At 44.1% G+C, this 144,179-nt stretch overlaps 2 long non-coding RNA genes across 3 annotated transcripts; one reads left to right on the forward strand and one right to left on the reverse strand.

Annotated features, from left to right (window-relative positions):
- Positions 1-9,758: 9,758 nt before the first annotated feature.
- LOC309346633 lies at positions 9,759-12,472 on the reverse strand. Its single transcript, XR_014158712.1, has 3 exons — positions 12,141-12,472; positions 11,881-12,020; positions 9,759-11,296 (listed from the first exon to the last, which is right to left on the reverse strand). It is a non-coding gene; the product is annotated as an uncharacterized lncRNA (long non-coding RNA).
- A 1,237-nt stretch (positions 12,473-13,709) lies between these two features.
- Positions 13,710-76,826, forward strand: LOC309347736. Of its 2 annotated transcripts, none has more exons than XR_014159022.1 (3): positions 13,710-13,839; positions 34,944-35,026; positions 76,562-76,826. It is a non-coding gene; the product is annotated as an uncharacterized lncRNA (long non-coding RNA). The 2 variants fall into 2 exon arrangements; XR_014159023.1 differs by lacking the exon at positions 34,944-35,026 and adding an exon at positions 71,631-71,719.
- The last annotated feature ends 67,353 nt before the right edge of the window (positions 76,827-144,179 follow it).

Raw genomic sequence — 144,179 nt, forward strand, 5'->3', positions numbered from 1 at the left:
AGTCTCCTACTGCTCTCCTCAGCAAGAGGAATTAGCAAGCAAGCTCACCGACTGCATGTCACCATGCCAGTCATTGCTGCTCCAAAAGGAGCAGGTGGCAGTCCCACCTCTGCCAAGCCACCAAGTGAACAAATGCACATTGGAAAACTCCTCAAAAGAAACACTGGAGTCCTAAATCGGAAGAGACCCATTTTCTCCCAGTAGTTAATGTGTTAGCATTGTGTTACGACAAAGTGGAGGTACCTTTGGGAGCTGCAGTAATTGGCAGGTGATTAGCAACCTGCTTGCCACCTTTCTCCCCAGCTAAATCTGCCACAGCTGTACAGCTCCTCACTCTCTCTTTTTGTTGCTTGGTAGAGAGGCCTACCTGTGCCCCTTCACTCATCCCTGCACACACAGGCAGTGAAAAGAGGCTACTGGTTTTTTTAAAAATGATTATTTTCCATTCACAACAGCAAGAAACAACAGCAACAATGACTTCTTCCTTGGATGTTTTTAGCAGAGATTTGATGGCCATCTGTCAGGGATTCTTTACTTGTGAATTACATTGCAGGGGGTTGGACTAGATGAACCTTGGGTTCACTTCTAGTGTTATAGTTCTGTGATTCTCACAGCAGTTGACAAAGGGTTGTAACCAAGGGTAACTTTCTTTCTGAGCAGAGCAGATAGGGATGGACAGAGCTGTCAATTTCTGTTGCACATTTTCCCATTCTTATACTTCTTTCTTCACCAGTTTGCAATTCTTTAAAGAAGTCATCGTGAAAATTACGTCAGCAGCTGGCATGTAATTCTGCCCAATATACCTATTTTACAAGACCTTTCTCCTAATTTAATACATTGTGTGTGTTATTTTCACAAATATGTGCCTTTTAATGCACACTTTCCCCCCAAATGCCATTTTTTTGCATATATCTTTTGCTCAGAGGAATACATCACAACATTAGAGGATGTGCAAATATTGAAGGATTAAAATGTCAACATAACATTTCTTTCCCCCCGACCCCCTCTCACTGCTAGAGTGCAAGAGAGGTGCTCAAATAACGCCGGCCAGAATTCAGATTTATACATCAAATTAAATTTGCAGCACCGTCGCCAACCATCCCCTCTGTCCCAAATAAGTTTTAGAAGATGCAACTGGCTCAGTCAGTACATCAATCTGCAACTCCCATTGTGATGAGTCTAAGGCAATTCTCAAGAGGACTTTTGGCACCACTGAATGGTTTTGTGCACACTGTGGAGAGCCAATTGATACTTCACCGGCTGTAGTTTTCATTAGTTCCTAACGGGAGTTAATTTGCCTTAAGACTTTGCTCTTTTAAAACCACATCCCTTAAGAAGCCAGCGTTCCAATATTGAGGCTTTGGAACAAGACAGGCTCAGTCAGGTGTAATTGCTAAAAGCCTCCCTCTGCCCTTCCCATGGCGAAGATCTGAATCTCTCGGCAAGGAGCAGGTAAGCATATATTTGACTTGAAAGAATCAGCTCTAATAGACCAATTTTGATATCCGGCTCTGAACAACTGAGCAATCTTTCTCCCCCCACCTTGGGAAAGCATATATTTTGATGGGGCAAATTTCAGCCAGGATTATACTTTCTCTTTCTACAGAAAGGGTCTGTGGCAGGAGTTTTGCAGCTAGGCAAATGGTGGGTGTTCACCTTCAAGAGTCATGCTGGGTATGTCCTGATGGAGATGTGAGAGGTGGAAGCCTTAGGCCATGCCAGAACTCCTTCCTTCCACCCTGGACAGAGCTCTCACTTCCAGGGATGCCACATGGATCAACCTCTTGTACCATACTGCTCCTTACATATAGACATAATTTGTATTCCACATCTGCATTTCAGAGGTTTAGACCAAATTATCTTTTGAGTCCCTTCCAACTCTATGATTCTATTTTTAATATAAAGTAAGACATACAAACTAATTGATTAGACATTTTGGAAAGTTGTTTGTTTGCTCTCTGTGCATCTAGACACTTCTTAAGATAACGTCATAACCAACTTTTGCATGATGGTTCCTGATATAAAGGAGCAGGTTTTCATCTTTGTCTGCATGCCATTTGGGGGGGGGAGTTGGTACATTTATTTATTTGGGTATTTCAAATTAAAATTTCACAACAACGTATCAACATACATATAGAAACATATAGAAACAAGATTCCACATAATCTCTTGGACTTCCGTCCTCCCCTTTGTGGGTCCTATTGTTAGTCCTTTCCTATTTGTTAGTCTTTTATAATAATCCAAATCTTTTGCATCTCCATTATGTCCAAAATCCACCATTAAACTACACGTGTTATTCCAATCCCACTAATGATTTTAGCTGTTTACAATGGTTTATAAGGTAGATTATAATTCTTTCCCATTCCTTATTAAAATTTTGGTCTTCCTGATTTCTGAGTCTTCCAGTCATTCTTGCCATTTTGGCATAGTCCATCAACTAGATCTGCCATTCTTCTCTGGTAGGGACTTTTTCTTCTTTCCATCTCTGGGCTAGTAGCTATCGCACAGCCATGGTTGCGTACATAAATAGACTTTTCTGCACCCTTGCATGCCATTTTGAACCCAGATGGGTGGACTGAACCTTTCAAAACTGCACTGATTTGGGTGGGGGGTTTTGGTGGGGTTTTCTAAGAACACCAGGTACAAGGCTGCCACTGCAAAACTACTCATGCACAAGCACCCACAAGTGCATCTGGTTGGTCGGTGTGAGAACAGTTGCTGGACAAGATCCAGCAGACTCTTCCGGATTTCTTATGTCATGATCTTACATGATTCTCTCCAGGGTGGCACTAAGAAGTGGGTGGAGAAGGAGCAAGGGGAAATAATGGGGTTAAGGCTTTCTGTTGGCACACGTGTGATTCAATAAACTGGCATGAATAATGCACCAGCTTCCTCTGGGAGTGCACGAGGTAAGCAGAAATTCTCTGCCTCCGAGACAGAGCAGAAAATGTGTTACACTGCCCATAATAGAGGCTAAAGACCTTGCACACTGATGATGTTGCTGCCGCTGTTGCCGCTATTTAGAGCTATGCGTTTTCTCAGCCGGCTCAATACCTTACACATGAGGCTTGCTATTCCCCTAACACTAATAAAGCTTTTAGGCAAAGGGAGGGAGGGGAGAGATGAATGAAGTAATTTGCATGCAGGAAGGAGCAAGTGCCATAGGGCTGTGGGGCGGCTCAGAGCCAACAACTTGAGTTTTTGCTGTGTTTTAGAGGCCTCTGGAGGCTCTTTGTTGGAGAAAGAGGAAAGATGATCCTGTCGTCAATTACCGGCTTGGGATCTCAAAGGCAGGGGTTCAATGCCTCTTTCTTTTACTGGGCAATTCTTTAGCTGGCTTGAAATAAGTCTGGTTTGCTCCCCCTTCCAAGACCATCTGGGACTTCCTGTACCACAAGCCTGTTCACCCCCCAACACACACACACGTTGGTGGTGGAGTAGAAAATTTAGTGCAGCATATTTTGTGAGGAACACAATTCCATCTCTTGGCAGGGCGCCCAAGCTCTCAACCCAATTTCATAGAATCATAGAATTGAATAGTTCAAAGGGGACTCCAAGGGTCATCTACTCCAACCCGCTGCAATGCAGAAATAGCAGCTAAATCAGATGGCCATCTGACCTCTGTTTTAAAAAATCTCCAACAAACAAGAATCCACCATTTTCCGAGGAAGTCTGTTCCACTGTCGAACGGCTCTTACCATCAGAAGGTTCTTCCTAATGTTTAGTAGGAACCTCCTTTCTGGTAGTTTGAATCCATCAGTTCAGGCTTTAACCTTTGGAGCAGCAGAAAGCAAGCTTGCTCCAACTTCCATGGGACAATGCCATGCTCAAAGCCCACAAAGTGCTTCCACCATCACATTTAGCTTTTCCTAAGAGCCATGCCAGCTTCGGCTGGTGGCCCAGCTACGCTCCTATCTGGACAGGGATAGCCTAACTACTGTTGTCTATGCTCTGGTAACCTCAAGTTTACTGTAGATTACTGCAATGTGTTATAAGTAGGGCTGCCTCTGAAGATGGTTCAGAAACTTTAGCTGGTGCAGAATTCAGTGACCAGGTTGCTCACTGGAGCAAGACGGTTTGAGCATATTACACTGATCTTCGTCCAACTGCACTGGCTACCAATGAGTTTTGAGGCCCAATTCAACGTGCTGGTTTTGACCTATAAAGCCTTTAACAGCTCAGGACTGCAATACCTCAAGGACCTCCTCTTTCCATATGAACCTCCCCAGACCCTGAGATCATCTTCTGAGGCCCTCCTTCGTGTGCCCCCTCCTTGAAAGGTTCAGAGGGTGGCAACACGAGAACGGGCCTCCTCTGCAGTGGCTCCCATCTGTAGAATGCTCTCCCCAAGGAAATTCACCTGGCACCTTCATTATACACCTTTAGGCGCCAGGCAAAAACGTACCTTTTTAACCAGGCCTTTGGTTGAACTGATTGACATTCTATGCTCAATTTAAAATGTGTTTTTTTGGGGGGGGGAGGGGGTATTGGGTTGCTGTTTTTATTTCTATTAGGTGTTCTGTGGTTTTATATCTTGATTTTATTCTATGAACTACCCTGAGGCCCCCGGGTATACGGCGGTATATAAATTCAATAAATAATAATAATAATGCATCAGACTGCCTGCTTTCAGGATGCTTTGTTTAGTTGAGCAGCTTGGAGGCAAAGTCAATGGTGCAAGAAGAATGATTGCTGTTCCTCTCAAATATAAGGTGAGAAAGTTTTCATTCCTTTCAGAATTAGGTATGTATGTGTTACCTGTATTACATGTTTTATATTTATATCCCACCTTTCCTTCAAGGAGCCCAAGGTGGTGTTCATAATTCCCCTCCTCCCTGTTTAGGCTGAGAGATAGTGACTGGCTCAGGGTCACATCCAGTGAGCTTCATTTCTTGGTGGAGATTTGAACCCAGGCCTCCCAAGTCCTTAGTCTGGAACTCTAACCACTACACAAGACTGGCTATGTGAAAATATTACAACAACCAGGATATGAGCATAGACAAACATGATGTGGGGGTTCAACAATCAGGTATACAGACCACACAAGTAGAGAAAACACGAATTAATACACATCAATCTCAGTTTGAATTACAAAAATATTAAATTTCATTGCAACAAAGCTGGAGTTTGCTAATACATTCGGGAATTGCAAACCTACTCAATTCAATTTATGAACCAAGTAATTTTGCGGGTTGGCAGCAGCATTGCTTCACACAGGGAAACATTTCTGACAAAAAAAAAATGTGCTTTTGGAGACCTTTACTCTCACAAACCCCCATTTACTTATTTCACCCTGCTTGAAAGCTGTTCTTTTCCTACTTGGTAGTACTTTCACTACATTTTTTGAGGGGGGGAAATCAGGGTCTCTTAATCCATAACAGTTATAGATAATGTAATATGGATAACATGATGTTTCCACAATGCCACAACGGAATCATCTTATCATGACCCTGGGGTTGGATTCCCCATCTTCAAGATATGAGGCCGGGAACTGAGAACAGGAGTTAACCTTGGAGCCAGCCCTAGATGTTTCTAGCAACCTAGGTACACTACCATGAGGGAACCCTGTTTGTCCAGCACCTCTCCAGTTGCATTGGACCTTGCACTTCCCTCCCCCAAGGACCCCAGCTCAGAAGCCCCCAAGGGAGCAGAGCCTCCCCTATTCAGTTGGAGGTGATTGACATTTAAAGTAGGCTGTTCCCTGAAGTGAGGAGGGTCCTCCTGTCACTGAAGGCAGAGCTAGCTACTCACCTCTTATGTGTTGGTATCCTTGAGTCTGCATTACTGCAATGCGCTCTATGTGGGGCTGACCTTGGGCCTGGTTTAGAAGCTCCAGCTGGTGCAGAATAGGGCAGCCAGATTGCTGGTGAGGATATCTGGTCAATAACATAGGGCACTATCAGAGGAATAGTGGGAGGGGGAGCTACCAGGGCGATTGCCCCAGGCACAAATATTTTTAGGGGCACGTCTCTGCTGCTACTCTGATTGGAGGTGCACCCCATTCCACCCACCGACCTCACCTTAACAGCACACCAAGCAGGAGCTGGGAGAGGATGGGTCCTTGCAACCATTGTGGCATCCCCTGCCAGCGAGGGAGGCGGGCGGAAAGTGAGATTTGCAGTGGTGGCAGCACCCCAGTCCAAGGAGGCACACATGCATGTCCCGTCGCTGCTCCCAAGCTCCACCCAGCAGCAGCACATGGTGCCAGTTAGGAGGAACAATACTTTCCTTCCCCCGGGTGCTGGCAACTGTCGCTATGCCACTGGAGACCACTGTTAAAACAGCTGCATTAGAATGAATTATAAGAGCTGCTTGACAGCATAACAGACTACCTTAGAAGGTGGTTGACTCTCCTTCACAGAGGTCTAATGGCCATCTGTCAGGGATCCTTTAGCTATGATTCCTGCCTGGACTCGGTGACCCTTGTGGTGGAGGGGAGAGTCCCTTCAAACCCTACAATTCTAGGATTCTATGAGGTAAGAACTTAATGTCCTCATTCTGAATGTTTTTACCCTTCTTCACTGTGCTCCCACAAAAAGACAAATCGCCCCAAAGCAGATGCTTTTTTGCAACTTGTGAAAAGCTTTTGAAGAAATCACACCTGAGCCATACACGTTACATAACAACTGTACTTGCTGCAGAAACATTCGTATTTGCTGTGATAATGACATCCAGACACACAGAGTCCTCTGGTGTTTGAACGGTTCAGGGATAAGGAGGAGAAGGACCCACACTGGGCATCCACAATTGGCCACAGGTTCCTGGCACATCTGTCTTACACGATAATGATGTAGATAGAAGTTTATGAAATTATGTGAGGCATGGAGAAAGTGGATAGAGAAAAGTTTTTTTCTTCTTCTCCCAAAACACTAGGACTTGTGAACATCCAATGTGGGAAGACACAGGACAGAGGAAATAAAGCCCTCCTGCATGCAGCACATCGCTAAACTAGGAAACTCATTCCCACAGGAGGCAGTGAAGACTTTAAATGAAGATATTCATGGAGGAGAGGGCTAGCAATGGCTGCTAGCCATGATGGCTATACTCTGCCTCCACAGTTGGAGGCAGCAATGCTTTTGAATACCGGTTGCTGGAAACTACAGGAGGGGAGAGGACTCAGGCTAAAATCCTGCTTGTGGGTTTCCCATAAGCAGCATCTGCAATGCCTTTTCCCAAGAAAAATAGGTGCAGGAACTCACCATGAAGTTGTTAACAGTAAGTTGTTGGTCAACTCGGGACAGCCCTGAACAGATGCTGGTTTGACAGCCCTGAGTGCTCACTGGAAGGACAGATCCTGAAGCTGAGACTCCAATACTTTGGCCACCTCATGAGAAGAGAAGACTCCCTGGAAAAGACCCTGATGTTGGGAGAGATGAAGGGCACAAGGAGAAGGGAACAACAGAGGACAAGATGGTTGGACAGTGTTCTTGAAGCTACAAACATGAGTCTGACCAAACTGCGGGAGGCAGTGGAAGACAGGAGTGCCTGGCTTGCTCTGGTCCATGGGGTCACGAAGAGTCGGATACGACTAAACGACTAAACAACAACAACAACTGTTCATCCCCCCGCAGAGATGTTAAAAACTATGGCAAGTTGTCTCCCTACCAGGTTTGGGGGTCACCCCTGGTTCTGGAGCAGGTCAAGTTAATGTGCCCCACCTCCCTCATTCTCATAGATTGAGGCGGATGGCTAGGGCTGTTCAGAAGGACCCTCACACGTACATGTAGAGACCTGGCTGGAAAGCTTAAAGCCCACGGCTGTTACACGGGGCAGATTGAAGAAAAGGAAATATGGATTGTTCCCACCTCATAGCTTGACCAAAGGCGGCTAGGAGCAGCTAGGAGATAGGTGGAGTCATAGATCTAAAAAAAAAAAAAAGGTGTAGACTCGCACTCGCTGGCCAGCTTCTGTTTTGACTTGAAATGTTCATTCTGGGCATGAGGGATTTATGTGGCAATTAGCCAGAAACCCTTTTCCTCAGGAGTTCAGGAGGTGCCTTACACTACCTGCAAGGCCTTGCCAAAGATAATCCTGGCTGATGGGTGTGGGGATGAGGCAGCATTAAGAAAGGAAAGTCCCCATGTCATTAGCGCCACGCTTTCAGCTCAACAAGCTGGTGGCTTTTCCTCAGCCACTCTGTCTGCATCTAAATAATTCTTTCAAGTCACAACACTTTTTTTCCCAAGACATCCCATTAATATTTAACAAGACAGCCCACAGCAAGTTAGATAGTGTAGCAATTAATTTTTAAATGGTGACATTTATTACAGCATGTAACTGCTACCTAGCTTGCTGTGGGCTATCGGGATAAAATGTCAGTTAAATATCTCATAATTCCCCTCAATTTAATGCAAACATAAAAACTGTAATCATCCCATTATTTGCAAAATATAATTGAGGTTTTTCATTTGGGGCGGGGGGCGCCGCTCATTTCTCCCTTGCCAATGTGGCCTCTGAGGCAAAGTGTAAGACAGGGAGGAGGATGTTTGAGGGTAATTAATGTATACATTAATTTAATTTAATTTCATCGAAACTTAAGATCTGGGCTCGCAATGCTCAAGATAACAGCAGAGAAAGCATTGATTAACAGCGAGGCAGCTTGCAGTTGCTGCCTCCAGCCACTGCAACAAACCTCTCCTAGGCGGCGAGAATTATATGTATGCAGAAATGCAACCAGGACTCAAGGCCACACAGATCCTGCGACCCTCAACCAGTTGAGATGCTTTGCATTGCCCCCATGCCCTCTCTCATTAAATACCACACCCTTGCCCTTTCAAGTACAGGCAAACTGACCATTAGGTGGCTCCTGAGAGGTGGCAGGTGTGACTGCTGAGGCAGAGAGAGGGATAGCCAGGTCTCACCCATGGGGCACAATCCTACCAACCTAGATGGCTTTAAAATAAGACTAGACACATTCGTGGAGGAAAGGGCAGTTGGTGGCTAGTAGCCACGATGGCTACGCTGTGCATCCACAGTTGTGTGGGAATGTTCTGGGGTGCAGGAGAGGATATATTGACTAATTATATCCTTATCCAACTTGTGCTAACAAGTTCCCAAAATATCAGCAGAGTTTATAGACATTCCCCTTTAAGTTCGCAACGGTAACGTCTGCACAGGTTCGCTAGAACCTCTATAATAATTACTCTGGTAATTTCCCCTTTTGTTCCCTCTTAAAATACAAGACACGACACAGTCTATATAAAAGTATAAAAGAGTTTACTCACGTTCTGTTCACAATATGATCCCAGAAGGCAGACAGCTTTAAAAAGGTTACATACACTTAGAATCTATCTTATAGGAAGATAGTACTGTCCTCTCTTGGCTGAGAAGATGAAGATGAGAGAGAGAGATATGGCTGCCTGCCCTGTGCTTTTATCATTTACCTGCACAGGTGAGGCCACACCCACCTCTGGTCACATGCGGAGGAAGTCCGTCCCCAGGAAGTTTACCTGCTTGCTAGACAGACATCCCTCCCCATGTTCTAACATGTACACTCTAGGAATGTTGTCATTGACTGCTCCTGTGTTTACATCCCACAAGTTGGAGAATGCAATGCTTCTGAATACTAGTTGTTGGAAACCACAGGAGAGGAGAGGGCTTTTGCCCTCAGATCCTGCTTGCTGGTTTCCCAGAACCACTGTGAGAACAGGATACTGGACTTGATGCCCCATTGGCAAGCTCTTCTTAGGTTCTTATCCATCCCCACTGAAAGCCCTACTGACATGATTTGGAGCTGCCCAGGGGTGTGTAGCCCCTTGAGAAATATACCCAACCTTGGGGAAACTCTTTTGGCTTCCCTCAACCCTCTCCCGTGTTTGGGATAAATTGGAGGAAGGGGCTTGTTGGGGAGAAGGAAGCAACTCTCCTTTTGGGGGAGGGAACTCTAGATACTGTTGCTCCCTCCCCCCATTCTGCTGTGACTCAGAAGAATGTCCAAGTGAATTGATCCCAGCCTCTCCTTCCAATGCCATTTGCTTTCCTCCCTTCCTCAGAGATGGTTCAGGGCAAAGGGCAGGATGTTTGTTTGTTTTCCCCTTAAAATTTATACGCTATTTAATCGTAGAAATGAAACTAAAGACAAGCCAACACTCGATGCAGTTTACCAAAAAGGTTACATGATACTATTATCCATATGAAAAATTATCAATACTTTCAAAAAGCTAAAATAGCAATAGACTTAAAAACAGATTAAAACTCACATCGGCTTTCTAAACATTTGAGGAGGCTTCTTTAAACAAAAATGTTTTTAGCAGGCACTGAAAAAGAGTACAGTGAGGGTGCCTGGTATCGATAGGCAGGGAGTTCCAAAGTGTAGGCTGGCACACTAAAAGATCTAGTCCTTACAAATGCAAAACAGGTGTTATGTGGCATCTGTAGCAGTGTGTGTTCTGCTGATCGGAACATATATTGGGTAAGACAATGTGGTGCAGGATCTTGCTCACTGGGGTCCCTCCACCCGCCATTCTCATTGCTTACATATTCCTCCAATGAGGAAATGCAGTGACTAATGGCTGTGATATGACTTGTGACCGAAAGGGCTTTCAATTACAGGAAGAATAAACATTGCGAACCCTTCCTCAAAATAAAAGAAAGAAAAAAGAAATTAACATAAGCCAGTGGCAGGTTGGGAAGTTTACGGATAATGCATCCATCTGATTTAGTTGTTTTTCAAACCCCACATTAAGCAAGTCTCTGTGGTTTTTTTACATTTTCCAACACCCTGCATTTTGCATCCTGAATGAGACCGCATTATGGCCAGAATACATTACCAAGTTGCTTCGTCCTCTGAGATAATGTACTTTTCCCTTTGCAATATTCAGGTTCAGAAATATATTAATGGAACAGAATGGCTTAACGTTGTTGAAAGAGGTAATTTTCTATGTCTTTCTTTTTCCGCTGCAATTTTCAAAATTATATCTATCTTTATGCCGACACACAAAACAAGAGTGAGTGTTGAGGCTCCCGGACGATGCTCCGAGTAAACCTTGATTCACATGAGCTGGGTTGAAATCCCATCAGCAGAGAAAATTTAGAGCAAAATAAAAAAGAGGTTTTGTCAAAATGTTGCTCGATATGATTTCTGTTGTGGCAATTTCCACCTGACAGTTTTGCAACTGTTTTGGAACATTCTGAAAAGGGAGAAAGCTGCCAGCCTCAAATTTCCTGAAGAAGGGGACATGACATTTGTCAAGTTTTAGTTGCAAGGAGAAGTCTCGTAGAATTCAGGAGTGGTGATGAACTGGACTCCTCTTAAACAGGCTCAATAAAATCATTCTTATTCTTCTCACTTTGAGAACTGCAGTTATGTGAAGGAAGAAAGCAAGCGTTGGGATCTTTAGTGAAGAATATTTGGCAGCCTCCTCAAAATTAAAACTCCCAGGAGCCATCATAGTTAAGCAGGCATAGAATCAATATAAAAGTGGTGGATATTTACAGAATGTCTTAAAAGGCTTACAAAGGTTAAGAAGAAAATAACAATGGAATCATCATCAACAACTCAGGAACCCAAGTCATTGATTCCATCGAGCCTAGTATTGCTGGCACTGACCGGCACCAGCTCTCCAGGATTTTAAGCATAAATCCTTCCCAACCCTACCAGGAAATGCTGGAAATTGAACCTGGGCCCTTCTGCTTTCAAAGTTAATGCTCTACCACTGAGCAACACTTCACAATAAAATGCAATAGTATGGAGCTAGATAGAGAGATCCTAGGTTCACACTACATTGAAGTTATGCTGCCACCACATCACCAGAAGGTATGTTGCATGCTATGCCTTCTCAGCCCAGAAAAGGAGATATACACATACGCAGAGAGAGGGGGTAATTGACAGACACCCACCTACCTGGTGCAACTGACTAGATGCAACTGACCTCCCCTTACCTGGTGCACCAAAGCGAGCAGTCGGGAACAGAGCTGGCAATGATACCGACATGTCACCTGGAAATGGAGGCAGCCAGTGATGTTAGACTCATAGAACTGCAGAGTTGGAAGGGAATCCAAAGGTCATCAAGTATGGCCCCCTGCAACACAGGAATCAAAGCTAAAGACTCCCTGGCAGGTGGACCTCCAACCTCAGCTGAGAAACCTTGAAGGAAGAAGAGTCCACCACGTTCTGAAGTAGTCCATTCCACGACTCTTACCTCCTGAAAGTTCTTCCTACTGTTTGGTTGGAATCTCCTTTCTTGTCATTTGAATCCTTTGGTTCGCATCCTCCCCTCTGTTGTGATGATCCAGGACCAGTCTCATATTTCAGTGGGGTCCCATGCAACACCCAAATCTGCCCCCACCTGGCCTCTCACCTTCTGTCGGATGTCAGTTGAGGTGCCTACTGTGACACCCCAGAAGCTTTGTATCTGGTGCGACTGAACCGGTTGTGCTCCCCTACATTTGCCTTTGCCAGGACATCACTCCACCGCAACCTCCTCACTCCAACAGTCACAGTGGTGCCTTCCACAGGGCATGGTGCTAGGAAGCTGAATGTCACGGTGCGGTCTACGGGCGATCGAAGTCCCAGCTGAGGACATTGGGACCGGGGACAAGATGGCAGGGTGGGAGCAGGAACGAGAGTCCAGAAGCCAGGGGTCCGAGGGTCAGGAAGCAGGGAGTCACGAAGTCAAGGGTCCGAGAGTCGAGAAGCAAGGAGTCAAGAAGCCGAGGTTTGAGTATCAGGAAGCAAGAAGCCAAACACAGCAAGGCAAGAAATCTGCACTGCAAATATTTCAGAATAGCCCCTGAACTCTCAGTGAGAACTGCATGCATCAGTCATACACGCCATGGGACATCCCATCCCAGGATTACAGGGGCTCTGGTGTGGTACAACAGCTCATATTTTTACCAGCTGAGGGTCCATGGTATGAATGGAGGGCAAAACGCCACACTATGATAGGAAGGACTCCCTGCCAAACACACCTGAGCCAATCAGGAGAAGAACCACATAGACCAATAGCATGTCCCCCTTTGTCATTAAATAATGCTATTTCATAATTACAACAAAGAGAGGAAAGCAGTAGTCCCCTGCCTCAGTGCCCCAGGAACAAGAATGGTTTAATTAAGGGCCAATTAAGAGTCTATGCATCCATAATGGCTATGCTGAACAGGAAGCAATGGCAGGGGCAAAAACTGCAAGAAGGGAGCATCTAATTAAAGCTTCAGGACACCTCTGCTGACATAGACTTGCCTCCAAGTAAGCTTTATAGACCTAGCAGTTCGAAAGCACGTCAAAGTGCAAGTAGATAAATAGGTCCCGCTCCAGCAGGAAGGTAAACGGTGTTTCCGTGCACTGCTCTGGTTTACCAGAAGCGGCTTAGTCATGCTGGCCACATGACCCAGAAGCTGTACATCGGCTCCCTCGGCCAGTAAAGCGAGATGAGCGCCGCAACCCCAGAGTCATCCGCGACTGGACCTAACGGTCAGGGGTCCCTTTACCTTTAAGCTTTATAGAAGAATCTTATCCATGGAGAAGGGAATTGCCATTAAACATAACTCTATAGGAAATGCTATTTTTATTCTTCTCCCAACTGACTGAGGGAAAACAACACTTCAAAAGCACTCAGTGATCTGAGGGCAGAAGGGGCACCAGCTTAGAAGAAGGGGGTCATGGGATACGTGGAAAGCATTCAAGTGGGTGAGCTGCACCACCACCCTGGAAAGGTGCCAGCGCTGGCCTTTACAAGAAGTCATCACATGGCTTGAGACTTCGATTTGGCGGCATGGATTTCATCACCTGCTTCTGCTCAGCTGAGTGCTAGGGCTTCAAAGGATTCTGTGGTTACTATAATGGTTGCACAATCCAGCTTAAGGATGATGCACCAATATATTTGCATCTCTGAAAAGCAACAGGTAAATTTGACATTTTCTTATCCAGGTTTGAAGTGCCTCCCCTTCTCTGGCATCAGGTATAAAACAGGCTAATGGTATTTCTAAAATGCACGGCTTCAACTGCTGTTTCAGAGCATGGAGGTTTTTAAAAAATGGTTGCTGTTGCTGTTTTAAATGCACTGCATAATACGCCCAGTTGTAGAAGACGAAACTCTATTTTAGCAGATAAAAATCCCAGCTTTAAGATCTCCCCTCGCTGCTGGTCTCGAGAGAGAAAATGTTCTTGGCGTTTTCAGATGATCCAGAGAAAGCTGTTCACTTCTCCATAGGCAACTGATAAATTACTGTACTGTGACACCTCCCCCGCTGTCCGAGCTAATGATCTCTCTCCAAACAGCCGATGTATTCTGGAGGGTTGGAGTCGAGCACTTCACGGCTGGTGCAGAGAAATAATCACAGTGAACTTCATCTCCAGAAAAGGGCCATGGGTCTATTTCATTTTTATTAGCGGCAAGATTAATAGGGCCTGGGGTGCTTTTGTTTTGCTTGGTTTTAGTGCTGAGAAATCTCCCAGCCCATCGTTTGTTTTCAAACCGTTCCTATAATCTGACATTAATAAACCTAATTTGGAAAGCTCCAAAAAGCAGTGCACTGGATTCCCCCCACACACAAACAGGTTAAGAGCTTGTTAATAGCTTGCAAGATATTGCACTGGGAAGTCTGCTGCAGAATATCTGATGGGAAGACTGTGGTGGGCCCAGATGTTTGGGAATTGGAGAGGACTCATGAGAAGCACAGACAGATGAACTAGTCTCCTCTGCAGCTGAATTCTGGCTGCCCCCTTCCCCGATGCTTTTGTGGAACTGTGTAGTATATAATGGGGGCAGGAGACTGCCTGGTGTGGCATGTTCTTAAAGAATGCTTCCTCTGGTTCTACAAATCTCCCTGGCTTCTCTTATTCCCAAAGACCTGGCCTCTCTTTGCCTTTCACAATAAAAACCAGACAGTGTGTCATCATCGTCCTCCACACACCCCTGCCTTCCTTGCCCTCCTTGTTGCTCTGTTATTAAAATGCTCCTTCATTCATTACTGTTAATACAATCAGTGCTATTTTTTTAAGGAGAGGCACACTTGTGTTTTGAAAACCAGGCAGTATGTATCTCATGCATTTCCTTGCCATTTTATATTCCCTGGGTATTTTATTACGGAGGGATATTTGCATGAAAATAGCATTTTTCTTTCACAAGGATTCATCTGCTCCTGTTTTCTGCAGTCCCTCAGGATTTTACAGTGGATGAGCATTGTGTATTCCTGATGCTGTCACATACACACACAAAAACACCCAATTATTTAAATTATTGTAACTTGTGTGGGTTTATTTTTTCCTTCATGAATTTGCTGTTCCGTCAGAGCTGCACTGAGCTGAAATAGACAGTCCCAGGCAAGGCAGTCGGATTAAATTGACAGCAAAAAAAAGATCCAAAAGATCTGGACGGGACATTTCTCTCTTGCAGGGCACCATATGGAAGAAAATGGGGTCAGGGAGTCAAGTCATGCACATTTCCACTCAAGAGAGCTGGTTTGTTTTGGTGGATTCATTCTAGGCTTAAGGCTGACAGCACAGAGTGACCTCAGACCTGCCATACTGGGCCACACCAAGGATCCTCTCTCTAGCCGATCTCTCCAGGTTGGCCACCAACCTAGATGACTTTAAAAGAGGATTAGACAAATTCATAGAGGAGAGGGCTATTGATGGCTCTTAGTCATGATGGCTTGACTCTGCCTCCACAGTTGGATGCAGCAATGCTTTTGAATACCAGTTGCTGGAAATCACAGGAGGGGAGAGGGCTCTTGTTCTCAAATCCTGCTTGCAGGTTTCCTACAGGCATCAGGCTGGCCACTGTGTGAACACAATGTTGAACTAGATGGGTCACTGGCCTGATCCAGCAGGCTCTTCTTATGTTGAGTCGAGGCAGAATCAAGACTGGAGTGTGCATGATTTTTTAAGAGAAGGTGCACAGAATTTTCTGTATGATTCTGCCTGAGGCTTTCATACATCCATACTCATATTTCCCAATCACCTCATGAGCATAGCCCCCTCCTTTGCTTACTTGGCCCCCTCCTTGCTATTCCCCTTAGCGGTGTTGGTGTTGTTAAGCTGCTCTGCTCCTGTTTGTGCTATAGTGTATCAGTTTCTTGTCACAAGTGGTCTGTATCAATATCCATATAGAAAATGTGCTTAAAGTACATTATTGACCATGGACTTCCACCCTCCCTTGCTAACTTAATTGCAACAAGTGTACCCACTTAACACTACGTATTGTACACTTAAAAAAAAAGAGACTCCCACGATTTATGCAAGTTTTTAAATCATTTGCAAAACAAGTTCCTTTCCTCATTCTGCTTTGCTCACTCCAAAAGCAATTTAGTTCTTGAACCATCTAGCTTTTGCCATGCCTGTTCATTAGCTATATTCACTTAGCTGCTTGAGCAGCTGTGCTGTTTAATGGAGTTGGGTATAAAAATAAAATACAATAAAATGAGATTAATGGAACTGGAAATGAAATATAATGAAATGAGATCTGCATGCAAACAGTTTTGGCACAGTATATTGTCCCCCTAGCAGAGACTGGTGCATGTCCATTGCTGTAGGAAAACATGGTGGACCCTGAGGCCTTGTCTTCTGAAGTTAGCAATCCCACACATGTGCTCTGCTACCCTCTAGTGGTGTGAGTTTCTCCATCTCTAGCCGATTGAAACACATGAAGTTGTCAATCTAGGCTTGCATTATCTGCTTGGATAGGTGTTGGCTTTCTAAGGTGGAGCACGTGCCATTTGAGAGCTTTGAACTGGAGAAGTCAAGCAACAAACCTGGGCTCTTTCTGCAAGCTGAGCTTAGGCTCTGCCACTGAGCAGTGACAGCTCTCACACCTTTTCTGTTTCCTTGCTAGATGCAAATAGTTTCCTAGTGTCTTGTACAAATCAAATTGATAAGAATGAGCTCAGGGAAAGTGTTTTAAAAATTGCATTTATACCCCACCCTCTACCTCCAGGGAGCTCAGGGTGGTATGCATTTTATCCTCACAATAACCTTTGAGCAGGGCCAGATTTAGGTCTGATGGGGCCCTAAGCTACTGAAGGTAATGGGGCCCTTTATATGTCCAGCTGTCCTTTGTCAACAACAAATTGCCACTGGTTTTTGTGTTGAATATATGGTAATTTATGGACCTAATAGGTATCTAAAGCCATCTGCACATAACAAAAGCCTAGCAGACAGGGCCCATTATTTACATCATAGGAGCCTACACAACACAAAACAGTGTTGCTGTATGTAGGTTTTATTTTATTTGTTTTTTATCTTATATTTTGGAAATGTACATCCAGGGTTCTTTCCATTAAATTTGGGGGGGGGGGCTCCAAGAGAGTGGGGCCCTAAGCTATAGCTTGTTTAGCTTATACATAAATCTGGCACTGTGAGGTAAGTTAGTAGTAGAGACTGTGACTGGTGCAGGGTCACCCGAGTGAGTTTCAGTGGGGATTTAAACCCTGGTCTCTCAGATCCCAGTGTGACACTCTTAACAGTGCTTTTTCCCCCAGGGGGTACTCAGGGGTATGCAGTACAGGCATTTTTTGTGGTTAAAAAGTGTGGCAATTATTGTAACAACTTCATGGTGAGTACCGGCACCTATTTCTCTAGGGGGGAAAGCACTGCTTGCCACTATTCCACACCTGTTTCTAAGCAAAGCTGTTCACAGCCCTTTCTCAGAAGGAGAGAGGGGGGGGGAAGGGGAAGAAATCACCTCCTGAAGCATGCAGATTCCTCTTTTGCCTATGTCTCTCTCTGATGCCATTTGGCTAAGAGCAGAGCATGAGCTCTCTGACTTCCACACTAGCCTGCCTTCTCTCCATTTTCTCTGGGGGCTCTGTAGTAAAATCAGGAGGAGGCATGACCTTTGCGAAAGGGCAGTTCCTGCGTCAGCAGCGTCTTCCACTGTTTCATGTCATGAATCCCAGAAGGCAAGGGGTGTGGATTCCCAGGCCCTCGACCTTTTCTCAAACCTGCTGGCGCTGCTCAGCCTGCAAATTGCTGTGCTCACCTTGCAAACAGGAGGGGATTTCTAGGAAGATCTCCTTCAAAGAGGATTGCATGAGCTGGTGCCCCATAATTAGACCCGCTTGGATTGGAGGACTGCCGTTGGGATCTTTCTGTCCAAGAAGGCAGCTGTCACCCAGCCTTTGCTTTGGCAGGAACTCAGTCCTGCTGGTTTTGCATCCTTGTTTCCCCCTTGGCATCTCAAAAAATACCTAAAGACCCTGTTCCCTCCACCACAAGACACAAACCTGGTACTTTGACAGGTCTTAGTGCTGCAGTGAGGGGTGGAGGAGGAATTCAGTTTTGTTTGCCTTTTAATGAGAAATGACCCAAGTCACACTTTTCCACCCAATACAGAAACCAAAATATGATTCTTCTAAGAAATGTGCAACTCTCTGAATTTTGCAATTCAGTACTTCAACCAATGTATTTTTAAAATTGCATATATTTGGGGAAAGCGTGCATTGGAATGTATCCATTGGTCAAAATAACATACAAAAACACATTCTGTTTGGGGAAAGTGCATACAAAAATGTGTATATTAGTCAAAACTGCATACAATAGCATGTATATCAGGGGAAATTTGCATCAAAATGCTAATGAATTTTCATGAGGGTTTTTTTTTTTAAAAAAAAAAAAAAGATAATTGAGGTGGAAATGTGAAGAACTGGATTTAAGATGGTACAAATGAGAAACTGAGAGAAACTCAGACTGGCACATTCATCCATCTCCCGCTGTAACTTTACCTTTCAATTCCATTTCCCTCTTCATTACAGAATCATAGGATTGTAGAGTTGGAAGGGACCCAAAGGGTCATTTATTCCAGTTCCCTGTAATGCAGCAGAGAACAAGCTTCATCTTCGATGGGACAGCCCTTCAGATACTTGAAGATTACTAACCATACCCAGCTCCCTCAACTGCTCCTCATAAGGCTTGTTTTCCAGACCCTTGATCATCTTAGTCAATCTTTACTCCACACATTCCAGCCTGTCAATATTCTTATTAAACTGTGGTGCCCAGAACTGGACATGGGATTCCAGGTGGAGTCTGACCAAGGCAGAATAGAGTGACACTATTACTTCCCTTGATCTGGACACTATACTTCTGAGGATGTAACCTAGAATTGCATTAGCTCATGTGGTTGGGGTGTGGGGAGCAGTAGTGGCTGGTGGGGCAGTGCAGGGAGTGTGGTGTTGCTCACCTGGCCTCCCAGCACTGCACGGTGGGGACATCCGTATGGCATGGGCACAGTGATAGGAGCATCAGAGATTTCCACTGCCTACTGCCTCCCCCTCTCAGTAATGGGCAGAAATTCATGGTACTGGGAAGTCAGCTAAGCATCAACACCATTCCCATGCCATCCCACCAGCCACTTACTTGAAAGGAAGTCCCAGTGAGATTGACAGCTCTGGGTTGCTCCAGGTGGGCTGAACTGACCCAGGGCAATCCAGGGCTACTCCAGGGCTAATCTAATTCAGCCCAGGTCCTGAATTGGCCCAATTCGGTCTGGGAATGGGCCAAATCTGGGACACAGCCCTAGCATCAATAATAATAATAATAATAATAATAATAATAATAATAATAATAATAATAATTTATTTATACCCCACCCATCTGGCTGGGTTTCCCCAGCCACTCTGGGCGGCTTCCAACAAAATATTAAAATACAATAGTCTGTTAAACATTAAAAGCTTCCCTAAACAGGGCTGCCTTCAGATGTCTTCTAAAAGTCTGGTAGTTGTTTTTCTCTTTGAGATCTGGTGGGAGGGTATTCCACAGGGCAGGTGCCACTACCAAGAAGGCCCTCTGCCTGGTTCCCTGTAACTTGACTTCTCACAGCGAGGGAACCACCAGAAGGCCCTCAGCACTGGACCTCAGTGTCTGGGCAGAACGATGGGGGTGGAGACACTCCTTCATACCCTGGAAAAAAACAAAACTCACATAAACACATAGGTTGTGTGGCTGCGTTTTTTTATTTCCATGGAGTAAAGTAAGTGGAGTCTCTCTAAAGAGAGAGAAAGTTGAATCTGGCATTACAAAGTCCACATCAACGCATTGCTGGAACCAATTCTCTTTCCTTGGAGGCCGTGAATGGCCATCAATCACTCGGTCCCCCTTTCTGAAGGAAGAAGGAAATGGGTTCTGGGAACCTTCTTGAGGAGTGACAGAAAGACAGAGCGAGGCAGAGCCTTTGGGTGGATGCTCTGTTGCCTGCCCCATTGCTTGACAGAAACGGCTTCAGAGCCAAACAGCTGCAGTCCCAGGGAACCTGTCAGCATCAAGCCAGGTGCCAGCGGTAGGTTTATTAAAAAGCCATGAGAGAATAATTAGATTAAAATGCAACAAGTCAAAGATGACGAATGGAGCATGTGCAAAAGCTTCCCAGGGTGTTAACTGTTTTTGTGTGTGTGTGTTCTTGATGATGCTAGAAGCAAACACCACCTGCTTTGGACTCTGAGTAGACTTGCCTGGGAATTACTTGATTGACAAATACACTTAAAACATGGTCAGAATGTTGACTGCGAAATGCCCCTTGGCATCTGAATAAAAATACAAAGTGTAAGACGTAGGAAAAATGTTGGGATGCACAACATCAGCCCAGGGTTTAATACAGCTTGTGACTGTATTTTGAAGCCTTTCTGCTTCCTGGGTGTTGCCTTCAAGCAACATTAGAAGGGTCTCCCTGAATGAAGAGTTACATCCAGCAGAATACATAAGTAAGCAAATCCTCAGAGACCTTGATAACATTAAAGCACCTTTAGGAGAGAGACCTGGGTGAGCTCAATGGTTATATTTGTTGGAGTCAGATTTGGGATAAGCATCCTTTCTGATCATCCTTGGTGAAAGATGAAATGCACTCATATTAAGACATAGATGGTATTTATATCCCTCTCTGCTTAGGTAAAGTTATCAAAAGTGTCTTGTCACAATGCTGGAGAAATTGTGGCAACTTGGGGTCTTTTGTTCATATGTGGCGGTCCTGCCCATGAGTACACCCCTTTAGGGTTAATGTTTGAACTGACCATGGCTCAGACAATTGATATAAACCATGAGATTGGTCTTTTTCCATCTACTCTATAAATGTCCAAGATATTTTGGCTCCTGAGGCAAACCACATGTCTCCCTCCTCACCATGGAAGAAGGGGTAAGTGAAGATCTCCATCAGAAACAAGGAGGCAGGATAAAGATCTACACTGGGATCTGCTGCCCCTGTGGATTCTGCCACCTGAGGCAGTCACCTAACCTTGCCTCATGGGTGGGCGGACCCTGCCAGGACCTCACCAATCTTCAGATACCTAAAGGACTGTCACATGAAAGAAGGAGCAAGCATATTTCTCTGCTGCTCCAGAAGATATGACCTGAACCAATGGATTCAACTGACAAGAAAAGAAATTCTGACTAAACATTTGGAAAAACTTACTGGTGGTAAGAGCTGCTCAGCTGTAGAACTGACTACCTTAGAAGGTGATGGACCAGGAGATCTCTTCACTGGAGAATTTTAAGCAGAGGTTGGATAGCCACCTGTCAGGGATTCTTTAGCTGTGATTCCTGCATTTCAGGGGGTTAAACTAAATTACCTTTTGGGGATCCTACCCAATGCTACAATTCCATGATTTTTTGAAGGACTTCATAACTTACCTGATGATGGCAGCAAGGCTTACAGTTGTTCAACACTGGAGAGGGTGCCCACTACATCCAGATTGCAATTCATAATTTTAATTCCTGTGCCTCATTACTGATCAAAGTAGCAGAGTTCATTCCATTGCTGTTTTTAACCATTGTGGTCTCTGTAATAACAATTTGTTTCTTGTTCATTTTCATCAGTTGGTTGGTTTCTCTGGCCTCTTTTGCACAATGCCTCCTGCTCCAATAATTCTGAACCTGCCTACCAAGCTAACCATGATTCTAGTTTAGAAGTCTCCCACCAAGTGGCAGAGCAAATGCTTTGCACAGGGAAGGTTCTGGGTCTAGTCCAGTGTATCTCCAGGAAGCAGAACGAGAACAGAGAGCTTGAACTAGGTCACTTTTGGGGTCCTTTTCAACTCTACAATTCTATTATTCTATTTTAAAAAAGCTCTTCCTGCTTCCTGAAAGGCTGAAGAACCATGGCAAGCCACAGCTGGTCACTTCCTCTCCACTTCTTTCTCTCCAATCACAGAAGCTTTTCCTTTGTGGTCTCATTCGAAAGATCGTCACAGCCTCCTGAAAGACGTCTCCATGATTTTCCCCACACTTAGGTGGGAAGAAACACATGGCAAAAATAATAATGATTACATGGTTATAAGAAGAATATGCTTGATGTTTGGGTGTCAAATGAAATGTAATTTTGAATGATATTTTTGCCCTTTGAATGATACATCATCCTTCAGAAATGCCACGATCTGCCCCGTTATTAATGCAGTTTAGAATGAGTGGAATTGAAATGATAATGAGTTTCTAAATTAATATTGCAACTTCCCATTTCAGTATTTGATGAGCTGTATCAAAACTTCATTAAATCACTCTCTGTTTTGCCAGCTCTGGTTTATAATCAGGGCTGAGAGCATTGAGTCTTGCTCCGGGAAACCAGTTTGGTCTGCAAGCTGAGTTCTGGTGGGCTTGTATGCATGATGGGCTGTGGTAATGGCACAAATAAGGGAGTTAATGATGTGTTTTTCAAAATGTGACAATAACACTTTTGATTGTTAAGTAAATATTGCATGCAAAATTACAAGGCTAACAAGATGCGACTTTTGCTTTCTGGCTTAGCATCGCATCACAGAAATTCTCCTTCTGAACACATCAGCAGTTGGGAAAGGTATTGGGTTTTACACTAACCTTTGCCGCTGCTTTCATAGAGGCTGAATGGCATCTCAGATACAGATACAAAGCCTACTCTTCATTATTTTGCTTAGGGTTCCCAGCACTCCTGGGCTAACTGGTAGCAAGGGGCTTTCTTTGAACCACTTTCCCGACCCTCTTTCCACGCCATTAGAGCTGCTTAGCCACACTTCTTGGACAACTTCTGCTGCTACCTTCTTATTGTGCCTCTTCCACTTCAGGCTGATAAGCCATCCTGGGACACAGGGCTGCAGAAAGGACAACACAGGCAAGTGAAAATGATGGAGTCTGAAGTAGATAAGCTTCCTCATCTTCTGGTCCTGCTGTCAGATGTCTCCAGGGATACCAAAGCTCTGGAAGTGCTCCGGATGGAACTTACAGCTGTGAGGATTGTGGGAGGGTGGATTTGGTCGAGGCACATATATCTGTAGCAGACGACTGGAGAAATGCAAATGCAACAACCCTCTGTAAATGGTAGGCTGACATTAGGACCTTACCAGAACTAACCTATTTATTCCAAACCCTTCCAATATGGATTCCCCTGACCCAATGCCAGAAGTGGCAGAAAAAACTACACTCGTTTATTTTCTCACACAAAAAGCCAAAAATAAGCCCCAAATATCTGCACCTCCCCTCCTCAGAAGGAGAATGGGGAATCCCCAACTTAGAATCATATCACATCACCAACCAGGTATGCCACATAGTCTTGTATATTCTAGAAGAAGAGATGAAACCCTGGGTCTACTTTGGAGAGACACCATTGAAAACATCCCCACAACAGCATACCCATTTCACCAAAACAAACAAAAGAAAATTCCCACAACACTGAACAAGTTCACACAGTCCATGCTTAAAGCATGAAAGGGGAAAGTAGGCAAACTATCCCCATCCCCACTAAGCCCCCAGCCTGTCACCCACTATTCCAACACGTAGCACAAAACCTCCAGATAAAAACCTGGCAAGCCAAAGGCCTACACTCTCTAAAAGACTTCTACAACAACAACAAACCCATTCCAACACAAGGAATACATGTCAAACTAGGGAACACCCAAATACCTTCGCTAACACACAATCAACCACATACCTTCTTAAACAATCCAGCAGTAAAATCAGCAGCCGCTAGGCCCTTGAACACCTTCGAAAACCTTCTCCTGACAGCAGAGGGACATGGCAAACAGATGGTATCCACTATATACAAAATACTGCTCCAAAATCCCACAAACCCCCTTGACACAATCAAAGAACAATGGGAGCATGACATAGACTATGAAATTAACCCCACCCAATGGACTAGAAAGTGGTCTAAACCTCACATTAAGTCCATATCAGCCCAAAGAAGGGAACTCACTCCAAAACTCACCTACAGGTGGTACTTAACACCACGGAAATTGGCACTGATACGCCCAGGAACCTCACCAAGATGTTGGAGATGCTGCACCTCCACCGGCACATACCTCCACATGTGGTGGGAATGCCCTAAAATCCAACCCTTCTGGACAGCAGACCTACTAGAAATATGCAAAATAACTAATCCGATATTAGAACTCACCCCAAAACTGGCCCTACTGAACAGCTTTCAAGATCATAATGACCATTCACATTATACAGAGCTTAGAAATCATAGAATCGTGAAGTTGGAAGGGACCCTGAGGATCATCTCGTCCAACTCCTGCAATGCAGGAAGGAATATGCAGCTGTCCCATATGGGGATCGAACCTGCAACCTTGCCGTTATCAGCACCATGCTCTAACCAGCTGAGCTACCCAGGCTACCCACCTACTCTCAGCAGCCAGAAGCCTCGTAGCCAAACACTGGAGAGACCTATCAGGAGTAAACATGGACTAATGGTATCAAATTGTATGGGAAACGGCCTTACTAGAAAAGCTAATCAATAAACTGAAACTTACCCTGGGACAAATAGAAGAGACTGCCTTCACCCCAGTATGGCTCCACTTTATCACATACACAGCCCAACAAGACAATAAAAATCTACCAACAGCATACAAATCAATCTGGCTTACCTAACCCAACAAGCCCTCCTTCCCTCACAAATGCAAACAAACCCCAATGCAGCCAGCCAAGACAACCAACACCCTGCCCCCCAATACCTCTCACTACCAAGAAAATGTAATAAATGAATAGAAAGAGAACCTACCCAGCTGACGGGTACATAAAACCCCACACGTACACTATACAAGAGAATATAAACCTCACTACCGCACCCCTCTTCTTCCCCAACCTTATACTGTACTCAACACTAATGTCTCACAACAAATGTAACTGATTTGTAAGAAAGCCTGTACAACCTGAAAATAAGAGACAACACATGTACTTTTGTAAACCAAGAAAATATTTAATAAAAATAATTTGGGGAAACAAACAGTTGGGATAATCCACACATTAAAATTGGAGGCATACATGCTCCCCCACACCCCTCCCAAGCTTGGCATCAATTTAGTAACATAGATGAAAAGTTATAAAAGAGATCTTAAATGCCATTTACATCTCCTGACACAGAAGCCAGGATTAATTATACTAAAAAATAGATTTACATCCAGGCTGGGGACGCCTGCACATCCCTTGTGGGAATCAGTTCTCCAACCCAATTAAGCATATGGCTTCCTACTGACATTTAAATTTACCTTTTTGAAGTACAGGCCAGTTCCCTCTTGTCCTTTTCCACATGCAGAAAAGCCAATCTGCATACCCTTTCTAATAATATTTCACACCTTTGAACACTTTTGCCAGGGCGTTTTTATGGGAGCTTTGTTTTGCTAGGCCAGAATGTATCTTGTTCATTTCTGCTTCTTCAGATAACTTGATGTTGAGATGAGGGAACCATGGTGTACATAGTCATTTTAAGTTTGGGAGATACTAAACTTCCAGCAAATGAATTGTTGTCCTCCCATTTTACAAGCGGCAAAATAAGGCTGAGAGAAAGGCTTGTCCAAGGACATCCAGTTGAGCCCATGGCCAATCCTGATAAATATCATAATTATGCATGCTGCATATCCTTTGTTCAAAGGAGCCATTTGCTCAGAGATTTGGGCAGCCCTTTCCTATCAGCTGATATTCACACTCCTTCAAGGCCTCCTCTCTCCTTTTACATTCATGGCTTGTTTGGAAGAAAAACATCCAGGACCCCAAATTTGGATGTCAGGACACACCAGGCGCAGCATTGTTGTTGTTGTTGTTGTTGCTGCTGCTGTTGTTATACCCTGCTTTCATAGACGCACAGAACTGCAGAGTTGGAAGAAATCCCCAAATTTTCATAGAAGCACAGAACTGCACAGCTGGAAGAGATCCCCATGGGTCATCTAGTGCAACTTCCTGCAATGCAGAAATCACAGCTAAAGAAGCCCTGACAGATGGGCATCCAAGACCTCCAGTGGAGGAGAGTCCACCATCTTCTGAGGCAGTTTGTTCTACAATTGAACAGCTCTTACCATCAGGAAGTTCTTCCCAATGTTTAGCTGGGATCTCATTTCTTGTCATTGAATCCATTAGATCAGGTCCTCCCCTCTGGAGCAGCAGAAAACAAGCTTACTCCATTTCCCACATAACAGCCCTTTAGATACTGAAGATGGTTATCACTAAAGTTACCAGATTTTTTTCAATGAATCTGGGAACACTTTTCAACTTTCTACTAAATAGATGGATTTTGTCAAGGGACTGATTTGTAAATCCGGACACTGTCCCCGGGAAACGGGGACGTCTGGTAACCTTAGTTGTCACATCACATCTTCTCTTCTCTATGCTAAACATACCCATCTCCCTCAACCATTCCTCATATGGCTTGGTTTCCAGGCCCTTGATCATCTTGGTTGCCCTACTCTGCACACCTTCTAGCTTGTCTATATCATTTTTAAACTGTGGTGCCCAGAACTGGATACTGGACTCCGGTTGGGGTCTGATCAAGGCAGAATAGAGTGATACTTTTACTTCCCTTTCTGAACACTATACTTCCATTAATGCAGCATAGAATTGCATTAGCTTTATTTGCTCTTGTTTCTGAGCAGGGCAGCAAGTGTCACTGAGTAGCATTAAAGAAACTTTTAAGCATGCTGCTTGTTCAAATGAAACCATAGTCTTGTTTTTAGCTGTGGTTTGGTATGGTGTTCAAACTTGGCGAAAGAGAGCTTTAAAACAATGTTTGTGTGCTTCTGTTTCTAAATGTATTTACTGCCTTTGAAGAAAAAGGCTAAATATTCAAATAAAAATAAAATAAAAAAGTTTACTCTCCTTTCTAAAGTCACTGGCACCATTTCTTCTGTGCAAATGCTTTTGCTCCCCCTTATGGCTGAGAAGGCCAAAAGTTTTCCATCTGGCTCAGAGCTTGTTCATATCCAGCCGAGGCGGCAGGAACTTGTCAACAGCGATAAATCCTAACGTAACCTTAATGGCTAAGCAGTTTAAACTTGAAATTGCATAATTCGATGAAAAGGATCAAGCCAACTAACCTCATTTCCTCAGACCTACAATCGGGTCGAACACAGAAAATTAATTAGGAAGCAATTCCAATACTTGTAAAATAATTAACGGAGCCCCCAAGTCGAGCAGGCCAGAACCCACATGCGTGGCTCGGCGTTTTTGTTTGTTGTCAAGCCTGCCTATAATTAAGTTGTACAATGCCAAACTGGGATTATACCTAGCTCCTCTCCCCCTCCCTCAAATTAAGCAGCTCTTTCAAAGCCCAGAGATAGATACAGCTAATTCATTTAAATTCTCATTTCAAGAGAGACATTTCATTTCAAGTTTGGTGCCTAATTACTTGGCCTAAACCCAACTCCTCTGCCATTTTCAAATAAAGAGATGCTTTCAAACCTCTACAACCCTTTAATTTTCTTTTCCTTTAAATGCTAATAAAGACACAAACCATCAAGAAAGTCCCAGGTTGAATTTAAAACAAAAAACCAGTACCACTTTTGACAGCCTATCTCTATAGTTCAGTGGAGATTTGTTTGCATACCCGTATAACGAAGGATCTGGATTTGTTCTGCAACCCTTCGTAATTCCCAACATCATCTTTTATTGGAACATCATTGAGAAAAGTAATGACTTGGGTATAAGATGAATACTTTCCCTGATTTTTGGCAGTCCTGGGCTTTATCCTCCATGAATGGAACCCAGAGAGCATACACATAACCAAGGAAGCCACCTGAAGCAGAAAACCAATTTCAGCTTCTATTTCAGCACAGTTTAGTGATGGAGAGGTATCAATTGTGTTCAGTCCAGCTGCCCAGGTAGCCCACCAGGATGCCTTTGTAATGAGCAGGGATACTAATGCCAATGATGTTCTCCTTGGCACCTTCTTGGTGACTAACGCTCAATACCCAGCACCACTAGTGTCCCTAAGCCACCCCAGTAGATCTGCAGCGTTTCCTTGATCAATCACAGTATTACTTTTAAAAACAAATCAGATTGCACATGGTGAATATTGTATTTAGTTGTAGTGCAACCAATTTCAAGTTTAAGAGCAGGATACGCAACATTTATGTGTCATCCAGAAATGAAAAATTACCCTGGAGGTTTCATTGCTTGATTAATTGATTGATGTACTAAAACTGATGTGATTGACTAAGACGTCTTTCATCATGTGACAGCCATAAGAACAGCAGAAGAGCCTGCTGGTGGGTCAAGCCAGTGGGCTAACGAGTTCAGCATCCTGTTCTCTCAGTGCCCAACCAGGTTCCTGTGTGAAACCTGCAAGCAGGATTTGAGCACCAGAGCTTTGAAAATCTGGCATTATCAATGAAATAATAGTTGGTGGATTGTTCTGGAGTGCCATTTTAAAGGAACAAGGACAACATACGTTTAGAGAAGATTGGGAAATGTTTATTGAATATATGGGGGGAATTGTGTACACTTGCAAATGTTGCCAGCATTAAGATAAATTCAACAGTGTAAATAAGTTTTGATGGATGTAATAATGGAATACTGAATGGTTTAGTTAATGTAAAATATGCAAGGATTTATGATATGGAAAATGAACCATGGAAAGTAAAGAAGGGAAGTCATTGATATTTTAAGGATGTTTAAATGAGTATTCTAAACTGTAAAACAGAAAATTTAATAAAAATTATATATATAAAAAATAAAGGAATTTGTTTACGATTAGTAGAAATTATTGCTTTGTTGGAATCCATAGGGCACTTCATAATTTCAGTAGCTGTGGGGGTTGAGCTTATCTCGTAAGAGGGCTGGAGGCCTTTAAAGTGTGCTGCTTTCTTCCTATTGAACTTTTCTTCAGTCTCTTGCACTCTCCTCAGCTGCCTGGGCTTCCTGAGCTGAACAAGCACTAGCAGAGGACTCAATTTGGAACTCCCTGCATAATGATACGAGGCAGGCACCTACACTGGTTGTTGTTGTTTTGTTGTTGTTGTTGTTGTTGTTGTTGTTGTTGTTGTTGTTGTGCCTCCTGAAGACATTCTTGTGGGAATGTTCAGGGTGGCAGGAGAGGATATATTGTTTATTAATATCTTTCCTAACTTGCGCTAGCAAGTTCCTTTACTTTAGTTCCTTTACTTAGCAGAGTGCATTCCCCTTTACACAGCAGAAAACTAGTTGCAAACTTGTGTGGGTTTCTTAAGACAATACGTAATTCAGTCTGGCTTGTCCAGATTGAAGTGTGTTCTAATATTTTCCTGGTAAGACCCCTTGAATCCCTCCTAAAAGAATAAAGACACCATAGTCTTATTCATAAGCAATAAAAAGAAAGTTTACTCATGACCAGGCAGAGCACAGTGTGATCCCTGAAGGCAGGCTTTAGACTTAAAGTTACAAATGTATAAAAACAGGTTTACCCCATAAGGGAGATGACCTGGGGGACTGCTCAGCTGGCAGCCAGCAGTTCATTCCAGGAAGTTCGCAGGACAAAAAGAAGATGGAAAAGAGGGAGAGTGGCAGCATGCCTTGGCCTTTTACCAGGTCAGGAAAGGTCACGCCCACCCACTAGTCACATGCAAGGAAGGATGCTCCAGGCCAGGAGGAACAGGAAGTTTCGACTGGCTGAACCAAACATTCCCTTGCATGTCCACTCTAGCAAAACAAGGAATGTTGTATTTGACTTCTCCCAGTGGATTACATACACAATTCTTGTTTAGATAAGCCTGCTCCAATGTTTAGAAAGTTTGTAGGAGTTTTCATTTGTTTTAGTCTGTTTTATTGCAGTTTCAATCTCCTGCATGTTTAAATTACAGCTGTAATTAATATATATATATATATATATATATATATATATATATATTTGCTTTCGTAGATTTTCACGGGTACAGGAATGCAGGTTTTGGTGTCCTCGGGTGTCTTCCCGTGTAAAAGTTGGGGTGTCTAGGCGACGTTTCGACGAGGTCTCACTCGTCATCTTCAGGCTGGTGCTTTCGGCTTCTTGTTACTGGAACAGAGCAGGATCTCAGTGTTTGAGTTCCTATAAATACTGTAGAGGGGGTGTGGTGTATAGCCTCCAATGTTCTGGGCAGAGAGGAAGTTCCCAGGCTAGTGTGCCTTTTCTTCTTTTGTTCCTTAATTACTTGAGAGATATCTTGAGTGATTTCTTGAGTGATATCCTGAGTACCACTTAGGTGGGTCATTAGGTGTGGATTAGTTGTTAAAGTCTTTGTGTCTTGACCTCTTGAACTTTGTGAAGAGTTTTCCTGAGAAGATGGCTGTACTGTACTTAGTTGTGCTCTGGCTTGGCTTCGTGTATAGGGGCGAGCTGTGGTTTTGTGGCTTGTGTCAGCCAGATCTGTGTAGGGATTGCAGGGGGGTGCAGCATCCGGAGGTGCCACCATGGATTGGCTACTGGATGGTGTCTGTAATTCATCTGTGGAGAGGGTCTGGGTTTGGGTCTGGTGTGGTTGATTGGTGTTGGCGTTCTGTGTGCCTCTGGATCTGGTGTCAGTTTTTGTGGGGAGGGCTAATTTACAAAGGTAATGCCACAGTGGTGATGAACACATCGGACTACCAAGCAAAACTATCAAATCTACTCCAAGATCCTGCCTACAAACCTATAAAAACAGATCCCACCACCTACCTGGAAAAAACCACCAAATCCAAAATAAAAGCCTCTCCTATCAGTGAAGAAATCCAGCTAAGAATCATCCCCAGAGAAAAATCATCCAGATGCCCCAAACTCTACGGCCTCCCCAAGATACACAAAGAAGGAACACCACTCAGACCAATAGTCAGCTCCATAGGCTCACCTCTACAAAATCTCGCTAAATTTCTCGCCAAGCAACTTCAGCCCTATGCAGAATCCATCTCTTCACACGTACCAAACTCCTTCCAGTTCATAGAAACAATAAAGAAGCAAAACCTACATCCTAATGACCTACTTGTGAGCTTCGATGTTGTATCTCTCTTCACACAAGTGCCCATTAATGAAGCCTTGACAGCTATTCAAAACAAATACAATCCCCCCGAATACATCTTGGACCTGACCAACCACTGCCTAACCAACACGTACTTCATCCACAATGGACAAAGATACAAACAGATAGAAGGAGCACCTATGGGATCACCCCTCTCACCGGTCATCGCAAACCTGTACATGGAACACTTTGAAACCAATGCTTTAGACAAGTCAGAACACAAACCCAAACTTTGGCTCAGATATGTTGACGACACCTTTGTAATTTGGCCACACGGGAAAGAAAAACTGGATAGCTTCCTCACACATCTCAACAACTTACACCCCAAAATACAATTCACTATGGAAATAGAAGCCAACAACCAACTTCCCTTCCTTGACGTCCTAATCTACAAAAAACCTGATGGCTCCCTAGGACACACTATCTACCGGAAAAAAACACACACCAACCGCTACTTACATGCACAATCACACCACCACCCTGCACAAATAAACTCCGTAGCCAAGACTCTCATCTCCAGAACCAAACGCCTGGCTGACAAAGACCACTTGACAACTGAGTTACAGAATCTCTCAAACGTGTTAATTGCCAATGGATACCAGCAAAACAGGATTACGAAGCTAATCCAAAAGGAAACACCCCCCAAAAACCAAGACACAGAAGAAAACAATGGCATGGCCCTCCTTCCTTATATCAAGGGCACTACAGATAAAATTAGCAAAATCCTCCATAAACACAATATCAAAACAGCCTTTTGCACCAACCAAAAAATAGCCAATATCCTCAGAAACCCCAAGGATAAAATCCAGTTGGAAAACCAAGGGATCTATGAAATACCCTGCAAAGTCTGCCCAGCCACGTACATTGGACAAACAAACAGACGAATAAATGCACGTATCGCAGAACACAAGAATGCCGTCAAAAAAGAAGAAAAAACTTCCTCTCTTTTCCAACACATGAAAGAAACAGGACACGAAATTAATTTTGCAGATTCCAAATTGCTCTTTAACACGGAACATCACCACAAGAGAATAATCATGGAAGCCATCGAGATAGAGAAACACCCTCACAACATGAACAAGCGTGACGACACATCCCGCTTGCCAGACATCTGGAAATTAGCCCTCCCCACAAAAACTGACACCAGATCCAGAGGCACACAGAACGCCAACACCAATCAACCACACCAGACCCAAACCCAGACCCTCTCCACAGATGAATTACAGACACCATCCAGTAGCCAATCCATGGTGGCACCTCCGGATGCTGCACCCCCCTGCAATCCCTACACAGATCTGGCTGACACAAGCCACAAAACCACAGCTCGCCCCTATACACGAAGCCAAGCCAGAGCACAACTAAGTACAGTACAGCCATCTTCTCAGGAAAACTCTTCACAAAGTTCAAGAGGTCAAGACACAAAGACTTTAACAACTAATCCACACCTAATGACCCACCTAAGTGGTACTCAGGATATCACTCAAGAAATCACTCAAGATATCTCTCAAGTAATTAAGGAACAAAAGAAGAAAAGGCACACTAGCCTGGGAACTTCCTCTCTGCCCAGAACATTGGAGGCTATACACCACACCCCCTCTACAGTATTTATAGGAACTCAAACACTGAGATCCTGCTCTGTTCCAGTAACAAGAAGCCGAAAGCACCAGCCTGAAGATGACGAGTGAGACCTCGTCGAAACGTCGCCTAGACACCCCAACTTTTACACGGGAAGACACCCGAGGACACCAAAACCTGCATATATATATATATATATATATATATATATATATATATTTGGTGATAATGTTATTGTTTTATCTTGTAAACTGCACCGAGGTGTTGGGTTTTTTCCTGCAACCAAGCAGTATATTACTTTTATTAACCAAATAAATAAATCTCATTACATCTGCCCCTGATTGATGCTTTTTATGCTTTGAAGTGCCCAGAGGTCTATGGATGACGGGTGGTATAATTTTTTTAAAAAAAATAAAAAGTCAGGAAGGCTTAATAGTGAACACCCAAAACCAGCCTCTTTGCTGAATTTGTTCCTTTTACCCCTATGTAAAACAATCATCACCATCATCACCATCATCATCATAACTTTAAAAACCACTAACAATAGACAGTTGCCATGTGTATGGTAAAAACAAAATAAAAAAATTCCTTCCAGTAGCACCTTAAAGACCAACTAAGTTAGTTCTAGGTATGAGCTTTCGTGTGCACATGTGTATGGTAGGCAGCCTCTCCAGTTTCCCATGAATATTGTGGGGTTTTTAGGAAACATTGGGGCACAATGGAAAGCTGCAGAGCATAGACTGCTTAAGAGATGATTTGCAGAATTTCAGGAACACCCCTCGGCCACTTCAAAAGTAAAATGAGCCCAGCAACAACAACTGCACCACAGAGAAACCCCAATAATTTGACTGAATTTTTCCAGTGACTTTTCTTTTCTCACTAATGGATAGAGGATGGTAAAATAAATAAAAATAATAATGTGAAGGAGATATTTTTGGCATGGAACTAGCAGCCATCGATTTCTTTAAGGGCCTCTTTGAATCTCAAGACCTCTTTGAATCTCAAATGTGACCCAGAATCTCATGCAGGGGAGGAGTTGTTTAAAGCCTTTGGTCCTACACGAGAAAACAAGAAATCAATTTATGGCAAAGATCACATTTAAAAATATATAATTAAGCCATGTTGTAGCGTTGGTTGTTGCAAAGTGCTGAGCTGCAGAGAGGAGAATAGAATGTTATTAATTTCCATTCATGAAGCTTAGCAGAATTTGCCAAAAGGCAATTAACAGTATTATATATGCACTCATCAGTAAGACCACAGGATGTATATCAGATTGATGCCAATATAAACTTTACCTTCCAACAAAGTGGCTTAAAGACAGTAAACACAATCTGATATTTAAAAATCACTTACACTTTTTAAAAAACATGGGAATGGTGAAGGGAAAAAAAACCACAATGTAAAAAAAAGGGGGGGAGACAACTTATAGCCCTAATAGTTCAAGGATAGTTACAGGTAGGTAGCCGTGTTTGTCTGCCATAGTCGAAACAAAATAAAAAATTCCTTCCAGTAGCACCTTAGAGACCAACTAAGTTTGTTATTGGTATGAGCTTTCGTGTGCATGCACACTTCTTCAGATACACTGAAAAAGAAGTCACGCCCAGACCCTTATATATAGTGAGAGGGTGGGGAGGGATATTACTCAGAAGGGTGGTGGGAATGGGTGATTGGCTGTTAGGTGTGGTAAACCTGTTGACGACTGTTAACGATTACAATTGGTCTTACAGGAAAAAGCAAGGGGTGAGATGGCTAAAAATAGCTTTATCACGTATAATGAGATAAGAATCCAATGTCTCTATTCAGACCAGGTTCAAGGATAGTATTTATTTAGGTGAATTACAGATGGCCCAATAAGTATGGAGCCAAGAAGGAGGTGAACTTTTACAGACATAGATAGGTAGCCGTGTTGGTCTGCCATAGTCAAAACAAAACAAATTCCTTCCAGTAGCACCTTAAAGACCAACTAAGTCAGTTCTTGGTATGAGCTTTCGTGTGCATGCACACTTCTTCAGATGTTTTACAGACATATTCACTTAATGTATGATGGTATAGTTATTTTGTTTTATGGTGTAATTTGTTGGCATCCAACACTGGTCTTACTCAGAGTAGACCCATTAAGGCTAACAAAAATGGCTAACTTAGGTTCATTAATTTCAGCAAGTCTACTCTCAATTAAGACTAGCACTGACTACAACCCATCGTCATCTATCTCGTTTATTGTCTAATTGAAATTATAATTGTTATTTTACTGTTTTATTTATTAATTTCAGTTATTAATTGCTTCCTCTAAGAGCATCCTGAAATGATAATAGAATTATTATACCCTGCTCTGAGACCCACACGTGCAGAACAGGTAAGAAAGAGATGCACCTAATGAATAAACAAACATAAAATCCAATGCTGCAATTTCTTAGCTATTGGAACACTGTTTTGCATGCACATATTTAACCCTGAAGGGTTGGTTTGCAAGAAACAGAACATGGGGTAGTTGTGTGTTTCATGCAGACTCCAGTAAATCCCTACCAGGGAGATCAGCCCCACCAGCCCTCTTGATCTGTGTCAAATGCCTCCTGCTTCTCCGAGGTCCTGATTCTGCTCCTTTCCCTCACCTAGTCAGTCATGCTTCTTATGTCAGGCTTCCAAACTGATCTGGCTGCCTTCTGGAGTACACCTAGGTGGCTGCGAAACCATCTGGTGCTGTTTAAGAAACGGTCTGAACGGCTGGGCTTGAAATTCATCACAGTTAGGTTGGAGCAGGTAAAGGGCAGCCAGAGACAGCAGAAGCTGCAAGGAAGAACATGGCAAGGGCAGGCAGCTCTCCAGAAGGGTCAACTGTCAGGTGGGGAGGAGATGAGAAGCTGGTCCATGCAAGGCAGCTCATGATGCATTGGACACTGGGCAGGGGGCAGTGTTCAGGGGCTCTCGGCAAAGCAGCATAGGAAGCTGCTTTATACATTGGTCCATCTAGCTCAGTATTGTCTACACTGACAATGGCTCTCCAGCATTTCAGGCAAGAGTGTCTTCTAGTCCTCACTGGAGATGTGGGACCTTCTGCATCAAAGGCAGATGCTCCACCACTGGGCTACGTTCCTTCCCCTCTGGTCAGAGGAAATACTCCTCTGGGGGGAAATGAACAGTTAGGAGTGTGGGTATATAATTCATAGAATGGTAGAGTTGGAAGGGATAACCAAGGGTAATCTAGTCCAAACCCCTGCAATGCAGGAATCACAGCTAAGGAAACCCCAGACTACACAGGTGCAAATAAAATGTTTTAAATATGTTGCTAAGTGCAATATACAAATGTGACACTAGATGGCGAGAGTGAGCTATGCCAAATTCATTGTATTTTTCAAAACGTTTTTAAAAAAAGCATTTTCACAGTGTTTTTTATATGTGTGTAGATTCCACTCCTGACAGTTGGCCATCTAACCTCTGTTTAAAAACCTCCAGTGAAGGAAAGCCCACCACCTTGTGATGTAATCCATTCCACTGTCGAACAACGCTCATCACCAGAAAATTCTTCCTAATGTATAGTCAGAATCCCTTTCTTGTAATTTGAATCCATTGGGTCCCCGTGGCATGTGCGAGTGACGTCAGCATGCCGCGGTGCGTGCCAACATGATACGCATGCACACACACTGCTGTGACGTCTGCATGCCCTGGGCACCTACTGTCATGAGGGCAAGGTGGTACACCTGGCTTCTCGTCTCTCTCATTCTTTTTGCTTCTGACATTTTGGTTGCCTTCACCCAGAATAAAGACATGAGCCACAAGTGTTGGCTTAAACTGGAGTTGCTTCCGTACAGCCCCTCTTCTCAAGGTATAGAGCCACTTGCTTTGCATGTCAAAACTCCCAAGTTCATCTCCTGGAGGGCTGTTGCCAGTCAGTGTGTAGACATTATTTAAGACTGACTCAGCAGAAGACAACTTCCTTTGTCCTTGCACCTTTTAACAGGAAGTCAGTCCACATGGCAGCATTGTTAAGGTGCAGCACTCCAGTGTTTTCAACGCCATCCTTCCACAATTTTCTGGTGTTATCATGATTATCATACCTGCAATGAAACTCAGTTGTAGCAACAGTTTGTTCACAGTGTACCGTTAGGGCTTTCAAGAGGAAATGCTTCCTTTTAAGTAGAAAGCTTACAGCACAAAGCTTCAGGCACTTTCACTCTTGGTCATTTGGGCTGTGGGATTAGTGCAGAATTGCCCCTCACTTAGTCTGTTTTTGTCCCCTGCAGGGAAGAGGTACAAAATTACTCACTTATTTTGTTTCCCCCCTCCTTCCTACCCATTCTATTATAGAGAAATAGCAATATTTTTGGCCCTGGGGAGGACAAAGGCTGACTAAATAAAGGGCAGTTAATGGGGAAATTAGTTCTGACTCCCACAGCCTCACCAATATATATTTATTGTTCTAGCCAAAGCCATGACAAAACCACAACTACAGTACAGTGGTACCTTGGTTCTCAAATGCCTTGGTTCCCAAACACTGAAAACCCAGAAGTAAGTGTTCCGGTTTTCAAACATTTTCGGAAGCCGAACATCTGATGCAGCTGTTAGCTATTGTTTCCGGGGTGCCTGCACCAATCAGAAGATGCTCCTTGGTTTTCAAGCATTTCGGAAGTCAAATGGACTTCCAGAACAGATTAAGTTCAAGAACCAAGGTACCACTGTACTTGGCGCTTTTGGTTTTGCTATTTATTTTGCGTTTTTGTTTTAGAGGCTTTTTTTGTTAATTTGTTTTTGTGACTGTGTGGAACCCAGTTCAGCTGACTGATTGATTGTGTGACTGCAGAAATGGATAAAAGTCCCCCCTCCAAAAATGACTATCATCAGAGGAAGTAAGAATTTTTTTTTTTTAAATTTTCATCGTCTACAATACTGTCTTATTTATTTTATAGTACAGTACATTGATTATTGCTTTCATTTTATGGCTCAGTGGTCTTGTTAGAGAGTAAAATTCATGTTAAATTGCTGTTTTAGGGGTTGTTTTTAAAAGTCTGGAACGGATTAATCCATTTTGCATTACTTTCTATGGGAAAGTGCGCCTTGGTTTTGGAATGCTTTGGTTTTGGAATGGACTTCTGAAATGGATTAAGTTTGAGAACCAAGGTACCACTGTATCAATAAAATAATACAGATCATGCATCCAGAATATAAACCAAATTCCATGATGTTGGAGAGAGGCTACCAGAGACACCAACAAACTCAAATCCATCTTGATTTCAAATTAAACATCTGAATCACCACAACAATTGATTAGCAATTTACTCTAACTCGTTTTTTCTTGATTTTTTTATTTGTTTATTTATTTATTTATTTGCAGTCAGTGCATAGTGGGCCACTCTGTGTGTTACAAAGCTATTAACTGTCACTCAAAAGAAACTGGACCATGTCTGCCAGGGTGGACCTGCTTGCTTGTGTGAACATGGATTTCAGAAAGCGATCTCTTGGATCTCTATATAAGGGGCAGGCTAACAGAAAATGAGCGACGTCTTCCACCTGAGGCTGACCACAAATACAAAGTTTGTCTGCATACAGGACCTTACTGTAGTGGCCATCTAAGACTGCTGTGGGCTTCACTTGAAAATGTGGCTTAATAAATGCATTTCTTAAGGAAGCTGGTGAGAGTTTGGTCAGATAACTAGCTCTAAAATGCTTTGTTTGCAAGATCTGCTGTATAAAAACTATCATAAATGGGAAGTTACCAGTGCCCACAGACTTCAGGGGTAAAAAGTAGGAGAGCAAGCTTGCCAAAACCAGTCTCTTCATCTAGGCAATTGCAAGATTAGCTGGCCACTTCAGCACCAGGATTAACATCACCAGAGAAGTTGCCCTATGCCAAAGGGGAAGTGGGTGGGTCTTACCCCTCACCTGGCTGGTAGTTAGAACAGTGATAGCCAGGGTTATTGTGCGTGAGCTAAGCAGCAAGAAAGTAAACTGAGAAACTGGATACACATGCAGGCTTGATTTGTGCTGGAATCTAAGGCTGTGATGAAGGGAGAAGCAAATTCTGCTGTGGTGCTAATGCTGAGAGCCCCTCCATCTTAGGTTCAGGCTTTATATATGTGTAAATAAACCACATATCCTAAAGTCACCACAGTCTCTGCTGACCTTCATTCCAAGGAAACCGATTCTGGAACCGCTAGAATCTCTCACATTTTGGAGATTGGGTGGTGTGTAAAATCTAACTACCCATTCACCCTCCTAGTTTATCCCTTTATTCCACCTTCCTTTCTGTTGTTCCTTTTAGTTTGTATTCTCCAGCTGCAATGTTATGCTTGTAAGTCCTATTGACCCCAATGGGTCTTGCTTCTGTATACACGGCAATAGGATTCCCCTGCCCACCTCCCTTTTCTCTCCTCTTGTTCCTTCTCATTTCAAAGCAGGCAATTCTCTCCCCTTTATGTAAAATGCAACTTCCCCAGATGCAAGGCTCTGAGTAATTACCACCCCATCACTTTCCTTTTCGAAGCTCCTTGATTGCATATTGCTTATTCCAGTCTATTAATTTTCTTGTCTTGCTCCTTTTCATCCTGGCTTCTGTTCTTTCCATTCTCCTGACTGTGTCTGTCCCCACTAATGATCTCCTAGCTAAATCACATACAGCCTCTTGCCCATTCTTCTTCTTTTCAATCCATCTTCTACCTTTGATATGATTGATTTCTCTTCCTGATTTGCCTTTCAGTGCCTGAAGAGTCCAGCAAGTTTAGTCAGCCAGCCAGAAACCAGTTAAGGCACTTTCTCCAACCAGATCTACTCAAATGATTTCCCCTTCTCTAGCCAAATTCAAGATTGCAAAACAACAACAACAACAACAACAAACCCACACATCTGCCCTGACACACCTGCAAGGGCACATTAGGTCTAGAGGACGTTGTGTTGGGACACTAGTGGAGGGAAAGGCAGACAAATGGAGGGAGGTGGTAACATTTTCCTGAAGGTTTTTTTCCTGGTGGTGGCCTATCTAAGTGTCTGAGGACAGGATTAGATGAGGTGGCTGAGGGGCAGGTAGACAATTTTAACATTTTTAGTTTTAATGAAGCATTGTGGCAAGATCAATCCATGGCCATAAATGAGAACCATTTATTGCTGCCCATTGAGATCTAAACAAAACCAAAAGCTCAAGAGAAGGCCGCTTGGAATACCAAGGAAGAACATTTGCAGCATTATGTACCCAAATTGAATTTATATTCTATATAGAGAGCCAGTGTGGCACAGTGGTGAGGGTGTCAGACTAGGACCCAGGAGACCAGGGTTGAACTCTCCACTCCACCATATGATGCTTACTGGGTGTGACGTTGGGCCAGACACTGCCTCTCAGCCTAACCTGCCTCGCAGGATTGTTGTGGGGATTATAAATGAGGAGGGGGAGAATAACCATGTGAGCCAGTGTCATGAATGAGACAGCTCCCAGTGAAGGTTTGCAGCCAACTGAAGAAAGCAGCCAGGAACAGAGAGAGTTAACTGTCATGCAGGATAAACATTGACTGTTACCAACTCCCCCGCCCCTTGGAATGCCGATTGATAAAGGAATGGCTGAGAGCCGGCGGGAACCCAGCCCAAGCTCTCAGGAAGTTCCAATAGGCAGGGACAGAGAAGGAAGTAGTCTGTCCAAACGGGAAGAGATTGGAGCTGATCCAATCCCTCCTAAGAGTCGGCTAAGGGGATGGCTGTTAGACAGGAAGCAAAACAAGAAATCTAAGCTACGCAAGTTCAATATATTCCACAAAATCTGGAAGGGACCTTCAGAAGGGTCGTCTTGAATAATGATGACGGTGGCTTTGTCAGAGCCATCCAGAGCTATCTGTTTGTTTTTGCAATAAATCTCCTTTTTTAATTAGCTACGCTTAGTGTGTTATCATGCTGGGAACTTGGACTCCTGACAGCCAGCTTGAGCTTCTTGGAGAAAAAGGTGGGTTATAAATGCAATCAATCAATCAATCAATCAATCAATAGCCAGCCCTTTACCGTAAGGTCCCAGGGCAGGTTACAACATTAAAACACAATATTAAAAGCAGTTTAAAACAAATGACAGTCACAACATGTATATCATATGTCCTAAAAATATGCCATGTTAGCAGCAACAAATTGGAAAACAATTTTTTCATCATCATCATTTTTAATTTGTATACCATCTTTCTACCTTACAATACGCAAGGCGGTTTACAAGCTGAAGAAACAAAAAATGTACATCTTATAACAATCTAATGCAATACAAAAATGTGATAATAAAACATAACTTTAAAATAGGCAACCTACATCAAAAAGCAACATTCAACAATCATTAGAATAGTATTATATAATAATAATAACATATAAAAGTTAAGCAGAAATCTACTCAACAGTTACAATAAATAATTTCTAAACTATAATCAATAAAACAATGGCAAGCCAAAGTACATAAAATAATACAATACAAATTGAGAAGCAGAGACAAGAGAGTGGGACAAGGCAGGTGGAAGGAGGCCTTGCCTGATGGAGTCTCTCCCCTCACAGTTCTTCCTCCAGGCACAGCTTCCTTATGAGGAGTCCCAGGGCCAGAGGGTGGGGCAAAACCAATTGCAATTTTAAACTTTTTGAACTAAAGAGAAAATAAATTTGAACCCAGCCATGGCTGACGTGTGTGTGTGTGTGTGTGTGTGTGTGTGTGTGTGTTTTAAATGCAGCCTCAGCAGTCTTTATTCTGATTGCTACTTCTGTCACTGACGTACAGTAGCGGAAGCTGAAATTCAATTTGGGGGTTGTCAGCTTGGTAAATGGTATTCTTTAGGGGTGATCTCCTAGTAAATACACTTAAACTCTAAATTAGAGAGCAAGATTGCTCAGCCAGGGAGCTGTTTGTGGGAGCTCAAGGGGGGCTTCTCGACAGAAGAGGTGTCACATTAAGAACGCTAATGCCAAGGATGAAAAATGGCCGTTTTCCATCAAACGGCTTAGCGACGTCGCTTCTTATTGCGTGGCTTTGCAGACAGATGTTCTGAACCGCAAAGATGCCTTAGAGTCAGCAGTTGCAAGCATAATCGAGCATGGGGTGATTTCAACGAGCAAAATAACCTCAGTGGTGTCGAGGTTGGGATTTTAAATGCCTTTGCTGCCTAGAGGCTACTTATAGGTTATTGTAGGGATCTGTCTGGAACAAAGGAATGGTCTCAAAAGTATGCAAATCCCAGAGCTGCTCAGGGGCAGTATAGGTTGCAGTGGAAATGTACAACAAAAATGAACCAGAGCACTTGCCCATCCATCCTGAAATTGCATATGTCAGCCTTTCCTAATCTGGTGCCCTCCCAATGAAACCACAAGAGGGGGTGGAACTCTTGTACTCAGGTCCTGCTTGTAGGTTTCCCACTGGGGCATCTGGCTGGCCAATGTGAGAACAGGATACTGAATTAGATGAACCATTGTTCTGAACCAGCAGGCTTTTCTTATTTTCTTACATTGGATTTTGTCTGAGTTAAGCTTCTGGGGGCGGGGGGTGTTACATCAAATGGGTCTGTGTGTTGCTTTATGTGGGGAGAAGTACTTTTCCTTGCTTGTTTCTGTATTTGGCTGCCAGGAAATTAAGAGCCAAATTTGTGGCTCAACTCTTTTTTTCCCTTTCCTATGGCTTATAGCTTTTGTTGTTTGTTGGATTCCAACTCCCATCAGCCCCAGCCAGCATGGCCATCGAGGATAGTGAGAGATGTCATCCACCAAAGTTTGGAGGGCAGTAGGCTGGGGAAGTCTGGCATACTCTGATTAGAGGTGGCTCTCCAAAAGTCTTCTCCCATCTCTCACTCTGGCCCAGACGATGGTGGAACAGGAGGCAAAGGAGGAACAGCAGACATGCTTGCTCACCAGTTCTCTGCTTAGCAAACAAGCAAATGGTGGTGGTGGTGGTGGTGGTGGTGGAGGAGGAGGAGGAGGAGGAGGAGGAGGAGCAAGAGCAGCTGGTGATAATGACAAAGAAGTGGTGGACTCACTGGGGACTGTATCTTACCCAAGAACATAACAGTTCAGTGAGTGCTTGAGGCTCACGAGAGCAAGAGCATTCAGGACCTTGGACAGCTCCAACAAGCCCATCTAAGCTAGCCATAGAAGCGGTAGTCTCTGGAAGTAGCTACTGTATAGCCAACTAAAGTCTTATGTAGTAGGCAGGCCAGTCACGGAGTAGGGTGAGATCCACTTCTCTGGAAGATATGGCTAACTAGATAAAGGGGCTTTGCCTTATTACATAGAATCATAGAACTGTAGAGTTGGAAGGGACCCAAAACGTCATCTAGTCCAACCCCTGCAAGGCAGTTTTTTACTTCTGCAAGGTTGGGGAGATAGGGACACTGCACCAGGGCCAGCTCTAAAGTGAACCAGGGTGAAGCAGGTGTCTCAATGGAAAAATGAGCAGGATGGCACTTTTGAATCAGGGTTCTGACTCACTGTGTGTGAAAACTCCTCTTGCCAACATAAAGCCTTTCATCTTCAAGATGCTACAGAATGGTAGAAAAGTTACCACAGAGTGACAACGTAATTCCTGCATTTAATGTTGGTTTCACCTACACAGAGGACACATGGGGGAGGTGGAACAGAGGGGGGGGAGGGGGAGGCTAAGAGGGCCTTTGAAGGCCCTGGAAGGAGGATTATGGAAATAGAGTGGTTTTAGGATGGGATTTGACATGACAAGGAGTGTCGGAAAAACTTTGGGGAGAGGAGAGTGTGCCGGGACCAGAGGAGATGGGCCAGAATACTTAGAAGCATCAGCTGACGAACAAATTGCAGGGAAGAGTGGCTGCCCCCCTCTCTTTCACACATGCGGGCACTCAGGAGGGGATTCTAAATGCAAGCCTCAGAACTTTGACATGCCGTCAGAAACCCCAGAAAGGCTTTGCTCTGTCTCTCTCAAGCTTTAAATAATTTGTTTCAAGTCACTTACTGCGCTCTGCCCTGGACCAAGGCAACCCTCACAAATCTCGCCTCTAATGGCGGGGCTTGCAACATTCATCACCTGCTCTTCAGAGGGTTGACTCTGGGGCAGTTTTTCCAATTCCTGTCATCCTCCATATGGCTGGACTTTTGGCTCCATTCCTCCCTCTAAGCTAGACATGTCAATTGTCCCTTATTTCTGGTCCTGATAAAAGGTGGCCCCAATTTTGCTTTTTCTGTGTGTGCATGCTTCTAAAGTGTGCTAGGATCCCCTCCACTTCACCCCCTCTAACCACTCCCTCTTCAAGAAATGAAGTTTGCAGAATGTGTATGAGCAGCAGTTCTTCTGTAACTAATGCAACCATATCCATTGTGATGCTAAATCATTTTACATTTCAAAACATGAAATCCCCAAGAGGGCTAGAAAGCGAGCTATAGACTTAAAAGAAATGAAGGTGGTGAAGAAGAAGGATTACCAGCCAGTATAGCATCCTGGCCTGTGGCAAGTGAAATTAACACTTCCTCCCCTGCATTACACTGATCACACTCCCCTGCATTACACTGATCACACTCCCTCTCACTCCTCTCTGCCCCTACAGAGACGCACACCGCATGCTATGAGTTGCTCCTCGAAGTCAAGTCGCAACTGTATTAACTGTATTAACTGTATTAACGGTTTTAAGAAAAAGGAAACAAACTTGCAAGACGTTTCCGTCTTGCGAAGCAAGCCCATAGGGAAAATCGTCTTGCGAAGCAACTCAAAAATGGAAAACCCTTTCGTCTTGCGAGTTTTCCATCTTGCGAGGCATTCGTCTTGCGGGGCACCACTGTACATGATGGCGTTGCAGATTTCGAGCTGGAATGTGAATGGGCTGAATTCCCCGGAAAAAAGGCAGAGAGTCTTTCATTTATTGAAAAAAAGAACATTTGGACTTGATTTGTTTACAAGAAACACATGTGATAAGGCTACATAGGAAGATATTGAGTAATAAAAGATTGGGCCAATAATTTATTTCATCAGATAAAGTTAAAAAAAGAGGAGTGGTCCTTTATGCAAAGGAGAGCCTATCACCGAAATTTATATTTAAAGATGACCAAGGAAGATTTATTGCAATTGAAATTCAATCACAAGGAGAGAAATTCCTAATTGTAGGTATTTATGCACCAAATGAAGGCAAATCGGAGTTCTTTAAGAAGCTACATGAGTCTTTGATGGATTATATGGACTACAACATGATCTTGATGGGAGATATGAATGGAGTGGTGTCTACAAATATGGACAAGGCACAGAGACAGGTAGTCAACAAAGATGGCAGACTACCTAAAACTTTCTTTGACATGACGGGCAGACACTTGTCTGACAACACGAGGAATATAATTAATATTCTAGAAAAATTACAAGTGTATATCAATATCAAGGTAGTTATGATATTTGTGGATGCAGAGAAAGCCTTTGACAACATCTCATGGAGTTTTATGAAGAAGAATCTACAGGGAATGGGGGTAGGCCAAGGTTTTGAAAATGGTATAGGTGCAATTTACTCAGAACAAAAGGCAAAATTAATTGTGAACAATGTGGTGACAGAAGAATTCAAGATTGAGAAAGGGACACGACAAGGTTGCCCAATCTCTCCATTGCTCTTTATATCGGTCCTTGAGGTCTTGTTAAATATGATTAGAAAGGGCCAAGAGGTTAAAGGTATACAAGTGGGAGTTAAACAGTACAAACTGAAAGTATTTGCTGATGACTTAGTGTTGACTTTACAGGAGTCAGAATCTAGTACTAAAAGGGTATTGGAACTGATTCAAGAATTTAGACAGGTAGCAGGCTTTAAGTTGAACAAGATGAAAACTAAGGTTTTAGAGAAAAATTTAACTGTGAATGAGAGAGAAAAGTTTCAGGAGGAGACAGGATTAACATTGTTTAAGAAAGTGAAATATTTAGGGGTTAATATGACAGCCAAAAATGTGAATTTATTTAAGGATAATTATGAAAAATGTTGGACTGAAGTGAAAAAGGATTTAGAAATATGGACAAATTTGAAGTTATCATTGTTAGGCCGATTTGCTGTGATAAAAATGAATGTGCTGCCAAGGATGTTGTTTTTGTTTCAAACATTGCAAATTTTGGATAAGATGAATTGTTTCAAGAAGTGGCAGAAAGATATTTCTAGATTTGTCTGGCAGGGCAAGAAGCCTCGAATAAAATTTAAGATATTAACCGACGCTAAAGAAAGAGGTGGATTTGCCCTGCCAGACCTTAAACTATATTATGAACCAGCTGCTTTTTGCTGGCTGAGAGAATGGCTGCTTCTTGAAAACACTGACGTGTTGGATTTAGAAGGTTTTAATAATGTATTTGGTTGGCATGCATATTTGTGGTATGATAAGGTAAAAGCACATAAAGCATTTAAAAATCACATTGTTAGGAAAGCATTGTTTAATGTTTGGATAAGATATAAGGATTTGTTAGAAAAGAAAACCCCAAGATGGTTGTCACCAATGGAAGTGAAGGCACAGAAAAAACTCAATATGGAGGCCAAATGGCCAAAATATTGGGAAATTTTGGAGCAAGATGGAGACAGAATAAAATTGCAGAGTTTTGAAAAATTGAAAAATAAAGTGCGAGATTGGCTTCATTATTACCAAATAATGGAGGCATATAATTCGGACAAAAAAGTTGGCTTCCAGGTGGAAAAATCAAAATTGGAAACAGAATTGTTTGATCCAAAAACCAAGCAGTTGTCAAGAATGTATAACTTGTTACTGAGATGGAACACTCAGGATGAAATGGTGAAATCAGTTATGATTAAATGGGCACAAGAGGTTGGACATAACATAATGATGGCTGACTGGGAACAGTTATGGACCACAGGTATGAAATTTACGGCATGTAATGCCCTAAGAGAAAACTTAATGAAAATGATTTACAGGTGGTACCTGACACTAGTCAAGCTTGCAAAAATTTACCATTTGCCCGATAATAAATGTTGGAAATGTAATGAGATTGAAGGTACATTCTTTCACCTTTGGTGGACATGCCCAAGGATTAAGACATTCTGGGAGATGATTTATAATGAAATGAAAAAGGTATTCAAATATACCTTCCTGAAGAAACCAGAGGCCTTTCTCCTGGGCATCGTCAGCCAACTGGTGAAAAAGAAGGATAGAACATTTTTTATGTATGCAACAACAGCAGCAAGAATACTCATTGCAAAATATTGGAAGACACAAGATTTACCCACCCGGGAAGAATGGTAGATGAAGTTGATGGACTACATGGAATTAGCGGAAATGACTGGCAGAATCCGAGACCAGGGAGAAGAGTCGGTGGAAGAAGACTGGAAAAAGTTTAAAGACCTTTTACGGAAATACTGTAAAATTAATGAATGTTAGAAAAATGTTGGAATGAAGTTATATGGCTTTAGTAGAAATGTTATAAGGAATTAAGTATAAATAGATTAATAGAGTATTAAAGGGAAAATAAGGTTAGAATGTGTTAAGATAATTATAGGATTTAAAATAGAGGAAGATGGAAAGGAATTGCTGAAAAAATTAATAGAAGTGGAATACAAAAAGGGAGGTGGGAGGAGGTCGCGGAAATAAGGGAATGAAAGATAAGATATTGAAATTATTTGTGCGTTTCAAATTGTGTTTGTTTTGTTTTGTTAGTTTAATGTTAGTGTTTTGTTAGTGTAATGCAGTGTTTCCCAACCTTGTGCCGCCAGCTGTTTTTGAACTACAACTCCCATCATCCCTGACTAGCAAGACCAGTGGCAAGGGATGATGGGAATTGTAGTCCAAAAACAGCTGGAGGCACAAGGTTGGGAAAGACTGGTGTAATGTATAGTTTTTTGTGTTTTTTCTTTTTCTTTTTTGTATTGTATTGTATTGTATTGTATTGTATTGTATTGTATGGTTTTTATTTTTTGTAGTGTTTAATTTGTTGGAAAAGGTAATAAATATTTTTTATTTTTTTAAAAAAAGACATGTGAGGATCCAAGTCTGCAGCCATCAGTTGGGCTGATCCTGTGGGAATACTACAGTCCAAGGAACTGGTGTTGGGTCTGAGTTCATTTCCTTAGAAGTGAACTTCACATGGTAGGAAGTGGATAGAGAAAAGTTTATTCTCCCTCTCTCGTAACACTAGAACTCATGGACATCCAGTGAAGCCAAATGTTGAAAGATTCAGGGCAGACAAAAGGAAGTGCTTCTTCAGACAGCACATATTCTGGAAGTCAGTCCCACAAGAGGTAGTGATGGCCACCAAACTAGATGACTTTAAAAAGAGGATTAGACAAATTCAAGGAGGAGAAGGCTATCAGTGACTATCATCCGTGATGGAGGCTATGCTCGGCTGCTGCTTCTGGAGACAGCAGTGCTTCTTCATACCGGTTGTTAGAAAATGCAGGAAGGGAGTGGGCTCTTATGCTCAGGTCCTGCTTGCAGGCTTCCCAGAGACATCTGCTTGGCCAATGTGAGAAGAGGATCCTGGACTAGATGAGCCATGAGGAGTTGGCTCCTCATATTATATGATTGATGGCTGGAAGAGGTTGAGGTTGCCTTGATCTGTCCTTCTCACACCCAGCCAAAGAAGACAAACAGCCGATAATTAATTCTTTATTGCCCAAAACACACACTTACAGCAACTCCAAAGGTGCACCAGATACACATGGACACATGCTTCTGGCATCTGCTTACCTGGCATTCACTTTTCCACATTTGTGCCCAGCGGAGCAGCTGAACCAACAGTGCGGTCACACATACCCCCTAGGACTATGCACCTTCATTTGATGGAGTGCACATGTAACCTGAGACTTCTCCTGCTCTGAAGATGTCACTGTGCTTCCCTCTTCAAGCCTCTCCTGGTTCTAGGAGATGGTGGGGCAGGGAGTGATGGGGATCCAACTGGACTGCCCCTCACCTGAACAGTCTCTACCTCTGCTTCTGATATGTCCTGCTCTCCCTCTTCCATCTTTGACTTCTCAGACCATTCCCTTTCCTCCCACTCTGGCTCCTGCCTCATGGGTGGCACCAAACTCCAAAAATCACTGGCCCCCTCTCCTGGGTGAGTCTCCCTGCCAATCCCTGACATCTCATCAGGGTGCTTAGCTAGTTAGTCACAACCATTGCCTGGACAATGGAGCTGGTTTGGCAAGTTTGTTTTCATACTTTCTACAGAAATTCATATCTTCCCAGAAATTGGAAGGGACTCAGGGCTTCATGCAGACTGAGCCCCCCCCCCCAACCCCACAACAATATAACAAACAGCACAAAATCACTGTAGCTTATTCTCTTAAGTAACTCAACTTCTTGTTGCAACCTATTCATATAGCTTTAAGTCACTGCAAAACTCCTAAATCTATCAGTATCCAAATTATATCTTTCATGCATTTGATGAAAAAACAACAACCTGTTTTTGTTCTAAATGAGCCTGTGTGCTCCTTTTTCTCTCTCAGTTGAACATATTCTGTTACTTCTGGCAAATTGTTTTCAAATGTTAAGATGTAAGAACATAAAGGAAATGGATCAGCAATTCCAAGGGAATTTGTAAAATGCTGCCAGAATCAAGCAATTGTTCCGGGCCTCTGTTGATGGTTGCTTATGTTGTGTTAATACCCATGTTTTCTCTGTTATTCTGGGATGTAACATAAATAATAACAGAAAGAAAGAAAACATGTTATCCTTTCAGTGCTCCTGCAGAAGTTTTCCACCAAATGCTTCAGGCAGGAGACATTATTGTTAAACTTCCTCCTATATCTTAGTGTCATTGTGAATCTATCCTCTTTTTCTCCAGCACTGCTTTTTAAAATGTTTTTCTTCCCTTAGGAGAGACAAAACAGTGGCTTTCCCCTTGACCTACAAACCTTGACCATGTTTCTGGCCTTTCCCTCAAGCTCCATGCTGGTGACACGCCAGGGACTGTAATCCCAGAGAATTATTTTGCAGGGTTGTGGAAATGATGGTCTGATCAGCATCATTTCATTTGGCTGACAAGCTCTGACGTGTCTGAAATTCCTAGATTTCTGAAAAGGACAGATTTATTATTAGGAGGAAAGGGAAGAGTTGTCCATGACATTGGTCATGTGCCTCCAGGTGCTGAACCCAGATTATTTTGAGGTCTTTTGGTGTAATAGGATGACTAAGTAAAGCCACAAAGGATGTCTAACAGGAGGAGCAAAATTTATAAAGTCTACATGATATTTTCAACTCCTTCTGCTTTGAGAAGAAGATTTTGCTAAAGAAGGATCCCCTACAAGGACTTTCTCCAGCTACAGGAGTAGTTTCAGAGGCAAAAGGGTAGGCAAAGTGACTGCACCTTTCCCCCACACCACTGCAAAATTTGTGAGGGCTACCATTTTCCTGTGCTCCTCCGAAGGCTGTCACAAGGTGTACCAAGGGGGTTCCAAGATGCAAACGTGGTGACTGCCGGTCAGGTTCTGCGAGGAGCAATGCCAGTGAGTCTCTCTCTCTTTCTTTCTTTCTTTCTTTCTCTCTCTCTCTCTCTCTCTCACACACACACCCACACCCACACACACACACACACCTTTCTGTTCCACACTCTCTAAAACACCCATTGACCAACACCCCAAAATTGCCACCTGCAAATAGAGCATGTGTGAAAGTAGCGGGGGGGGGGGTGTCTATTCATTCCTAGATAATTATTCTGTTTCTCCAAACAGACAGTGGTTGGTTTGATGGCTGGCAAAGGCCACCAAAGTTTCCTTCTAAAGACACCTCAAGAACACATGAGTGATCAGGGGCCCTGAGTGCTCTTCAGGCTGAACTGAACTTTTGTTTACCACAGAATCTCTTGGGAGGGGTCACTCCAATGCATATTTGTCACAGCCCCTCTATTGCTGGATCTAGTTGAGTGATCTTTTAAAGAGATTTGAGGGCCTGGAAAGGATGGTCTTCAGTTTAGGAAGGGGGGAGTTTTGGGGTTGGGACAGCAGGATGTGGGGGGAGAACTTCGGATAATCAAGTGTCTGCATTTTGAATTTAGCCTCTAGTGAAGTGAGACTAGAACTTCCATGCATTGCCTTTGATCATGGCGAAGAGGAGCTTCTGATTCATTTTGGGTGAGCTTCTTTCAGTCTTTTCCGTCCTGTTCCTCTTTATGTTTTTTGCTGCTTCAGAGGGTGGGACCTGAACCAATGGATCCAAATAACAAGAAAGGAGATTCATCTAAACAATAGGAAGAGCTTTCTGGCAGTAAGAATGGAATGGACTCCCTTGGAAGGTGGTAGAGTCTTCTTCACTTAAGGCAGGGGTAGGCAAGGTTTATCTTGTCTGGGCTGGTTCACTCCAGAGGAGATCCCTCCGTGGGCTGGATCGCACATGCGCCTGTGATTTCCAGTGTCTGCGCATACACAGATGAGATTTCCAGCGCCATGGAAGCAAGTCCCCGTGCCGCACTGTGCCAGTTTAGCACAGCACACAGGAACTCGCTGAGCTGGTGGCTTGGTTCAGGGGCAGCTCATGGGCCAGTTAAATGACCCCCGTGGGCCGCTTGTGGCCCATGGGCCTTAGGTTGCCTACCCCTTTCTGAAGATTTTTAAGCAGAGGTTGGATGGCTATCTGTCAGGGATTCTTGAGCTGTGATTCCTTCATTGCAGGAGGTTGGATTAGATTGCCCTTGTGGTCTCTTCTCACCTTACAATTCTATGATTCTATGCTCTTGTATCCGAGTCAGAGCCAGCTGCTGGTTTCTGTGTGCTCTTGGGCACCATGTGTCAGTGAGCCCATGCATTCTGCTTTTCTTCTTCAAGCCATCCCCTTCCTCTTAACCCCACCAATTAAAATACATTTTGATCCATATGGTAATGCCTTACTGCCAAAGAAAAACACAAACTTTACTATTTCACTAGTTGCCCTTTTATTTTTGGTCATCTGTAAAGGTAACATCTATACACTTATATGGGAGAAACTCATCGGACCTTACTTCTGAGTAGATGTGCATATATAATTGCACTATCAGATGTAGAACTTGAATCCCATAGAGGTGAACAGATAATGCACACTTCAAAAGTTAACCATCAAATATATTTTACCCCTTCACCTGAGATTAGAAATTTCTATGTTGCAACAAAAAAAACAAATTATGTACAGAACCAGATTGGATTAACACATAACGCCCTTACCCCATTCATCCTTTCTATATGTCCAGATTATATGTATGTCTCTTAAATTCTGAGTCTCACAACCCACAAGCACATACTCAACAACCTCAGGCTTACTCCTGGAAGCCATCTATGTTCTGCTGATCCAGATTGTGGATATCACAATATTGATTTTTCCCCCCTCACGCAATGATGCCTTTGTTATCTAATAACAAGAAGGAACACATGCATACCTGCCTGCAAGCAACATAACTAGGGTGGCATGAGCAGACTCCCAATACTATGGGCAAGATGAAGTGGAGCTTAAAATCATTATAACAGCATGAATTGCTTGTCTTGGGGGGCCAAGGAGACCTGTCAGCCATTTTCCATCAGAGGCGGCTGGGCTGAGCTGCCCACATTTACCTCTTCCATCAGACAGAATTGCGCCAACAAGCACACCAGCATTATCATTCCTCTCCAACTTTCAGAAGGCTTTGTTTCGCTTTTAACAGATAGTTACTTAGCAACAAGTTACAAGCGCTGAATAGCCGAACAGTTAAACCTACAAGATAAGTTTAAAAGCAGCCGTGTTATCAACACCTTGTTATATTGGGTAGATAAAGGCCCTATAAAGGCTTATAGCAGGCTCATGCAAAAGAGATTGTGCCGTATTTCTTCCCTTTGTTGAATTCTTTGCAATAATTGATGGCCCCAAAATAGGAGAGACTGGATCCCACAGTAGGACCAGTGTTGCCCCAGCCCTGCACTAGAAGACAAAAGGCAGTGCTGGAGACCGTGTGCATTATATATCTCAGAATTTTTCCACCACAACTGGACCAATTTCTTTATGCATAACATACTACTGGAATTTGGTGCACAACAGTAAATGGGTGCAATTTTCATGGGTTCCAAGATACAGGGCTCCTGCTTCTCCTGTGGTTTCCAGCAACTGGTATTCAGAAGCATGGCTGCCTCCAACCGTGGCTAGTAGCCATCAATAGCCCTCTCCTCCCTGAATTTGTCTAATCCACTTTTAAAGCCATTTAGGTTGGTGGCCCTCAAGCAGCCTCTTATACCATTATGGGCTGGTTCCAACCTATAGGCCAGGCACACCCACACACACCCCACACACAAATGATGGGAACGACGTAAAATTTACCACAGAACATAACTGTGCTCTTGGCACATTTCTGGTTGATCATTTCTGCTTTTAGTAACGGTAAATAATGTTCATAGATATGATGGTTTCTAATTTCCTGAAATTGTAAGATGTTGCTTTTGCGTTCCAGTAAAGCAGACGCATTTATTAGTAACTATGAACACTGATTCTCTAGGCAGGCAGGCATTTTTTCTTTTGCCTGTTTAGTGAACCATTATTCATGGCCCCTAACACAGCTTGTCGTCATTAAATACTACATACTAAACTTTGTAATGCATTTGCTGTCTCTGTATTCTGTATTCTCAGCTATGTGACCTGCCGAGAGCATTTGGAGGCTATGAAGATTAGGGTTTGCCCCTGGAACCATGTTCCCTCCCAATGTTGTATAGTGGATAGAGTGCTGGACTAGGACCTGGGAGGGTAGGGTTTAATTCTCTACTTGGCCACAAATCTCACTGGCTGACCTTGAGGGCCAATCACTGCCTCGCAGCCGAAGCAACCTCACAGGATTTTTGTGGTGATTGAATCACAAGTGGAAGAACCACCTCAAGCTCCATGGAGAGGAAAGAGTGAGGTATAAATGCAAAGAATGAATAAATTGATGAACTTGATCCAGGGATATTAGCTCTTCAAAGTCTGATAGTCATTTACACCTCCATTGCCCTCCTGCTGCCCCGTTGCCTCTTAACACACACACCATAATTCCACTGCCCCGGGGGGGGGGTGAACCACCCAATTTGGGAACTACTGCTCTGCAAGTAAAGGATCAGGCATCAAGTGATGGAAAAGAGCTCCAGAACCCAAAGAGCCACCACCACCCATAGCAGTCAGCGTTCTGACTTGGTATATTCCTACATCCTGCCTTTCAAACAATTCTTGGAAAATCAGTGACAGGCACGGGGAGGGGACTGCAGAAGAAAAGCAAGGCCCACACCAGATGTTCAAGAAGTTGCTTGATAGCAACAATGAAGAAATGGTTTCAACAACATGTTGAAAAATCCTTTCTCCCCAGCAAGCAATTATCCCCACACACTTCAGTTAAAAGGCTACTTCAGGCTTGCATTCATTGAGGCTTTTGTTATTCAGAAGGGGAGATGTTGCTGAGTGTATCACTGTCCTTTACACTTAGGAGTTTGCATAGAAAAGTGGAGTGCCATTGTGCCTGCCCACACAGGCGGTTGTTGCCGCCTTCTTTTATGCAGATCCTTTTGGACATTTTCTAAAATAGGCCTCATCCTGAAATGCTGAGCTCACTCCCAAGCTGTGGTCCATGGACCACCATCGGTTTGCAAATGTCATCCATTTCTGCATGAAATATTCCTATTGATTTTTAATTGCATCTTATTGCTTATTCTGTTTTATATGTCATCTTTCATTGTATTGAAATTTGAATTTGATGGATTACACATTGAAATAAAATACAATATAAGAAATGAAAGAAAGCAATAAAAATAACATTGAAAATTGTACAGCATCTAGTACTTACAGTTGCTACAATAGGCTGAAAAATCATTAAATGGTCCGCCAATACCATCAGCATAGGATCATAGAATTGTAGTTTATTAGAAGGGATCCCGGAAGCCATCTGGTCCAATCCCCTTCATTGTAGGACTCATAGCCAAAGAATCCCTGGCAAATGGCCATTCAACTTCTGCTTAATAACCAACAGTGAAGGAGAGTCCACCACCTTCCAAGGGAGTCCATTCCACTTTCAAACAGCTCTTAGAAACAGGAAGTTCTTCCTGATGTTTAGCTGGAATCTCCTTCCTTATTATTTGAATCCATTGGTTTGGATCCTGTCCTCTGGAGCAGCAGAAAACAAGCTTGCTCCATCCTTCAGATATTGCAAGGTAGCTATCATATCAGGCTAAATTTTCAATTTAGAAATTTTCAAGCAGTCTATGGTATTTGGGGCGGGGCAGGTTTGGGAGCCACTGACCACATTTGCATCTTAACATTTTAAGAAGATGATTAGATAACAGCAGTGGCATCAACCCCATGACTAAATTGGCTAAATGTGTGATGCTTGCATTCTGCATTTAAACTGGATTTAGTTGGATTGATGAGTCCTGCTACCAGATCTGGGATCCTCTGACAGATCAGGCCATTCCAGAGGATTGCAGAGCAATTGGTACATCCCACCTGCACACATTTGTCACATCTTACATCCAATGTGACCATTCCACCTTCTTTCAAATTGCATCTCACTGCCTCTGTCAATGAGAGCCTGTTCATCGTTCTCATTCCCGGTGGTGAATGAGGCCGGCCATTCCAAGCAATTGCACTGAAAAGGTAACACTGCTCCCCTTCATCTCCTCAATGGGGGAGGGGGAGAAGAGCTATTAAGTGCAAATTATCCTGACATACAGCCACTCAAAACCTGGGAAATTGCTCATTGTGTGGCATAATGGGGGAGAAATAGTCAAATAGCATAATCCACCATGAAATTTTGCCTCCTCTCTCACTTCCAGTAGCTCAGACACACAGGTCAATGTCCCTCCACTACCTAATTATTATAATCAATAGCTTTCTGAATTCCTGCAGCCTTTCAGTGTCTAAGGTAGATCTGTCTTGTATGCTGAGAAGCCCTGTGAAGAGCAGCTCATGGAACAAGCTGTCAATGTGGGTTACAAAGACTCTAAAGGGCTGTCACATGGAAGATGGAGCTAGCTTGTTTTCTGATGCTCCAAATGGCAGGACCTAAACCAATGGATTCAAATTACAAGGAAGGAGACTCTGACTAAAGAATAGGAAGAACTTCATGATTGTAAGAGCTGTTTGACAGTGGAGCGGACTGCTTCAGAAGGCGGTGGACTCTCCTTCATTGGAGATTTTTCAACAGAGGTCAGATGACCATCTGTCAGGGATTCTTTCATTGGAATTGCTGCATTGTGAAGGGCTGGAATAGATGCCCCTTTTGGGATCCCTCCCAACTCTACAATTCTGTGATTCATTGGAGGTTTTTAAACAGAACTTAGATGGCCATCTGTCAGGGATTCCTTATCTGTGGTTCTCGCATTGCAGTGGCTTGGACTAGATGACCCTTGGGTACCTTCCAACTCTGGAATTCTGTGATTCTATCTCTTAGAGTAGGAGAGAGAATTTCTTTCTGCACAGGGCTTCCAAAGGGAGAGAGATTTCTCCATCTGGCGTCAGCATCAGATCTGCCATGAAGGTGCAGACGTGCTTGGAGGAAAATTTGACCTGTGACAAGTGGTTAGCTCTGCTATTACTGCTGTTGTTTATTTATTTTAGTACTAGAACAGGGAGAAAAGCTATTTGGATTTTATCACACAGATGTTGGATCAGTTTTGCTTGTCATGATAAACTTTAGGTTCTTCACAGAAAACTTATGGATAAGATAAAAGAGCCTCTCTTCTGGTCTTTCCACTTCCAGTGTGAGTTGCTTCTGAGATTCACTTCATCTGTATTTCTCACCAGATTCCTTAATCCCAAATTGCCTTTGTTTGTGAAGTGGAAATAATGTTTTAAGAATCTGTCATGGTTCCATTTTCATATTTTTTAAGGTTAAGGCTGGTCAGAGCTGTATTTATGGGGGGGGGCTAGCTGGGTTCTTTTGCCCTGGGTAAAACTTTCATATAGTCAAATCACCCCCTTAGAACTGCCCCTACATGAGTAATTTCACATGTTGCAACTGTCACACTGAGCAGGGTTTTAACCCCCCCCCCCAAAAAAAAATCCCAAGCTTACCAGCCTTTGGAAGGCTCTCACAAGATGTCACAAGATCTCACAGGGCCATCCAAGGTCCTGTGAGAGCTTGCCAGAGCTTCCCAGAGCCCAGTAAGCAAGCCCGACAGCTGAAAAGTTATTTCCATAGCAGGAAAACCTTGCCCAAGAAGAGCTTTTAAGCTCCCCATCTTCCATGCATTTAGTTTGTGTGATTTCAGCCAGTCAGCCATCAACCACATAAAGTTGAAATCATGCAAGTTAAGCACACATCAGTTGCAAATCCACTGTATTTCACTTTCTTGTGTTTGTTGCACAACTTGTGTGAACATTTATCCCTGCTGTAGAAGAGGCTAAATTTGCACACCCGGATTTAATCACAGTCATTCTCATGCACTCTCATATTTATGCTGGCACTGAAATTAGTATCCCTATGACTGAAGCACAAAAGCATGTGCCTTTACCATAATGCTGGCCAACCAGGCCAGGGCTGCCATCTTGACAAGTGAAGATGGGCTGCTCCTACTGTTTTCCTTTGAGTGAACAATTGAGTAAAGAAGCAGCTCTGAAGCCCAGCGCCCAAGGCAGGTGCTTGGCTTTCCTGCCTGGTCTTCAATCATCCCTGCTAGCTGAGGCACCAACTTGTGCAAAAGATTGGGGGGCTGATGACATACACATGGCGTCAGGACATTGCATGCATGACGTCAGGATGCAACATCAGGATGTTGGGAGGAGCCAGGGTGGAGCCAAACATGGCAGCAGCATGGCTTCAATGGTTGGCAACTCCTCTTCTCTCTCACTTGGCCTCCTCCTCCTGCCACCATGACCAGCCGAGGACTGCTTCCCCCGTCTTTCCCTTAAGTATCAGGAGAAGGAGAAGCCGCTGGCCACTTAAGCCACCCTGCACTGTCCTTGGCTCCATGATCAGTCTCCTCTTCCTTCTCCTGCCACCACTACCACAATACAATACGATACGATACAATAATCTTTATTGTCATTGTCCCATACAGAACAACGAAATTGAAAAATCTACATAAGACATTCAAAAACCAACAAGCCTGTTATCCCAGCTATCCCAACCTGGTTAGCCCCCTAAAAACTCTGATACCCCATTTTTAAATACAATATACTCCCACAGAGACTCCTTACACTGCGTTTAAAATCAAAATCGCATTTGAATAGAAACTGTTTCTCAGGCGGCTAGTCCTAGTCTTTATAACCCTGTACCTTCTTCCAGAAGGCAGAAGCTGAAAGAGATCTGTCCTGCATACTATCCTGCGCTATCTCTGCAGCTTTCTTATGGCACCTGGAAGCATAGATTTGATCCAAGGTGGGAAGAGTGCACCCCAGTTATTCTCTCCACAGTCTTTACAACCCTGGACAGCATTGTTTTTCCCCTGACCATGCAGCTCCCAAACCACACACAGAGACCATAAGTTAATACACTCTCAACAGTACAATGGTAAAATGCCATCAACAGGTCCTTTGAGAGATTACAGATAGGTAGCCGTGTTGGTCTGCCATAGTCAAAACAAAAAAATTCCTGAAGAAGTGTGCATGCACACGAAAGCTCATACCAAGAACTGACTTAGTTGGTCTTTAAGGTGCTACTGGAAGGAATTTTTTTGTTTTGACTTTGAGAGATTGTTTTTCCAGAGGATTCTCAGCCAAGGACTGCTCCTCCCCCCCCATCCTGCCCCATGGCAGGAGGAGGAGGAGCCAGCCGCTGAAGTTGTGATGCTCTCAGCTCCATGCTCAGCCTTCTCCGCCCCCTGATTGTTTTGAACATTGGGTGACTGCCCCCTCAAAAATAATGAGGGGAGGCAAAAGAGCTGGGCCTGCAGGAGTTGGCACCTATCCCTGCCAGTCCCTGGGTCATTATTGGGCCAAATGACCTTCTTCAGATTGCATTTTCCATTCCTCTTCCAGCTGCCTTCCTTTAGTGCCTGGTAACAGCCACAAAAATAAAACCTCACTCAAGCCACCGCCTGCAGCGTTTGGTCTAAAACGACAGTACTTCACCCACCCCCCTCCACCCGACCCATTTTGCCAATAATGCAATGTACTTTTTTTTTTTTTTACAAGATCATTTTCAAAGGTAACTGCTTATAATAATACAATTTATTCTTTATGGCTTCGGGGCAAGGCGAGCTCTAAATGAGGCATGTCTTCCATTAGAACCCTACAGAAACAAACTAATAGGCTGCAGAGAAAGTCATTTGTAAATGTTCCTATAATTCACATGATTCATTAAACAGAGATGGAAAATGATAGCATTTTCCTCTGGAAAAAAAATCCTTATGGAATTACACGCTGCGAACACTTAGCTCAACTCTTTTATTGAGTAAGCATCTTGTCCTGCTGATGTGGAGATTATAAAGGCCTGGAGACATTTATAGTTTCATTTGCTAAATTTAGAAGTTTTGTTCTATCCACTTCATGGCCCCTCCTCAGAAGGCAGGCAGACCTTTGCTTATTCACAAGGCCTCAGGAAACGGCAGGAAATCTCATATTCAGGCTGAACAGCCACTGCCTGCCTTGCTGGGCCAATCAGTTTCTTTAAGACACTGGTAGCATCATGCATGAGGGCCAGAAGGAGGAGTGATGGCCATGCCTACTGAGTCTGGAGGGAGTTGTAACATCTGGAGAGCACCAGGTTGGGGAAGGCTGTTGTAGGTGAACAGCAAAGACCTGCAGAAGGAATGTTGGATGAGACGTCCATTAAACAAATCATGTCTATGTATTGATGGAACATTCCACTTAAGCACACCTCATTTCGCAAGTCAACAGAGAAGACAAAAAAAAAAAAAAGAACCCAGCTCTATTTATTCATCAAACATACTGAAGTTTTGTCATCTCCACTGAGAGAGATGCTTGTAATCCATCTGTTAAGTGATCTATCATATTTGTCTAAATTGCTTGGAACAAAACAAGCTATCATTTGCAACCCATGCCTTCTCCCAAGTTTCCTACTCCGTACGTTGCTTAAGAATAATCGACAGTCTTGCAAGATATGCACAGAAACAGATTATGTGAAGATACTTTTCCATTGCTGGAAGAAAAGCAGGAAGTCACAATAGTTGTTTTAAAGCAGGCCACCCACAACATGGAGGCAGTTCATTCACCTCTCACAAACCCTGGTACATTTTGGGCCACAAGGTGCTCAAAGACCCCAAAAAACATACCCTCTATTTGCTTGAAGCTTTATAAAGACAATAATGGGTATAATATCTATCTCTCTATATTGCACCATTATCCAGCCTAGTGATACTTCCAGGAGAATTATTATTATTATTATTATTATTATTATTATTATTATTAATACCCCACCCATCTGGTTGGGTTTCCCCAGCCACTCTGGGCGGCTTCCAACAGAATATTAAAAATGCAATAAAAGAGGAAACATTAAAAACTTCCCAAAATAGGGCTGCCTTGAGATGTCTTCTAAAAGTCAGATACAGTGGTACCTCGGGTTACCTCGGGTTACATATGCTTCAGGTTACATACACTTCAGGTTACAGACTCCGCTAGCCCAGAAATATTACCTTGGGTTAAGAACTTTGCTTCAGGATGAGAACAGAAATTGTGCAGCGGCGGTGCAGCGGCAGCAGGAGGCCCCATTAGCTAAAGTGGTGCTTCAGGTTAAGAACAGTTTCAGGTTAAGAACAGATCTCCAGAATGAATTAAGTTCTTAACCCGAGGTACCACTGTAGTTGTTTATTTCCTTGACATCTGATGGGAGGGCATTCCACTATGAGGGCAGCACCAAGACGACCCTCTGCCTGGTTCCTTGTAACCTCACTTCTCACAGCAAGGGAACTGCCAGAAGGCCCTGGGTGCTGGACCTCAGTGTCTGGGCTGAATGATGGGGGTGGAGACGCTCCTTCGCGTATACAGGACCAAGGCTGTTTAGGCTTTAAAGGTCAGCACCAATGAATTAATAAATTAATTATGTTCCCATTCTTTGTAATATCATCAGAAATTACAGAGCCTTTCTAACAATAGGGTGGTCCTCTGCTCCATCACCAACCTAGTAGCCCTGTGGGATCTGTCCTAGTCTTGTTCCTTCCTGCCATCCCTTGTCTGCATGTCAGCTAGAGCAAGGGGTAGGGGATTACCTGTCAGGAGTCCAGGTTCCCAGCAACACAGTAAGCGTAGCTAATTAAAAAGGATGGTTTATTGTCAAAACAAACAGCTCCAGACAGCTTTAACACATCCTCTGACATCATCAATCAAGATGACCCTTCTGAAGACGCCTTCCGGTTTCTACAGAAGATAGAGAACTTTGGCGTCTTACATCTCTTGCTTTGTTTCTGGTCTAACAGCCCTCTCCTTAGTCGACTCTGAGGAAGGATTGGATCAGGTTGCCCCTCCTCCCTTTCTGACAAACTACTTATTTCTCCATTCACTCCTGTTTGAACTTCCCAAGAGCTTTGGCTGGGTTCCAGCCTCCTCTCAGCCGTTCCCTTATCCCCCAGCATTCCAAGGGGTGGGGGAGTTGGCACTACCCGTGTGGGAATGTTCAGGGAGGCAGGAGAGGATATATTGTTTAATTATATCCTTTCCAACTTGCATTAACAAGTTCTATAATTTAGCAGAGTAACATTCCCCTTTTAAATTTACACAGCAGATAGATTTGCCAGGCTTGCTTATGCCTCTAAAATAAGTTTCCTGGTAATTCCCCTTTATTCTCTCCTAAAAGGAATAGACATGACACAATCTTGTATAAAAGGTATAGAATAGTTTACTCACACATTCTGTTCACAGATGGATCCCAGAAGGCAGACTTCAGTTACAAAATAAATACACTTGGAATCTATCCCATAAGGAGATAGTTCCTTTGTGCTCTCTTGGTTGGAAGCCAAGAGAGCATCTCAGGCTGATGCTTCTATGACAAAAGCAAAATGAAGAAGAGAGATATGTGGTGGCCAGCCCTGTGCTTTTGTTACCTGCAAGGTGAGGTCATGCCCACCTCTGGTCACATGCAGAGGAAGTTTGTCCCAGCCCAGGAGGAAACAGGAAGTTTATCTACTGGCTGGACAAACATCAATCTTCATGTCTAAACATGTCCAATCTAGGAATGTTGTATCTGACTGCTCTGTGTTTCACACCCCACAAGCTGCTGTTCATCCTGCATGAAAGTTAACTCTCTCTGTTCCTGGCTGCTTTCTTCTGTTGGCTGGAAACCTTCACTGGGAGCTGGCTCATGCCTGACATTACCAGTACCTTGTAGTGGCCTCTTTAAGAGCATAGGAAGAGCCAGTTGAATCCCAAGCTGCCACCTCTCCCAGGTGCTTTAAGATAATGCATGTACTATCAATACCATGACTCTTAGACCTCCATCCAAGTGCCCTGCAAATAAATCCAGCATAGCAATAGAGATCTTGGAGCAGGGAGGCCTGAGATGAAAGTCCTCAGAGCTATGAAGCTTGCTGGGTGAGGGATGCTCACTCAACCTCATGGAGATGTTATGTGAATGAAATAACCACAACTTAGGTAACATCTAGGTTGGACCACTGCAATGAGTTATATGTTATGCTGCCTTTGAAGATGGTTTAGAAACTACAGATGATGCAGAATCTGGTGGCCAGATTTTATCATGGCAAGAGGGTCTGAACATATAACACCAATTCTGGCATGACTGCACTCCATACCAATTTGTTTCTAGGCTCAATCCAGAGGGCTTGTTTTGACCTATAAAGCCTTATGCAGCTCAGGACCCCAATACCTCAGAGACCGCCTCTCCTCACATGAACCAACCCAGATCCTGCAATCATCACCTGAGACCCTTCCTCATGTGTCCCCAGCTTGTGAGGTTCAGAGGGTGGCAACATGAGATCAGGTCTTTTCAGTGGTGGCTCCCAATGTGTGGAATGCTCTCTCCAGGGAGGCATGCCTTTATCCATTTTTCAACAAAGCAAAAACTTTTCTCTTTACCCAGACTTTTGGCCCTTAATTTGAAGAGTCGCATGTGGCTTCTTTTGGTGAGATGGGGTCAGTAAATCCTGGTCTGTTTTAGCTCTTTTAACTGTGCTTTTAGATTTTTTTAATTGGATGTTCTAGTTGGCTTTCATGTAAATTGCTTTGGGTCACTCTGTGAGAACTAAATAAAATAAATGAATAAGGGGGCTATTATTTAAAATACTCCAAACCATGAGGTGCTTTTCCAAAATTAAAACTAGAACAGACAAGTTCCCAATCTAATTAAAGAAGTGAAGATGTGAATCAGAATACATGCAGGCGACACATAACATGTAACATTTACATGTGCCCAGTGTTATTTTTCTAGAAAAAGAGGTGCCAGAGCTCACCATGAACTTATCCCTTCTTCTCTTAGAATGGCAATGGTGCCCACCTAAGAGGTGCCGGAGCTGAACTCTAGTGAGCTCCAGCTGAATAAAAGTCTGCATGTACCTTTTATTTATGTATTTCAATTTGAGCCCCGCCCCACACCTCCAAGGGGCTCACAGTAATTTACCACCCCACCTGCTTTCTCTAAACGACAATCCTGCAAAGTAAGCTGACAGATAATGACTGGCCCAAGGTCACCCAGTGAGCTTCGAGGCTCCATCGGGATTTGAACCTGGTTCTCTCTTATTCTCATGCAATGCATTCTAACCCCACACATATAGCTAGTAGGTCAAACAACATTTCATGACAGGAGAGGGCCACTTGACCTTCCTGGCATGATCCTACTCTGTGGTGGTCAGTCAGAAGTATTTTGCAGTGGCAGGGTAGGAAAATACGTTTCACAATTCTTGGGAGGTTGCCATGGGCAATGAGTGGACACAGTGGAAAACACATGGAAGCACTAAAAATTAATTCACTTGCCAACTTTACAGCTGGCTAAGTGCTGGCATGATGCCAATGGCAACCTGTCTCTCTGTTTTGTGAAGAGAAAAATACAGCTGCACAAGACTTTCAAAAACATGTATCGATAGAGGTAGATATATTTTCCTAGAAGAGGCCCTTTGATATGCTTCAATGAAGCCTCATAAAATCATAGTCAGGCAGTATAAAATGCTGTTTTTTAAAATAAATAAAAACCTTTTCTCCCTTTGCGTGTATGGTTTGGCTCTCAACAGCAACTGGAAATTACCATGCCAAATGTGTAGTTTGTATGAAAAGATTTTGAATTAGCCTGGTACGGCAACTGGAAAGACAAGAATTCACAGCGTGTGATTTAGCAGAGTGACTGGCAGGCCGGACCCCACCCCCCTCACTGCCTTCACCAAGCTTTGCAAAACAAACACCCAAAAAGATAGCCAATCAGAGCTGGACACAAGCAGAGTCGGGGCTGTGGTCCACCATTGCTGCTGCAATAAGCAAAGGAACTCATCTGACCAGGAGAACTGGGAATGAGCTAGAATGAGAACAAACATTCAAACTGCAGAAAGAAAGAGAGCTTATTTGCTATTTCTGGTCAGTCAGAGGCTGCTATGGATGTCCCACCATTCTACGAAGTATTCAAGGCAGGGACCAATGATAAAGTTAAGAAAACGACAGCATAGTGCGAAATCAATATAAAATAGTGAAAAACAAATACAAAATAACATTCATGTAAAAATATATCCTCCTATATACATGAAAATGTAAGGCTATCATCACGCAGCCCAACTGGAGCATTTGTAGTGCCACATAAAAATCCTTGACTTGCCTGAAGTCAGGGTGGGGGGCAAAGGCCACTTAGGAAAGGAGGGACACAGAGGGAAATGGTGGTTTAAGGAACAGCAGAGGTTAGAGGGAAGGAGGGATAGAAGAAAACTGTGGCTAGAGAAAAAATGTTCTCCCTCTTTCGTAACAGTAGCACTTGTGGGCACCCAACGAAGCTGAATTTTGGGAGATTCAACAGAGGTAAAAGAAAAGACTTCTTCACACACTCATAGCTAAACTAAGGAAGTCGCTCCCATAGAAGGCAGTGATGGTCACCAGCTTAGATGGATTTCAAAGAGGATTGGTCAAATTCATGGAGGAGAGGGCTACTAATTGCTACTAGCCGTGATGGCTATGCTCTCTGCATGTACTCGAATCCTATTTGTGGGTTTGTAATACCAGGCGTTTGATTGGCCACTGTGAGAAGAGGATGCTGTACTAGATGGGTCACCGGCCTGATCCAGCATGCTTTTCTTATGTTCAATCGAGTTCTGCTGGAAAGCAAACTTCAAAACAATATCTCAGGGGATGTTTTTGTTAGCGGATGTGAAACTTTCTATGCTGAGATGTCTTTGTGAGCAGGCAAAATTGTGGGTGAAGGGGGGGAGAGACACTCAGAATTTCAACAATCCACCCACTTCAACAAGATAAAAAGAGCTCAGTCAAGCGTTACAAAAATGAAAAAGAGTTTAGCAAAATCTCGGCCCCACCAATGCTTGCTTTTCTATTACGCTCCCGTGTGTGAAAACAAGAACTCCTGCTCCTAGCAGGTTGGCAGAAAGTAACAAGATTACAGGTCACTGCACACAAAATCTTCCCAGGGCTCCTACACTGAAGAAGAACGGGCGGGGGGGGGGGACACCACTTGCATTAAATACCTGAGCAGCGCTGATGCTTCCCTTCTAGTCCACAAACGCGGAATTGATTCCTCAGGGAGGGGCAGCCTGCTGGCAGCAGCTGGGATGGAGGCGGGGGCCCAGGGTGTGGCTTCTACACTTTGCTCACAGCCGTAACTAATGCTGGGTGTTTTTTCCCAGTGACAGAACTTGACCTGAAGAAGTTGGATGCTAAATCCAGCATTCGGAGAGGGGCAGGAGGAAAGAGACAGCGTGGGTGGTTTTGCAGGGAGGGAGGATGCACAACTGTGTCAGTCCACTTTGAGAGAACTGGGCCATTGCTGAGGATATTTGTAGGTAGCTTGCATTTTGGGAGTGCCCAGCTGCTGTTCGGGTGACTACTTCTCAGACCGCTCCAGTTAGTGTCTGAACAGTGTTTGTTTTTCACACTTTCTAGCCAAAGACCTACACCTTCCAGAAGATTCTGCAAAGTTTCCTCAGGTATACACACCATGCTGGGCCTTAAAAGGTAAAGGGACCCCTGACCATTAGGTCCAGTCGTGGCTGACTCTGGGGTTGCAGTGCTCATCTCGCTTTATTGGCCGAGGGAGCCGGCGTACAGCTTCCGGGTCATGTGGCCAGCATGACTAAGCCGCTTCTGGCGAACCAGAGCAGCGCACGGAAACGCCATTTACCTTCCCGCCAGAGCAGTACCTATTTATCTACTTGCACTTTGGCGTGCTTTCAAACTGCTAGGTTGGCAGGAGCAGGGACTGAGCAATGGGAGCTCACCCCGTTGCGGGGATTCGAACCGCCGACCTTCTGATCAGCAAGTCCTAGGCTCTGTGGTTTAACCCACAGCGCCACCCGCGTATGTTGGGCCTTACAGTTGGTTTATTAATGAAACCAGCCTGAGGTGTGTGTAGAGCAGAAATTCCAATGAAAAAGCTTCATCTTCCCAAATTCTCTACCTTCATTTTTTTTTCCTGCCACTGCTACAAAATCTACAGGGTGGTCACTTATCCACACAAAAAACTTAAACCAAAATCACAGCCAAGAGATATTAGCTTCATCAGAGGGAAGGGTTTCCTGAGCATTGGAAAAGGTGTTCACTGCTTCTTGTGGGACCACCAGGCAGGGTCTGTGATCGAGGCCAGAAATTCCCATTCAGCCCCAGGCTGTGAGAAAAACTGTCCTGGAGTTCTTCTGGCAAACAGAGCCAGTCAGGCAAGGGTTACTGGAACACATCGCCTGTTCCTGTCCCCACGGCTAAATGAAGCAGAGAAAGCAGGCCTATCATTAAACAGCTCAGCTAGTCAGGAGGAAAAGAAGAGGCTGTTTCTAATCAACAATGCTAACCCGATAATGGAAGGAAGCCTGAGTTTAATGGCTTGAAACTCTCCGGCAAAGCTGGCTCTCGGCTGATGTCTCCAGATAAGAGCATCGTTAGATGCATCAGCACCAGCATCTTGCCACTTAATTCACAGCTTCAGGACATTTAATGCCGGGTTTGCCAAGCATGTGAAGAGGAGCTGGGACAGATCCCAGGAGGGGAGGGAGGGGAGAGGAAATGGGTTCTGGTTACCTGCTCTGGGAAGGCACTGTGACCCATTTCAATCACAGTGTTCCCCAGGAGAAAGGGTGTGTTGTGTGTGCGTGCGTGCGCAGGGACACTCTGATAGAACAGCTTCTCTCTGTCCTCTAAAAAGAAACTTTCCCTAGCAACAAAACAGAACTGGTGGAGAAATAAATGCTTACTGGGGCTGAGCCAAATCGACTCCAAATCGACTTCATGAACATTTTCAGTACTGTTGGTGATTTTTTTGCAGCGCCACTTGCCGAAATACTCATCAGTTTATTTATATTGGCCTTTCTGGAATTCATTCTCAACTGATTTTGTTTTCCTCAGTGACATTCATGTACATTATATATTCATTTACATAGCAGAGCCAAATCTATGTAGCAATGTGGCATCACCCTGTTTGCTTTTGGATCCCTGATTGGCTAGGATCTGTTATGGGAGTACTTCCAAAAGGCAAAAAGAGCACAAGCCAGACAGAAATATGACATCAACCAAGGGAATATTTGAACACTTTCTTTTAAGAATAGCCCACCACAATCCTGGAGTATATGCAGCATGGCCCTAGTGACTCTTTTTATGACATAAGTCAGACAAAAAGAGATCGTGATGAGCTCCAGAAGGACGTCTCCAAACTGAATGAATGGGTGGTAAAATAGCAATTGCAATACATTGTAAAGAACTGTAAAGTGATGCTTGTCAGGGCAAAAACAAACCTTAATTGCACACATGTACATCTGGGATCTAAACTAAGCTCATGGGATCAACAGATTTTCCTTGGCAGTGTGTAAGCCTGCCCCCTCCCTGCAATGATCCCTTGCCTGTTTTGAAAAGGTGAAGACTGGATTAGTGTTTTGCTCCCCTTTGCTTTCTTCTTTGGTGTTTCCAGCTGTCTGATTTGGAATTATAACCAGATAGGGCACAAATCCCATTTTGGTGCTGTTCCTTGTCCCTGGGATCTCATCATGTCAGTTCTCTTATGCATGCTGGGAACCATAGGTCTGACTCGTTTCCTCCCAGATGTTCTGGGACGCATCAATGCTATAAGCAGCAGTTACTCCACTCTGCTTGGCATCTCAATGGGCCTGGTGATTATGACTCATCCTGTCCGTCCCTCCTGCTGCCAGTCAATTGCCAAACCCTGTTGCTTCTTCCTGTCTGCCTGTGCATAGGAAGTGCCAGCAGGGACCAAGAAGTTATTCTCTCCCACTCTCTCTATTCTAGAAGGTGGCCTGGGCCAGCAGTATCCCATTTGAAATGTTGCTCATTCCAGCTTAATGCTGCTTCTAACTGGCTCCAGAAAATCTCCTTTCTGTGACCTGGTTTGCAAATCATGCTAGATGCACAAGTGGACAGGCTCTGAGAAAAGAAATGGTGGCTGCTCTGCCTCTTCCCAGCCATTCTGCTACCATGCTGAGTTAAGCCATTGCCACACCTTGGCTCATGCTTTAGTCCTCCTTAATGAACCATGAGCCTAAAACCTTGGTTCAAGCTCATGGGTAGTCAGGAGAGAGCCAAACCACAAGTCCAGGTTTCAGATGATGTGCTCAGTCAACTTGGTGCATGATCCAACAAGCTCTCCTTAGGTTCCTATGTTCATGCTAAGCCATGGCTTGGCTTAGCGTGACATGCAGACCAGGCCATGGATACAGAAAATAATGTTGCATAGTCAGCCTCAAGCGTGGTTTCCAACAGACAATTGGTACCTGTGGCAGTTCTTCAGACGTAGTGGTACTCCAGCTCCCATCAGCCCATGCAGCTAGCATGGCCAACGGTCAGGAATGATGAAAGCTGTAGTCCAAAAACACAGGTCTCCCCATCCCTGATCTGCAAGTTACCATAATCTCCCCCTGTCTTGATAGTAGGCTTGCCATTTGCCCCAAGGCACAGTTCCTGAGCCCTGTTCCTGGGTGCCATGCCCAGTTCATTCAATCTTTGGGCACTGGCTTGGATTAATTCTCCCATCTGTATCTTTGTCCGCATGTGACTAACTGAATGAGCCCAAAGGCTGAATAAAGGGGAAAAACAAGGGTGTCCTGGCTCTTTATCTCCAGGGCAGATGGGCCTAATCAATGCACCTTGGCCAACTGATTTTAAAAATTAAAGGACTTGGCAAAGCAGAAGCAAAGGGTTCTGCCTAAACTTTGAAAGAACTATTTATCAAAGGGCTGAAATAAACTGGATGCTCCAGGCTGGGCTTGTGTGAGTTCCACCAGATAAGGTTCCTGTTATATAGCAAAGGGAGATGGATAATGCTGGACTGCAGTGTCCACCTAGCCTGGATTCTAAGCTCACAGTTCTGCCCATTGTTGATTCCGTTATAGAGACGACAGGTCATGCAGCTTTTTTTAAATAATGGGTTTATAGAGTTGATTTTTTTTTCTTTGTTTCTAGAGATGTCTGTGAAAGCAATACTTATTGAGTTAAAATTATGCACTAATCCCAAACAGGGATCTCTCTGGAGGAAATTGTTTTCCATATCTTCACTTGGTGCAAAGTCTATCTGAATTTTCCAGAAAAGTAACAGGCCCAGAAACCAGCTGTGCTTTGCAACTGGAGAATAGGGTTTGCAGGAGAAGAGTAGTAAAATGCACAGGCCAAGATAGAGCTATCTGGAAGCAGAAGCAGAAATCCCTAACCCTTTCTTATACTGGTGTTGGGAGTAAAGCAGCAATGCTTGTAATACCTTATCTGAACGTATCGGCAACCGATACTCCCTTGCTTATTCCTTCTTAAGCAACTGTTGGCATACGGGTTGTTTCTAAGGCTTTACCTCCTTCCTCTTTTTTTCTCCAGTGAGCTTAACCTCATACCTCCATAATGGCCACAGGAAAGCCTGTACTCAGAATGACTTTGCTCCCCAGCAGTAGTACACCTTAAGTTTTCAACCAGCAGATTTCCCTGGTATTTCTCCACTCTGCTGCTAACTATATGTGGGATGTAATCCACTGGTCTCCTGCCAATCTAGCAGTTTGAAAGCACATCAAAGTGCAAGTAGATAAATAGGTACTGCTCCGGTGGGAAGGTAAATGGCACTTCCGTGCACTGCTCTGGTTCACCAGAAGTGGCTTAGTCATGCTGGCCACATGACCCGGAAGCTGTACGCCGGCTCCCTCGGCCAATAAAGCGAGATGAGTGCCGCAACCCCAGAGTCGGTCACAACTGGACCTAATGGTCAGGGGTCCTTTTACCTTTAATCCACTGGTACAGTCAGTGCTGGATTTCTGTATCGGCTAAGTAGGCTGAAGCCTAGGGCCTCTAAATCTAGGGGGCCTCGCCAGCCCTCCCACTCCCCAGGGGGCAGTCTCCCCTCTCCCAAAATTGGAGAAAGCTCATAAATTGTATCCCTTCTGGCATCCTGGTCAACTCTATTACACTGGTGTAAACCCTGGCGTACCAGAAGCACAGAATAGCAGCAAATAAAATCCGCTCATACGTCAGCAACTGATAAGACTTGTCAGCCAGTTCTTCCAAAGTCTTCCTGAATTATAAACCTCCAAAATACAGGCCAAAAGAGAGCAGGTCTGGGAAGAGCGAGGCATACAATGGGCACCACCAGTGAAAAGGCCCTGCTCCATGTAACTCCTGCCCTGTCATTTGATAGAGTGCCCACTTGCCCTCCTTCTTGAAATGGAATGCTCTCTATTGGAGTCTCCAGGTCCAGTACAAAGAACATAAGAAGGGAGAGCAGGGAAGTTCCCAACAGCTGTTAATCAAGCAAACACGCACACAGGTCACCTTTGTCACAGTCAGGACACCTATGTCCTGGCCAGGCCTGCACTCAATCTTGTTTTTGTACAATCTTGTTTGTCCTCAGTAACCAAAATTATATTATCAACATATTCAAGCAGAAAAGTTGTTTTCCTTCATTTGCAAGGAATCGTACAAAACAAAGTGGCACTAATGATGCTAATTCTTTCCCCCCAGAGTTAAATGATAACTATTCAGAGGCAGCTACAGGAAAGCGATGAGATTCAGGTGAGGGTCAGATGCCTTGTTAATTCCAGCAGGTATATAAGAGGATGACCCGGCCCATCACCATGGTATTTAACAATAATACCCTATGTGTTTTTGAGGAGAAATTGTGAATTGTAGAGTTTTAAATACCCTTCATCATACTTGGCTTCACTCAATTTTGTTTATAACACTCTTCCATTTTCTTCTAGTTGTGAGGGTGAGGGATGAGGAGGGGCCTCACAAGTGGAGTAGCCTAGGGCCTCCCTTCATCTAAATCCGGCGCTGGGTACAGTCAAAAGCAGCATTCCTTATTTCCCTAGAGTGAGCACAGGTGGGGACATCCAGTCAGTGCAACCTACAGCCTGGGCAGGCCACATCGTACTCTTATATACCTGCTGGGATTGACAAGGTATCTGACCCTCACCTGAATCCCATTAATCAGCCCTAGCAAACCCACACAGACTGGGGCTGATGGGAGTTGTAGTCCAAAAGCATTTGGAGGGCAGAAAGTTGGTGAAGGATGCTACACACACACACACACACCCCAATAACACAACTGCATGTAAGAAACAGAAACATTCTTGGGGTGGAGGCTGAGAATTTTTAAACCCTTGGGATTCTGAGGAGGAAGGTGAAATGCAAGGGGATGTGTGTAAAATACAGATAAGAAAGCTGAACTCCAGCTGTTCCTCTTATCAACCCTCCCTATTTTCCACTGCAAGAACATGTAATTTTTGTGCCTTAATCATATAAGTTGGAGTGACAGCTGCCATGTGTCAGTGATTTGGTTCCTGGAATTCTCCTCCCGCCTCCCGCCTCCCGCTGCCGCCATGCATGCATCTAAAATGGAATCTTGCTTCCTAGCTCCTTTTTCTAATCTTCTTCTTAATGCATACCATATCTTGATGATGCATAACGGAAGTTATTAGCAGTGATGCATTAAAATATTAGATGGCCTTGAGAGGTGCCTCTTGTTTACCTCAGGCATTTTTTTAAAAAATGTTTTTTAAAAAATTCTTATTACATCCTGGGTCAGTTTCTGGGCTTAAGTAAATAACAGGCTTCTTTGTTTTTTTCTTCAAAAGCACAAGATCTGGACATGTTTGGTGTATATAACAGTACACGTGCCTACTCAGGAGTAAGTTCCAGTAAGTTCATTGGGACCTACTCCTAGGTAAGTGGATGTACCGTCGCAGCCCACAGGTTTGCAAATGCACCTTAGATGTTTGCAAGAGCACAGCACCCATAAAGGACATACTTGGTAACACTCTGTCAGTTGCAGCGGTGGGAGAAATCTCCCTTTGTGGGTTCAGTATGGATGCACAAACCAGATTCCTAACTGGTCAGACTTTTATTCAGTAATGCATTACTGGATAGAGTCCAAAAGAGTCTGTGAGATCATATCCAATATGATATATGTAATATAGGCTGGGGTTTTTTTAAAAAATGTTTTTATTGAAGATTTTCTTGGGTAACAAAAGTACATACAGTGTCTCTGCTGCCAGTTCATAGAGACCTTTCTACTGATCTCCCCAACCACATTCTGCCCCTCCTTTGCCCCACCATTGCTCATCCAATCACATTCCTTGAAAATACTTACTCAACCCATTTTTATTTTGCTGGATGTGCAGCCAAGTTGCTTTTCCCTGGTTTCTTTCCTGCCGGGACCAATTTCCTGTGTATGTGCCACAGCATGTTTACCATTGACTTAAGCAGGGCTTACTTCCGAGTAAAGGGTACACTGGGCCATAACCTCCAGGTTAGTGCCTTTCTATTGGCGCCTTGTTTGAAGTAATGAAAAGGCAAGTGTGGTATTGCCAGATTTAGGCTGCAGCACTGTGTACCCACTTTCTTAGGAATAATCTCAGGCTTGTGGGTTCAAATTCCCATGTTGGGCAAAAAGATTCCTGCATTGCAGGGAGATGGACTCTCAGGGTCTCTTCCAACTCCAAAATTCTATTATTCTATTATTGTGTTGTTAAACACCCAGTTTAAGAGTTGTTTGAGATGACTCAATTATGTTGTTTTTTTCTGGAGATGGGATGGCGAACACATCTCCCCGAGAAGAGCGCAAGGGACAAGGGGAGGCACCAATACAGCTCCTTACCAATGGCACAGCTCTGATGATACAGCCTCTCTTGAGAGCCAGCATGGTGTAGTGGTTAAGAGTAGTGGACTCGTAATCTGGTGAACCGGGTTCGCATCTCCGCTCCTCCACATGCAGCTGCTGGGTGACCTTGGGCCAGTCACACTTCTCTGAAGTCTCTCAGCCCCACTCACCTCACAGAGTGTTTGTTGTGGGTGAGGAAGGGAAAAGAGAATGTTAGCCGCTTTGAGACACCTTAGGGTAGTGATAAAGCAGGATATCAAATCCAAACTCTTCTTCTTCTTCAAACCTGCTTGGAAGTGAGACTCACCACTCAAGGAGAAAAGCTGCCAGTGAAAAGGGGGAAGCAGTCTGCATGTACTCAGAAGCACTCTTGTTCCTATACGCTCTGGAAGCCTTCACACTGCAAACAGAGTTCTGGAGGCTGAAACAGGTGATGAAAGTGAACCTTGGCAAGAATATATTAGGTTTGTTGAGAACTGGAAGAAGCAAATTGTGAAGAATGTATCCTGTCTACTCAGGTGAAGGGTGACATATCACTGACTGCTCAGCCTGCCACTATGTCTGAAGGTTGGGCATCTCAGGGAGAGAGAGAAAATGTTTTTAGAAAAACACATGCCAGTGCCTTCAGTTTCTGTGATTAGAGGAAGAAGAAACTCTCCGCTCTATATGTACATAAATAGATTGGCTTTTTCCACTGAAAAGGAAGCGGGGAGTCAAACAGGAGCCACACTGTGGTGTCATTGTGTTTCTAAGGAAGCCTTTTAGAGAGGAGTCCTTCCTGCTAAGCCACTAGGAATAGTTCTGCCTCCCATCCCAGCCAACAGAGGCTATCAAAGCACTGCCTTCCAAGATGCAACACTTTTGACAGATAACAGGAAATTGAACTGCCCTGAGCACACCATAGAACATCTGATAAATATTATTTGGAAACTTGATTGAGGTTGAACTTGGGCATTTCTACCACTTTCTGAACCCAAACAGGAAGGATTTCTTCCGTGATTCACCTGAGGCAGTTTTTTCTGTGGCAAGCAAGGAGGACAGTTCAAATAAATATTGGCCTAGATGTTGCAGCCCCCGGCAATTTAAGTGTATGCAATTTTGCCCAATGTACATGTTTTTGCAATCAAATTTCCCCTATTTTTTTGTAGGTTATCTTCCATAATATATGCATCTTTAGGCAAATTTTCCTAGTATATGCATTTTTTGACACATTACTACATTGCAAGGTGTCCAAATCCTCACTCTGCCATGAAGCTCACTGGGTGTGACCTTGGGGGCCAGTCCCTGAGCCATTGCAGCAGCCCTGGAGGGGTGGCTGCCCAGTCAGCCAGCAGTGCTTTTGGAGGAGTGGGAGTGCCCAGTAGGGCTTGGAGGGAAGAAAGATGGAGAGAGCAGGTGAGAGTTGCAAGAGGAGGAAAAAAGAAAGGAGGGAGGGAGGAGGTGGAAGTGGAAAGCAGTGAGCAGAGGGAAGAAGGAAGGCAGGCAGACAGACAGCAGATGAAGGAGGAGAAGGAGAAGGAGAAGGAGAAGGAGAAGGAGAAGGAGAAGGAGAAGGAGAAGGAGAAGGAGAAGGAGAAGGAGAAGGAGAAGAACAGGCCCAATCCAACCCTGATGGCTAATGGAAGTCACTGATGGAGCACAAAAGGTGACAAAAAGCAAACATTTTGCGTTTCTGGTCCATGATCTTTCCCAGCTTTGGAGGTACCAATACATCCCCTTGTCAACAGCATAAGGGGGGATAGATATTCCTCTGAAGGCAGAACATCACTGGAAGCAGATGAAATGGAAGCAACACCCAGATCTCCCATTCATATCTTGCTGTCCTGGTCATAAAGATGGAACTGTAGACAGAAAGTATTCCATGACTAAATGGAGGAATCCTGACTAACTAGAGAAAAGCCAGCTTTGCATTTTAATTTGAACCTTTATACGACATCGGAGGTTCTGAGCACTTGAGAAGCACTGCAGTTTCCCCTTAGGGAAATGGTGGAAGTCTTTCCCTTTCTGTCAAAGCCAACTGGCCAGGAGTTTCAGTATCTCTTCTCAGTGAGATCCACATTTTTCTGTGTTCTGCCTACCTTTGCCACTTGATACGTCGGGAGGCTTGTTCCTCGCTATTACACAGTATCGCTAACAAGACAGCCCTGTTGCAACACCCCAGTGTGATGCTAAGGGGAAAATGTGTGTGTTTTAAAAAGACCCATGCAGCATGAGGCCAGATAATACCGCCAGCCTGAATGCTAACATCTCAGCCCCTCTTGCTTGGAAGTATCCATTAACAATGCTCCTCTTCAACAAAGAGCCTGTGGAAACTAGATAGCGGGAGCCGAGTTTTCAAGCCAATTCCACCCCACACAGCAATTGCTGAATTCATATGCAGGCTTTCTGTGCCTCATAAATTTTCATCCTGGCATCGCTTCTTGTTCTCTTTTACCGCATTTTCAAAATGTAGGTTACCCCTTTTGCATTTTAAACAGGCGCAATTGTATCTAATGCCTGGGTTTTTATGGCCACTAAAGCACTCCTCAGTTTGATGAACTGATCTCAAGCGAGGTAAATTATGTCACTCATCGGCTTTGTCAGTAAATCAAGGGGTGACACTTCCCTGATTTGTAAAGGCTGAAGGGAAGGATTCACATGGAAAACCTATAAGGCAAGGTTAGATTAATAAGCAGTTTAAAGAAAATGTTCCTGCTTTAATGGATATGGTACATCCAAAATCAATTCTGGTTCACTGACATTTCAGAGACTTCTTTCTGAGGATCACTAGAAAGACTGTATTAAACACTTTATGGAAAATTCAATCCTGGATTTCTTTGCTTTACAGTAATTGACAACATTTCCATATATTGCCATGTGGTTTTAGTGCTGTAAAGTTTCCTTGGTGCCCTTCCGTTCCTGCCCCCTCCCTTCTAATTATTTTGCTTCACTCTGCCTGCCACCAGGGAAAGAAAAGTTGCATTTCAAACTTGCCCTTTATGTCTTACATTCTCATTTGCAAAATGTTGTCCTCCTGCACCTAACACCAACACAAATGGCTGGTGCCACAGATCCTAGGATCAATCAGTTGCTGAAGCAGCCCAGCTCCAAGTGCCTAAGGCCAGCCATTCCTGCCTATGCAGATGCCTTGGCAAGAGCAAGTGTGTGCAAGGGATGCTGGGGGATTCCCTCTTGCCTCAGCACTTACTTGGAGAGGTGAGCAGATTCCCCTCAGCTTGCATTACATGGGCTTTGTCATTACTATTGCTTAGTAAATTTAAATACCTATGTGGCTTGAAAGATCAGCAGAGCTACATATTCTAAATCATTTTATCCTCACAACAAAATAGATTAAGCTGGGAGACTGTGACTGGCCCAAGGTCACCCAGTGAGCTTCATGACAGAGCAGGGAAGCAGGAGGCCTGCAGACATTTTGTATTTTTCTGTTGTGTACCATCCAGGGAACTTTGGATGAAAGGCAGAATACAAATTTAATAAATAACAACAGCAACAACAGCCTTACAGCTCCTTCTCCTGCCACCTCCTGGTGATTTTGCTGAGGTGAAAAATTGGCTTTAATGCCTCCACTACTAGTCCCTCATAGGAACATTTCCCCTCCTGCCCCGAACCTCTTTGAGGCAGGATTAATGAACAGAACTATGTTTCTTAGGGGTTCTTACATTCAGAGAGACTCTGAATCGCTGCTCCCCAGCATCCTCTTCAAAATGCAAAACCAAAAATCATACAAGTAGTATGCATTGCATTTTATTGAATATAATTCAATTTGTGAGAGGGTTGGAACTAGAAAGAGGAAAATCCCCTAAAACAGGATTACAACTCACATTTCCAAATTCCCCATAGAGTGTTCTGAGCCACTGCACTGCCGCATTAATATCAACTGAGAGCTTGTTCTCCATTCTCCTACAGGTGAGCTCGGCAATGACCAGAAGATAGATGGCCACAGCACACTTCCCCACCAGCCCCTTGATATGGGTCCAGGAGATCATGACCATCTAGAGCAGGAATCAATATCAGCAGTTTCATGTTAAGGAGCAAAGCTTTGGAGCAGTTAATCCTATGAGAGATACATCTGGAGATGGGCCAATATTTACAAGCAATTTACAAAGCGAATAAAACAATGAAACTGTAAGAGGGGAAAAGTTAAAACAGACTATTTAAAACATTCAGAAATCATTAAAATAAACGATAATATAAAAACCAAATTAAAACACATTTTTATGGCCCCCTTTTTTCTTTTCTTTTTTTAGAGAGAGGCCATCTTCTTCTCTCCAACGAAGTCCACAACCATCTCCCAAGGGGGCAGGGAGGCATCAAGAGGGTCCAGTCCAAGAAACCCTGCAGCCAGGTGTGCCTAGATCAGTTCCTACCTGCAATCTTGAGAGCAAATTGCAGTGGAAGTTCCCCCTTTCCCTTCCTATGCCTTCCCCAAAAGCAAATTATTGGCTTCCCCTTGGCTTCTTTGAGTCCCCGACATTGTGCCATTAACCTTTTGTCCCTCCCCTCTGTGTGCCTCAGTCTCCTTCTTCCTTGCCAATAAATTCCATGAGGTCTACCCCATTTGAGGGAATGAACAGAATGAAATCTTCATGTTCATGTGAGGCTTTTGGTGACTTGCCTCTTCCCCCTATTCTGCCTTCCATAGGAAGTAAGCATCTCCTAAGCAAAGAGGTGTCCAGGCTGCCCAAGGTTAGTCAGGACCATGGACAGCAGTGTGGGTTCAACCCAGAGCTCTGGCGACACCAGCCAGAAGTCAGAACCAAACAGTAACCAAGAATGGAGGAACAAGTCAGAGCTTATTGCTCAAGCAAGACTCAACTGCCACAAGAAGCCTTTAATACTCCTTCCTGCCCAGAAAAGAGCTGAGTCAGCCAAATGTTGGAAGGTGCCTTTGGGGCTCATGGGAGTTGTAATCCAAAAAATCTGGAGGGTGAAGGGTGCTATATGGCTGAAGTGCTGCTGCTGCTGCTGCTGCTGCTGCTGCTGCTGCTGCTGCTGCCCTCAGGGCAACAGTTAGAGTGTCAGACCAGGACCAAGGTGACCAGAGTTCGAATCCTCACCACTCGGGCAAGACCTTCACTGGGTCTCAGCCTAACCTTCCTCACAGGGCTGTTGTGTGGATTAAATGAGATGGGGGAGAACTATGTATGCCACCTTGAGCTCTTGGAGAAAAAGGTGGAATAGGAAGGAAGGAAGGAAGGAAGGAAGGAAGGAAGGAAGGAAGGAAGACTCCTGGAGCTGCCTCTTCACCCTCTGCTTACCATCTTTCTGAAAAAGGAGAAAATAACCCCCAGGCGATATGTCCCTAAAAGCCATGGTTGGGCCAACCAGAGGGTAATCATGATACCACCAAGTGGCCCATGTCATCCACTGACCCATGGCACCTAATTGTGATTTAGGGGAAATGTGTGGAACAGATCACAGCAACTTTTTAAAGAGGACAGTAAGGAAGCATTAGAGCCCATAAAGGGCTAAATCCCTTTTAAGCAAATGGAAGCCATTCATTGTTGAATGTGCCTGTCCTATATTTTCCACATTGTTAACTTTGCTGTAAAGCTGCTTTTGCGATGGCACTGGGAAAAGCAAAGAGCATCCCAGAATAGCCTGTGTTAGTTTCAATTTTCCTCCTGAGGCTCAAAAGTTAGAAAGCAGGCAAAAGGGAAAGGAAGGCCATCCAGCCCATCCCTTGATGTGGGGGAATGGGCAGGATTGCCAGGTCTCCCCACATATGTCCATCTAACCAATCCAGGCTTTTCCTGAGATCAATATTAAATCATTATATTGGATGTAGTAATTTTTAATGCATTGGCTTATTAAGGCATGCTTACCCTGCCTTTCTGCTCTCAATAATGCCCAAGGCAGTGAAAAACAACATCAAAATGTCAAGACTAAAAACAATAAAAACCCACCTGAGAATTGCACTTACCCTTTTGAGCAACAATGGCAAAGTTTCTAGACGGCAAGAGAAGGAGAGTGAAAATGGGGTGTTAAAAAGAATAACTCAGGATTTTTTCAAGGGCCGCCTCAAGGTCACTTCTAAGGGCAACAGTTTCTAAATAGCTGTTGCTCCACCATTTGGACCTCAAATAAGTCATTATACTGCCACTTACAGTTTACTGAGGCTCTTCCTGTAAATCGTTCTCTCATTGTAACATTTTGTACCCATAACTGAAGTTATTTGGCCATGAGCTTGCAGGGAAGGTTAGGAGGGGCTTGTGGAAGCAAGTTCTTTGCAACGCTGGGATTTGAACCAAGGATTCTCAGGATCTTAGGGTATTATACAAGAGCATTTTCTTAACATTCTGTGCACTCCACATACAACATCAACCATGCAATTCATCAGTCCTATAGTTTCTTCAGAAATGCCACTGTTGTGTTTCATTTCTCAAAGCGGCTTCAATCCAACTAGAAAATTTAAGCTGCATTCACTCGATATTTAAGTCATGTGTGTTTATTTGAGACATGCACAGATTCAGAAATAGAAGTTATAGAGAGGAAAAAGTTACAGGAAGAAGAAGAGGAGGAGGAGGAGGAGGAGGGGAAGGAGGAGGAGTTGGAGTTTGGACTTGATATCCTGCCTTTCACTCCCCTTAAGGAGTCTCAAAGCGGCTAACATTCTCCTTTCCCTTCCTCCCCCACAACAAACACTCTGTGAGGTGAGCGAGGCTGAGAGACTTCAGAGAAGTGTAACTAGCCCAAGATCACCCAGCAGTTGCATGTGGAGGAGCAGGGAAGCGAACCTGGTTCACCGGATTACGAGTCCACCGCTCTTAACCACTACACCATGCTGGCTCAATCAGGTCAGAATCTCTATGTTACACCACCTTTCCTAGTTCTCTTCTTATCCCTTATCTTATACACAGAAAAGTACGGTAATTTGTCACATTTCTACTGCATCTTCCCTTTCAGAATCACTCTGAACAACGTTACATTCTAGAGGACATCAGAAGTTGCTGAGCTCTGGGAATCGACCACCAGCTTGCACCAGCCCATGAAATGTTCTTTTCCATTCATTGGATTTTTAAATGCACCTATTTGCAAAATGTTCAAATAATGCCGAGCTGTACGCTAGACTGATGTGACTTAAAGCTTCCTGGGGCACAGATAATGTCATGGATTCAAGTGCCACATTTGGCAAAGGACAATGCCATCTGGATCCTGGCTCTTCCAGTGTTGGGAGGCTCATGGAGCTGGAGTTTGCAGGTGATTGTAGAGCACCTTCATGAGTCCAACTAAGCCTTAGCCAACTAGGTGCCCTTCAGCTGTTTTGGACTACAACTCCCATCAGGTGACTGAGACTGATGTAAATTGTCCTCCAAAACAGCTGAACGGCACCGGGTTGGTAAAGGCTAGTCTAACTTATAATTTCTCAGGAAATGGAAGAAAGTTCAGTTTAGAACTCTATGTCTTTCGGGGGGGGTGTAGAACAGAAACCGTGCGATTCAGTTTATTTTGCACTAGCAGAAATGCACGCAGAACTTAATTTACTTTTTTATTCAGTTTGCAGTCCACCATCACCTGATTATCAGAACCATAGAAGATAAGTAGAGCCTGCTGGATCAGGCTAATGGTCATCTAGTCCAGCATCTTCTTTTCAGAGAGGGCAACCAGATGCCCCAAAGGAACACCCACAAACAGGACCTGAGCACAAGATTCCTCTCCCCCTCCTGTGGCTTCTAGCAGCTGGTATTCAGAAGCATTACTGCCTCCAACCATGGAGGCAGAGTCATTGTGGCTAGCAGCCATTGATAGCCCTCCCCTCCATGAATTTGCCCAATCCTTCCTTAAAGCCACCTAGATTGGTTGTCATCACTGTCTCCTATAGAAGTGATTTCCAGAGTTTAACTATGCACCTCATGAAGGAGGACCTCATTTTATCTGTCCTGACTCTTCCAACATGTAGCTTCATTGGATGTCCATGTCAACATGCAGAGGGCTGGCAAAGATTAAAGCCTTTTGGGAAATGATCTATAATGAAATTAAGAAGGTACTTAAATGTACCTTCCACAAGAAACCAGAGGCATTTCTTTTGGGCATGGTCGGCCAATTGGTGTCAAGGAAGGATAGGACTTTTTTTATGTACGCCACTACAGCAGCAAGGATCCTTCTAGCAAAGTATTGGAAGACACAAGAACTTCCCACACTGGAAGAATGGCAGACGAAAGTGATTGACTTTATGGGATTGGCAGAAATGACTGGCAGAATCCGTGACCAAGAGAAAGAGACGGTGGAGGAAGATTGGAAGAAGTTCAAAGCTTATCTTAAGAACTGTTACAATATTGATGAGTGCTAAAATGTCAAGGGAAAGGAAGATACAGAATTGCAGCTGAAATTGTTTGTGGAATTAAGATGAAATTGAGAAAGATAATAAGCTTTAATTAATTGGAGTAAAGGGTTGCTGAAAAATTGTAAAATAAGGATGCAAAAAGGGTGAGGTATGGGGAAGTCCGAGAAAGAAGGCTTATGAAAATGAGGTTATGAAACTATATGTGTGTGTTTGTTTTTGTTTGATGATGTGTGTATGTTGTATCGTTTTAAAATTGGAAAATTAATAAAAATTATTTTTTTTAAAAAAAGACATGCAGAGGGCTGGGAGGCCAGCTGGCAAGCCCCAGCTGTGCTGTCTCCATCCATCGGCCCGTGCTCCGACGCAAATCAGCGACCCGGACTTCAAGAGCCAGGGCACACTATTAGCAGAGTGTACTGCGCACACAGAATAGGTGTGAGGCTTGTGAAGTCATACTATAACTACAGATTTATTAAACATAAATCAGGACAAAGAAACAGGACAAAGTCTAGCCTCTGCCTCTTCCCTGCCGGAGGAGCCGCCCTCCAGCCGCTGCCCACCTCCTCCAGCCCCACAAAGCTGGGTGCGTTGCTGGCAGCGCTGTCCTGTCTCAACAGGCTTCCACCACCACTGCGACAACTCTGGGAAACAGGGGGAGGGAGGCGCTGGAGGGATCTTTGCACCACAGCGCCAGATATTCTTAAGACGGCCCTGCCTATGGGCAATGGTGACACCTCCTCCCTGACCCTCTGGGCTGGTGCTGCATTAAGGTCTTAGTGATGCTCTCCAGATCTGTCCCTTCACCCCCAGTTTCAGGATTGTGTTCATCCTGGATCATTTGTCCCTGTTTTGACTTTGTCACAGTGCAGAGACCATTTTCCTTGCTCCTCACTGAAAGGAAGGAGCAGCAGTCACAGCAAGAAGAGTCCGTGACTGGCCCTTTGGACTGGCTCGGAGACCCATTGGCTGAGTGCTTAATTAGCTCCCCATAAATAAACATCATTTACAAGACCCAAACATTTAAAACACCCTGTTAAGCATCTGAAACATAAATGATTTAATTATAGACCAGCTCCGGTTTATACCGACACTGAGATGAAACGCGATAGAGCAGCTGTCTATGAATATTTTACAATGAAATTGCTCTCCATCTTCTGTGTCCACAGAGGGTTGCGTTGCAGGTTGGGAAGGCAGCAATCTGCCTGTGGTAAGAGCAGCCTTCATTTGTGCAGCGTGCAGATAACCCTCCTCGGGAGCGGCTTGCAGCGAGAATGGCACGGAATTGCAACATACACACCTAAACTTTATCTTGAGCTGTGAAGCTTGTTTTTGGCATGGACCGTTGCCCCTTTGCTCAACCGGGTTTCCTACAAAACTAGAGCTCTTTAACACGGCTGAGGCATTGCTTCCCCACAATTACTAGGAATTGTGACATTATAATGGAAGTTCCAAACAGTGCTTAATATTGCAAAGCATTATGTGGCCATCCCTACTCTCAGAGCCTAGAAACTTCAATAATGTATACCCACAACAAGCTCCATTTAGCAAAGGTATTTTCAGTTTCATATCTAAATATGTCCATTAAATATTAAAAGAAAAGAAAATTCAGAAGAGGAAACGAGTAATTAATGCCTCTCACCCCTGTTTCTCAGGAATAGAAGCTAGCATTGGGGCTGTTGATTGCTTATATTCCAGGCTGCTAAAAACCTACTCTTTCTTAAATTAAAACAAATGAAGGCTTTGAATCTGGGGGTTGTGGTTCATCCTGGGGACACCAAAGAAGGTGCTACAGGTTCTGGGTTGATGACGATTCCTGATTTATTCAGTTATACTCTACAATGATGCTATTATTCCATACCTTTCCTGGGAATAATATACCCCCATAATAGTGGTGGTTGTTTGTTGTTATATTTATTTATATCCCACCTTTTCCCTAGCCTGGGACTCAAGGTGGCTTACACAAATTAAAAACAAAAGAGACAAAATACAAAAAGCTAAAAACCTTTTGGGCAGGATGTTTTTAATCTATTTTTCTTTCCCTTTGGTTTTAATGTGAGGTTTATTGTCTGTTTATTTGGTTATAAGTTGCTTTGGGTTGCCCTGGGCAAGAGAAAGTGACTGACAAATTCAAAAAATAATTATAGTATATTATGACATATTTATATTATTATATTATATTATATTATATTATATTATATTATATTATATTATATTATATTATATTATATTATATTATATTATTATATTTTTATAATAATTGTTAAAAAGTAATTAAACACTAATAGAATTAAAAACAATATAAAAACAAATAATATTATTAATCTATTATATTTTTTGTTCACACATCAGTCCCATTCAGCAAAGGTTCCAGTAGCATTGCTCAAAGCTTTCCTCTCCGTAGTCTTATTTTCTGATGAGCATTGGTAAATGGTTACTGATTTTAAAAAGCCTCTCTTAATTGTCCTGATGTCAGCATCTGCTTCAGCTGAGTGAAGCTTTAATTACAGGTTACATGCCTATTTTTCCTCTTCATTTTTTATGGTGAAAAATAAAAAAATAAGAAGTGGAAATCAATTATTAAAGCCTTCCCCTCCCACAGCAGCAGAAACTGACATAGGTCACACATTGCTTATTCCTCAAATCATCAGGAAGCAATAAACTGGACTGCACCTGCAAACCTCACATCTAGAGAAATTTAGCAAGCCTCCTCTCTCTATACATTCACATATGCTTTGAAAATGCTTTTATTAGTAAACACTTTTATCATTTGGATTGGCTGGTATGATATGTTTTATGTTATTTTACATTATTGTGAGCTTATGGTGTGTTGTTGATTATGTGATGTGTCCTTGTGTTAAAAAATTTGCAAGCCATTTTATAAGGGGTTATCCAAGGTGGAGCACAGATGTATCAAAACAAGCAAACAGGAAGTGTTTAATTAAAGGCACAGGAATTCATAGAAATCTCAAAAATCTTTAACACGTATCAGGGTATTTAAAAACACAGAAAACACTGGGGTGCATCAATTCTTTTGACAGCAGCAGCTGGAGTTTGAAGAATGAACGAACAAAAATTAGAAATTCCAGGGCTGAGAGGGTTAGCATGGAAACAGCCTTTGCTATACTAGCCATTAAAGTTTCATGCTTAAATCAAACTCTCAAACATAAGCAAGAAATGATAGAAATGGAGGGGAGCAGGCCTTCCCTTGGGTGGCAGAAGAAAAAGAGGATAGGGCTCCTGTACCTTTAATAGTCAGCAGATTCCAGCAGATTGCATGTCAAACTACACCTTCATCTGACCTTCATTGCATGTCAAACTACACCTTCATCCCTTATATAGGCTACACACACACACACGCCATATATTTAAAGCATATTCCTTTCCGCCCTGCCCCCCCAAAAACGGGAAGCTTATGCCTCAGAGAGTTACAATTCATATCACCCTTAGCAAATTACAGTTCCCAGGTTTCTCTGATGGATGGGAAATGTGCTTTAGGAGTATGGTGTGTCTGCAGCCTAAACTAGCAACACAGCCTGAGCTGTGCAACCATCCAAGCCCTGAAGTTCTCTTCTTTCTTGGACCTTGCCCAGATGCAGGTCACCAGAATTCTCCAGCTTCCTTTCTGGTGATCTGATTCTGCCTTCTTTGGTGCATCAGTTGTGTCGCTTAAATCTTAATCTGGCAACCTGGGTTCTTTCCATCCTTTTTTCAGGTTCGTGGTTTTAATTGGGGGCAAGGCTGGCACAACCATTGGGCAGAGGGAGGCAACTGCCTCAGGTGGCAGTTGCTGATGGGTTGCAGCAAAACTACCTCCTTGACTGTTCCCCTCTGTCGAGGGCAGAAGCAGGTGTGTTGGTGGCCTTCCCTGCACACCCCTCAAACTACCCAGCAGCCCCCAGGTGTGCTGGGAATTGCTGCTATCCTGTTGCCAGCATTGAAGTTTGAGTCAGCTCTCAAGAGATAGCTCTATCCTCAAGAGATAGCTCAGTCAGTAGAGCAAGAGACTCTTAATCTCAGGGTCATGGGTTTGAGCCCCACATTGGGAGAAAGATTCCTGCATTTCAGGGGGTTGGACTAGATGACCCTTGTGGTCCTTTCCAACTTTACAGTTCTAGTCACCTTCTGGACATGGAAGCAGGGAACCATATTGTTCTTTGCCTCAGGCAGCAAAATGTATTGAGGTGGCTCTGATTGCAGGGGAGGGATTGGACCAGATCCTGGTAGCTCTGCTTTGTGCAGACATTGTGCTTGCAATCTCAGTATGACAATTCATTAGCCCCTCTCAGGCTCTGTTTTCCAAAGCCAGACAGTCATCCTTTAATTCACTGATGGGATTTGGCTCACCTAGAATTCCCTTTTTTTCTCCTTCTTTGTGCTTAAATGCCTGTGTTATCCAACCAGCTTAGAGCTCCCATATTCCAAAGGGCATGCAATTACAATGCCTTTTAAATGGTAATGGGCCAGGATTGCCTCTGCTGTCCCCCCCCCACCTACCCCCAATGCTCAGTGTGTACATTTTCCTCAACACTTGCAGATTTATTAATTAAAAGCATCTTAGCGCAAGCCCGCCTCGCTTTCCTTCCGGGAGACTTCAAGGCTTAGTTGTTTTATTAACAACCTCAGATCAAAGTGGTTAATTTATATGCATGTAAATAACAAAATGCATGAAGTCTCTCAATGAGAGACCAAAGAGTCCGTTGATGCTTTTGTATAATGCATCATCTGTGGCTGGTGGGGAGCGCTTTCGAAGCGCACAGCCATGTTCAGGATCAATTAGTTAAATACATTGCCTTATCCAGGAAAAACACTTAGAGGAACATGAAGGCAATTTCGGAAGAATCAAATTTACATTTTTATTCTGTTCCTGCGCTGACATCGGCTGGTCCCCGTAGCTCGGATTTCTAGGGAAAGGCAGGTTCATCAGCTGCTGGCGGGCAAACTCTGGTAGTTCAAAGGTTCATTTCAAACGGAGGCAGGTTCAGATGTTGGTCTGAAATTTACCCAAAGCTTCCAGGTACTGCTTTCCCCTGGAGACACCTGGCTTTGGGCAGAGAGAACAGAATGCATGAGGAACCTTTTAATTAGAGCTGTGGTGTCACCACTTTCCCTTTTTTGCAGGGATCCAATGCAAATGTGAGATTGGCTTTGATCTCCAGCCCCAACCTTCTGCAGCTTCCGGTTCAGGTGGGGGCTGCCTGTGTCTGTGTGCAGACTCTGTCACAAAGCAGCACTTCAGACAGGCTGCCTCCACTCCTCTCTTTCCCTGGTACCCTTTTGTTCTCAACTGGCTTCAGCCAGTGTTTCTGCTTCACCTTCACAAGAAGAAGCTTCCCCTGTATTTTAGGGATGGGCTGAGCAACTGATTCATTCCGGTTTCAGTCTTGTTGGCATTCAATCTGACGTCCAGTTCGGCTGAACTGAATGCTTTTTGTGCTCACCTATTGCATCAAATGCTTTTTTTATGTAAAATATGAAATTTTCAATGAACTCACCATTGAAATAATATCTCTTTTATGTTGAGGTAGTCCCACTTGTCTTTCTCCTCTGGCCTCACGAGAAGTGGCTTCAGCCCATCTTTCTGAGAAGTCCTCAACAGAAATAGCTTTTGTCTTTTTTCTCTCCTTCCCACTCACTTGAAGTAGCATCACCTCTATTTCTACTTCATCCTTAACTGAAGAAAAAGGGGACTAAACTTCCTGAGTGGGAAAGGAGACAAATGAGCTGATCTTAGTAATGGGGAAATGGTTGGCCTTAGCAAAGGAGGTTCAAGCAGAACAAGAGCAGAACTTGCTTTGGGAGGAAGCAAAGGGAGAAACAAAGGAACTGAGGCAAGAGTGGTGGCAAGAGACAAAGTTCCAGGCCTTACTGACAAATTAAAAACTGGCAAATCAACAAGCCCATTTTTTATAGCATTCAAATGTGAAACTGCTGTATCAGCCATTATACTGCACCCAAGGACTGGAAAGTGGCCAATGTATCACCATTTAAAAAAACAAACAGAAGGGATCCAGGAGGGATCCTGGAAATTACAGGCTGGTTATCTTAAGGTCTGTCCCAAGAAATCTGGTGGAAAGTATTGTTAAAGATAAAATAACAAAGCATATAGAAAAACAAGCCTTGCTAAAAAATAACCAGCATGGCTTCTACAAATGTAAGTCCTATGTCACAAACCTATTGGAGTTATTGGAGAGTGGCAACAAATATATAAACTGGGGTGATCTGGTTGACATAGTGTACTTGGGCTTTCAAAACGCTTTCCACAGGGTCCCTCTGTTGGGATTCACAGGATGCTGTGTAAGTAAGTCTGCAGGCTTCAGTTTGCAACAGGCTGATGCAATACTCTCTGTGGAATGACTCAGCAGTAATGTGATTGGCTGTCACCGGTTTAAAGGTAGAGCCTGTTCAACAGTAATGGTGGTGGTGTGGTGGAGTGGTGTAGATGAGTGTGGAGTCTTCTTTTGCCTCAAGGTGCAGGTACTCTGTCTGAATTGCTTCTGTAAATATTTGTATATATATTTAGCTCACATTAAACAATACTGCACTAAAGAACCTGGGACTCTGAGCATTCTGCTAAAAGCGTCGCGAGGAATTCGTGACACCCTCTCCAAAGACTCCTGAGTAAGCTTAACAGTCACAGAATAAGTTGGTTAGGATCAGGAATTGGTTAAGTAGCAGGAAGCAGAGAGTAGGAATAAATGGACAGTTTTCCAAATGGAGAAATGGAGAAAGTTGAGTCCCCCAATGAGGGAACTCTGCTGCCATGCACCACTCTCCAAAACCAAATCTGCTGCCACCTTTTTCTCCAAGCGTGGGGCTCTTCTTGCATGTGCAAATAGGAAGGAGCCACAGAGCTTGTGCAGAGCGCATGCTGTTAAAAGGAAAGCATAATCAGAGCACTTTTCCTTTCTGAAGGATTACTCACCATAAACTGTGATGTCAGTGGTTGGTCCTAGATACCCCCAAACCCTGAAGAGCAGAGTAGGGACCAACTCTTGCATGGGGGGCTCCCCAGACTTTATCCTGTCTGTGACACAGGATTGCTTCTCTCCACAGGTTAGGGGGCACAATACTTGCCTTACCCTGGGCACTGGCAACTCACACTTTGCCACTGTCCTATATAAACAATATACAATAGAGGTTAGCCACTGTGAGAACGGGATGCTGGACTAGATGGGCCATTGGCCTGGTCCAACAGGACTCTTCTTATCTTCTTAACAAGACTGGACATTTATTAGTGAGGAAGAAGAAGGAAAGGGCTTGACGTCATGTTGGGAAAGGGCTGATCTCGCTTAGTGAGGAAGGCTGTACAAGTGTCCACCCACTGCATGCAAGTTGCTTTTTCCAGCTTTCTCTTTTCTCTTTTTTCCTTGGCTGTATGTGATCTCTTCTCCTGCAGAGTGTTTATCTTTCTGATAAGGTATCTCATGAAGTGCCAAGTGCTCCTTCAACAAACACTGTCCAAATACACCTGACTCAACATGCTCTGCTCAACGGTCAGGAAAGAAAATCTCCTTTTGATCCCATCCATATAGAAAGCACAACCTCTTCGCATCTCGCCAAGCCTCCACTTTTAAAATAATGTTGCTGTCTGAACATCCTGCAGGGTTTGTGCAACTGTTGTTTAATCTGACATTTAAATGGATTTATGCATTCAGTGGGGTGGCATTAAAAATAAAATAGATTAAAATGGATTCTCCATAAAAGAAAAGAATTATGCCTATAAAACCGACAGAATGCTGGTGCCTGGTTGGGGGGGGGGGGAACAGGGCTTGAGGGGGGACACACAGCAGGCCATTGAGTGAGATCTTCCAGCTAAAGGTATATTTTAAGCATAAATCCTGCAATGAAATAATATCCAATTAATATTCCCATTGACCTTTTTTGCTCCTGCCTGCGGTTAGATTTTCTCTTCCACGAAGGGGGCTTGTATGTTTCAAGTGAGATTTGTGCCAGCAAGATGGGCCGCAGGCTCCAAGTCTGCTACACTCTTCTCGCCCACCACAGCTTTAGCTCATCGGGTGCTGCTCTCATGTGACAGCCAGTCTAAAAGCAGTCTCCTCCAGGAGCATTGGGAGAGTGCCTTTCACTCCCCTGAAGACTACATTATAGGGTGCCACAGGGGACTAGCTTATCTTCAGTGCTATCTAACATCTACATGAAGCCATTGGGAGTGGTCATTAGGAGTATCAGGACAAGGTGCCATCAGTATGCTGATGACACTCAGCTCTGTTTGCCCTTAGCATCTGAATCAGAAGAGGACACACAGTCCTGGGCCATTGCCTGGGTGCAGTGGTGAAAAGGATGTGGGGGGGAGCTGAGCTTGAATACTGGCAAGATGGAGGCAGTGGGGGGTGAATAGTTCCCACGTCTGAGAAATTGGTCAGTTGTTTACCATGGATAGGGTTGCACCAAAGGAGCAGGTTCACAGTGTGCAGATGCTTCTGGATTCAGCTCCGTCACTGGAGACTCAGGTACCCTCCATGGCTAGAATTGCCTTTTACCAACTGGGACTGATTCGACAGCTATGCCCATTCCTGGAACAGGAGAGCCTTGCAACAGTAATTCATGTGTTACTTACTTCAAGACTGGATTACAGTGGTACCTCGGGTTAAGAACTTAATTCGTTCTGGTGGTCTGTTCTTAACCTGAAACTGTTCTTAACCTGAGGTTAAGCTAATGGGGCCTCCTGCTGCCGCTGTGCCACCAGAGCACAATTTCTGTTCTCATCCTGAAGCAAAGTTCTTAACCCCAGGTACTATTTCTGGGTTAGCGGAGTTTGTAACCTGAAGCGTATGTAACCTGAAGTGTCTGTAACCCGAGGTACCACTGTACTGCAATGCGCTCTAACTGGGCTTCTCTGGTATTTGATCCAAAAGCTGTAGTTAAAGCACAATGCCGCAGCATGATTACTGCTGAGAAGGAGACCTTGTCAGGATATAACACCTGGGCTCAGAGATCTGCACTGGTTGCTGTTCTGCTACCAAGACAGGATCAGGTTAGCCTGGAAGGCGTTTAAAGGATACTTTCAAAACCATATTGAAAAATCAGAACTCCTAAACAAGTTCCGTTTTAAATACTGGAATACTAAATAAGATGGATAACAATGTGTAATAGAAAAAGAAGCATGAAATTAGGTTAAAGGTGTGTGAAAGAAAGTAATAGAAGTGGAAAGAAATTGCAATTGAGTAGATTGGAAGTCTATCACAAAGGTGGGGTGAGGAGTGGTGGATGGTGATGGGAAAAGGAATTATCTGTGGGATTGAGTGTAGGTATGTTTGAACATTTTAAAGGATTGTATGAAATGTATGTTTGTATGTTTGTATTTTTGCAATGTGTGTATTAATGCTGAATTATTTTAACAATAAAAACTTTTCAAAAAAAAAAAAAAAGGATCAGGTTAGCCAGTTTGATTCGAATACTGTTGGCGGGTTCTTGTTGTCTTGTTGGGCTGTGTATGTAATAAAAGGTAACCATGTTGGGGTGAAGGCGTCTTCTTCTATTTGTCCCCGTGTCGGTTTCAGTTTGTTGGTTACTTTTTCTAATAAGGCTGTTTCCCATACTATTTGATACCATTGGTCTGTGCTTACTCCCAACAGGTGTCTCCAGTGTCTGGCTATGATGCTTCTGCACTCTATTATCTTTTGTAAACCACTTTGAGGCTTTTTACAATCAAGTGCCATATAAATTCTATAAAATAAATAAATATCCTATGTAAAGTTTTTTAGCCATTCCGCCCTTGCTGGGGGCCCTGATCCAGCACTCAGTGGCCTTGATCTCAGTATCAATTATCACCAGGACTTCTTGATGCAGATGCAGCTGTGCTTGTGGCTCTTGGAGCTCAGCAGAAGAACATATGTGGCTCACTCAGGTGAAATGGAGGGCAAGAGATCAGGGCTTTTCTCCACAAAGTACATGTTACTTTGTACACACTCTGGGATATACAGTCATACCTTGGTTTTCGAACAACTTAGTTCCAGAACGTTTTGGCTCCCGAAAGCCGCAAACCCAGAAGTGATTGTTACAGTTTGAGAACTATTTTTGAAACGTTTCCGAACGTCTTGGAAGTCGAACGGACTTCCGGTACGGATTCTGTTTGACATCCAAGGTACGATTATACTGTCTTCCTTGATATTTTTAGCTAATCGTTAGTGCTGGAAATAGGTACCAGGGAAAGCCCTGAGTCAAATTAAGCCATGGCTTCCTTGCTTGTTTCAGCTGCCAGATGACCAGATACCCAATTTCTATGCAGGAATGTGTTTGCTAATATCCCCCATCCCAAGACCCCGAAGCTACAATAAGAAAATTAGTTCTCATTTTAGTTCATCATCTTTTTTTCTCTCTTTTCTTGTTTGCAGACCCAGGGGACTTCCAACCTTAATGCAAATTCCCCTTTGTCAATTGTAGCGCTGGTCTATTTTCTCTGCCCTTTCATTTTAAATCAGCTCTTGCAAAGTGCGCTGAAAGAATTTAAATTAGACAGGACCATGAGCGGAATAATGTGGGCCTCTGTTGTCGTACATTGTAAATCATTTTATTATTTAAATTTTTAAGTTTAACAGGAAAATTAAATACAGAAGACAAAAGAGAAATTCAATTGTTCGAAAGACGTTTTTCTTTGAGGAAAACCCCATAAATCATACGTAAACGGACACATACAGTCACACATATACCAGGGCTTCATTGTCTTCAGGCAAATAGATTTAATTCTGGTGCCATTTTAATTTCAGAAACTGGTACAAAATTGTGAAGGGTTGAGAGATCACGAGGGACAAAACAGAGAGCAGGAGGTAACTTTCAGCAATTAATACATTAGATTTCTGGAAATAAGTCTAATGTCAAGCAGTGGCGTAGCGTGGGGGGTGCAGGGGGGGCCGGCCGCACCGGGTGCAACATCTGGGGTTAGGGCAAATCCACGGGTTAGGGGGCGCAAATCCACGGGTTAGGGGGCGCAAATTATTTGCCTTGCCCCGGGTGCTGACAACCCACGCTACGCCACTGATGTCAAGTCAAGGTGAGGGGTTTATTTTGAGCTGGGGATCTTCAAGACCTTTTTTAAATGGCAGGCCTTGTCTGTTGCATATTTGAAATAACTCTGAAACATTTATGTTATTATATCATTGGTACAAACATCACACGAGGGCTCATTCCATGTTCCAGCCAGCTTGGAATAGGGGTCCTGTAAAACTGTTTGGAGCTTGCAGAGGACACTCATCCTGAAGCCTCAAACCTCTATATTATTTAGTGCTAAAGGGCATAGCTATCAGCCCTAAATCAGAGTTTTTTACTGTAGCAATAGGAACATAAGAAGCTGCCTTATACTGAGTCAGACCATTGTTCAGCACTGTCTACTCTGACTAGCAATAGCTACCGGTATTTAGAATTTCAGAGAGGGGGTCTCCCCGAGCCCTGCCTGGAGATTGAGCCTGGGTCCTTCTGCACTCAGTGCAGATGTTGTACTACTGAGAGATCCTGCCTTTCCTCAATAGGAGGGGAATATAGCAGGAAATACTATAAATACCCATAGGTTTCAGCTAGCCGCATTCATCCATTATTTGTATGCCACTTTTCCACACAAACAAAAATCATTCTCAAAGTAGCTTACAACAAAGGAAACAGGAAAGTATTTCAAAGTCAACACTACAAAACAATTTCATAATAACATGGTAAAGCAATAACTCCGTTCCCTCTGCATTTCCATTTCCCGTTTAATCTCAGTGGATATTCTGTGTTTCAGCTGTCCAGCTTGCATTTTTTCTCTCTCCCAGAATAGAAGTGATGCCTGCCCATAGAAAACAAGGGGGAAAGCCAGGGTTTACACAAGGCTGTTACTAGGGAGCAGCATGTTCCACTTCCCCCACCCATAGCTGGGTTTTTTGTTTTTAAATTAAGTTTTACAAATCAATAAGAAAACAAACCACAAACAGCAAAAAAAAAAAAAAAAAAAACCACACGCAATATGGATGGCAACACACAGACAGAGCAATCTTATGAATCTAAAAAGAAGAGTAGACAAATTCATGGAAGATACAGAAACTCAGTGGTTACTAACCCTGGTGGATACTTTGCACCCAAGACCTTTCCCTGGTCTTTCCCTGAGATAAACGTGTTTCTGCTCCACCATCAGAGCTCAGCCATTGGGAAAATCAGGGCTGCTGTGGGGACAGGGAGGGGAAATCTGATATCAACTATCCTTCTCTGAGATTAGGGCCCTGGGATTCTCTTCCAGAGCCATAGGTGGCATGGAACATGGGAAGATGTGGGCAACCAAGAGGATCAAGGATCCGGAAGCAAAGCCTTAGGATGAATGCTTGATGGAGCTGGATACGTTCAGCCTGGAAAAGAGAAGAGTGAGAGATTATATGAGAGTCATCTTCAACTGTCTAAAGGGTTGTCACATGGAAGAGGGAGCAGGCTTGTTTTCTTCTGCTCCAGAGGCTGAAACCTGAACCAATGGATTCAAGTTACAAGAAAGGAGATTCCAACTGAACATCAGGAAGAACTTACAGATGGTAAGAGCTTTTTGAAGTGGAACACACAGCATTGGAAAGTGGTGAACTGTCCTTCACTGGAAGTTTTCTAACAGAGGTTGTGTGGCCACCTGTCCAGGACTCTTTAGGTGTGATTCCTGCATTGCAGGAGAGTGCACTTAGATGACCCTTTCAGTCCCTTCTAACATTACAATTCTGTGATTCTGTTTCATATTCAAGTCCTTCAGATGATGGATCACCATTTTTACATGTTGTCCTTCTGCAGCTGCTGGGCTTAGGACAAGGTTGGCAGCTCTTTGGGGGAAATAGTTCAGTAAAGCACTCTTGTACCATCTGGGTTGGGGTGGAGTCCTCTTTTCCAGGGCTGGAGCCAGGAGTGGTTCTCAGAAGGAGTTTTGTGGATTTGAGTGGGTGAAGTCTAGCCCAAAAGCTGTCTATTCACCAGAGGTGCACAGATTTGTTTATTTTGCAATTGAACAGCCTCACCACTCACGCTGCTGGCAAGGGCTTGCAAAGCAGGCTGGGATATAGATGGATAGATGTGGATATTTCTGCTTGGTTGGTTGGCAACCATAGCATCATATGGGTTAAAATCCACATTTAAAAATACAACTCTGGAATACATTCATCAAGTCTCTGTGGCTACCTGCCCAGTTTCTCTGGATAGGTAAGTCAATGCAACCCATCAACCATCTGTTCTAATTGGACATTCTGCCTACAGAGGCATTATAAATATGCAAAGAATGTGGAGGGGGGAAAGCAACCCCCTGATGGATTATCTGGATAACAATAGTTTTAATTTTTCATTTGTTTGTGTGATTTGTAGCAGTGAATAAAGTATTGGGGTGACATCTGGAAGAACTGAATTGAGACAGATGAAACTCTTCAAACAAAACCAGCCCGTCTGAGGCATTGCATCGCCTTTGTATGCATCTTCTCTGTGGCTCTGACTGAAGCATTTCCATTATTTCCTGCTGCCTTTTGCAGGATTCAGGGTAGGTAGAAAGAGATGCTAGGATCTTCGCCTTCCTCAGGTTGCACAACACTGGCGGCAATCTACATTTTCAGCTACTGCATTCGATAGATGACCACTGAAGGACACAGTATCCTGATAGATTCCCTTACACAAGCCCCATTGAAATAAGCAAGAGGTGGGCAGGGTTACTGCAAATTGCCACTCTTTTTACTGGGGGGGGGGAGAGAATCCAAATAAGGATGTGCTTTTAAGTTTTAGCAGAGGAAACAGAAGGAGAAGTAATTCCTAATATGCCTATAATCACACTTCAAAAAAAGAATCCCAGGTGGACAGCCCTGTTCTAGTCTGCTGCAGTGAAATCAATGAAGCATTTTGCAGGGTGCCTGAAAAACTAACAGATTTTATTATGGCATAAACTTCATCAAACAGAAGCAAAAGTGAATTTACATGATGCCACCCCAATCTTTGAGCGATGAGAGACTCCAGGGCTTCCAGGAACTAATTATTATTATTATTTATTTATTTATTTATACCCCACCAACATCATCATCATCATCATCATCAAGCAATAAAACATCAAACATTAAAAACTTATCCAGGATCCGTTTCCCTGGAACGAAGGTCAATGGAGACAGTGGTATCTTTAGGATATATGGTTTTAATTACACATCTCTACAACCTGAGCATTGTGGGGATGTTTAGGATAATAGGCAAGGAAATATTTGTTAAGTATTATCCTTCCTTCACTCACACAAGTGAGTGATGTAGCAGAGCAAATCCCCTCTATATTCACGGAAGCTAGTTGACAGATTCGTTTGACTCTCTACAAAATGACTAATCCAATCTGGTTTGCCCAGATGGATTATCTCTGGTGTCCCCTTTTCTCCCTCTTAAAATACAATAAAGACTCACGAGTCTGTCTTTAAAAGCATAACAATAAGTTTACTCACAAGTTGTTCACAGTACGCATCCTAGAAGGCAGGCTTTAAGCTTCTGGTTACAAAGATATAACGTGGCTTACATCCTTTGTGAGGATGGGCCCAAGAGCTGCTGGCTGAGAGCCAGCAGACAACAAAATGGATGAGACTTAACTGAGAGTTGAATCGAACAGAACCAAAATGGCTGCGTGACACTGCTTTTATAGTGTCACACTCATCTGCTGAGTCACTTACAGCAGGAACAGAAAGTTGCATCCACTCTAGGAAGTAAAGCATGTTGTAATTGACTGTACTGATGTAACACATCCCACAAGCATATGATGGAAGAGCTCACAGCCCTAACACCCTAACTGATCTTGCTTCTCCATTAGTCACAGCTTTGGATTCAGCACAGAGCAAGCATGTCTCAGAGTGTCCAGCTCCCAGCCTGCTTCTAGCTGAGCTCTCACACACCACTCTGGCTATTGTTCTCTTACCTAGCAGCTAGGGGAGGGGAGGAGGCCTGCCTATTTATTCTATGGCACAGAGCAACTTCTTTGGTTATGCAAAGCAGGATGCTTAAACTAGTCAGTCACAACCATTGCCTAGCCCTAGACAAAGGGACTGGTTTGGCATGCTTGCTCTCACAAACTCTACCCCAACAGACACAGGATCCCAAGAATTGGAAGGAACTCAAGGCAACATTACACACACACACACAACCAACCCAAAAACTCACAACTGTAATATTAAGCTCCATTTCTTGGGTTGAACTGTTTATAGCTCACTGTAACCATAGCAACACTATCAACACCAGCCTGCTTCTTGCAGGCCAGCCCTGCAGTGTTTGCCCGCTGTGACTTGGCACCCTTCTAGAAAAGGGGTGTCTCAGTTGCTCTGCAACTCCTCTTGCTAATGAAGTGAAGCCTCTGGACATTTTGCCCTCCAGTTGTTAATTGGAGCCACAGCAACTGGCAGTCAGTGTCAGCTAGAAGCAACAGCAGTGTTTAAGCCAATGCAGTAAAATGTATTTGTTATGACTAATTAGATATATAATGTATTTCTACACACACTCCAACCTCCAAATGGCAAGAGATTTTAGGGGTTCCAGTGCACCTCCATGGTTCAGTTTCCTTGGAATGAAGGTCAGTGGAAGATGTCTTTAGTTTAGGGTATGTGGTTTTATTTACACATCCATGCAACCTAAGCATAGGATTTAAAGGCTCACCCCATTAACACTCCAGCTGCCCGTGCTTCTCAATTAGGTTTCCCAATAAGATTCCCAAGTTACAGTTTTGGGCTCGATGAAGAGCAGACATCAGGGCCGCCTTTAGCATATGCAGCACCAGGGTGCAAAGATCCACCCAGCGCCCCCCAATTTTTAGGGAGGCCAGGTCAAGGTTGTTGAGCTTTTTTTACAGGGGCAGCTCAAAGTTGTTGAACTTTTAAGGAGAGGAGCAGCAGAAACTGCTAACATGAAAAAAATTAAAAGTGGCAGTGATAACTCGGTCTTTCCGTTTTTGCGATCATGTGAAAATGAAAGACACCAGTAGCAGGCGCCACCAGATACGTTGATTCTGCAGCTCTTCTGCAAACGAGAACAGAAATGACCCATTGACTGCAATCACACCTCTTGCACCCCCGGGTAAAGACGGCCCTGGCAGACATGACTGTGTCTCTAGCTTCCAGTTAAGAGCTTAGGCAGCTTTAGTGGCGGGAACCTCCCAGAATTCGGCGCCCGGGTGCACCACACCTCTTGCACCCCCGGGTAAAGACGGCCCTGGCAGACATGACTCTGTGTCTCTAGCTTCCAGCAACAGCTAAAATCTTTCTCTCACCCACACAATTCTTTCATATACAGACTCCCTTTGCCTGTTGCTCTCTGTGGATGTGGCATCCAGCCAGGGAAATTAGGAAAAGACTCTATGGCAACCTCTTGGGACTTGTATATGGCAGTGCTTGGTTGGCCAGCTAGGGGCAGAAACGAGCTGGTTTGACTGGCTAACCAGGTTCCCTCTTATGCATTCTACCTTCACACCTATAACAATATAATACTTTGGGTTCAAACTATGGAGTTATATCCAAAGAACTGTGAGCAGAAAGGAAACAGCCAATGATGCCGACCAGAGTACTAATGATAGGGGTCTTATATAACAATTCTCCTGTATCTGCTTATCCAAAGGGTATAATCCCTTGTCATATGCTGCACACACAGATGTAGGGGAGGGTTAGTGCTTGTGACCCCATGGTCGTCCCCCCAATATTTTTTGAATGCATTGGGGAGGCCCATCTGTTGAAAGAAACAGGTCCACACTGCACCAAAGATAGTGATCCATTTATATTTTGGCAACAGGCTTATAGTGCTTTCATGGTGATGGTGGGGATATCCCCCGCCCAGCTCCCCTGCTCTATTCTTACCCCACTTTCTGGCTGCTCATTCCCCAGCTGGAGTTTGCTGTGGTGCCACTGGATCTTCTTCTGCCAGGATAATAACCCCAGCCAATTAGAGATCAGATGGTGCATTGTCATCATGACACTACACAGATTTGGCTTGGCAATATCGGACAGACAACACAGAGTGAGAGCATTGCTTTGGGAGTCATTTCCCTCACTCAGAACAGTTAGAAACTTTTACCTTCCTTCACAGTGCCCTGCACCAAAAATCACCAGGGGAAGGATACTTTGCCACTAATAAAATATTCTGCTGAAATTTCCCCATTATTTCTCAGTTTTAAAAGGAACATATTTGTATCTCATATTTTGACAACAGTATCTGCACATAAATGGGAGAGCTATTTTGCTTTTAGGAAAAAGATAGAGGGACTTCATCATTTGAGTAAGAATGCTGGCAAACTGAAGGAACATGATCAATTCTTAAAACAATTTCAGGTTGACAAAAATGCTATTTTTAAATCAATAGGCCAGACATTTTTTACTCTTTACCTGCCTCATTCTTCTTCTTATGTTTCATTCTCTCTCCCTGGCTGTTCTCTTTTTTCTGCCTTCTCTTCTTTGCAATCATTTCAAACTGTCCAAAAAATGACAGTGTTTCATGTCTGTTACTCGTTGCAAGAAATAGCTCATTTAACATTCACAGCTGGTAATGGGCCTGACTCCATTGTTCCACCTGTTCAATGTGTCATGTTGTTTAGCCGGGCACCACTGTTACCAAACAAACCCTGGCAGCTGGACAGAACAATTTGGAACTGGAGATATTTCATGGATTAACTTTGGAGTGGATCCTTCATGATTTTGCTCTCAGGAATGGAAACATCATTTCAAATACAGTCGTACCTTGGTTCTCAAACAGAATCCATTCTGAACGTCTGTTAGACTTACAAAAACATTCAAAAACCAAGGCACGGCTTCCGATTGGCTGCAGGAGCTTTCTGCACTCAATCGGAAGCCTCAGAAGCCGCATTGGATGTTCGGCTTCCAAAAAAAGTTTGCACACCAGAACACTCACTTCCAGATTTGCAGCGTTTGGGAGCGAAAATGTTCAAGTCACAAGGCATTCGAGAACCAAGGTATGACTGTGGTAAACATGCATGGAGAAGGAATTTATAAAAATGGACATTCCCTGCAAGATACTGCAACCAGCTTTTTTCCATGATGAAAGTGAGAGGAAAGATCTTGGTTGAATGTATGAAGTGGTTTGAGCTCCATCTACTGTAGGAGTGTCTGCTGTGGTTGGTGGTGGATCTAAACCCTTTCTGAGTTATGATGCCAGGGCTTGATCTTCAGCATGCAGAGTAAGTGTTCTGCCACTGAGATCTGCTTCATCCCTGGGATTCTGCAGCATATATTAGATTGGTCCATAGTCAGAAATTGTGGTAGAGGGGAGAAATGGGACTTTGAGGGGGGCATGGGTGACCATTCAATTGGTAGAGTACTTAAGACCACCCCTTCCAACTCTACGATGCTATGATTCTGTGATTAGAAAAGCCAAATTTCACATTGTACTGCAGAGAGGCAGTCCTGAGTGCCTGTATTTGTTGTTTACAAGATAAAATCCCACCCAACAGCATAGTGTTTTCCATTCAGAGGCAACTGAGGTTCTGGCAGCCACCGACATCTATCTCAAGAGCTCCTGAGAGCTGAAAACTTTCAGCTGATCATCCCATATATTTAGTAAACAAAGCTGTGTTGAAGCTGGGATGGAATGTTTTAGGATTTCTGTCATTTATTGACAAACCATTGTCCAGATCATGAATATCTTTGGGCAGTCCCACCATAGATGGGAAAAGTGCCTCTTTTTTTTATAGCCCCACCAACAGTTCTGAGACCCTGTTTATTACAATGTGGGTTTTTTCATTCTCCATAGCATTTGCATTGTAGAGCTGGCTCACCAAGAAAAACTACCTGCACACTCGCACCCGAGGATGAGTGTGGGGCACCTCCCTGGATAAAGCCAAGCCTGTTTTTGCTTAGAGCTCTTAACTGCCTCCATTCTGCATTCTTTTATTCTGAATGAAACATTCTTTTATTCTGAATGAATGAGACCGCTTTGCAATAAATCACTGTGACCTCTCTCAAAGACTGTTCTTTTTAATGCTGTTTTCCTCTCTTAACAAAAAGCACAGTTAATCAGCACCTGGGTACCTGTTGTTTGTTTCCATGCTTTTTAAATTGGATTTTTAACATTAGGCTTTTGATATCTGCATCACTGAAGCAAGGGCAAAAATAAATAAATGGCGCAGATGAGGAGGAATGACAATTAACCATTTTAAGGGTTCCCACTTTCTCTCTCTTTTAAAAAGTGAAAGGCACAGTGATATTGCACCATTTGAAATGTAGTCCCGACATAGAGCTGACTCTAGCATTTTGATTGTGATGAGTTCAGCAACTTGAGGAGCAATTGAAGGAAATTAAAGAAAAGTTGAAAAATACGATCTACAGTAAAAAGTAGTAGATTTATTTGGCTGGGTTGGGAAGAAGACTGTGGGTGCCCTCAGATATAAGGTGGGTGGTAAGCCATAATAAAAACAATCATTTGGAGGGGGGAAAGAAACACAGCAGAGAGGACAGGAAGTAGGGTGTGAGGGCCCCCTCCTCTCTTGGTTCTCAAAACAGCAGTGAAGGAAAGTATGTCCCAGAGTAGTGCTCAGGAATCTTATCCTCAGGCAGCCCACAGGGAAGAGTGGGAGTGGTTTCTTGTCTAGCCAGGAAGCCTGGATGGCCCAATCATCACCCTCTTTCCAGTCCTTATCACTTTCACATCTCACTTTCACCCATAGGTCATCTCTGTCATATTTCCACATTCAATTGTGAATTGTAAAGTGTTAATTGGTTATCAAGAAAAACTGCATTTAAATAGACAATAGTGAGTCCAAAAATTCAACCCTCATAGGTTGACTCTATAAGGTTCATAATTCCCAAATATAAAACAAGCCCTGGCTACATTCCACCGAAAGCTAATATTTTTTGTTATTCAAAACAAAAATGATTAGGAGTTAATTTATATTTTCTGCACTTGTGTGGTCTTCAGGACCGATGATCCAAACTCTGCAGTTTTAACAGTGTTCATTGCTGCAAGCCTTCACTTCCCAAAGAAAATGAAAACTTCCCACTTGAGTGCAGAACGATTTCACTTTAATCCTTTAGTTAAACATAACGAAACAAAAAAAACCCAGTAGGCTTTAAAGTTGCTGCTTCTGCCTCCATGTCACTTGACTAAAATAAGCAAAGCTCACATGGAATCAATCAATCAGGAGAAAGTGTGTTGTAATGTATGATGCTGTGATGTGTAGATTTGGGAAAAATCACCATATTACGCACACTTCAAGAATGCACTTTGGTGTCCTGCATGTCCCGAAATCCATAGATATGTCAAAACCGGTTTGGACTTTCCTGCAACACAGAAAGAGCCTTCCAGGATATGCCTGGGGTATCTCAGTCCCTAACTTAGCTCAGCAAGAACCTGACTTGGCAGGAAATCACCAACTTCAAAGTAAAAAACAAAAGAGCATCAAAAGCAGCATTGTGGCTTTTTGTCTGTTTGTTTGTTTAGGAAAAATTAGGAACCACCTTATTTAAAAAAATTTAAGTAAATATCAAAACAATAGAAAATCATTTACCACTAATATGCAGATAAAATCAACAGAATCATGAAATTATATAGATGTTTTTAGGAGGTATCTAAAAGGGTTTAGTGATGTTAATAGGCAAAGAAATGGAACTTAATATTTTTGGATTGGGGATACATCCAAAGAATAATATACAGCCCTGATAAATAGGACATCAGTAGAATGTCTGAAATTACTCTTTGGTATTGTATTTATACTTGTTCTGCCCTGATTACATCTTGCATCCTCTTGGAAACAGACAAAGCCAGGTCGTTAAACTAATTTTATCTTTGCAACGAGTCATGATTAGCCATTTCATAGGTACCATATTCATATACATATATCCAGCTATTCGAGGTATGGTTTCATTGGGCTATTGGAAAACTCTGGTGCCTTAATTCTGCCCCATCTTGCACCTCCATAGTTCCCTCCCCATTACAATGATGCTGATGTATGTCCAAGGTAATCTACAGTCTCAGACTGCTGATTTATTTCCAGATTCACTATAATTTTAATTCTGCCACCAGTCACTAAGTTTGCCAAAGCAATAGGAGTTTCATCTTTCTCTCTCTGCCCTCAAATAAAAGAAAAAAGATGGTTGCTGTGAGCTGTGTGCCCGGGACACAGAAAATTAGTAATCAAAATTTGTTCTCTTGGGTGTTCTGTTAAGCAAGTTTTCTCAACCAGAGAAAACACATTAAGCCATCTTCTCTGAAGGACTTTGAGGTTTTCTGCATCTTTCTTGTTAATGAGCTTGCCCAGGTGATTGATGGGACAGTCCACATCCCAAAAGCGTATTCATCATCACCCTTTTCTGTAGCTCAGCAGCTCTACAGATGAATGGAATGGAAGGACTTTGTGCTTCCAAAAGAGAGGCAAAGACCTGCAGGGAGGAAGAACAGAATCCATGGGATTACTCCTTCCAGTGGGGTATTAGCTTAATTTGAGAACAGGTAATCAAGGTCTGTTCTTAGGTTACACCGAATGTGCATTCATGCTGTATGTACACACAGAGGATAAAAGAGAGCCAGTGTGGTGTAAGGGTTAGAATGTTGACCTAATACCTGGGAGGACAGGGTTCGAATCCCCACACAGCCTTAAAGTGTTAGGCTAGTCACTGTCTCTCCTCCTAACCTCCCTCACAAGGTTGCTATGAGGATGAAATGGGATGGAGAACCACCTTGAGCTCATTGGAAGAAAAAGTATGTGAATGCAACAACAACCACAACACAACAGGTAAGGTTGGAGTAAAAAAGTGGCTGGGGCAACAAAAGTGAGTATTACTAGCACATCACTTTCAAGTCACTTTTCCTGCATTGCAGGGATGGACTAGACTAAGGTTCCCAGATCTTTTCAATGAATCTGGGGACATTTTTCAACTTCAATGGATTTTGTATGGGGATTGATTTGTAAATCCGGGGACTGTCCCCAGGAAACGGGGATGTCTGGTAACCTTAGTCTATACACCCCTTTGGGTTCCTTCCAACTTTACAGTTCTATGATTCTAAGTCACTGTCCAGGATGTTTTAAGTGTGGTTGCTGTATCGTCTGCTTTAGTTTTGAAATATTGTTTAATTGAGTTTTTAACATCTAAGCATTTCCTGCCCTGGGATCATCTGGTGAAGGGCAGGTTTTCAAATACTTGAAATAAACAAACAAGCAAACAAACAATTTGCCCTTCTGCCTCTGTCATGGAAGCACCGAAACAGAAACATAAAAGATGGAGAAAGAAACAAAGGAGGGCTGTTTCCTTCATGGAGATGATTAAAAAAATAATTGCAGTTAGTTAAACCTGTGTGCAAACACCAAACTTGGCTTTGGACACAATGAAAGCTTGAAACCTCTCAAAAAAAGGGCAGGGGAAGGGAAGGGAAGGGAAGGGGAGGGGAGGGGAGGAGAGAGAGGGGGGGGACAGCAGCCACTAATCCCATTTGCCGTGAAAAGGTCACGTATTCTGATACGAGTAATTAATTTCCTTTGCACAACGCTGAAAAGGTTAACACGATTTGAGGAAAGCAGTTGCATTGAAAATGCCTTGTGTACCTTGTTAAAAGGGTCCAATTATAGCCTCCACTTCCTTGGACCAAGAGAAGCGTGACGGTATGCTAATGGGCCAGCATGAATGGGAAGAGAGGTGGTTGTTTTATCAAAAAATGATTGGGGAGGGCGGGAGGGGAGGGTCAGAAAGCAGATGAGCCCGTCTGGTTTGGGTTATATCAGGTGATCCACCCTCCCTCACGGATGCTCAGATCTTTATGCTATCTTAGGGTAGTCAAACGCAAAAGAGGATGGGCTCTGTAAGGGTTGAGCAGAAGCAGGATTTCAGCAGGTGGAGCTTGCATGACAGAGCTGGCCAGTCCTGCACAATATGCTGCTGCTGGCAGGAGTCCACAATCTTCTGCATCTTTCTCCAAGCACCTTTAGGCACTTCTAAGCTATAAAGAATGACTTAGTCTTTGCATGACCAATCTTGTGTCCAATTTCCTCCTATTGTTAGTTTTTGAAGCTGCATATACATGACATATCAACCCTGTCAATTCTTGACAACCATTGTGTTTTTTCTCAAGACTAGACAACTGAAGCCAATTCACTTCTTTCTTTCTTTCTTTCTTTCTTTCTTTCTTTCTTTCTTTCTTTCTTTCTTTCTTTCTTTCTGTGTTTATATCCCACTTTTTTCTCCAAGGAGCTCAAGGAGTTTCTGCAGGGAGTTCTCCCTTTTCTTGTTTAATCCACAACAACCTTGTGAGGTCAGTTAGGCTGAGAGGCAGCAACTGGCTCTCGAGGTCACCCAGTGAGCTTCATGGCTTCATGGGGATTTGAACCCTGGTCTCTCCCAGGTCCTAGTCTGACACTTTAACTGCTATACCTCCCTAGCTCGCAACAAGAATGGGGTGCATAATAAAACCATATATCCTATAGATACCCCAATCTCTGAGCAGTGGAAAATTCCAGGGGTCCTAGCACTTACCCAGGTATGGTTTCCTTGGAATTAAGGTCAGCAAAGATGTTGGTGTCTTTAGCATATATGGTTTTATGGATACATATAGACAACCTGGGTGTAACACCCCAACAGATCTTGCTTCTCCATTAGTCCCAGCTTTGTATCCACACAGAACAAGCATGTTTCTGTGTCCAGCTTCCAGCCTGCTTTCCAGTTTACTCACACACAACTCTCTAGCTATTGCTCCTCCACCCATTTGTTCTATGGCACAGAGCAGCTTCTTTGGTTATGCTGATTGTGGTGCTTAACCAGTCAGCCAAAACCATTGCCTAGACCAGAGGAAACCTTTTTGAGTCCATGGCTCCCTTGACCAACTACATTCTTTCTGCGGCACCCTGTGGGGCTCAGGAGCCCAGTTATGTCACCCCTTGCCTGCCAGGCTGAAAGCCTCTCACCCTTTTTCAAACACCCTCCCTTGTGGAGTGTTTCCTCAGCCTGCTCTCTTCTCTCCTTAGGAGTCCTCTGGGCAGTCGCTGCCACTGCCCCTGGTCTCTGAGCTGCCTCCCTGCCCCAAAGAGAAGTGCCTCCTCCCACTGCCCCACAGGGGCCTGAGAAGCATGCCCAGGCTAGACCCAGAGGCCCTATTTGCCTGGTGAGCTTGTAGCCAGGTCAGCTGCAACAAACAGCTGTTCACGCCTTTGGGATGCAGAGACACAAGAGGGCATCAGAGAAGGGAGGGAGGGAAGGAGGGACAGAGGCCAGTGTTGCCCATGGCACCCCTGACTATCATTCAAGGTACCTCAGGGTGCCACAGCACACTGGTTGAAAACCACTGGCCTAGACACTGAGACTGGTTTGTCAGGCTTGCTCTCATACCTTCTACCCCAACAGATACAGGAATCCAAGAATTGCAAGGGACTCAGGGCGTCATGCAGACCCCCACCCCCACCTCACAACTGTGCTGTAAAGATATAGTGTGAATGTAGCCATAGACAACCCTGAGACTCAAGCCTACCTTCTTCCACCTCACTCTTTGGCCCCCCAGTTTGTCATTTTGGTCTCCGTTTCCTTCTTGCAGTGGAAGTGCCAGGCTCAAATACAAGGGAACTAGCCTCATCAAGCACCAGAAATGCAGATGCATATTAGCAGAATATTAAAAGGGCAATTGTCAGTTGTGAGCCGTGATGAGCACTTAAGCAAATTATCTATATTAAAAAGGAATGAAGTTTGAGGAGCTGCCACGCTGGAGGTTTGCATGTCAAGAAAACACTCCAACATCGGGATGCAAGGCGCTGATTTGTCATTGCAGTTTTAATATTTACTTCTGTTGATGAGAATTCGTCACGCTCTATTACAATTCATAGAGTTGTATTTCCAAATTTTATGCATCAAAATGCATTGATTTATCGCGTCTAAGAGGGTTCTGTTCTTTGCTCCTAGTCTCCCCCCATCTTTCTTTTTTTATATTGTCATAAATGTGACCAGTGAGGCTTATCTCATGCTATTAATGTGCCTCATTTAATTATATTGTCTTGCAGAAGAAGTTTGGAGGAAACTATGAATTGTTAACTTTTTACAGGAAAATAGGAGATTTGAGAGGGAGAAATCCTACTCTGCCATCAGTCAAGAGATCTCTATTAGCAAAGATTTGGATGGGAGTGAAGACTTGCTCAAGCAGAGCAAAATATTTTTTAAAAAAAAGATAAGGGAGATTGATAAAGTGAAGAGAGTAGAGATAGGGGAGAAATTTGGTTTCTTTTGCAATTCAAATTTCCCCAAACCATTTGGAAAGCGAAATGCACTTGTCCTTCAGGTTTTGCACTTCTCTGGGTTGTGTGATGCATTTCTTCAACCAAATAACATGTATAAAAATGCATTATGCTCAGGAAAATGTTTTCAAAAGTCTACATTATGAAAAACTACATTTAAAAAGTGCATATTAAGACAAATTTGCACCCAAATTCTGTAAAAATAATAATGGGGGGTTTGGGTTTTTTAAAAAAAATAAAATTGCAAACTGATGTGGAAATGTGGAGAACTGAATTTAAGATGTGGAAACTGACAGAGACCAAAATTTGAAGATAAATTGATCCACAGGAGGAAGAAATGATGGGAAAAACAACTGAGTTAGGGAAGGCGGCAAAATTTGAGTGACTCTGTCTTGCTCAAAGGGATGCCATCACAATTTAAGAATATTTCCTCAAGGTAGTAATTGTTGTACTGCTAATGAGTGCAAATGAGGAGAAGCAGGTTCATCACTTTATGCATTTCTTCAACCAAATAACATGTATAAAAATGCATTATGCTCAGGAAAATGTTTTCAAAAGTCTACATTATGAAAAACTACATTTAAAAAGTGCATATTAAGACAAATTTGCACCCAAATTCTGTAAAAATAATAATGGGGGGTTTGGGTTTTTTTTTAAAAAAAAAAATTGCAAACTGATGTGGAAATGTGGAGAACTGAATTTAAGATGTGGAAACTGACAGAGACCAAAATTTGAAGATAAATTGATCCACAGGAGGAAGAAATGATGGGAAAAACAACTGAGTTAAGGAAGGCGGCAAAATTTGAGTGACTCTGTCTTGCTCAAAGGGATGCCATCACAATTTAAGAATATTTCCTCAAGGTAGTAATTGTTGTACTGCTAATGAGTGCAAATGAGGAGAAGCAGGTTCATCACTTTAAGAAGAACGTATTCCTTATTGGAAGCTTTGCTTATGAGCTATTTCACTCCCAAAAGGGTTTTCACCCCACTTATGGATCTGCCCACAACCTTTTCCTTTGGGGCACCCAGTGTGTGTGTGTGTGTGTGTAGTGGAAACTCCTGAGCTGGCTTCTGCTAGCCCTCTGGGTTATTTATATCTGGCTCCAAATAATTCAGCCTGAAAGGTAAATCTGGTACCTTCCAAATGTTGTTGGACTCCAGATCCAATAAGCCCCAGGCCAAACAGCCCGATGATCAGGAATGGTGGAAGTTGTAGTCGAAAACATCTTGAGGGCACCAGGTTGGGGAAGGCTGTCATAATTCAGTGCTTAGGTACAAACTGCACCAGCTACTTGCAAATACCGTGAAAATTGTTGGCACGAACCTTTCCTAGGACCTTGCCTCAGATCAAAGGAGGCTGAATTGGCTGCATGCCTTTGCCTTTATCTCCCCTGTGTCATCCTGAATTCCTCTTGAATGACTGACATCCTCAACCCATCTCAGCTCCCATTCCGCCCTCCACCTGGTTGCAAGGATGCAAAGGCTCTTCCCTATTTTTTCCTTTCTTTTGCTCCCTTTTTCACTTTGCATTTATAGGGCCTGTGCATTATAACTCTTTATCGATTACCTGATCTATGTAATTACAATCAGAACAGCCGGGATTTCAAGCCTGATTGGCTTCAAATTAGAAATCCATTCCCTTTGTTGGACTCTCACTTCAAGCGATTATGGGGGAACATTGTTGTGTCTGGTTTTCTTGTTTACTTTCCTTTGGGTGCAATTATTTTTTTCAGAAACTACAAGGATCAGTCACACCAAGGGCTTTGCCTCCCATGAGCCCATAGGATGTGGTACCTTAGATACATGTGCTTTGCGCATGACACATGTGAGATGTCATGTGAGCCACAGAGCACATGCCTAGATCCATGTCCTCCTTCTTGCTGCTGTTGTCAGTTCCAGGAGTGAATACCATAGATTAAAGCAGGAAACTGCAAACCAAGCAATCATTTTTCTATGCACCCAGATGTTGGGTGTGGTGGTTTGGTTTGATATATCATTGGTTTTCCCAAAGGTTATGGGAACTTTAGAGGGCCAAATCCTGGAACTTTCTAGAACTCTGTGCTGGGCTAGGAAGTTGATGCATCAGGAACTGAAGGTTTATAAAGTCAGTCTGACTGCCCCATCCTTCCTGGCTAATGGAGGAGGTGGGGGAGCTGGTCCTTCAGGATTCCTCTTTCTTAGTAGGGCTCTGAAAAGGGTTGCCTCAACATGCCAGACAAGTGTTGCACTATCTTGCATGGATGGCAGTGCCGGATTTATGTATGAGCTAAACAAGCTATAGCTTAGGGCCCCACTCTCTTGGGGGCCCCCAAAGAATTTAAAGGGGAAAAAACCTAGATGTACAGTTCCAAAATATAAGATAAAAAGCAAATAAAATAAAAGCTACATACAGTGGCAGTGTTTTGTGTTGTGTAGGCTCCTGTTTGTTATGTGCAAATGGCTTTAGATACCTATTAGGTCCATAAATTCAAAGTGCAAGTAGATAAATAGGAACCGCTCCGGCGGGAAGGTAAACGGTGTTTCCGTGCGCTGCTCTGGTTCACCAGAAGCGGCTTAGTCATGCTGGCCACATGACCCGGAAGCTGTCTGCAGACAGACGCCGGTTCCCTCGGCCCATAGAGCGAGATGAGCACCACAACCCCAGAGTCGGTCACGACTGGACCTAATGGGCAGGGGTACCTTTACCTTTACCTTTACCTTTAGGTCCATAAATTACCATATAGCATATATTCAAGACAAAAAACAGTGGCAATTTGTTGTTGACAAAGGACAGCTGGACATATAAAGGGCCCCATTACCTTCAGTAGCTTAGGGCCTCATCAAACCTAAATCCAGCCCTGATGGATGGCCATCTGACAGTGGTGGCTGGTGTCCACTTCCTTCCAATGACAGAGACAGAGAAGGTCATGATTGGGAGGATGAATTAGTTCCATAGAAGCGTGAGTGAATGTAGGTGTCAGGGGGTCAGGACCGGATCCTGATGCCACTTCCCTTGCTGAGTCATGTGGATGTCCATCCCACATGCTCACATGCCTCTTCCCCATCATCATCAGTCACATGGGCATTTCAACTGAAGTCATCCGGGATTTCCAAGGCTCTACAAGCTCTCTGAAGAGAACATGGCTTTGGGGGAGCCTGGGAAAGACAGGAAGGTGGATCCTTACAAAGTCCATCCATGTGGCCCTCATGCTAGGGATACAGGGGAACACAATGTCTTCAAGAAGTCCAAGTAGCTTATACACAACAATGGTGAGCAGAAACGTCATCTCCATCCCTGCTGACCTTGTTAGATATTAAGATTTGCAGAGCTGGGGAATCTCTGGCTAGTTCTGCCGCCCACCCTCAGAAGTGCAAGGAAGGACAGCCCAGGAGAGGGCAGCCCCTCAGTTGTGGAATTCCCTCTTCACAGAGGTAAAGGTAAAGGTAAAGGGACCCCTGACCATTAGGTCCAGTCATGACCGACTCTGGGGTTGTGGCGTTCATCGTGCTTTATTGGCCGGCGTACAGCTTCCGGGTCATGTGGCCAGCATGACTAAGCTGCTTCTGGCGAACCAGAGCAGCGCACAGAAACACCATTTACCTTTCCGCTGGAGCGGTACCTATTTATCTACTTGCACTTTGACATGCTTTCGATCTGCTAGGTTGGCAGGAGCAGGGACCGAGCAACGGCAGCTCACCCCGTCACGGGGATTTGAACCGCTGACCTTCTGATTGGCAAGTCCTAAGCTCTGTGGTTTAGACCACAGCGCCACCCACGTCCCTTCTTCACAGAGGTACATCTAGCATTTTCATTGAACAGCTCCTACTCTGAAGATGCACCTTTTTTACCTTGGCCTTTGACAGCTAAGGTGTGTTTTGTTTTTTGTTTTGTGGAACCTACCTCTTTCTCAGACTAGATCTTGTTCTGCTCCAGTCGGAACAGTTTTCCATATGCTATTATTGTAATGCTTTTATCTGTTTTCATAATTGCATTTTCTCTTTCTGCAATCCGCCCTGGGACCTTGTGGTGAAGGGCAGGCAAGTAATTCCGCACTTAAATAAATAAATAAATTTGTTTTTGTCCCCATCCCCTTCCCTGCTGAGTCCTACAAGGGCAGCATGGAGACTAAGGAGAAGAAAGCTGACTGGCAGGTCTACCCCCCTTGTCTGGTTGTAAGCAGGCAAGCAGGGCAAAGGGTGACTATGGGCAGACTGAGGTTTGTCAGTCTTCACTGCTGCTCTCTGGAAGCCATTGGATCATCTTTGGGGCTAATCCATCTTGCCTCCTCAGAGTTGTAGGGCATAGGAAGGAAGGGACAGGACCTCTGAGAGGAATTTTATCATGGGATACAAAGTTTCTTTGGGGCCCTTTCCCTTCTCCATTAATCATTCTGTTTTTATCCACAACAGTTTTATGCCATGAGCTGTAAAGCCTGTAAGGTCTAAAAGGGTATGGAAGACAAGAGAGGGGTGCAGTGCAGCGCTCTCTTCATTCTCTGCATTTAAGACCTTATGTGCTCTTATACTCCCTCCACAATAAATATAAAGAAATAAAAGAGGATTGGTAATAAGAAAGCACATTTGATTTGAATGTCTTTGTTTTTGCTACAATATAGAAAATGAGAAAGAATTCACATCAAAACATCCTTTTCTACTGCAGTGCAAATCAGATCATCATTAGTATTAGTAAAACAATAGTCATTACTTAAAAATAAGGTAGGTAAACATACTATTTGCTTTCCAAAAAGAGCTTTTCTAACCTTTCTCATGAAAAACTTCAATTCACAGCAAGAAAATTAATTGTTCTGGCAATGTTTGATTCAGTACTTAGCCTGGCCAAATCCACAAGATGCTCCTGAGATGTTGTAGACCTTAAATAATTCTTAATTAGCTGAAGTTTGCTAAATGACCTCTCCCCAAAAGCTACTGTTGCTGGAATTGTTAATAGTATTCTTAAGCTAACACAAACATTTGAAAACAGGTCACCAAGTCTGTACCGTGTTAACAAATTCAACAGATCCCATGGATTTAACCGTGCATTTACAAAATTTGCTTTATGTACTGAGGGTAAATGTTGCATTTCTTTTCCAAAATCATCACCATTAAGGTCAGAAGGAATGCTGCTCTGATTAAGATAAAGCTTTTCTCCCCACATCACTTTCGTACATGGTGAGATATTTCCACAAGAAATCCATTTTTTTCCTGCCTACTGCTTAGTAGCATTGAAGTGGACAGTTAATCCTGCTGCAACACTGTCTGCAGAAACATAAAACACACAATTTCTGAAGTAGGCCTCTTATGGAGTATCACCTGTATCATTCACTTCTTCCAGGTTAGCCAAATCAGGTGTCTTGTGGCCTTACCCTCTTGTGCCTAACTCCATCGCATCTATGGGAGAGTTTTATTTCTATATCTAGGTTTGACAAAACCAATTTGGCTTTATTCCACATGCATTTCCAATTGTTTCATCGTTTTGTCAGCTGTATGAGAAGTTTCTATGTTTGCTACTTCAATATCCAGTGTGGCATCTCTAGTTTGGATGACCGTGTTGCAAATATCTAAGCCAGCTAGTATTTTGTACCACAAGGCTGACATTAACACAGAGACAAAAGATGTCACATTTAATGAAATTCCATGGACTTCGTTTGTCATTTTGACCATCACATTTAGTTCTAGGTCTTCCAGTGCTAATTTAATGCCAGGCAAGGGAGCTGCAAAAGGCACATTCAACACAATCTGACCATCCTGTTTCAGACATACCTTGAAGAGAACAACCAATATGGTTTTGTAGTAATTCCCACTGCTTAGGACTGGAACTGAACAGGTGGTACACAGTTTGAATTGTTCTGGAAAAGGTTATTTCAGCAGGAATGGATTCAGCGTCACCATTTCCACATAAGTTGAGTGTGTGACAACTGCAAGGTGAAAAAATTGCTGTTCAGTATTGTTCTTGCATTTTTGCTTATGGATCATTGCATTTTCTGGTCATATTTGCCTCATTATCATAGGCTTGAGCTCTACAATCACTGAGAGGAATAGCATGTTCTTTCAATCTATCATTTATCAAATGAGCAATTTCTTCCCTGCTTTCGTCGCCACAATCTGCAAACTTGAGAAATCTGTCTTGACTCTCATGCAGCATTTCTTTCAAAAGTATGTATCTCCAAAGAACTGTTGCTTGTTCAGTATGGGAAGAATCTGGGGTGGAATCTACTATTACTGCAAAGCACTTTGCAGATTGCCTCTCAAGCAAAATGTGTTGTTTCACAAGATTCAAGCATTCAAGATTCAAAAAAAGGTGTGATCTTGCACATGGGCATCACTGCACCCCGGAAGTCCGAAAAGGGAGATGGAGAGGGTGTGAAATGGGGTACAGTGGGTTTACATGTGTTCCAACAATGCCCGTGGGGGTCAGGAACACAACCCTATGTGAAATGGTCATTGCCTGTACAAGTGCACCATTGAGGTTGTACTCTTCTTGGTGGTGGACCTGCCCGAAGATTAAAGCTTTTTGGGAAATGATCTATAATGAAATTAAGAAAGTCCTTAAGTGGACCTTTCCTAAGAAACCTGAGGCTTTTCTCTTGGGCATGGTTGGCCAATTGGTATTAAAGAAGGACAGGATCTTTTTTATGTATGCATCGCCCTTGAGCCAGTGTACCAACTGGACTCATGCACTACAGCCCCGACTGGGCTAGGCGAGCTGGGTAGCACTGCCAGAGACCTCCTTTCCCACAGGAACAGGTCACAGTGCTGTGGACTCACAGCTTGGAGCTGAGAGCACCGGATTCACTGTCTCAATTATACAGTCGTTGCGCAGCAGCGTTTTGCAGAGTCTTGCAGAGTATAAACCACTCGGAGAGCAGCTCTGTAAAATATCCTCCTTTATTCTATAACTACAGCTATGATACAAACTATATACAGAGCTAAATATTCTAAGCATAAATCAATGCTATACTCTGAGTGCCTGCAGCTGCTCTTAGCAGCAATCTTATCTATAAACACGATCTCTTGCACTCTCTCTCCGACACACTGACTGACTCTCTCTCACACACAGAGACTGACTCACTCACTTGACTAATTAAGTAGAGAGCAGTACATTGCTCCTCCTCTCTGTAGAGTCAGCAGAGACCTCAGGAGATTCTCAGGAGATTCTTGGGTATGGGAGGGGTGAAATCTCCTCATCCTCCCCCATTTCATCCGACCATTCAAGAATCTTTAACATAACTGCAATTTACACACACACTCCAAAAGTTGTTCTCTGCTTACAACCTTGGTAAACATATTTGCAGGTATCTTTCTCCCCCTTATCTAAGACACTTTATCACATCATTTAACAGTTACTGCAACCACTCTGTGTCTATTAGGAAAGAGTTAAAACATAAATCTCAACCTGCAGTTTACACAAAATACACACTGTGAATACACAAATGAATAAGCAGCTTCTGGAAAAATCTTCACACACATTTCTTTCTCTCAGATACAAATTGACATTTCTAATTAGGCAGATTTGAACAAACCACTTTAAACACACACTTTCCTTCAAATATCAGGTAAGGAAATAAATGAAGCGTTTTGTGCTACTACTCTCAACACACTTCATGCTAGGTTTAAAAACCCCACCAGAGTTGCATGTGACCGCAGCCTTTGCAAACTCTTCAGAAAACCTTTTCGGTGGTACACTCTTGGTTGTTCTCTCAGATCTGCGCAAAACTCTTTGATCCTCTTGTTCTGGTGCTTCCTCCTCTTTGGGAGAATGGGGAGCTAAAGTATATGAAGCTGCTAAGTCTGAATCAGCATCAGACTCACCTGAGGCTTTTGGGCTCTGATAATCTGTGCCATCATCTGGATCTACATTGGCATCAGGATTATCAATCACATCAGAACTTGCCTCCCTCTTAACTTTCTTTGCCCCTTTTGCACCATCATCACAAATGGGATGGCACTGAAAAATGCCAACTCTGTCCCATTGTGGATTGTCGTCAATGCTCCTGGTCAGCCTTATGGTTTTCGTGTCTGTGATCAGGACACGATAAGACCCTTTCTCATATCCTAGGAAAACACCATGTTCTCCACGCTTACTCAGTTTGTCACCCTGCGAGGTGTGCACCCAAACCTCCGAACCAAAAATTTTAAAGTGCTTCACACATGGCTTCCTTCCATGGAGCATCTCATATGGGGTGCAATTTACACTAGACTGGTACCTCCTGTTATACACGTGACAGAAAAACTAAAGAGCTTCGGCCCAAAAAGAATTGGGCAGCCCCGAATCATGTAACAGTGTTCTGATTCCTTGCTGCAGGGTCTGGTTCATTCTCTCACATAAACCATTCTGCCAGGGCGATCTGGGCGTGGCGGTCCTATGCTCAATGCCCTGTTCAGAAAGAAAAGCCTCAAACTCTTCTGAACAAAACTCTCCACCCCTGTCAGTGAAAATACAATGTACATTCTCATTATGTACATTCCTGAGCCATTTACAAAACTGACGAAACTTGGTAAAGGCTTCAGACTTTTTCTGCAGCAAATAGACCCAAACAAATTTCGAATAGGAGTCTATCAAAACCATGAAAAACCTTGAATTGCCTCTAGAGAGCGCTAGAGGCCCCACTAAGTCTGCATGAATGACTTGGTATGGTTTCTTGGCCTCTCTCCCAGACTCTGTACCTTTGGGAGCTTGCTTTGCCTTACTCTCAGCACAAGAAACACATTTCATGTGGTAGGGACATTCTTTCAACTTCATACCCTGAACCATATCAGGCATTTTTGCCACAGCCTGGAAATTCAAATGACCATAAACACAGTGGTAATAATGAATACATTGGTCATGCAACTTCTCATTCTTATCAACAGACAAATTGCAACACTCTTTCTCAGTTGCTTCTGCAGTACCTGTACCTGAAACAAAAGGCAATTGATACAGACCATTTACACATTTTGCATATTGAATGAGCTTGCCATCTCGACAAATTTCACAGCGAGATTTAGCAAACACCACCTTAAAACCCTGATGATCAAGCTGGGAAACACTCAACAAATTGTCCTGAATATCAGGTGCATACAGGACATTCTTAATTGTTGCATTCAGGCTCTTTAAGAACACAGTTCCCTTAGCCTCACTCGTGAGAACTGTCCCATCTGCTTGATGAATTTCTTTCTCTTGCTTCTCAAGCTGAACAAAGAGATCCTTATCTTTGGCTACGTGGTTGGAACAGCCAGAGTCAATCACGAAGAAACTCCGCCCACGTTGATTGCAGCAGCGAGAGATCAAAGCTTTTGAAGTAGCAGGTGCTTGGGGATTTCGTCCTCCTCCCCCTCTGCCTCTGAAGTTTCCCTTCTTCTTTGAAGATTTCTTGCAGCACTGAAAACTCAAATGGCCTTGTGCTCCACATGAAAAGCACCGCTTCAACTTTAGTGCTTTAACAGCAGCAGTTTCACTTTCACCTTCCCCTGCTGAAGACTCAGGCACATTTTCAAGCACATTTTTAACAGCACCATTGTCCCGGCTTTCTCTAACAGCCTGTCTGCGATCCCACTCATTCAAGAGCACGCTAGACACATAATCTTCTGTTAGCCGGTCAGAAGGCATTGTAGAAATCTGGGCAGCTACTCCATCGTAAGAATAATCTAGGCTATTTATCATCAGCATTGCAAACACAGCCTCTGAAATAGCTAGGTCTCGCTGAACAAGGTCCTGTCTGAGACGCTTTAACTGAGATAGATGGCTAGGCAAATCACCACCTTTCTGCAACTGCAACCTGCACAGCTTCTTGAAGAAAATCACACTGGAACCAGCATTTTGTCTCAGATGCATATCTCTCAACTTATGCCAAACAGCTTGTGCAGTCTCTTGACCCTCTAAGTTTACCAGCAAGTGGTCTGAAACACTCAAAACAATTGTCCCTCGGGCTTTCATATCTGCAGCATGCCACTCAGCCCAATCATCATCATCCTTATCTGGAGGGTCATCTTCTATCGTGTGAAATAGCTTTTCCCTCTGTAAAAGCGCTTTCATCTTAACTTGCCAAACTGCATAGTTTTCAGGCGTGAGGAGAGGAAAGGACATAGCCATCTGGCCAGAATGTGCACAGGCCATGTCTGCTATTACTTAGAGCAAGACACTTCCCTCGTGCAAACACAGATAAAGCCTTGGACTTCTTCAGCCACTCTCTCTCCCACTCAGAGCGCAATTAACAGGCAAACAGGGATGCTATCTTCTTTCTTTGGCAGTCAGCAACATACCTCCATAAATCAAGCAGCAGCAACAGCAACAGCAACAGCCGCAGCTTGAGCACTCTGCTCCAACACAGCTCTGCTTCTAGGCACCACAAATCAGTCCAGCATGCAGCCTCCGTTCCGCCGTCCAGCGATCAGCAACAGACACCTCTGGCGACTGGGACGACTGGGATGACTGGAACAACGACTGGTCAGACGACTGGGCCCATAACCAATGTCAGCATCGCCCTTGAGCCAGTGTACCAACTGGACTCATGCACTACAGCCCCGACTGGGCTAGGCGAGCTGGGTAGCACTGCCAGAGACCTCCTTTCCCACAGGAACAGGTCACAGTGCTGTGGACTCACAGCTTGGAGCTGAGAGCACCGGATTCACTGTCTCAATTATACAGTCGTTGCGCAGCAGCGTTTTGCAGAGTCTTGCAGAGTATAAACCACTCGGAGAGCAGCTCTGTAAAATATCCTCCTTTATTCTATAACTACAGCTATGATACAAACTATATACAGAGCTAAATATTCTAAGCATAAATCAATGCTATACTCTGAGTGCCTGCAGCTGCTCTTAGCAGCAATCTTATCTATAAACACGATCTCTTGCACTCTCTCTCCGACACACTGACTGACTCTCTCTCACACACAGAGACTGACTCACTCACTTGACTAATTAAGTAGAGAGCAGTACATTGCTCCTCCTCTCTGTAGAGTCAGCAGAGACCTCAGGAGATTCTCAGGAGATTCTTGGGTATGGGAGGGGTGAAATCTCCTCAGCTACCACAGCAGCAAGAATTCTTCTGGCAAAATATTGGAAGATGCAAGAACTACCTACTCTGGAAGAATGGCAGACAAAGGTGACGGACTTTATGGGACTGGCAGAGATGACTGGCAGAATCCGCGACCAGGGGAAAGAGACAGTGGAAGAGGATTGGAAGAAATTTAAAATATATCTTAAAAATTGTTGTAAAATTGAGGAATGTTAAGATGTCAAGGGGTAAGAAGCAGAGAATTACAGCTGTAACTAATAAATTAAAGGAAACTTAATGAAAGGGAATTAATTAGATAAACTGACTAAAGGGTTGCTAAAGAACTGTATAACAAGGATGCAGCGATGGGGAGGTATGGGGAAGTCGGAGGAAAGAAGGTGCATGAAAATAAGATTATGAAACTATACATGTTTAAATGTTCTGTATGTTTTTGTTTTGTGTTTTGTTTGTTTTCTTTATTATGTGTTTGAAAAATGAATAAAAATTTTTTTTTTAAAAAAAAAAAAGAGGTTGTACTCTTCTTGGGAGAACATGGTCTAGCATTTACGGGTTCATCCTATCAAACTGGTGGAAACTTTTTAGGACTCTTTGAAATCCATCCTTCAGGAACATGTGCTAAGTGTAGAGGAGTCACAGAAAAGGATTCCAGCACAAGAGCCCTCTCTCCTCCTGCGGTTTCTAACAACTGGTATTCATAAGCATTGCTGCCTCCAGTGGAGGCAGAGTAGAGCGATCCTGGCTAGTAGTCATCAATAGCCCTGTCCTCCATATCTGACATCTTTGCTGTCAGGCTTCCCATTGGGGCATCTGGTTGGCCACTGTAAGACCTTGATGCTGGCCTAGATGGTCCGCCTTAGGCCTGATCCAGCAGCCAGGCTCTTCTTAGGTTCTTGTGGAACTTTTAGGTCCAGAAGCAGTCCATTTTGATGCCTGGGTTATCAGGGACATTTGGCCACTGTAAGAACAGGATGCTGGCCTACATGGGTATCCTTTGCCTTGATCCATCTGCAGGGCTCCTCTGATGTTCTCTGGTATCTGAAGAAGTGTGCATGCACACGAAAGCTCATACCAAGAACTGACTTAGTTGGTCTTTAAGGTGCTACTGGAAGGAATTTGTTTTGTTTTGACTATGGCAGACCAACACGGCTACCTATCTGTAACTGGAACTCTGTTCTCATCGTCCTTCATCTGGACTCCAGGTTTCTGGGCAGGCTGTTCAACAACTGAGACGCATCCTTTCTCCTCCAACCACAAATCCAAACTTTTGCCACCCCGCCTTCCCCCACACCTTCCCTGCCTGAGCAAATCCAAAGATATCAGCTAATTGATCGCAGGAGGCCGAGAGAGGGCAAATCTAAGCAATTTTTTTGTCTCCGCTGCTCCAAGCCCTGAACAATACTTTGTGTTAACATTTGAAAAGAAACTCTCTTGCATGGGGCAGGGAGGGGAGTCTTATTCTTTCCTGCAAAGGAAAAGCAGGAGATTGGTTTTGGGAGGGAGGTGGGGAGAGGGGATAATGCTTCCCCCTTCTCTCTCTTTCAAATAGATTTCTCCTTTAAAAATGCCACAGACTGCAGATTAGTGTCTGCCTCTATAGGTTTCCTAAAGATAAGGCCCTGGAATTGATTTCAATTACCAAAGTGGATAAATGGAGCTGCTCCACGTCCCCCCACCCACCCCTCCTTCGTGGGGGAGATTATTAACCCTTTGTGGGCCAACACGGATGAACAAAGCAAGGATTCTCTTCAATAACAGCAACAACAACAACAAGAAGAAGTGTGCATGCACACGAAAGCTCATACCAAGAACTAACTTAGTTGGTCTTTAAGGTGCTACTGGAAGGAATTTTTTTATTTTGTTTTAACAACAACAAAAACCTTCTCCAGACCTTCCATCCTGGAGGCAGAAGTGGCAATCTCAGCCACAGGCTTCAGAGGGGAGTTAAATCCCCACCAGTGAGGGAGGGGGAGGGGGCTGCATCAGAGGGATGTGGGAGGCTTACATGGAGAGGGACAGGAATCTAGAGGCAGGATGAAAGGGAGCAGCAAAGGCTCTGTGATCCTACTGTGGAGCTCAGGGAGAAAGCAATGTGGCTAAAGAGATTAGAACCAAAAGGATCTTTAAACATGAATCACACAACTTTATGGATTACATTCCTTCCAGCTAGAGCCAAAGGAGGGGGGCAGGTAGCTCACCTGCTTCTGGCTGCAGCACCAGCTCCATTTGACATCTCCACTGGAATTGCACTTCCTCACAGAATGGTTGGCCCCTTTTGTCTATCCCCTGGTCACATTGATCATTCTGGAAGTTCAGCGTGACCAACAGACCAAAGTGACAGATGTAGATGGTTTAATTTTATAGTGCTTATATGCATACCCTCCAACATTTCTCTGAAGAAAATAGGGACGTCTCTTACTGGGTTGCCCCAGCCACTCTGAGCAGCTTCCAACATATAAAAATAATGATGATTTTTTTAAAAAAAAAAAAAAAACACACCTTTTCTAGACCGGATTCCCTTCAGATGGCTCAGGGGTTGGATAACTCCATACCCCTCCAACATTTCTCCAATGAAAATGTTGTTGTTGTTTAGTCGTTTAGTCGTGTCCGACTCTTCATGACCCCATAGACCAGAGCACGCCAGGCACTCCTGTCTTCCACTGCCTCTCGCAGTTTGGTCAAACTCATGCTGGTAACTTCAAGAACAATGTCCAACCATCTCGTCCTCTGTCGTCCCCTTCTCCTTGTGCCCTCCATCTTTCCCAACATCAGGGTCTTTTCCAGGGAGTCTTCTCTTCTCATGAGGTGGTCAACGTATTGGAGTCTCAGCTTCAGGATCTGTCCTTCCAGTGAGCACTCAGGGCTGATTTCCTTAAGAATGGATAGGTTTGATCTTCTTGCAGTCCATGGGACTCTCAAGAGTCTCCTCCAGCACCATAATTCAAAAGCATCAATTCTTCGGCGATCAGCCTTCTTTATGGTCCAGCTCTCACTTCCATACATCACTACTGGGAAGACCATGGCTTTAACTATACGGACCTTTGTTGGCAAGGTGATGTCTCTTCTTTTTAAGACGCTGTCCAGGTTTGCCATCGCCTTTCTCCCAAGGAGCAGGGGTCTTTTAATTTCGTGACTGCTGTCACCATCTGCAGTGATCATGGAGCCCAAGAAAGTGAAATCTCTCACTGCCTCCATTTCTTCCCCTTCTATTTGCCAGGAGCTGATGGGCCCAGTGGCCATCGTTTTTTTGATGTTGAGCTTCAGACCATATTTTGCGCTCTCCTCTTTCACCCTCATTAAAAGGCTCTTTAATTCCTCCTCACTTTCTGCCATCAAGGTTGTGTCAGCTGCATATCTGAGGTTATTGATATTTCTTCCAGCGATCTTAATTCCGGCTTGGGATTCATCCAGCCCAGCCTTTCGCATGATGAATTCTGTATATAAGTTAAATAAGCAGGGAGACAATATACAGCCTTGTTGTACTCCTTTCCCAATTTTGAACCAATCAGTTGTTCCATATCCAGTTCTAACTGTAGCTTCTTGTCCCACATAGAGATTTCTCAGCAGACAGATGAGGTGATCAGGCACTCCCATTTCTTTAAGAACTTGCCATAGTTTGCTGTGGTCGACACAGTCAAAGGCTTTTGCATAGTCAATGAAGCAGAAAGTAGACGTCTTTCTGGAACTCTCTAGCTTTCTCCATAATCCAGTGCATGTTTGCAATTTGGTCTCTGGTTCTTCTGCCCCTTCGAAATCCAGCTTGCACTTCTGGGAGTTCTCAGTCCACATACTGCTTAAGCCTGCCTTGTAGAATTTTAAGCATAACCTTGCTAGCGTGTGAAATGAGTGCAATTGTGCGGTAGTTGGAGCATTCTTTGGCACTGCCCTTCTTTGGGATTGGGATGTAGACTGATCTTCTCCAATCCTCTGGCCACTGCTGAGTTTCCCAAATTTGCTGGCATATTGAGTGTAGCACCTTAACAGCATCATCATTTAAAATTTTAAATAGTTCAGCTGGAATATCATCACTTCCACTGGCCTTGTTATTAGCAGTGCTTTCTAAGGCCCATTTGACTTCACTCTCCAGGATGTCTGGCTCAAGGTCAGCAACCACACTACCTGGGGTATATGAGACATCCATTTCTTTCTGGTATAGTTCCTCTGTGTATTCTTGCCACCTCTTCTTGATGTCTTCCGCTTCTGTTAGGTCCTTTCCACTTTTGTCTTTTATTATGGTAATCTTTGTACGAAATGTTCCTTTCATATCTCCAGTTTTCTTGAACAGATCTCTGGTTTTTCCCATTCTATTGTTTTCCTCTATTTCTTTGCATTGCTCGTTTAAGAAGGCCTTCTTGTCTCTCCTTGCTATTCTTTGGAAATCTGCATTCAATTTCCTGTATCTTTCACTATCTCCCTCGCATTTTGCTTGCCTTCTCTCCCCCACTATTTGTAAGGCCTCGTTGGACAGCCACTTTGCTTTCTTGCATTTCCTTTTCATTGGGATGGTTTTAGTTGCTGCCTCCTGTATAATGTTACGAGCCTCCATCCATAGTTCTTCAGGCACTCTGTCCACCAAATCTAAATCCTTAAACCTGTTCCTCACTTCCACTGTGTATTCATAAGGGATTTGACTTAGATTGTATCTTACCGGCCCAGTGGTTTTTCCTACTTTCTTCAGTTTAAGCTTGAATTTTGCTATAAGAAGCTGATGATCTGAGCCACAGTCAGCTCCAGGTCTTGTTTTTGCTGACTATATAGAGTTTCTCCATCTTTGGCTGCAGAGAATATAATCAATCTGATTTCGATGCTGCCCATCTGGTGATGTCCATGTGTAGAGTCGTCTCTTGTGTTGTTGGAAAAGAGTGTTTGTGATGACCAGCTTGTTCTCTTGGCAGAACTCTATTAGCCTTTGCCCTGCTTCGTTTTGAACTCCAAGGCCAAACTTGCCAGTTGTTCCTTTTATCTCTTGATTCCCTACTTTAGCATTCCAATCCCCTATAATGAGAAGAACATCCTTCTTTGGTGTCATTTCTATAAGGTGTTGTAAGTCTTCATAGAATTGATCAATTTCAGTTTCTTTAGCACTAGTGGTTGGTGCATAAACTTGGATTACTGTGATGTTAAAAGGTCTGCCTTGGATTCGTATCGAGATCATTCTATCATTTTTGAGATTGCATCCCAGTACAGCTTTTGCCACTCTTTTGTTGACTATGAGGGCCACTTCATTTCTTTTACGGGATTCTTGCCCACAGTAGTAGATATGATGGTCATCCGAACTGAATTCGCCAATTCCTGTCCATTTTAGTTCACTGATGCCCAGGATGTCAATATTTATTCTTGCCATCTCATTTTTGACCACATCCAACTTACCAAGGTTCATGGTTCTTACATTCCAGGTTCCTATGCAATATTTTTCTTTACAGCATTGGACTTTCCTTTCGCTTCCAGGCATATCTGCAACTGAGCGTCCTTTCGGCTTTGGCCCAGCCGCTTCATCAGCTCTGAATCTACTTGCACTTGTCCTCCGCTCTTCCTCAGTAGCATGTTGGACGCCTTCCGACCTGAGGGGCTCATCTTCCAGCATCATAACTTTTATATGTGTTGGCCTAGTGTGGGGCTCCGAGGAGAGCTTGGCTGTCTGGCTGGTGTACCGGCCACCTAGCGCACCAGCAGCCACCCTGTCAAGCCTGCTGGAGGCGGTGGCCGGCTGGGCCTTGGAGTTCCCTAACCTATTGGTATTGGGAGACTTCAACTTCCATGCTGATGCCACTCCCTCCTCACAGGCTCTGGACCTGGTGTCTTCCATGGCGACACTAGGGCTCTCCCAGTTTGTTTCGGGCCCCACACATCAAGCAGGCCACACGCTGGATTTGATCTTTGGCGCCGGTATAGATGTGATCATGTCTCCTTCGATGAAGGTGCCATGGTCTGATCACTACGCTCTGAAAGCTAGGATTGACTTTCCACCCCCACCCTGCTTAGGTGGTGAGCCGATTTGGGCTCGCCCGCAGAGGCTGATGGACCCTGATAGATTCCGTCAAGCCTTGTGGGACCTTGCTCCCCCTGGCGACTCATTGACTGAGCTTGTTGAGGGCTGGAATACCCAGCTCCTGGCAGCCATCGATGAGATCGCACCTAAGCGCCCTCTGCGACCCCGCAGAAACCGGGCTCCCTGGTTTACCGAGGAGCTTCGGAAAATGAAGCGGGACCTCAGACGGCTAGAGCGAGTATGGAGGGGTGCCCGTGACGGAGCCTCAAGAACATCTTATAGGGCTTTTATGAAAACCTATGAGATGGCAGTGAAGGCCGCTAAGAAGTCCTACTTCTCGGCCTCCATTGCATCCGCTAGCTCTCGCCCGGCGCAATTATTTAGTATAATTCGGTCTTTAACGTCCCTTGAAGGACAGCCAAATTTAAATAATAATCTGACACACAGCTGTGAGGCATTTGCGAGCTTTTTTGCGGAGAAGGTCCTGTTGCTCCGCCATGACCTCCCTGCCAATTTGGATACAATAAAGGAACTGGAGGCCCCTCGACTGTCCTCGGGTCCAGTATTGGACCACTTTGACCGGATATCTCCAGCCGATGTGGACAGACTCCTCCGAGCTGGAAAGCCCACCACCTGTCCTCTTGACCCGTGCCCGTCATGGCTGATTAGAGCGTGTCCAGACGAGGTGCGGGCCCCCCTGGGGGATATCATCAATTTGTCCCTTGGCACCGGGATATTCCCAGGGGAACTGAAGGAGGCAGTGGTGCGTCCGCTCTTAAAGAAAACATCATTAGATCCCTTAGATCTATCCAATTACCGTCTCGAATCTTCCATTCCTGGGTAAGGTGATTGAGAGAGCGGTTGCTGAACAGCTTGGTAGGTTTCTGGATGAAACATCTGCTCTGGATCCATTCCAGTCCGGCTTCCGCGCTGGCCATGGGACCGAGACGGCTCTGGTCGCCCTAACAGATGATCTCCGCAGGCAGCTGGATCGAGGCGGGTCGGGGCTGCTGATTCTTCTAGATCTGTCAGCAGCCTTCGACATGGTCGATCACGAACTCCTGGACCACCGCCTTGCCGACGTGGGGATCCAGGGCACAGTCCTTCAATGGCTGCGCTCGTTTCTCTCTGGTCGGGGACAGAGGGTGGCGCTTGGGGGGGAATTGTCATCGCGCCACTCCTTGGTGTGTGGAGTGCCTCAGGGTGCAATTCTCTCCCCGATGCTTTTTAACATCTTTATGCGCCCCCTCGCCCAGCTTGTCCGGAGTTTTGGGCTGGGCTGCCATCAGTATGCTGATGACACCCAACTCTATCTGTTGATGGATGGCCATCCTGACTCGGCCCCGGACACACTGGCAAGATGCCTGGAAGCTGTGGCTGGATGGTTACGTGGGAGCCGGTTGAAGTTAAATCCTTCGAAGACAGAGGTCCTCTGGCTGGGCCGGGACGATATGGGATTGAGGGGGCAACTCCCATCTCTTGCGGGGGTGCAATTAGTGCCAGCACCGTCCGTTAAGAGTTTGGGTGTAATCTTCGATACCTCCCTCTCTATGGAGGCGCAGATTACAGCTATAACAAAGGCGGCATTTTTTCATCTCCGCCAAGCTAAGCAGTTGGCCCCTTATCTCTCTCGCCCTGACCTAGCCACCGTGATCCATGCGACGGTCACCTCCAGACTGGATTATTGTAACTCGCTCTACGTGGGGCTGCCCTTGAGACTGACCCAGAAACTCCAGCGGGTGCAGAATGCCGCGGCGAGACTCCTTATGGGGTCTTCGCTGCGAGATCACATTCACCCAGTACTATACCAGCTGCACTGGCTCCCGGTGGAGTACAGGATCAGGTTTAAGGTGCTGGTTTTAACCTTTAAAGCCCTATACGGCCTAGGACCCTCGTACCTACGGGACCGCCTCTCCTGGTATGCCCCACAGAGAAACCTACGGTCTGCAAATAATAACATCCTCAAGGTCCCAGGCCTCAGAGAGGTTAGGCTGGCCTCAACTAGAGCCAGGGCCTTCTCGGCTGCGGCTCCAATCTGGTGGAACGCTCTGTCACAAGAGACTAGGGCCCTGCGGGACCTGACATCTTTCCGCAGGGCCTGCAAGACAGAGTTGTTCCACCAGGCCTTTGGTCAGGGCGCAGCCTGACTCCCTCCTCTGGCAACCTGCACAGAATATTGCTTAATCGGTTGCCACTAATTTGATTTTAATTTCTATAATGAATATTTTGAATGTGTGATTATTTGATTATTTGATTATTGTTAGCCGCCCTGAGCCCGGCTTCGGCTGGGGAGGGCGGGATATAAATAAATTTTATTATTATTATTATTATTATTATTATTATTATTATTATTATTATATGCCTGTTGTCTTTGTCCATGGGGTTTTCTTGGCAGCGATACTGGAGTGGCTTGCCGGTTCCTGCTCCAGGTGGATCACGTTTGGTCAAAACTCTCCACTATGACCTGTCCATCTTGGGTGGCCCTGCACGGCATAGTTCATAGCTTCTCTGAGTTATTCAAGCCCCTTCGCCACGGCAAGGCAGTGATCCATGAAGGGGCCAATGAAAATAGGGACAGGCTAAGGAAAAGTATGGCGTTCTGGGATCAAATCAGAAAGCAGGACAGCTTCTCCAAATCAGAAACGTCCCTGGAAAATAGGGAGGGTCTTGGAGGGTCTATTACATGCCACACAATAAGTGAAGTATCTAGGCAGTGAAACTAGAACCTCAAAATCTGTGCGCCAATGGAAACACTTTTTAAAGAAAGTTCTGTGTCCACATTCCTGCTGACTGGGCACCCACAGTGGTTTTTTCCAGGGCTGGGTTTTCAATCTGTGTTCACATTTTATCCAAAATGCAGGTGTATCCTATACTTTCTATTGTACTTGCTATTGTTTCTCAAACCAGCTGGAGTCCTTTAAGCCATTCCTAATTCATCTCTAGTCAAGGTGCAAAGACCTTTGCACAGGGTAAAGACATCCCTGCTCCATCAATGCACCTGGGTATGCATACAAACAGAAATGAATCCAACACTAATGAAGCCATGCTGTTGAGAGCAGCCAGTGGGGAAGAGCTATGAAACGCAACTTCACTGTGCCCTAGGGCAGTAATGTGTACACACCCTTGGATGTGGGTTAACTTCAAGTGGAAGGGAGTTCCAAAGGAGCAATATATATTCCCCTCCCTCCCTGCCTTCCTTTCCCTCCAATAGGAAATAAACTTGGTGCACTGGTGACATGTTTATTGGTCACTCCCAGCTGTCTAAAGAAATAAGGCATCGTTTTTTACAAGTGCAGTATGCTGAGATTAAGATGAGATTAAGCCCCAGAGAAGATTTCCCCCAAATGAGCTGCCTCAAAGGGGCAAGCTGGTTCCTCATGCCTGCAGAGTGCCTCCAGGCTCCCTCCTTCTTGCCTGCCAACTTTCCCTCTGGGAAAATTTGAATTTCCTCTATTTCAGAAAGTTTGCTTCGGTGGGACATCTGGCTTTCCTCTATTTCTTCGGAAATCCAATTCTCTCTCTCTCTCTCTCTTCTCCTGGCGTATCATAATGGCCTCCCTTGATAACAGATTTTACCTCCCATTCACATCCCAGGTCTCTTTCCTCCTTGACAATCATCGCATGAGGGGGAAACTGCCCTTGAACATTTCTCAATGCTCCTCCCAGCTGGAATTTTCCATGAACTGTTATTGTTCACAACAGCTCATGCTGATCTCTGATACACTACAGCCCTGTATTTTCTTACGGCAGGAGGATTGTGAAAGCTTGGCAGTCTTCGCCGCTGGTTAATAAACCGCCTGGAATACATATTTTTCTGCAGGAGAATGAAGTGGGCAGCTAGTAAGAGGAGCGATTGTAAAGAGAAAAGCCTAGGCTGCTCAGGAGATTGGCTGGGAAATTAATTTCCCAGAGGCAGGAATCACGGCGTTTGGTGGTGGTGACAGGCATGTCAAATGCCAAGGACAATTTGCTGATCAAATCACACTTGAGATCCAAACAAAATGAACTCATTGAAAACATGAACAGCCTTTTGTTCGAGGGATCAGGCAGGCAGCCTCCGCTCCTACCTCGCTTTAGAAACACATGGATGCATTCAAGTCATATATTTAAACCTAGCAACTTGAAATGAGCTTCTGCAAATTAATAATAATCAGAGCATTTATGTAGAGCATTTCAAACCTTCAAAATGCTTCACGCACATTATGCCACTTTCTCCTTTAGCAAAGAAGAGGAAGGCTTATTACTGCTTATTTTAAACTTGCAATTATTTCGTCTCTGGTTTGCTTGTTAAATTTCAGGACAGCCCATCTCGCTCCAGGGACTTGAATGAGGTGTGGTATTGCTCTTCAGAAACCGGAAAAAATGAGGTGAAAATCACAAAGTGTGTACAAATCCTGGGCATTTGAATTTTGGCCTCTAAAAGTCACACCTGAAAAGGATCTCAAAGTCCAGGTCTGGGTGAATTCAGGAAAAGGGGATTGCCACTGTTGGCTGGACATCTACTCACACAACAGCAGAGGTGTTTGCATTGGTTATTTATTTAGTTCATTTTTGTTATTAAGCAGCACATCATTTCATTAGTCATTTTCACAAATTAGATTTGTTTTATGACATCCATGCTCATGTTCTATTTTTTTTCAACCCAATTGTTTACAGGGGACTGTGTTTGGCAGTTATAGCAAAATGTGTCCCATGGGGAGAGACAGCATCCTTTTATTTATTCTGAAATATTTCCTTGCTCTGAGAAATGGTGGCTACCACACAGAAAAAGATGAATACCAACGGGGTTGCCTTTCAATGTATGCAACTGAGAGGCCGGGGATTTTTTGCCTTGTAGACCCTGGAACAACGCACTACATCCGGCACATTGTGGGTAAATAAAATGGCAAGCAGGAGGAACAGCGAGAGAAATTAGCCCTGCTGCTGCTGCTGCCACCACCACCTCTAGAGACATGAATGGGAACAGATGGGAGCCTCATTCCTATACATGCACATTAATTTAGGATCAAATGAAAATTGACCCTATTGGCTTTTCTTGTTCCAAAATGCATGCACGCCCCTGTGGAGTACAGTGACATCATGGAAGTGAGGTGGACTGTACAGTTTCAGACTGCTGGTGAAAGATCACAACTTTGTAATGGTGCCCTACACCAAACATGAATAATTGGGGCCCCTTCTATACTATTATTGTTATTGTTATTGTTATTGTTATTGTTATTGTTATTGTTATTGTTATTGTTATTGTTATTGTTATTGTTATACCCCGCCCATCTGGCTGGGTTTCCCCAGCCACTCTGGACAGCTCCCAACAGAATAAAACTTCCAGAAACACTGTAAAGTTTTTGAATGTTAATGACATTGAAATGAAATGAAGGGGTTCTAGTAATAAGGTATAAGAATGTGTAAGAATGGATTGACATTAGATGAAAATTTGAAGCTATAATATGTGAGGAAAAATAATTAAGGATAAACTAACAGAATATGAATTTGCTGAACCAATCTTTAAATGGAATACAAAAAAGGGAGGCGTGAGGAAGTCAGGAAAATAAGTTAATCAAAGACGAGAAACTAAAAAAGAGGGATTTTTGTTTCTTCTATTTTCTTTTTGTTTTATGTTAAATGTTTGCATTTTTGTATTCTTGTATTTTTGTGTTTTTGTATTTTTGTGTGTTTTTTCTTTTATATATTGTCTTATAACTTTTTTATTGTTAAAATGTAATAAAATATTATTTTTAAAAAATAAAAAAATAAAAACAGAATAAAACTTCAAACATAAAAAGCTTCCCTAAACAGGGCTGCCGTATTTTAATTCGTTCTGAGAGTTTTTTCGTCTTGCGATTTTTTTCGTCTTGCGAAGCACGGATTTTGGAAAAGCTTCAAAAATCACCAAAGTCTTCAAAAACTTCAAAAAAGGCTACCACACCGCGTGCTATGAGTTGCTCCTCAAAGTCAAGTCGCAACTGCACCCCCTGAATGCATGGTTTCAAGAAAAAGGAAACAAACTTGCAAGACAAAGGAAACTGTGATGGGATGATGAGCTGCTTGTGCGTAAAAGCTTAGTCCCTCAGAGTTTGCCCAGATTAGCAAAGCTCTGTCTGTAGCGGAGCCCCTTAAGCATGGCTCCCTCAATCGCTGGCAGAATCCGACAGTGGGCGTTTGCGGAATCTCTTCCAACATAAAAGCTCCTTAACGGAAACGCGTCTTCTGGACTCTCGGCGTGACAGTTTCCGGCGAGGTGTGGGTGTCCCTATAGGAGGTCCTGAAACCTCCTCACTGTTTTCGCTAGAAGTGTCCCAGAGCCATCCCTCCGACTCCCTTTCCCTCGGAGCTCCTTCTCTCCCCCTGCTGGTTCCCTCCTCTGCGGTTAAGTCTCTCCTAACCTCCTTGAGCCCTTCCACCACCTGCTCTTCCGATGGCAGTTCCCTGACATCCACCTCCCCTCCAGGGCCCCCTTCACCCCCTCCCGTCCCTTCCTCCATGGGCGGTGAGGATGCAAAACCCCTGAAAGAGCCTCCCTCATCTTCCGAAGTCTCGAACACTTCCCTCCACCGGTTGCTGTCCCTAGCCCCCCAGTACTCCTCCTCATCAGAGTCTACTCCTTCTTCCAGCTCTGATTCCGGGAACCCTTCGAACTCCTCTTCCTCGTCGGTGGTGCCAAAATGTTCCCTCCGGAACCTCGTTACAGACTGAGGTTTCCTTGGGAACCTTTGATGAAACGTTTCTATCAAAACCTCGTCATTGACTTCCTCTGCACTTACCCAGGTGTTTTCTGACTCTGGTTCCCCTTCCCAAGCTACCAAATACTCCACCTGATTACCCTTCCACCTGGAGTCAATGATTTCCGCCACATGGTTGTTGCGCTCCCTTTCTTCTATGACTGGTCCCTGAGTGAACAACCCTTCACGTCCCCCCCTGTATGGTGACAACAATGACCTGTGGAATACTGGGTGCAGTTTCATGTGGTTAGGTAACCTGAGTTTGAACGCCACCGGATTGACCTGTTGAATGACCTCAAATGGTCCCAATCTTTTGGGTCTCAATTTCTTACAACCCCCTTTGAACGGCAACCCTTGGGTCGACAGCCACACCTGGTCCCCCACCCTTACGGTTTCACCTTCCCTTCTATTCCTGTCTGCCTGCTTCTTGTATTCTTCCTTGGCCCTTTCTAGGTTAAGTTGGAGCTGACGGTGGATCGCTTCCATCTCCTCTACAAAATGTTCTGCTGCCGGGACGCTCCATCTCTCCCCTCCTTCCCCTGGAAAAGCCCTGGGATGACACCCATAGTTTGCCAAAAAGGGACTCATCCCTGTGGACACATTCTCCGCAATATTGTAGGCAAATTCCGCCAGTGCCAACTTTTCTACCCAATCATTTTCTCTGTCATTGACATAACACCTCAAGTATTGTTGGAGGATACCGTTTGCTCTTTCCGCCTGCCCGTTGGTTTCAGGGTGTCGGGCAGTCGAAAAATTGACTTCTACGTGCAGCAAGCTCATGAGCTTCCTCCAGAACCTGGACCTAAATTGTTTCCCTCGGTCAGAGACCACCCTCAAGGGGGCGCCATGCAACCTAAAAATGTGTTCTACAAACAATTTGGCTGTCTCTTCTGCCGTGACCGCATGTGAGCATGCTACAAAGTGGCACATCTTGGTTTACAGGTCTACTACCACCATGACAGCTGTTTTCCCTTTGGATTTTGGCAGATCCGTCATAAAATCTATGGATACTGCCTCCCATGGCCTTTCTGGTGTGGGTAAGGGTTCCAATAGCCCCGCTGGTGCCAACCTCTCCCCTTTTGCTCGCTGGCACCGGTCGCACCCCCTAACATATTCCCGTATGTCTTCCCTCACCTTGGGCCACCAAAACTCCCTGGTAACCAACCACATGGTTTTGTGTTGCCCGAAGTGCCCCGCTGTGGGGCTGTCGTGCAATTGTTTGAGTACCCGACCCCTCAATTCTCCTTCCGGTATGTACAGTGCCCCCTTGTAATACAACGTTCCGTTCCGTTCCTTTCCTCAAACCCCCCTGTATTCTCTCCACCTCCCCGGAGTCCTCTGAGTTTATCTTGGGCGTATTCATCATTCTCGATTTCCTCTACCAGTTCTCTTTGCCCCACCAATGCCGCCCCACACACCCAGTGATCCTCAGGGATGATATGTCTCTCCTCTGGCGCCCCCTCTCCCTCTAAATACTCTGGTTTACGAGAGAGAGCGTCCGCTCTGACATTCTCCTTCCCCGGCACATAGCAAATTTCAAAATGGAATTTGGAGAACTCCTGGGCCCATCTCACTTGTCTCTGGTTCAGTACTCGGGCAGTTCTCCAGTATTCTAGATTTTTGTGGTCGGTGCGCACTTGGACCTTGTGCTGCGCTCCAATCAGCAAGTGTCGCCATCTTCGGAAAGCTTCATGAATGGCGAGTAGTTCTCGGTCGTACACGGTGTAGTTCCTCTCGGATTTGTTCAACTTCCGCGAGAAGAAGGCACACGGTCTCCATTCCGACGTATCTTTTCCCGGCTGTAGAAGTACCACCCCCACCGCTCAGTCTGATGCGTCAGTCTCCACTCTCATTGGTTGCTGTAGATCCACGTGCAAAAGTTGTTCTTCCGACGCAAACGCCTTCTTCAATCTTTCGAACACCCGCTGCGCCTCTTCCGTCCAAACAAATTTCTTCTTGCTGCTGAGACAATCAGTGATGGGCGCCGTTAAGTGGGCAAAGTTCTTGATGAACTTCCGATAGAAGTTTCCGAAGCCCAGGAACCTTTGCACGTCCTTCTTAGTTTTCGGTGTCTTCCATTCCAGTACCGCTTGAACCTTGCTGGGATCCATGGCCAATCCCTTGTCTGACAACCGGTACCCCAGGAATTCCACCTCTCTGGTATGAAACTCACACTTCTCCAGTTTCACCCAGAGCTGGTTTTCTTGCAGTCTGCTCAGTACCTCTCTTACATCTCGCACATGCTGCTCCTCATTCTCTGAGTACACCAGGACGTTATCTAAAAACGCTACACAGTTCTTGTAAAGCAATGGTCCCAGGACGTGATTCATGAACGATTGAAAACAAGCCGAGCCCCCCTGTAGACCGAAAGGCATAACGAGGTACTCAAAGGCCCCCAAGGGGGTGAACATAGTGGTTTTCCACTCGTCTCCCTTTCTCATATGTATCAGGTTATATGCCCCCCTTAGGTCCAGCTTGGTAAAAATTTTCCCTTTCCTCACCCGGGTCAAAATGTCATCGATTCTGGGTATGGGGAAAGCCACTGGTTCTGACACTGCATTCAGGGCCCGGAAGTCCACGACCAATCTGGGTTTATCCGTATTTTTTTTGTCCACAAAGAACACTGGGCTGCCCCCCACCGCGCGTGACTCTCTGATGAAACCTCGCTTGAGGTTCTTGTCAATGAACTCCCTTAACTCCTGCATCTTCCTGTCTGACATTGCATACAGCTTGCCCACTGGCAGTTGTGCTCCTGGGAGTAAGTTAATTTGACAGTCAAAGGGTCTGTGCGGGGGCAGTTTATCTGCTTCTCTTTCGCTGAAGACATTAACCAGGTCGGCGTATTGTCCTGGTACCTTCCCTTTATCTGTTACTTCCATCCCTGCTAGCGTAGCCTGGGCTCCTACCTGGGCTTCCCCTTCCTTGCAGTGTGCCATGCAATGTGCTGACCCAAAGGAAACTACCCTCTGGTGCCATCCCACTAGCGGATCATGCAGTGCCAGCCAGCTCATCCCGAAAATAATGGGCGCTCCTCCCAAGGTGGCCACATTAAACGCTATCAGTTCGGTGTGTCTTGCCACCCTCATTATCATTGGGACAGTCTGTTGGTTAACTTCTCCCCCCAACAGCTCCCTCCCATCAATCGTGGTCACCTGCAACGGGTTGCTCAAAGGGATAGTCTGTATCTGGTGTTCGGCTGCAAACTCCTTACTCATAAAATTGCAGGAGCTGCCTGAGTCCAATAGCGCCTTTATCTTTAATGGGTGTCCGTTTGGCAGCTCTAGCAACACCTCTATTACAAGCGCTGGTCTTGGGGGTTCCGGCGTGGGCACATTCACTGCTCTTTGGCCTGGCTGCTGTGCCCCGATGGTGGCAGCCAGGCGTTGGCTTTTACTTGCTCCTTAACCCCCTCCTCCTCCCCTCCAACAGCTCCCGCCATCCCTTGCCATTCCTTTCTTTGCGGGCAGACTCTGGCAAAGTGACCTGGCTGTTGGCAGAGAAAACATTTCTTGGTGCTCTTTCCCTCCTTCTTCCGCCTTTCACTGGGGTTTGAAACTGCACGCGCGCGCGCTGTTCCAATTTCCATCAGCTCTGCTGGCGGGGAATGCTGCTCAGGAATCTCTGGAATGCGAAAATCCCTCCAACGTTCCCCCTTCCCTTCCCGCTTCTCCAAAGCTCTCGCCTCCTGGCGTGCTCCTATGGCCAGCGCTGATTTAGTCAGCTGGTCCATAGACTCCGCCCTGGGCGCCCGGGAAAGTTCGTCCTTCACTGCCGAAGATAGTCCTTCTTCGAACAGCATTTGTATCGGTTCTGCTGACAAATCCCAACCCAATTTATGGATCAACATGGTGAACTCAGTCCAGTACTCACGGACAGATCGGCTCCCCTGTTTACACGCCATTAACTGTCTGCGCACCACTCCCTGCTCAATCTCGCTGGAAAACATCAGATCCATGGCGCGAAAAAACTTCCTCGAGTCCTTTAGGGCGTCATTATTAGCTGCCATCAGGGGCCTCACCCAGTCTTTCGCCCCCCCTTCGAGATGCCCAATCACAAACGCTACCCTCGATTCCTCATCAGGAAAGTCATCAAACTGCAGATTGAGGGCATATTGCATCTCTGTCCTAAAAGCTTGATAGTTCCTGGGATCACCCCCAAACTTCTGCACCAATCCTGGCACCTTCCTTGTGAGTGGGGTGGCCTTTCCCTTTTCTGCATCCTGAGCCCTCCTCTCCTCGAGCCTTGCCGTTTGCAGCGCTAGCTGGACCTCCAACGCCCTGTACCTTTCCTCCAGGCTTGGACCCGCTCCAGCTCCTCCTGCTACTCCGGCTCCGGTTGGGTTGCTCATGATGCCTCTCCTTGCACAAGCGGCTTTCAAAGACTGTCGGATTGCTGTGATGGGATGATGAGCTGCTTGTGCGTAAAAGCTTAGTCCCTCAGAGTTTGCCCAGATTAGCAATGCTCTGTCTGTAGCGGAGCCCCTTAAGCATGGCTCCCTCAATCGCTGGCAGAATCCGACAGTGGGCGTTTGCGGAATCTCTTCCAACATAAAAGCTCCTTAACGGAAACACGTCTTCTGGACTCTCGGCGTGACAGTTTCCGGCGAGGTGTGGGTGTCCCTATAGGAGGTCCTGAAACCTCCTCACTGTTTTCGCTAGAAGTGTCCCAGAGCCATCCCTCCGACTCCCTTTCCCTCGGAGCTCCTTCTCTCCCCCTGCTGGTTCCCTCCTCTGCGGTTAAGTCTCTCCTAACCTCCTTGAGCCCTTCCACCACCTGCTCTTCCGATGGCAGTTCCCTGACAGAAATAAACTTGCAAGACATTTCCGTCTTGCGAAGCAAGCCCATAGGGAAATCCGTCTTGCGAAGCAACTCAAAAAAACAAAAAACTCTTTCGTCTTGCGAGTTTTTCGTCTTACGAGGCATTCGTCTTGCGAGGTACCACTGTATTATGTTTTCCTATCTCAGAGTGCTGCTGTCCTTGGGTTCAGCTGCACATGCATCCCAGGCTATAGATATGAGAGATCAAGAGACAGCTCTCTCACACACCCTTCTACCCACATTTTACACCTCATGCAATTATTTATCAGGATCATTGATAGTGATGTTCTAGCCATCTCACAATTGCATACACTGTCGCTGTTTTTTGTAAACATACAATTTCTTGCTGCCCATTGCAAATTTGCCCACTGCAATACATGTCAGTACAGGTTGAAGTGCATCGAAGTCACCCGCTGTGGGTCCATGCCAATGGGCAGAGACCAGGAGGTGATGGAATTGCCTGGTTGCTTCCCCCACCCTGTCCCCGACCCCCAGAAACCCAGGCAGAAAGGAAGGCTTTGAAAATGTACGGTATATACCTGGGATTTGATGCAACTTAATTAAAGAAACTGTACTCAAGTTACATTGAAGCTGGCTTGGTCAGACCCTGCCTTGAGTCCCATGTCTAGTTCTGGGCACTACTGTTTAAAAAGGATATTGACCGGCTGGAAGATGTGCAGAGGAGAAAGTAAAGAGAAATGTGTGCAGGCCAAGTCACAGGAGAGAAAGGAGCAAGGCTGAAGGACCAGCAGTCTCACTTGAAGGAATAAAGCAGCTTCCCATGTATTGCATGAAGGTAGGCATGAAACATTTGCGTGTTCAGACCCAGAGACCTGCCCCCTAAATAAAGACACATTTGACTCAAATTTTAGTTTTGGTTTTTGGCAGAATTTAGGCCACAGCTTTATTGATTGCAGAAAAGTGAGTGGTTGCATAGGTTCTGGTTCAACTAGCTCCCTGCACCCTTGCAGGTAGCGCTGACCCAGAGCTCTATCATAGGTCAGCCAAGGGTGAATACCTGAGGCAGGTGAAAAGCCTGGGAACAGACTCTGTTCACTCTCTAGATGCTCCCCTGGACTCAGGCATGGGCACAACCCCCTTTTGGGGGTTGACCAAACCAAGTTGAGTCCCTGGATTCCTTTAACAGAATACCCTTCACATAGGGATAGCGAGACCATTCTCCCATCCCTATCACATGAATCAGTGCCGATCCACAACCTTACAAGTTGTGATGAATTGCTACGCGGCAGGCGAAACCCAAATGGCTACAGGCAATCAGCCAAGTGGGGGAAATCCCTGCCGTGCCCCTGTCCCAATGACAGACAACACACGACGACATAGCAAGGTCAATCACAAAATGCCCTAAAATTAGGGAGAGGTGGGCGAGTGTTCCGATGCACGAGCTGAAAGAGGAAGCTCTGGGACACATGCATGGGTTTATATAGGTCCCTCGATCCGTTCAGACTTCACCCCACTGGCCAGATTAAACCCAGCAACAAGGGACCTACCAATTGGGTGTTGTGGCTATCCAATAGACCCACCCACAACCAGGAGGTCAGTCTCCAGGTCTCACCGCAACACGTGCCCTCTTTTAGGGATGACACGATTTATGGGAAAATAACATTCATTTATTTTGGCCTGTTTTATTGCGATTTGCAGCGAGGCTTCCCTGCCTTTCCTCAGCCCAAAGAGAAGCACCTGTTTGTTGGTGCACTGATAAATGTGAGTTCATAAATTATGGCAAAAGCAAAGCTCTTTAGCTTGCCTGACAATTAAGCAATGTTCTGATAAACCCCGCTTTTGTTTCCCTTAAATGAAAACGCCTTTATTTTCCCTGCAAAGGCACATTTCTCAACAATAAGACTCTACTGTTCCCAAAGCTCAGTTAATTAAATGCAGTCCTTGCAATCTTCCCGAAACAAGCTGTTTTATGCAAGCTGATAAGATAGTTTCTATTTCATAATGCGGACAACTGAGCTGGACCGATGCCAGGTTTTTAAGCCTCTCTGATCCATTTCCACAGCTCCAGTATCTTTTTCTTCCCGCAAAACTCTAAGTATAAACATCCCAATTAAAGCAGCTAAATGGCATTAACCACCAGCCAAAGGAGCCTCTTATCAGTTAAAAATGCCCACAATTTAATTAAAAATATGACTTTTTAGCAGCAGCAGCAGCAGCAGCCCCCACTCTGTTTGTACTCCCTCTTCTTACACAGTTTCCCAAAAGGCATTTGCCAGTTATTGTGATTTAGAAGTATATTGCAAAACATATCCCTCTCAGGGCAGTTTAGAGATATGAAATCTGTGGATCAGGGGTAGGGTGGAGAGAAATGTATATAAAAACGGGGGGGGGGGGGGATCTTCCCAGGATTTCATATGTGTCCCAAGGAAGGCTTGTGCAATGCTCTCCTCAGAGAGGCTCACCTGGTGCCTTTGTTATATATCTTCAGGTGCCAGGCAAAAACATTCCTCTTCTCACAGGCCTTTGGCCAACAATCCATGGGCTTTTAATTGTGTGTGTTTGTGTGTTACTATGTTCCGTATTTTTGTGTTTTTATATTGCAAACCACCCTGTGATCCTCAGATGAAGGGAGGTATAGAAATTTAACAAGCAAACAAATGAAATATCATTTGTCACCTCTCAGCTGAAATTTAACATCTGCACATGTATTTGTCCTGAAAAACAGCACTTTATGCTTGGTAATTGTTTTCCTTTTTTCAATAAAGTTTGTAATTGAAGAGAGGAACACTATGGTGTTTCTTCTTTCTGTGCTCCTCCCGGAAGTCATTCCTCCTCCTCTGGCCACTGCTGTGGATACACGACCTGAATGATCTTCTCCAGGCATTGCAAGGGATTCCCACATGGCGGAGTTAAAAGTTGCCAGCCTTTGTTTTTGTTTTGTTTTTTTATTCAAAATTAAAACAAAACATATTATCCAAAAACATATCATCCTTATTCCCCCCCCCCCATTTTTCCTCCCTCCCCCCACCCTCCCACACAAAACCCACCCACCCCCCAGCTTCCCTCAGTTCCAGTCTTTGGTTTCTCTGAGAGTGCTGTTTTCTGCATGTTACAAAGTTGTATAGATCCTCAAACTATTTAGCTGATTATTATCAATAAAAAGTTTGTGAATGTTTATTCAAAGCCAGCCAAGGAGTCCAGTTCGCTTTGTTGCGTCTTCAAATACTCTGTAAAGGGTTCCCATTCATCTTTAAAGTCACAATTATCCTTGTCCCGTAGCTTATATATCAGTTTTGCCGGTTCTGCATAGTCCATCAATTTTTCTTGCCATGATTCTTTAGTTGGGGTTTCTTCAGTCTTCCATCCTTGTGCTATTAGAACTCTTGCGGCCGTTGTCACATACATGAAGATGTTTTTCAGCTTTTTTGGCAGATCTTTCCCTACAATCCCTAACAAAAATGCTTCAGCTTTTTAACAAATGTTAAATGGAACATTTTCTTCAATTCGTTGTATATCATTTCCCAATTTTTTAAAATTACATTGCAATCCCACCACATATGATAAAATGTCTCCTCCTTTTCCTTACACTTCCAACATATATTTGAACTAGTTTTGTACATTTTCCCTAACTGCACTGGTGTCATGTACCATCTGTACATCATCTTCATGTAATTCTCCTTCAGTAGGGAGCAATCTGTAAATTTTAAATCAGTTTTCCATAATTTTTCCCAATCTTCCATCATAATGTTATGACATACATCTTGTGCCCATTTAATCATAACTGATTTTACATCTTCATCTTTCTTCACCCATTCTAATAGTATGCTGTATGCGGCCTTCAGTAATTTCACTTTCCCTTCGATCACTTCCGTTTGAAAGCTAGATCTTGTATAACTGAATCCTTTCTTGCTGTCTTCTTTATATGTTTCATATAGTTGTCGATAATGCAACCAACTCTGAAAAGTGGTCTTTGATCTCATCGTAATCTCTTAATTTCCATTTTCCATCATAGTCCTTTAATAAATCAACATATGTGAGCCATTTTCCTTTCTTTCCAAGTGGTTTGAGCAGTAATGCTTCATGTGGTGGTCTTTTGTTCTAATAAGTCTTTGTATCTCTCCCATACTCTCATTAGTGATTTCCTGATTATATGGTTATAAAAACTTCTATGTACCTTCCCTTTCCCGTACGATACGTATGCGTGCCAGCCAAATCTGTTGTCATGTCCTTCTAGTTCTAATGCCTCTTGCTTATCCAATCTCATCCAGTCCCTGATCCATACCAAAGAAGCAGATTCATAATACAATTTAAGGTCTGGGAGGGTAAACCTGCTTCTGTCTTTTACGTCTGTAAGTATTTTCTGTTTTATCCTTCGCCTTTTGCCCCACCCCCAGGATAAATTTTGAAATCTCTTTCTGCCATTTTTTTAAAACATTCATCTTTCAAGATGACTGGCATTGATTGAAAAAGAAATAATATTTTCGGCAACACTTTCATTTTAATTGCCGATATTTTTCCTAACAAAAAAAATAAGTTGCCAGCCTTTGTGTCACATTTGCAGACTTGTTTGCAGTGGTGTTCGGTCAGTGAACTAGGGGGGCTAGGCTAGTCCCCTAAAGGGTCCAAGAGCCCACCCTCCACCTTCCCAAAACCTGACTGGCTTTGAATGAGATGTCAGGACATCACAACGTCACAAATGTGACATTTTCCCTGATTTCCTTTTCAAACTGGCGCCCCGGCCCCCTACAAAAAAATTCGCTGCACACCACTGCTAGTTTGTACTGCAGAGCTGGTCTGCCAGTGGGCCTTGTGTCTGAAGCCTTCTCTCCAGAGTGTTTCTTTGGGGGAAACCATGACTGTTAAAGCAGTATAAAAGTACAGTGTGGGGGTGGCCTTAGTTTACTTAATACGGTGCCTCCCCATCTCCCTTTCTGTTTCTTCTGTGACAGCCAATCACCAGCAAAGCTAATCACAGTTTCCCAACAAAGTTTCAGCAGCATCATTTCAGAAGAAGGTGCAGAGATGAGATAAGGAACTGCAGACTGGATGCCTCACACCAAACTGATGTACATCACTGGTGTCGGTGGCCTGCATTTATTTCCCCAATGGCTGTTCCTGCAAGATAACCAAGCTACAACACTCACCTCCACTGGAGAGAAAACGAGGGGGAAGAGGCCAGAGGACAAAGAATGGGGATTGAAAATGTCTTAGTCAGCACCAAAGAAGAAATGGGGTGGTGGTGGAGAGGCTGTCTTTTAATAGTCTCCCTTGGTATGGGGGCAGATCAGAAGCTCTCCATGAAATTGGTGGACACCTCTCAAATCCTGCCCTTTCCCTGGCATATGTGACTGAGCACTGTGGCTTTGTACAGCTTCCAAAGCACAGTCATTTCACTTTCCATCAGCCATATTCGCAGCAACTGTCAGTCACTGCAACAACAATATTAACGCTCCTGAGATCTTTGTGAGCGAGAGAACAAAATGTTCTGGAAGGGAAGGGTGGAGGGAGCCAAGAGCTGGGCGAGGTTCAAAAGGGATTTCAAATACATGAAAAGAGACTCAACTTTCTCAATTTGGAGAAAGGAATGCACTTATGCATTAAGTTCCAGTGTGTCAAAGGAGGAAAGAACAACGTATGAATTTGGCAGGGAAGTTTGGCTCTGTGAAAGGTGGAAGCCCAGGAGACAGAGAACACATTCCCCTGGCACAGGCTCCATCCCAGGACTTTCTCCTACATGGCAACAACCATAGCAGCATAATTTCCATTCATTTCTATGAGGCAGCACTAGGAGATCTGAAGGATGGATTGTGCTCCAGATGAATTAGTGGGAGGGGACGTCATTAGATTGTTCTGCCCCCTTTCTCCTACATTTTCTGCCTTTCCTACCCCATATAAACTATGCCCCTCCATCCCCACAATACCGTACATACCACCCCCTTTCCAAGCAGGATGAGATTCTAAAAGTACAAGACATTCTTACCAGGGTCTGCGTTTCTTTTTGGAACAATGAGGCACAGTGGAGTCTGTGGAGTCATCATGGTATATGGTTTATTTACACCTATATGCGAGCTGCGTCTAGGTGGAGAGAGTACAGAGCATTCACATCCCAAGAGAGTCCTGCTCCTGCTATTGCTACAACTTCTTATTCCAAGAGGCTCCAATCATCACATCTGACTCTCTCTGCAGTATAAAACACACTGTCCGCATTGTGCTCTCCCCCCCCCCCCCGTTTGCAAAAGAGACACTTTTTTCCTGTTTGTTTACCTCATCACCCACTGCGGTTCTGCCCCTTCCTCCTGAAACTCTGGCCTTTTGTCTCTGCTATCTCTCACCTCTGGGAGGGGCTTTCCCCATTTTCCATCCCACCCAGAGAATCTCTGTGAATGGCCTTTCTAATGGGATAATGGCTTGGCCATTCCTCTGATTACTTCTTGATGGTTCTTTCCAGGTATATTCGTGAACACATAAAAACTAAACCAGCCCACACTAGACCCAGAAACTCAGAGGTTTCCTTAAATTCTAACTCTTTACTGAATCCAGATGTTTTAGGGGAGTCCCCCCCTAACTTATAACAATACAATCTCAGAGAGGGGGGGGCTCTCCATACTGTGAAATGTTTCCAATTTCTCTCTACAGAACTAAGATAAGGTATCGATTGCCCATTTTGGGAGGACGAAACTTTTTTAATTAGTTTGTTATTTCTTTTTGCACAAAAAGACAGATGATTTATTAGGCTCCAAGTAATTGCAGGGTTTATCACTTGGGAGTTAAAAAAAAGCAAATACTTTCCCTAACTTCACATTGCCACAAGCTGGGAAGGGTTGATTCACTCCTTTCTGCCATCTGGTTGGCCACTGTGAGAACACTGGGCTGGGTGGGCCACCAGCCTGATCCTGCAACCAGGCTCTTGCTGTGCTTTCATTCCAGTCTAAGTGTGCACCACACTAATTTTGCTATGAGCATTGTTGGGGACTTGTTCTTCTATTAAAAAAAAATCCCCTTTGGGCAGTTGAGCCACAGAGCATTTTTGTTTTATTGCTTTAACATGCTGGCTGCTGTTTTCAGTTTTGACTTCTGGAAGCCCTTTTAGGGTTGAAGAGTTTGACATTTTATTGTAAGCCACTTTCAGCTTTTTTTCTGGGAAGGAAGTGGGATACAGGTTTTTAAAATATGCAGATAAATAAAACTGAATACTTGCTCACTGAAGTAAACGTAAAATATCAAGGGTTTGGTGGCATCTCTCTTCATCACTTTCTTCCACAGGATGAACAAACCATTCCTTTGACATCAGAGGGTTAGAAAGGATGTTGATGATGTCCTAAATCCTTGTCTAGGAACAAATGTCCTGATCTTGACAGCAAAGACATGCCAGTCCCGTATGATTTGTGCAACAGATTCTGCAGTCCGCATATAGACCCTCCCAGATACAAAAAAAATTCGTTCTAGTTTTGATAAACCCCGGAAGAACCATCACCAATCAGATCAGACTATGCTGAGATAGCTGAGCCAGTGACCAGATTCAACCGCAATGGGGTTGTATCAAATGCTAGTCCTGCTCAGAACATGCCCATTGAAATGAATGAACACAACTAAGAACATAAGAGCCTGCTGGATCAGGCCAAAGTGGGCTCATGTACTCCAACATTCTCTTCACACAGTAGCCAACCATATGCCCCAAGGGAAACCTGCAAACAGGAGTCGAACACAAGAGAATTCTTCACTCCTGTGGCTTCCAGAAACTGGTCTGCAGAAGCATTTCCTCCTAATAGCACAATCCTGGCCTTCTCTACTCAGAAGTAGACTGAGTTTAGTGAGGCCTATTTCCAGGAAAGTAGGGGTTAGCATTGCAGCCTTAGTTCATTTCCATGGATCTATTCTGAGTAAAACTGAGTTGACTGCAACCCAATGTGTTTTATTCTTCCTTATCTTGAAGGTTTTGTGCTGCTCTTATACACATACTCACGGACTTCGGTAATGAACCTGCCATCACAGAGTCATGAACTCCCAGATTAGCCGGCCCAAGGCTGCCAAGCCAGCCACCTGCCTCCAGCCTCATCAAGGAGAGCCACGTGCAAGACGGCTGCTGCGTCTCCTCCTAAATTCCCCGCTGTCAAAATCGACAGGGAAAGATTAGAGTCAGAACTATAAAGACTTGGTAAATCCAGATGCTGAAGTGCTCCAATACCTTGCAGATGTGAGAAAAATCCTAATTGCAGCTGAGCATTTGACAGAACTTCAAAGTCTATTGAGATGTGTGGACGATCCCGTCTCAAGGGCAGCGTGTGGGTGTGACCGCTATATTGCACTCCTCTAGCTCCCACATTTATTTATTTCATGGAATTGTAGAACAGGATGAGACACCAAGGGTCACCCAGTCCAACTGCATGGGACAGAGAGGGACAGCCAGAAAAGGCTGCAGCTCTGCCTGCCATGAGGAAACAGGACCAAAGGCAATGCCCTCAATTATCATGGTCAGACCATTATCTGGTGGAGTTTTGGTTTTATAGAAGCATAAAATCGTAGAGTTGGAAGGGATCCATGGTCATCCAGTCCAACGCCCTGCAATGCAAGAATGCTGGAATTTGTAGCTGCAATTCTCCCCTGTAAGGGTGGTGGGCCTGTTTGGATCGCCTGCCCTCAGAGTCTGATGGAACCTAGAGTGTTTCTGAAAGTCTGGGAGATTTTCCAGCAGAGAAAGCTGATAATCCTGTCATTATCCTGATCTAGCAAGATGAAATAAGTGGCTGACATGATCATTTCAGGAGTCCTCTCCTGCATCATGGTGCCTGAGTTGCTGCTTGGCATTCTGGGGAGCTATGAATTATGAAGCAAGCTGGATGAAGACTAGAGTGCAAGTGATGATAATAATAATATTTATTTATTTATACCCCGCCCATTCTGGCTGGGTTTCCCCAGGCACTCTGTGCGGCTCACAACAGAATATTAAAAACACGATAGAACATCAAACATTAAAAACTTCCCTAAGCAGGACTGTCTTCTAAAAGTCAGATAGTTGTTGATTTCCTTGACATCTGATGGGAGGGCGTTCCACAGGGCGGGTGCCACTACCGAGAAGGCCCTCTGCCTGGTTCCCTGTAACCTCGCTTCTTGCAGTGAGGGAACCGCCAGAAGGCCCTCGGTGCTGGACCTCAGTGTCCAGGCTGAATGATGCGGGTGGAGATGCCCCTTCAGGTATTCAAGTCTTGCTCCGAAGCCAACTTAACACTGACTAGTGCACCTAATTGTGCCTACTCTGTGGCAGTGCAGGCTGCAAAGGAGGCTCATTTCACAGTTTGCATTGCCTCCTCTAGTAGCCAGCCAGCATATGGTGCAGAAATTATTAACTCACACCATGGGGTAGGGACTGTTGGAGTTTTCAAGGATGCACTGTGACCAACTCCCTGATCCCTCTTCAACAGTGTGCAACCCTCTCTGTCCCAATTTAGAAATTTGCTTCCAACATCTGGCATTATTCCCTCCTCCATGAAGTTCAAAAGTATTGAGTTTGCAAGTAAACATCCTTAGAGGGGGGAAAAAGAATTTTTGTATTAAAGGATTTCATCTTTTCAAAGGAGGTGTTCTACATTGTCCCCCTTTCCATCTTCTAAGCCGGCTTTGCAGTGAGAATTGA

The sequence above is a fragment of the Podarcis erhardii genome (assembly GCF_964252035.2).
Source record: "Podarcis erhardii genome assembly, chromosome: 7".
NCBI lineage: Eukaryota > Metazoa > Chordata > Lepidosauria > Squamata > Lacertidae > Podarcis > Podarcis erhardii.